This window comes from Protopterus annectens, chromosome 2.part1, assembly GCF_019279795.1.
Source record: "Protopterus annectens isolate FY-2018-M chromosome 2.part1, PAN1.0, whole genome shotgun sequence".
Lineage (NCBI taxonomy): Eukaryota > Metazoa > Chordata > Ceratodontiformes > Protopteridae > Protopterus > Protopterus annectens.
The window spans coordinates 1,173,132,414-1,173,276,592 of NC_056729.1; positions in this window are offsets into that span (position 1 = coordinate 1,173,132,414).

Below are 144,179 nucleotides of genomic sequence, written 5' to 3' on the forward strand. Positions count from 1 at the left end.
ATTCAGCACAACTGACGCAATGTTTGCAGTGAGACAAATAGTTGAAAAGAAGCTAAAGATGTGGAAAGATTCCAACGCAGGCCTCTCAACCAATTGGGGACAAATTTCAACAGAATCAGGGACAAGTCAAGAAAAAATCAGGAACAATCAGGGACACTTTTAAAATATTAGTGCTATTAACTTGAAACATTGACAGAATCAGAGCATATGAATTAATACACATTTTCTGAAGTAAAAGAAGTTTATAACTCTTAATTATTGTCATTATTAATTGTGTAATTCACCACATTTCCTCCAAAAGTCACTAGTTTTAGGAGGGATTAAAAGGGACAGAGTTAAAATTTGAGTCAAAATCAGGGATGTCCCTGAAAATCAGGGACAGTTGAGAGGTATGCGGGCATTCCTAGACTTGGAGAAAGCATATGACAAGGTTCCAAGAAAGCTGATTTGGGCAGTCCTGTGGTGACTTGATGTCACAGAAACAGTAGTAGAATTAGTGCAGTCTATGGACACGGTCCCAATGACTCAAGTACAAATAGTGTTTGTTCTCACAGAGGGGTTCCTAGTGGGAGTGGGTGTGCATCAGGGTTCAGCTTGAGCCCACTGCTGTATATTGGTGATGGACTACATTAGCAAACAGGTTGCAAGGGACAGATCAACAAAGCTACTGTTTGCAGAAAATGTAACATTATAGGCAGACTCTGAGCAAGAACTTAAGCTAAGTGTGATCTCACATGTTCAGATCGCAAACAGAAGGTGTGAAAACTAAAGGGGGTGGTGTATTAATATTCATTAAAGATAAATACACCTCCAGATTGGTTAAACAGTATGATTCTCTGGAGACACTTCACGTGCAACTAACCGTTGCTAGGACACCTATTCAAGTCATTGCCAGCTACAGGACCCCTTCCATGAATCAGCACACCCACTCTGCCTACTTGGATCTAGTGGAATCTATCAAATACATCCGAACACCATGTTTCTGGGTGATTTTAATTATCCATTCATCGAATGGGTAAATTACTCATACTCAAACTCACTTGCCCAAAGGTTCCTTGAGTTCGTTAACTCCAATGCACTGGACCAGCTGGTGGACACCCCAACTAAGGGTGCCAACATCTGGATCTGGTGCTTACCAATATGGGGGGCTGCTGTAGCACCCCCCACTGTGAGGTCTTCCGTTGTATGATCTGACCACAAATCAGATTATATCCTTCTAAGGGATGGTATAAATAGCTTCACTGCACCTCCTCCCTCAGATGGAACTGGCAACTATGCCAAGTGCTACACCAATGCTTTTTACAAACACCTGTATAACTGCATTGATGTGGCCATACCTGATAGGACCAAAACAAGATTTTCAAGGAAGAGCAAACCTTCCTGGTGAACAACTGCCATCAACAGGCTTTACAACAAGAGGAAGAAATTGTTGTCCAAAATTAAGAGGGAGGGTAAGATGGAGAATGCCCTAAACTGGGCTCACTCCCTCCTCAGCTAAAATAAGCAAATAAGACTTCTTGTGAAGTCCTCCAAAGCAAACTACATATCCAAATTAGCATCCTTAACTAGGGACAATCATAAGGCACTCTTTAGTTACATCTGTAGCCTAAAAGGTAAGACCCAGATTTACACTGAGCTGGTGGTTAATGATATCACATACACTGAACCTGTGAAAACTTCACTCCCTTGTCCCCACCACACATACCCCATGACATTCCTTCCACTTGTCTCCCATCTTGTATCTCAAGTGAGCAGGTCGTATACTCCCTCTCTAAGGCCAAAAACACAGCATCTATGTGACCTGATAACATCCCTGGCTGCCTCTTACATGGGCTCCAATAAGAGCTAGCAACATCATTTGGTACTTTTTCAATCATAGTCTAAGCACTGCCTTCATCTCAGCTGAATGGAAAATGAAAACCGTTATCTCCTGGCACAAAGATGGTGCTTCCACTGACCCAGGGAACTACAGACCTATTAGCCTGACTAGCCTTATCTGCAAGGCGATGGACTGAATCATCATGGATCTTATTAAAAAAGATGTAGGTGATTTCCAAACACTTGACCCTACTCAGTTTGGATTTGTCAAAGGGAGAACATGCCTGTTAAATCTGGTGAGACAGTCACCAGAGCCCTGGACTATGGGAAAACTGTGCATACAGCCTACCTACACTTTGCTAAGGGTTTTGACACTATTCCCCACTCAGGCATTATTGACAAACTCACCCATTAGGTATCAACCCTTATATCTTTAGGTGGGTAACTATCTGGCTCACTGATAGAATGCATACAGTCAAAATACAGGAATCCACCTCCAACAGCAGACCTGTAAGTAGTGGTATTCCACAGGGATCAGTTCTGGGACCTCTACTTTTCAGAATCTATTTCTCTGAAGTACAAGCAAAAACTAAAGGTCTGTGGTTGACAAAGTTTGCTGATCACTGAAAACTGGGAGCGGTCATAGAATACCCAAATGATGCCAACATCCTACAAGAGGGTCTTACGGAAACAAATGATTGGTGTCAAAGTCACAGCCTTAAACTTAATGCAAAAAAAATGTATTGTCATCCCTTTCAGTAAGACCAATGTTCTGGTTAACTACCACATCAATATAAACTCCCTAAGCATGCACTCAGTGGTGAGAAACCTGGGCACACAGGGCATTCTATAGTGCTCATCTCATAAGTAAGGGCATTGTGTCCAGAAAAAAAGAAGTTATAAACTCCCTGTAATCTTCTATCATCAAGCCAATAATTGAGTGCAACAGCCCTTTTGGTATGCACCTTTCCAAGCACCTGCAGCAATTGGAGAGAACACAAAGGTTCCTCACAAGGAGAATTCAAGGTCTTCTGCATCTGTCCTATGTGGATCAGTTGAAATCACTGTCACTTTACTTGTTTCATACAGACTACTCAGAGGTAATCTCTGCCTTGCATATAAGACAATCTCTGACTCTGCTTTACTGGAAATGCTGCATATCTTTAAGTCCAATGTCTCGTGGGTTACTCACTCAATACACCTTAACCTGATATGTGACATTAATAGAACCTGCTGGAGGGACAGATTTTTCTCCCAGAGGTTACCACACCTATGGAACAGACTTCCAATTCATGTGAAGCAGAGCACCTCTTTGGCCCTCTTCAAGTGCAATCTGGATGATTGGATGGGTAACTATAAATTCACCTCAGGGGTTCCACGTGTCTCTCTCGGACAGGGGGAATAGGTGCTGATTGTGGAAACAAGGGCATAACTTGGTTAGGCTTGTAAGGCCCTAGGCTATTAGCCTAGTAACGTCCTATGCACTGTTTGACATATTTACTGATGCCATGCCGGTTTTAAGCCATTTATGTGTTGCTATTTTATTTAAACATTTGCATAAGAAGTTTTTGAGTTTATGGTCATTGAAGCCATGCTTCATTATACCTCTTGTGTGTTTTTCATTAAATAGGGAAATCAGTATAAGCTGAGAATTGAGATAGAAGGGAAAATAGTGTAACAGGTTAACAGCTTCAAGTATCTTAGAGGGGTGGTTGAGGAAAATGGAAGTCTGAAAAAGGAGGTCAAACTTAGTATCAGAGGGCTACAGCCAAGTGGTACAGAGTGTCAGGTGTAGTGTACAGAAAAATAGCAAAGAAACTGAAAAGTAAGGTGTAATCAGTACTCCTGCATAGTACAGAAACATGGGCAATAAAGACAGAGCAGCTGAGGAAGGTAGAGGTGATGGAGATGAAGTACCTGAGATGATTGCTAGGATGCACACACTGGGCCAGATGAAGAAATTATTAAAAAAGAGCAAAAGCCAATAGCAGCTCCAATTACAGAGAAGGTCAAAGAGAACATATTATGGTGATTTGGGCACATGCAGAAAAGCAGAACACAATCTGGTGAAGATTTGGGATAGACAGGAAGAAGGCAAGAGGAAACAAGGGTGTCCAGCAAGGAGGTGGATGGATTGCAAGTGAGAAGATCTGCGACAGTCAGGCATAACTGTTGAAGAAGTTAGGAGAGTGGCATTGAATAGAGAGAGATGATGACAGTTGACACGACACTGTGACCCCATGTAGAAAATGGGAAAAAGGGGGTTGATGATGATGATGATGATTCACATCCCTGTATGTTACAAGCATCATATGACATACATCAAAAGGCAGCAAGGCAGTGTGACAGTGCCCATTTCCATCATATAGATGTACATAAAAGATTGAGCTGCCACTGTGGAGTTTAGGTGTGATTTTTTTATTTTTATTTATTTATCCTTTGTTGACTGGGTTATTCCCACATGGCTAGTAGCCTTTTTACAGGGAAGACCTTAGGTAGTATTTATACTACTAGCAAAATTTGGGTATTGGGGAATGCTCCCTATTCTTTGTAGTAGTGGAAGAGACTGGATGTTACACATCCTGATTTCCTGTTTCCTGTCCAGGCGTGGAGGCAGCCAGGAGAAACAGGACAGGGAGAAACATGGCTGCTTAGAGCCAAAGCAATTAGGAAGTAAAATGTGTTGAAAATGTAGAAAAATTGTAGAATCACTACCAGAAATGTTTGCTGGTGATGTGGGAGCAGAGAAAATATTGTCTGCTGATGGTGAGGAGATTGGGAAGGGTATGGAGCTAAATGCAGTGATGGAGATGGATTCAGAAGGAAATATCCAGAAAAACCTGTTTAAAATGTCAGAAATGTCAGAACAATGTGTTATTTCAACCCTCCAGTTGGGAGGGTTGAGGGATGAGTATCTGGAGGAGTTAATTAACCAGAGTGATCCAGAACATGGAAATGCTGTATCCTGGAGTGACAGTATGAAAAAAAAATAGAAGACAGAGAAAAAGAGCAGGGAAAAGAGGCAGAGATGGGTCCAGAAAAATAGTCCTAAGCTCAAATGGTGCAGGAAGGAGCCAAGGTGAAGACAGAGATGAAGGAAGTAAAGAAAATATATGTTGTTTGGGTGATCAGTAAAAAAGAAAAAGACCTGGACAGATATGAGGTATGGGACAATGTCATTGCATCTCTGGGATTAAAAGCTGAAGGAGCTTTCGTTTTACTTGACAAAGAAACTTTTTTGTGAATTGTTTTTTGAAACTGGCCAGGCTATGGAAAATGTTTTGGGGTCCTGTGAAAAAAGAAAGCTGACTTCCCACGGTCAGAATATGTTGTGCAAGCCTTTTTCAGGCACACGAGAAAAAGAATCTTGGTTCATTTTAGAACTGAAATGAGAACAAAAGAACTGAGAGAATATTTATTGACAATATGTAAAGAAGTAGTGGACACTACTAAAATCTTTGATGAAAGAGGATTATGGACTGGGGGTTGTGAATGTGGAATAATTTTAAAAATGGCATATGACAATGTGATACGCATACCTAGTATTATTAATGTGCATGGCAACATAGGTTTTGTGAGGTACAGAGGACAACCAAAGACTTGTTATTTTTGTGGAAAAGTGATAATTTAATTAATGAATGTGAGAAAAAAGATGTTATTTATATGGTCAGACAGGTCATAATGCAAAGAAATGTGAAGTGAAATGTAAGAAATGTAGTAATAATTCGTTGTTTGAGGTAGAACTACAGGAAAATGAAAAAGAAAATGAAAATAAAAATGAACTTATACAAGAAAAACAGTTAGAAAAGAATGCTATATAAGAACACACAACATGACAAGAAAAGATCATAGAAATGGTATTTAAATTTAAAGGAAATGAGAAAGAGAAAGAAAAAAAAGAGAGACAGAAGAAAATAATGAAGAAGAGGCAGAGTGGCATACAGTAAAAGGCAAGCAAAATTCAATAAGAAAGAGAGTTACAGAAAGAAAAAGAAAATTTAAAAATATAATGGTAAGAGAGAATAAGAAAGGTAAAGGATAAGATTATTCTGATAACTGTTCTATAAAGCTGAAAATATTAGCTTTGAATGTGAACAGTATGAAGAATATTAAGAGAAGAATTAGTATTTTACAATGGTCTGCTGTAGTAGATGTTCAAGTAATAGTGTTCAAAGACATTAGAATGTTAACAGAAGAAAGGGTACAAACAGAAAAACTTTGGAATATAGGCAAAGAACCGTGTTCAGATATATGTATACTTTGACAAGAAAATATAAAAATGTTAGATATCACAGTAGTAATACTGGGCCAAATAACAGTAGTGGATATAAGATGGAAAAATATGCTCATAGACTAATAGCTTTATATGCATATGTGACCAAAAATAGAAAGAGAAACAATGTTTAAAAGTATTCCTAATTATTCTGGGTTAACATGCATATAATAATGTCAGGTGACTTTAATTGTAATTTCAGAAATAAAAAATAACTGTTGTGATGTTAAAATGGTTACTGAAACTATGAAAAGTGGAAAATTAAAAATATGGGATAATAAACACAGAACTTACAAAAGAAATGAAATTAAGATATAAATTAATTATTTTTTTTTGTATCAGAAAGCCTAAAAATTATACACAAAGGAATTAAATATAATGGGTTCTCTGATCATGTGGTGATTTGGATAAGAAATTATGAAAATGAGGAATATATTAAAATAGGAAAAAATATAAAAAAGAGTAAATGAAAAAGAGCTAGATTCAGGAAAAAAAATTACACAATTATGGCAACAACATAGTATGAAAGATTTTTATGAAAACTGGACAATATGGTGGATTCAATTAAAACATATTTTTTGAATGTATAGAAAAGAAAAGAAAAAAATGGAATACAAAATATTAAGTCAAGAAATATTTAAAGACTTGATATAGAAGAAAAAATATTTTATAAAAAAAGAAAAAAAAGGGTCTATATTAGAAACCTGAAAATTGATGTAAGCGAATGCTCACATGAGCGAAAACGCTGGACATTGAAAGGATGTTTGTGGGGTCGTGGTACAGTGAGGAGTGAGATATTTGCCCTTTCCTCACTGTAGTGTGACCTCAGAGTTGGAATATATAGTTAGCAGGGGTGTGAGAGGATATCCCCCCACAATAAGGAGTTCAATGTCTAGTGTTTTTTTTCATGTGACCGTTCGCTGACATCAACTTTCGGTTTTATAATATAGACCCGAAAAAAAATTATATAGAAGAAATCAGGATAAGATTAATAAATTGTTATATAAGCAAAAATATTGCTTATAAGGAAAAAAGAAGTAGCACCATACTTATGTAAGATAATAAAAGAAGGAAATATAATAAGAGAATTAAAAAATAAAGAAGGGAAACAAGTTAAAAAACAAGGAGAAATATAGTAAATAATTAAAGAATACGTATTAGATTTATATAGTAAAAACAAGTTAACATAGAACAAATTTATAATGCGGAAAAATTAAATAAGGAAAATAATGAATATTTAGAGAGAAAAATACATATAAATGAGTTGAATGATATCATGGAAGATATTAATGTTAATTCAGCTACAGGTTTGGATGGAATTGAATATAGTAAGTATAAAGAAATGGATGACTGGTAAAAATGGCATTTATAGAAGTAATGAATGAGTGGCTAGAAAGAGGAATTAAATATAAAGAAATTTGCACAACTGTGATAAAATTTATATTATAGAAAGGAGATGAAGATGAAATAAAACTCTGGAGACCAATTTCACTGAATAACGCAAACTATAAATTTTTCATGAGAATAGTAACTAAAAGACTGCAATGTAAAATAGAAAGATTATATGATTAGAATTTGTTTGGGAGAAAAGGAAAGGGGAGTCAGGACCTATTGTGGATAATAAGGGAAGTAATTGATGATATTATTAATAAAAAAGTTGAAACAAAAATCAGGGCCACCACTACGCCTTTCTGGAGATACTGGAAAACACGGAGGTCCTACTGAACACCCTGATATTGGGCGATTTCAATTACCCTACCGTTAACTGGGAAAACTACTCAAGTACAAACTCCCAGGTCCAGCGCTTCCTGGAATTTATCAACTCAAATGCCCTGGATCAGCTGGTAAACTCCCCTACAAGAGGTGAAAACATATTGAACATGGTCATCACCAACATGGGCGACAGGTGTTGCACACCAGAGGTCAACCCGTCACTGGTTAGATCAGACCATAAACTAATCACTCTGGATGTCCACACCACACCAACATCTCCAACCAAGGAAACCACAGTGAAAAACTTTTCTATAGAAAACTTCACCTTACTTAAGACAGAGGTGGTAGGTTTCACAGCCCCCATGCTAAAGGATAACAGTGTTCAAGATGCAGGAACCTTTTAGAAATGCACTCTACAAGCACCTACAAGGATGCATGGATCATGCCATCCCTAGAAAAACCAAGACTCACTCCCCTAAGAGAAGGAAACCAGTCTGGTGGACCCCTGCCATAAACAGGCTATACAATAGAAGGAGGAAACTAGTTCAGAAAAAAAGCAAATCCCAAGAAGGAAATACATCCCTAATCAGTATCAATAAGAAACTAAGGCCCCTCATAAAATCCTCCAAGGCTAACTTCGAAAGAAAAATAGCCAAGGATTCGAAAGATAACCACAAAGCCTTTTTAAGTTATGTTAAGAATCTAAGTGGCAACTCGCAGATATGCCCTGAGCTAGTGCAAAATAGCACAAAATATACTGAACCCACTGATATTGCCAACATCCTGGCAGATAGATTCAATGCAAACTTCACCCCCCTCTCACCCCCAAAAGGGCCCACAACAATACCGGAAAAGTGTAGTGTCCAGAAATCACAGATGCGCAGGTGAAAACAGCCCTTTCAAAAGCCTAAAGCACAGCATCAATGGAGTCAGATGGTGTCCCAGGCTGCGTCTTGCATGAACTACAGAACAAACTAACTCCCCACCTAAACACACTGTTCAACCTCAGCCTCTCCACAGGCTATATGCCCATAGAGTGGCGCACAGCAACAGTTATTCTGCTCCACAAACGAGAGGCCGCAACTGATCCTGTTAAACTATCGCCGCATAAGCCTGACTAGCCTGGTCTGCAAGGCTATGGAGTGTATCATCATGGAACTCATTAACAAAGACAATGGGAACCTCCAAATACTTGACCCGACCCAGTTCGGATTTGTTAAGGGCAGATCATGCCTACTAAACCTGGTTGACTTCTTCGAGACTGACACCAAGGCCCTAAGATGAGGGGAAGTTAGTTCACAAAGCCTACCTTGACATCGCCAAGGCTTTTGACACCATTCCCCACTAGGGAATTATAGAAAAACTCACCAGCCTGAACATAAACCCCTACGTCATGAGATAGGGTTTCCAACTGGCTTACAGACAGAACTCACACGGTAAGAATAGTGGGCTCCAGGTCCGACTCTAAACCAGTCACAAGTGGTGTCCCACAAGGCTCCGTCCTGGCACCCCTACTGTTCGGCATATACTTCTCAGAAGTACAGGCAAACACAGGAGGACTATAGCTAACCAAGTTCACTGATTTCTGCAAACTGGGAGCCATAATTGACTCTCCGGCTGACACAGACATTCTCCAAAAGGGCCTTACTGAGATGGGCACCTGGTGTCAAAGTCATGGTCTCAAGCTAAATGCCAAAAAATGTATAGTCATCCCATTTGGGAAAATCAAAACACCCATAAATTTCCACATAGGTGGCATCCCCCTTAATACAGAGGAGGTAATAAAAGATCTGGGGACCCAGGTAGATAGTAATCTCTCCTTTGACAATCATATTGCCAAAGTAGTTAGGAAATCCTTCTATGTAGCCCATCTATTTACTAAAGGGTTCGCATCTAGAAATAAAGATGTTATAGTGCCCCTCTACTCGTCACTCATCAGACCCATCATAGAGTACAATGCCCCGTTTGGGATGTACCTCACGAGTTACTTCCAACAGCTGGAAAGACCACAAAAGTACCTCACCAAGAGGATTACTGGTCTCAAACATATGTCCTATGCAGCCCAACTGGAAAAACTCCAGCTGTACTTAGTGGCATATCGCTTACTCAGAGGTGATCTCTGCCTGACATACAAAGCCATGTCCAACTCAGAATTGATGGACATGCTCTACCTAAATAAATCCAAGTCACTGCGAGCCACTTGCTCTAGTGGGCTAAACCTCGCCACAACAATAAATATAACATGCTGGAGGGATAGATTCCTGTCACAGAGACTCCCCATGCTTTGGAACAAAATTCCTAACTACATCAGGCACAGCCCCTCACTAACACTCTTCAAGAGAAACCTTGACGAGTGGATGGGTAACAGAAAATACACCACTGGGATCACTTCATTGGCTCTTCTTGACAGAAGTTCAGTTAACTAATCAATGGGGAGGCAAAAGCTGACACACTCTGGCTAGGCTTAGAAATGCCCTTGGGCAGATAGCCTAGTACCTACCTATGAACCTATGAACCTATGATAGATGATGTCAGTAAGGCATATAATAATATTCAGTATAAAACATTATGGGGAATTTTACAAGCATACAATATAAGTGAAAAATATTACAAGTAATTAAATCAATATATGAAACGAGTTATATGAAACTGAACATAAATGGTTGGATTGGGGAGGATTTGAAACTAGAGTGTGGTATAAAACAAGGATGTCCTGCAATCAGTATGATCTTTGCATGAACACAGTAGTAATGGAAATTAATAAAATGTCAAGTAAGGGAGGATAGAGAATGATAGAGCAGATACAGTTACCAATAATGTATACTTACACTGATGATATTGTAATGATAGCATAAAGTAAAGTCTGGATGGAAAAAATAATGACAAATTGAATACATGGATGAACAAAATTGGTTTAAGCATAATAAAGAGAAAAGCAAAGGAAATGGGTATGAAGGTATTATAAGAGGTGTAGAATATAACAAAAAGAGTATAGATATTTTAGGAATGGTATTTGGAAGGAAAGAGTACAGACATGAACAATGGGATAAAGTTAAAGGAATCAAAGACATGATTACATTCTGGAAGACCTATAGGTTTTCTTATAAAAAAGAAAGCACATTTAATAAACACCATGATAATAAGTAAAATTGCTTATATTGCAAATGTTTATATGATGCCAGTGAAATATGAAAAATAAATGATACATCCAATTTTTCCATTTATTTATACTCTTTAAGTATGTATAAAGTACTAAAAGAAATGATGAAAAATAATAAAGAATTGACAGAAACAATAATGTATTGTAAATATAGAGAAATTTGGGAAAGAATGGAAATGAAAAAAAGAAGTAAAAGTGTTAATGAAGAAATGAAAGAATTTTACAGTAAAATTATATTGTGGAAATTAAAAAAGAATGTGATAGAAAAGAACAGAAAAGAATGGTAATGTTAATATTATGATATGCTTTTATTTGTTGGATCCATGCAATGATTTTTTTGTGGAGGTTTTCCATAGGAAAATTACCAGTGTGGGCAAGTATGCCATACAAGAGAAAACAAAATAGAATATATAATAAATTTAAAGAATTGGAAACTACAGTACATGTTTTTTTACAAATGTGAGAGAATTCCAAAACTTTGGAAAGAAGTATTTAACATGATTTGATTAAAAGTTATTTAAATTTTGAAATGTTAAACATAGATATGAGATAGTATGGGTTCTATGGGACAAGATTGCAGAATGAAGCTAAGAAAATTGACAGAGTGATATTCTATGTAACATGGAGTATATGGAATCAAAGACTTAATGAGATCAAATACAATGGAAAATGGACATTGACAAAAATACTGGAAAAACATGGTTTTGGTTGTGGATAAAAGAGTGGGAGGGAATACTTAAAATGGAAACATCAATGTACTGAATGATGTTAAAATATGTTAATACTGTAAATATGTAAATATGTAAACATGTAAAAACATGAATTGTTTGTATGTATACAAATAAAGAAATCCTACTCTTTTTGAGTTATGGAGATACTATTTGTGGTGGCACTTCCTGCTTGCAGTCCAAGTACAGTGGTGGCTCAGAGAAGCAGGAAAATCAGAGAACATAGAGAAAATTGCTAAAAATACTGAAGCTGCCAGTATGGGTTATGAGGCGAGTGAGGAGATCACTGTGCTGGAGGTGTTGAATACCTGTGAATCATGTTTGTAGTGAGACAGTGATGCAAGTGAGTTAGAAAAAAAAAGCAGTTTCAAAGGCAGTGTGTGTATCTGGAGAAAAAAGCAGTGTCACTGTTGATGAATTCCAAGGATTTGTTTCAAGAAAACCCCTTTGAGGTAGATGTAGCAACACAAGAATGTGTTGCAACAACCTTTCAGTCAGGAGAGCTGCAGGATGAGTTACTTATGGATATGACCAACATGAGTGAAATAGAGAGCAGCAGAGATGTGTCCTGGAGAGAGGTGATGGAGAAAATTCAGAAGGAGAATATGCAACAAGCTGAAGAAATGGTTGTGAAAGGAAAATTGTATGCAGAGATTGTGAAGGTTGGAACCAAAAATAGGAAAGAAGAAAAAGGTGGGAGGTTGGCATAATGGTCAAGGTGTTTGCTTTACAAACACAAGGTGTATGGTTTGATTATCACATGGGATACTTGGCTAGGCTTAAAATGGCCCACAAGTGCAGTTAGCCTAGTATTAACCTATGAACCTATAAAAGGTATTAAGAAAAATAGACTTTTTACAATACATATCAAAAAGAAGGAACATACTGAAATTGACAGATATAAAGTATGGGACAAGGTACTTACAGCACTAGGAATTAAAACAAGTGAAATAAGAGCATTTATACATATAAACAAATATATATTTTGTGACATTAATTTTTAGACTGGCCAGATAATGGAAACGTTTATTGAAGAATATGAGAAAAAAGAAAAAAAAAAAAACTGTATTCCATGGCATTCATATGTATTTAAAACTTTTTATAGAAGGACGAAGAAAAAACATAATATACAGTTTAGGATTGAAGTAGAAAAAGAAATATTGAAAGGACATTTATTAAAGTTTGTAAAAATGTATTGGATATATCCAAAGTATATGATAAAAGAGGTTTGTGGACTGATGCTCTGGATTGCAATGTGATTTTGAAAATTGAAAATGAGAACATTTTACATGTACCAAAATGTTGAAACTGACAAAAGAATGGTGAAATATCTGGAGCATTCTAAAACATGTTTTTTATGTGGAAAAACTGACCATTTGATTAACAATTGTGTTAAAAGAAGATGTTTTTCGTGTGTTAAGATAGGGTATGATACAAGGAAATGTGAATTGAGATGTTATAAATGTAATAAAAAGGGACATTTAGGGGGAGAATGTGAAGAGAAAGTAAGTGAGATAGGGTCAGAAATAGCAGAGACTTTAATAGATCAAGGCAAAAAATGTGAACATGTGGAGAAAGAGCTAGAACTGGTGGAAACACAAATGGAACAAGCAAATACATTAGATAGAGAACAAGTATTACAAAAATGAAAATGAAAGGTTTACTGCAGATAAAGGTGAGAAAGAAGAGTCAGGATTGAGTGATAGTGAGCAGAGGAAATGGAATTTAGTCAAACAAAAAAAATAAATTCTATTGGTAAAAGGGTATGGGAGAGAAAAAGAAAAAAAATCCAGAAGGGTTTAAGAAGAAGAAAAAAAAAAGAAAGGGAAAGGATGAATATGACTGTAATAACTCGAACTGTTAAAAGGTGAATGAAACTGGATTTCTGATTGATATAAGTACATACCTTGCAATATTGGCTTGGGAAAGTCCCAACCTTATTGAAAATTCTATCCACCCATGGCTGCCTGTTACAAAGGGACTGCTTTAAATTCTTATTTTTCTTAAAGACAAAATCAGGACAGTCTCCCACCAATTCTTTCAATGAGTCATCAATTTGCAAAATCTTCCAATTGGTCTGAATCACATCTTGTACCCATTGAATGTCACTACTATAAGTGACGTATAAAGGGACCTTGCTCTTACAAATCAATGGTGACAGTAGGAAGGGGAATATTTCCAGCTACACAGAATACTGTGAAACTAGATGGATTATTGAATTTGGGGCTAATAGGCATCCAGGACTCAATGGTGTGGTGCCTTTAAGGCCGATTCTGAATAGGCGTAGACCTTATATTCAGAAAGACTAGCCTGTTGGTCTGTGGACTCTATTTTTTCTTAACATTTTTATTAATGTGTAGAAGAGTTAAAACTTTATGGAAGAAGATTTTGTGTTTGAATTGTTTGGAGGGTTTTACAGAAGTAAATATATTAAGCATGGGCATGATTGAATTTGGATATTATAAGAAGAAAATTAGAAATTATGTAAAAAGAATTGATAAAAATGTTTTGTATAATAAGGTTGATTTGGAATAAAAGAGTGACGGAAATTATGTTTTATGAAAAATGGGATTTAGATATGATGATAAAAAAGATAAGGATGTGGTTATGGAAGCTGGAGTGGGGGTCAGACAGTAAGAAATGGTTATTATATATATTTTTTGTGTGGTCATTGTAAATAATGTAAATAGTATAAATTGTGTATACAAAATATAAATATAAGCATGATTATTTTACAATAAAGGACCCCTGTTCTTTTCAGACTTGCTGGGTTCACACACTGTCTGCTTCCATTCTGGGCACAGTGGCAGCTTATAGAAGCAGGGAGGTACAGCTATGGAGTTGAGAGGGTAGTTTGGTGGCAATTTGGAGCAGAAGAAGACACTTGAGCCTTCAAATCAGCTTAAAATGTGTCAGAAGATAAGAGAAAAGAGAAGGTAGTCAAGCCTTCTATATCTGTTTCTGAGGTCAGAGAATCAACAGAGAAGGCATATACACCTTCTAGTGGTGTTTCATTGGTTGGAAATGATGGTAGGAAGACAGTCAAAGCTTCTGCGGATATGTTTGAAACAGCAGAATGGTGCATAGTTGGAGAAAATGTAAGTGAGCTTTTTCCAGATTCAGAAGAGATTTTCCAGCAGCAGTATTCCAGGAAAAGAACCAGTATGATGAGGGATATATTAGTATAGATCTCCGGTCAGGATGGTTGCAGAATGTTTTATTAGAGACATTATGTGAGGAAAGCGAACGTGAGAGTGGCAAGGATGTGTCATGGTGAGATGTAATGAACAAAATTCAAAACAAAGAAATACTTTTGATACAAAGAAAACAGGAGAAGCCAAGACAAAAACTTACATTGATATGATTAAGGAAAAAGCAAAAATAAGAACATTAGTAAAAAAGCTGTTACAAAACAAAGAAGTAATTATACTGTTAGATTTTTTGCGAGAAAGAAAGAGAAATAGAAAAATATGAGGTATGGGACAATGTTATTTTACCTTTAGGAACTTCTCCAGCAGAGGTAAGAGCTTTCATGTATATAAGCAAAGAAACTTTTTGTGGTATAATTTTTGAAAATGGTCAGACAATGGAAAAATATTTGAGTTGATATGAAAATAAGAAAGACTGTGCTCCATGGAATATTTATGTAGTTAAAGATTTTTTTCAGAGAGACTAAGAAGAAAATTCATGTTTATGAGTAATTTAGAACAGAAATTAAAAAAGAGACTTTGAAAAGATAATTAAATAGCATATGTAAAGATGTATTAGACATTTCTAAAGTTTTTGATAATAGATGATTATGGACTGTGGTTTGGGATTGTAATGTACTAAAATGGAAAATGATAAAATTGTTCATATCCCTACTATCATCTATATAGATGGTCACAAAGGTGTTGCTAAATATTGGAGTCAACGGTGTTTCTGCTGTGGGACATCAGACTACTTGATTGTTGATTGTACAAAAAAAAATGCTTTATATGCAGTGCAATAGGTCATGATGCCAAGAAATGTGAACTAAAATGTTATAAATGCAATAAGGTAGGTCATATATGGATGGATTGTAAAGAAGAGACTGTAGAAATACATGAAGCTACCATGTCTGAACACAGTCAAGAGATTATAGAAGTAGTAAATGAAGGAGGACGGGGACAAAATCATGTTGAAAAAATGCTGAAGAAACAGTGGAAAAATGATAAAAGTATGACACATAAAAAACAAGAATCAAGTATAGAAGAAGGTACTGAAGTTACTGACAAAAAACATATTACCTGGAATATTGTTAAAAAAAAGAAAAATTCTGTAGGTAAAAGAGTGAAAAAAAGAATGAAAAAAATATTGGATTAAACTCAAAGGAAAAGAAGATATGAAAAGGGTGTAAGTTTTAGTATTTTTCCTTAGAATATTTTCCTAAATAAAAATAATGTTAATTGCAGGATATTAGCATTGAATATTTACAGTTTTAAGACCATAGTTAGAAGACTAGCTATTCTAGACTGATGTAAGAAATGTGATAGTGAGATCATTATACTAGAAGGTGCAAGATTTCTAATGAAAGAAGAAAGATTTCAAACAGAATGTCTGTGTGGTAATGAGGTACAATGCAATTTAGGACACGATTTGTGATCAGGAATAGAAAGACTTATGAAAAGGGCAGTTAATTTGCTTGATATTACTATATATTTTAATGGGTAGGATTACAGTTACTGATGTTAGAGAGATAAAGTCTACAGAATAATTGCATTATATGCGTATGTAACTAATAAAGAAGGAGAAGATATGTTTGCCTTGTTATTGAATTATATTGCTATTAATATGAACGTTATTATAGTAGGAGATTTCAATTGTAACATAAGAAAAAAGAAAGGGAATGATGTAAAAAAGTTATGAGATGTGGCAAGTTAAGATTATGGAAGAACAATTCATGGACATAAAGTAGAGGAATATATAGAACACAGATTATTTTCTGCTTTTGGAAGGATGTGAAATAAAAATATGAAGGTACATTAGACACAGGTTTTTCAGTCAATAAACCTATCCATGTAGAATTCAGTGGCAAAGTTGGTAATGTCAAGATAGGAAAAGGTCTAAAAAGAATTAATAAAGTAGAGTAGGTAGATGAGAGTGAAAACAGAAAGTTAGAATTATAGAAATATCATATAAGTATATGACAGTTCTATAAAAAAATGCTCTGAATGGTGGATATCTTTTAAAAAGGAATATAAAAATGTTACCAATGATGGCAAGTGAAAAAGGGTTACAGTAAGTTAAATGAATAACTTTTTAAAAAATAGAAAGGAAAGAAAATTAATATTTCAAGAAAGAACAAGAGTTATATGCTATGAACCAAGAAAAAAAAATCTGTTGTATAAACATATTTCTTAGGTAAAAAAGAAGAGATGGATTTCTTAAATAAAACAGTGAAGGAATATAGCATAATGAGAGAATTAATAGACAAAAAAGGATGGTACAGAAAGACCATGACTGGTGTCAAACCCATGGCCTTAAGCTTAATGCCAAAAAATGTGTCATCATCCCCTTTGGGAAAAACTCAGTTCCCACTAATTACCACATTGATGGGAGCCCACTGAACACTGAAGGTGTTATAAGAGATCTGGGAACACTGTTTGACATCAACCTCTCTTTTGACCTCCACATTGCCACTGTGGTCCTTGCATCCAGGAAGAAAGAGATCATCACCTCTCTCTACTCTTCCCTCATTAGGCCAGTCATCGAGTATAATGCCTCATCTATCATGTACCTCACTAGACAACAGCTGGAAAGGCCACAAAAGTACCTCACAAAGAGGATCCTAGGCCTTAAACACATGTCCTACATAGACTCAAAAAACTCCAGCTTGTCTCTGTCTCATATCATCTACTAAGAGGTGATCTCTAACTGACTTACAAAACCATGTCTGACCCAGCTCTGTTAGAAATGCTGCATCTAAAGAACTCCAAATCCCTCCACACCAGACACTCCAGAGACCTCAGCCTCATTACTACAATCAACAGAACATGCTGGAGGTACAGGTTCATAACTCAGAGACTACCCATGCACTGGAATAGACTTCCCATACATGTCAAGCAGATCACCTCACTGGCCCTCTACAAGAGAAATCTTGATGAGTGGATTGGAAATAGCAAGTTCACCCCAGGGATCACTGCAGTGGCTCTACTTGATAGAGGTACTGGGAACTAACATCAGGTGGGGCACTGGGAACTAACATCAGGTGGCACGATGCCAGGGTACGTCTATGGACTAGGTTTGTAAAGGCTCCATAGCCATTAGCCTAGTACACACCTATGAACCAAAGAGATATAATGTGTGTTGATGTACAATACATAAACAATTTAAAGATATTATTAAAGAACAAAAGATATCATGGAAAGAAAGAACTTTCTCTGAGCAAGGAAATATAGATTTGGAAAAAATATATAAGCTTAGAAGAATTGGATATAGTATTAAGACAAGTAAATGTGCATACAGCAGCAGGTCTGGATGTTGTAAAATATCAAATGTATAAGAACATGACAGTAAGCCAAAATATATATTTCATAGCAGTATTAAATGAGTAGTTAAATTAATGATTTAAATATGAGGAATTATGTAGTGGAATGTTTAAATTTGTATGGAAGAAAGTTGAGAGAAATTGGAGACCTATTGTTTTGAATAATACTGACTATACAATCTTAATAAAAATATTACAGAAAAAGAATGGAATCAAAACTCCAGAATATTATATTAGATTCAATATATAGTGTTAATGGAAAAGGATATCAATAATTATTAATGATTATTAGAAAAATTGTAGATGACACACTAAATAGATAAGGACGTAATATAATTATGGTAGGAGATCTAAGCAAAGCTTTTGATACTGTTCAGCATAATATGATATTGGATATATATTCAAAGCTTATAATTTAAGTTAAAAAATAAATGTATGTGTTATAGCATACACACTGAATAAAATGAAAGTTTTGATTAATGGATAGCTGAGTGAAGAATAAGTATTAAAAGAGATATAAGGCAAAAATGTCCTTTTAGTAACATTATATTTCACTAGTTATGAATGCAACAACTAGTTATATTAATTCAGTAGATGGTAATGTTAGATACAGAATAAATTCATATATCTATAATGTTACTGTATGCAGATGACATTCTAGTTGCTAAGCATTTGAATAGACTGGAGGAAGTTAAAAGCAAGTTGAATTTGTGTTTAGATAAAATTGGTATGTGTTTGAACATAGAAAAAAGTAAAGCTTTAGGGCATAGGGGTAAGATTAAAGGTACTGAATTTAATTCTCAAGAAATAAAGTTATTAAGTAGTACATTTGGAAAACAAGATGTTGTATTACTACAGTGGGAAAACTTTATAAAAATTCAAAATACGTATTCTTTTTGGAGGATCTTTAAACTTTCTTTCAAGAAAAAAGTTCATCTGCTTAATTCTGTTGTATTAGGAAATATTTCATATATAGCTAGTAGTGTGTTTAATATGACATAAACTGAAAAAGATACTAATACTATCTTTTCCTTTATATGGGGATCACAACTTATTCCTGTAAAGAGAGGTATGCTTTATGTAGCAAAATAGGATGGTGATTTAGGACGTACAAATCTAGTGGTATTTGCAGTTTTGTTACATGTATATAAATTACTTAAATGGTTAAAGAAAAAAATGGTAATTTAATAAGTCTACTATTGGAAAATATATATAAAAATATGGGATATGATGAAAATTTGTAAAATAATTAAACATTATATGAATGAAAAAAATGAAAGCATATTAAGAGAAATTGTAATGTGGAAAATAAGTATAGAAGATACTAGAATATAATATTATAATAATATTACAGGATGAAAGAAAAAAGTGGTATAAAAAGAAATGGCAACATATTTTTATGTATACCCATGGAAAGAAATGAAGGAAGTGAGAGTAGAATGTCATGACTTTCTGTAGAGACTGGCAATAAGGAAATTACCAATTGAAATAAGCATTCCATATAAAAAACAAGTGAAAGAATACGTAATGATTGTAATAATGAAGAAACTGCTGAACATGTCTTTTTGAAATGTGAAAGAAATAGATGCATTATGGATTAAGTTAGATGAAAATAATTATTTAGATGAAATTAAGGGATACAAAAATATTAATATGGATATGATCAACATTTTTTACAAAGAAAGTCTTTATGAAAAGGTTGGCAAAAACAACTATTTAATATTATGTGGATAATTTAGAACCAAAGAGTGAAATAAATTATGTATAACGCTAAATTGGATTTATGAGAAATGTTAAAAAATAAGATTTTGGTTGTAGAAAGTAGAGTGGGGGTCAGATATAAATGCATTTTAAATGTAAAAAGTGAATATGAGGTTAATGTAAATAGCTGTGTATAATATTGTAAATAATGTAAATATTATTTTACTTATTCACTTTATACTGTAAATATTTAAAATTTGTTAAATAAAGGACCCCCACTCTTTTTGATGGGTGCTATGGGATCATTTTATATCTACCTGAGCTACCACCAATTTAGACAGATGGAACCTTGGTTTAACATCTCACCCAAAGGACAACACACTCAAGAGTGCAGCACCTCTTTTATTCAGTAGAATTTCAATAATCATGCTGTGTGGTGTAGGACTAGAGCCCATGACATTGATGGACTGATTGTTTGTTGCTTCATGATCCCCAGCCCACTCCATGATTATCCTACAATGCCTCTAGTGGCTGCAACATGTTTTAATGCACCTCTGTCTCTACAGGGGTCCGTGATCCACCTAAGCATGCGCAATGCACTTTGTGGTCATTCCTGCATGTGTATTGCTAGGTACAAGCCTCATAGTGCAGCCTTGTTTCAGTATGCATTGCACAGAGTATGCAGTAAAGAGACAGTTACCTTTAATTGTCTCATTAGTATAATTGACACACTATGAGCCTCTAAACTGTGAGTTAGATACAGCTATGGCCATTGTGGTGTCCATTATAATACTGAAATTTGCTACTGGAAAGAGAAGGAATTGCAGACTGCTAACTATATTTATACAGGATGCACAGATCTATAGCTCTTGCAATACGTGTCCATAGGACAGTGAACTACAAGAGAAATGTGTGGGAAACATTATTACTGCTTTGCTGTTGTTGTCATTGTTGTTGACGGCCCTTGACCTACATTTGACTGCTGAGATGGGCCAGGGAAACAGACGGATTTGCTTTTCAGCTTTGCAGAGTATTTCTATAGTGCTTAACTGATGATAGAATGAAGTATATTTACTGGAGACAGAGGACACTAGGCATTTGTGAGGGGGATTAATTTCCTAAATGTGTCTGTCTGTTGGAAGTACCTACTAAGACAGTTATATGGACTGAGGAGTACTGCATGTTTAACATACTGTGGTGGACCACGGTGTTATCTTAATGACATCAACTTGTACAGCACTAACTGAGGCCTACCACATGCATTGTATATGACATACACAAGGATTGCTTGCAGTGGACCTTACCCTCCTGCTGTGCTGATCACATTCATAAGCCTGGGAGTAAACAACACTGGACAATGTCTATGCTGTTACCATACATATTGTTTGTTTGAAGGACTTTCTTTTTTGAGGGAAAAGCCAGACATAGCATAGCTAGGGTGGAGCAGAAAGGGCACGTGTCTGAGGTGCAAAGTGATAGTTGGTGCAATTAGCAGATGCCAGTGAGTCTTCAGTGCAATACCGACATTCATACTGCATTTATGGTTAGAAGTGAAGTGCTTCTTTAGAACTCTGAGTGTGTTATAAACTGTTGCAGCCACTTGCAATAAATGTCCAAAGCAGTGTGCTATGGTTGAAAAGAAAAATGAAGTTTTTTCTTGTAAGTCTTGTCTCAGAACTTCAGAACTGAAGCACTTTAGTGCTCCATGTATACACTTTAGCAGGTAGTTTAAAGGGAAAAACATATATTTATTTTGTAAGTCCCATCTAGGGTCTCAGGACTTAAGCACTTTAACACTCCTTGTGCGTACTATTGCTACAGTTAAAAAGGAAAGGTTCTACAGTGTAGTGCTTATCATGTCAACTTTGCATGCAGATGGTTCTGAGTTTGATCCCCAGTGGAACCTATGAAAGAAGAGTTTTTTTTAGCTCTTCAAATCCAAGGAGAGGACTTTTTTTTCCTCAAGTAGAGTTGAAGGGAGTTACCTGATCAGGAGATGGTTCCAGGTGCCAAAATAGCTAGCTGCACCTCTGAAGGGAAGACAGCAACTTGAGTAATACATGCTGCAGTCCACCACTAAGGGGGACAGACACAACACTAATGTAGACTCCTGTAACAATCCACATGTGCGATGGAGGCCAAGCATGTGATAGTGTGGAGATACATGTACAGATGCAGTGGCATCCAAATACACTACAGCATGATTCACTAGTATATACTGAAGAATGTGGTGTGTTACAGAGAAATATACAACCATTTCAGGCATATCATCTTCTTAGGTGGATTCTGCTTCTGGGTAGGTCAGATGTTGCACAGTCTGTGCTCACTGTGGACTGGGGAGCTGTATTGGGTCTGTGGTAGATATCACTGGAAAATTACTTGCTATATGTATAGCTTCACATTTACTGATGGAAATGGTTCCTAAAGAGAATAAAATAATAAATAGGTTCTCCCAGGTAGAGAGTGACAGCTTACTGTATCCCCTTCATGAACATGGCCAGTTGATCCTTCTCATTGATAAGATGGACTGGAGGTTTCCCTACCATATTTTGCAGATATAAATACTGTCACTGGCCATAATAAATTTGGTACAATTGTGCCATAGGATCAGTGACAGGATCCACCATGCCGGCACCAAGGTAACCAGCTTTGCACAAATAGTGGTCTGCCTACACATTCATTAGAAATGGATACAGTGGAGTTCCTGACATCTCTGTCTGGGCTGACTGAATACTGTGTCATACCCAGTGCAGGACTGGTTCATATTGTACACACCACCATTGGTATTTCTTTGTGATGTTCCAAACTGGTATGCTTTATTTATGTATCATGTAATGCAACATGCCAGGGACAGAGCAATTTGCATAGTGAATATGGCTGTGTTATCTGAATAGGCACTTTAGGGCTTCAGCTGCTATGGCAGTCTGTGCAAGATATGTGAGCTTATATTCTTTGCATGATGTGGTATTTACAGCTGTTGTAGCACTGAAAATTGGGACTGTAACTCAGCAGAATTATGCCTGTCTTGTTTCATAAGTGATTTGGTATGGTAGCTCTCCAACATGGATGCCAGCCTGTCTCATGTCAGTGAACCATCTGATACTGATAATGGTGGCAGCTAAAGCATGGTGAGGTCTGCAGCCACAGTGCCACTGCTGCGTATAGGTACAGTGGCAGGCATATTACCCTCCCCTTCCATGACACAGTTCTATAGCTTGTGCAAACAGCCTCTAAGTCCCTGATTAACAGCATAGAACTGAAATTGGGAGAAGAGACAGCCCAAGTTGCACCCCCCAGCAATGGTGGGTGCTTGTGGTACCAATTAAGATGTAGACAGCAGAAGGGGGACAATGTGCTAGTGGCTGACAATGCCCAGATTTATGTCCCTTATCCAAGTTGAGTGTCTGTCTGGCTGTTCATACAGGGCCAAGTTTCCTGTAGTCCAGGGTTAGATTCCCTTAACCTCCATTTACCTGCTATGTGACTTTGAACAAGTCATTTAACCAGAAACTGCTCTGTAGCAATTAAGAAATTGGGCTATGTTCTCCTATAGTGTCTTACACTGCATACCCATTAGCCAAGTATGAACCTAACAACCTAAAGACTTCAGAATCAGACGTTGAAAATTGTCTAACATGATGCAGATTGTGAAGGATTATAGCATACAAAAAAAAATCAGCAAGATTGCATTGAATTGTGCCAGAAAAATAACTGAATTTTGTCCAAGACTGACCTTCTACACATGTGCAGCTAGAGGAAGGGAGAACATACAATGCTATAGTGTTTCTTTGATGTCATGACCATCAGAGACAAGAATGGCATCCTTGATGCCAGAGATCTGCAGGTGGGTAGCACCTGACAACACTGACTACCTAGATGCTATTGATGTGGCTGGAAATGAAAGACAGAGATGACAAAGGATGGCTATTTTGTAGCATGTAGTAGACGTAGACAAATGACATACACAGTGTTTTTTATAAAATGTTGCATCTTAGAGAAAGAGAGGTTTTGGTGTGATGCATAGTGTGTAATGTTGAACACAATGTGTATATATTTTGAATTTGCCTTTAACAATGGGAATTCAGTTGGGCAAACACAGGTCTGTGCTAGCAAGATGACTTACAATTCTCTGTGTTAGGAACACATATGCAAGAAAGACGTCTAAATGATTAACAGAAAATCATTTAAACTAGCCAGGAAAATATGTACTGGCAGGGTGCAAAGAGTTGGATTTGGGCATAGTCAGACAGGGCACAGGGTTGTTAGCTTCACACCTCAATAGCAAAAACAAGGTCAGACATACACCACAGAAGTAACAATGTTAGAAAGAAAAATTCAGAGATACTATGACACTGAAAGATACTATTAGCCTCCCTAGGATAGTGTGTGTGTGTGTGTGTGTGTGTGTGTGTGTGTGTGTGTGTGTGTGTGTGTGTGTGTGTGTGTGTGTGTGTGTGTGTTTGTATGTGTGAACAACTTTAGTCCAAGATACATTTACTATTGATAAGATATTACTATAAGGAACTGGATTATAAGTAAGGGACGTGAATACTGGGCCACTCCCTATACTTTTGCATGTCAATTGTTCAATGCACAAGCTGTTTGGGTGTTGTAGATAGTAGGCAAAGCCCAAGGCAGAACCTACGACATACTCTTATATTTACTACATTTACTACATACTCATATTGTTCAGGACAGTGATGCAGGTTGAGAAACAATAGTCTCTCTCATTGACATATTAATTGGTGTTACTTATGTTGACTTAAAGCCCGTACCTAACATATAGGATTATGAGTGTGGCACTGATCATAACCCATTTATTATATGTTCAAGACATAGATGCCAAGAAACTCACCTCAAGAGCAAAGCTTGAGAGGTGAATCATGGCATCCATGTCAAGAACACATAATTTAGGGTGATGATTGGACACCCAATCATTTACGGTGCACAGAGCTGTATCTGCTCCATGTACCACTAGTTACAATAAAAAAGTTCAAAGTCATAAAGCACTTAGCCACTTAGCAAGTGCTGTCAAAAAGGCAGTATAACACACAGTCCCATATGTTTGCACTCACCTTGCATGCCTCTAAACTGTCCCGATTTTTGCAGAATGTCCTTTTGCTTCATATGTTTAGTCTGTTCCTCATAAAGTCTGTGTTTTTTGGACAAATTACTGAGTACTGCAGACACTAAATAGTGGGGGTATATATGTCATAACATCAAACGATTTCTTCAGCAAACTGCTACTCATTGAAATAACATTATTGAGCACTACATTCACTGCAGATTTACATTGTTGAATGCTACCTCATCAAATTATATTAGATTGCCAGCTGTTAAGAAAGCAATGCATTTTCTTTTGTGTTTACTTTACTTATTCCCTGGGTTAGGATACTGTCTGCAGTGTTGGCCAATTAATGTAATTTGATGAGGTAACATTCAACAATGTAAATGTTTACTGAATGCAGTTTTTGATAATGTTGTCTTGATAAATACCAGTTCACTGAAGAAATCGTTCAATGGTATGACATAGACCCAAATAATGATATACATTTAGGTTTCAGACTTTGTATCCTTCAGAAAATGCAGGTGAACACACATGCAGTTATTCTAGCAACTTTCTAACTATTGCAGGCAGTCAAGACACATTACCAATGAACAGGAAGAAGAACTAACTATTGTATTCTACCACTGTCTTTGCTGGTCAGTACTGCCAGATTTTACTGCCTAGCCCAAGATCCGACCTTAACAGCTTAAGCAGGGGGTGCTTAACATTTGTAAAGGTTAGGTTTAGTGTCAATCTAGCACTTAACTGATTTGTCTTTTTCTGAATATAGGAGTATAATTCCTGAACAGCATGCACTACATATTAATTAATGGGACTAGTGAGGATTTTGTAAACTGAACTTGTACCATCTGCAGAGATGAGACAGAGTACTGCAAGACACATGAGTAGCATCAATAGATAATTAAGGCAGGAGATACAATCAATGCTGTTTTGTTGACTATGCCAGTAATAAACAACCATTTTAAAGGGCAGCCATGGACATTGTGGGACCTGTTAGTACCCCAATCTCCAGAGGTAAAAATGCTAATAAAAAGCTTGAAAGTAGGTTATGGTTCATGACGGTGAGTAGACCTTAGCTTCTGTCTAGAAGTTCTGTAGGTTTTGTATAATATCCCTTCAGATCTTTGAAAATAAATTGTTTTGAGTCAGTATTCATTTAAAGAAACTATTCAGATCAGCACTTCCATCTTATAGATGTTGTCAGAATAAAACAAAAGAAAATTAAAATTTTACTGGTAAGGCATTGTAGAATTCAGCTTCCTTGCTTAGATAAGGCAAATTTTCCTGATATTCGCTTATAGATCAAAGAAAGTTTGACTTAGGATAGACAGGTAACTGCTTTTTTTTCTCTTTGTTGATAGCAATGTTTATTGTAATATGGTATGCATACACACATGCATGCATGCACGCACACACACGCAGAAACACACGCACATACACGCGCGCACGCGCACACACACACAAAATACATGTAAATTAGGAGAGCTTACAGTTTCTCAAATGGTTATTCAAATGTTTGACCCAGCACAAAATAAAGTGCCAGGACCCTTTTATCAAAAGAAAAATGGGAGATTGTTTAAAAAGACAGACCTAACTGAATATTTCACATTATTACCTCATTCCAGACTTCCTTCAGGATTTGTATTCAAGTGCCATCTCTCTTCCATAAATGTTCAGTGCAGAAGTACAGTAAAATTAGCATTTTTTGAGTATTCAGTGGACTTTATAGACTGGGAACAGTGAAGAAATAATTTTATGGATTGGAAATAAGAAGGCAGAGAGCTAGCCTGCTGTCCAAAGTCTATGAATCCCTTGTCTATTGTTGCAAGTAACTGGAATGGTTTTAAAAGTCATAGGTAGATAGATTTTAGATTTCAACAGTTAGTGATAGCAGTACAACCAACTAATTATTACTCTGTTTTTTCTAGTGTTATCAGTCTGTTCAAAGTTTTTATTTTATATGTCTCTGTGCGAGATTATTTTTGTCTGCATATTTAATTTTCAACACATGTTGCCCAATTTCTTCAAGTGAAGAATTTCATCATTCAGTTTTCAAAAGCTTTGCTTCTCGCTGTTTATTCATATAAATTACACAATACTGGTGAATTATAACTGTTGGTATCTCTCTTTTGAATAGAGACTGCTTAGCCATATATATACCAGGAGTTAATAATATAGTTAGCTCAGTTTAACTCATTCAAGCTTGAAAAGTATTTTTTGTACATTTCCAGTTCACACCCATAGCTTCTTATGGCACCCAGAACTTTTTTGGGTCTGGCGTCTTTAGCTAAGCAACGTACCAGCTAATGATATGCAGTATTAGAAACTGCAAGGAGTTACTAACAAAATGACACTAAGATTATTAATCTAGGATGTGCTATATAGAGCAATGAATCACTATTTGTCATTTATTATTCTTATTTTTGTATTTGTGTTCATATTTTCATAAATTATAGCCCTACATGTTACTGAGGGGTATAATTATATGCTAGACAATGTTCATTTATATCACACTATATCTAAGATATTGTTAGCTGCTTGTTAGTAATTATGAAAATAAAATATATTTCCATATGTACTTTAAAAACCAAGTGGCTTACAAACTGTTGCATGACATCAGGTGAAACCTTAGATGTTATTGAATAAAACTATCTTTGATATTTTCACTGTAAGATGCATATCTTTAGGGAAATTCAGTGCTACTTATATTGATAATTATACAAATAAGCATATGTTTTCATCTTTCAGTAAATATTTCAATAAATATTCACTCATAGAGAAATGTTTTCTTGTCATGTGAAAGCTTATGTCTGGTTAACAAAAATGTTCTAACAATATATGGTTATATTATACAGTTTCCAAGAGATATGAGAATTTGTGAATGTTTAGCAAAAAATATAGCTTGGGGTTTGTGTACATTATAATATATTGCATTTATTTATCCTTTGTTGACTGAACTAGTAGCCTCTTTTCAGGGGAGACCTGAAACTATCTTTATATTACAAGGGAACATTTGGTTAGGACATCTGGGAACTTCCCCTGCTCTTGGTAGTTGGGGGAAGGATTTGTGTGTTACACATCCTGACTTCCTGTTTCCTGTCTAGGCACAATGGCAGCGGGAGGAGCAGGAAGAAAAGATGACTGATTCAGCTTTGGCTGAAAATGAAGTGAAGGTTGATGAAAATGTTGATGAAATGGTAGAATTGCTACCAGAAGTTTTTTTCTGATGCTGTGGGTGCAGGAAAAAAAGTGATATTGGAAGAAAAGGAGATTGTAGCTGTAACAGAGATGGATTCAGAGGAAAACTTTCAGAGGATATTGTTTGAAGGAGAGACAGTTACCAGTGAGAAATGCATAATTACAACCCTCCAATCAGGAGGGTTGTGGGATGATTATTTGGAAGAAATGGTAAACCAAAGTGAACCAGAAAGTGGAGCAACAATTTCATGGAGTGACATCATGGAGAAAATAGAAGAAGAAAAAGGAGAAGAAGAGCTTATGCCAGAAAAAGTTTGAGAGACAAAAACATATGCACAAACTGTGGGAGAAGTAGCAAAGAAGAAAGAAGAAATAAAAGAACAAAAAAAAGTATACAGTTCATGTGAGCCATAAGAAAGAAGAAAGTTTGGACAGTATAAGGTTTGGCACTCTGCCATAGCACCTCTGGGTCTCAAAGCAAAAGAGGTAAGAGCATTTATTTTAATTAATAAAGAGACATTTTGTGACTTGATATTTGAGACTGGGCAGGTCATGGAAAATGTTTTGGGTGCATATGAATAAAAGAGAAATATTTATCCATGGTCAGAATATGTGGTGTAAGGCTTTTACAGAAAAACAACAAAAAAAAAGTATAATGATCTAGGTTAGAATGGAAGTTGAAGCAAAAGAACTGAAAGAACATTTGTTAACTATATGCAAGGAAGTAATGGACACTACAAAAATATATGATAAAAGAGGACTATGGATTCAGGGATGGGAACGTGGAGTAATACTGAAAATGGAAAATGATAATGTTATGCACTTACCTAGTATTATTAATGTACATGGTAATAGGGACTTTGTGAAATACAGGGGTCAACCAAAAACTTTTATTTATTTATTACATTTGATGACCAGGTATATCTGACTAGTCCAGTGTCCAGTTTTCAGCAGAGACTCAGGGAGAAAAGCTCAACAGTAATATATGACAATAAACAAAAACAGTAACAGTATCTGTAGACATTAGTACAATAGAATTATTTTACAGTATCTAGAAACAGTAAAGATCAAGGACCCTTTAACTAGTGGAGGCCCAGGAGGGGGGGGGGACTCCACAGTAGTACAACACAAACAAGTAGCAGTAAATATAATATAATCAGTAGAACTATACAATTACAGTTGCAGGGACAACCCAGTAGCAGTAAATATAATACAATCAGTAGGACTGTACAGAGTAAATAGTAGATAGTATGTATGTTAAAGTTCACAAAAGGGGTGCTAGATGGTCTGGTGAGAAAGGAAAACTGAGGGTTTGGAAATAGCTTGAACCTGAAGAGAGGCAGGAGCACAGCCAGTGACTGGTGAGGTGTTCCTTTAGGAGTGATTTGAATTGGTTATGTAGTGGATTTTTTGTTATAGTGTCTGGAAGGGTGTTCCAGAGTTTGGCAATTCTGTGTGAATAGAGGGAGTCACCATGTTGGTTGTGGGAGTTGGTTACTTTTAATAGGAGTTTGTTGGAAGATCTGAGGGATCTGCTATTACTATTAAGTTGAACTAAAGAGGAGATGGCAGGGCAGTTGTTGGGGTGGTAGATTATCTTGTGGACTAAAGTTAGTTGATTGAGAGAAGGTTGGGGGCCTCTAGCCAGTTTAATGTTGAAAGAGCTGAGCAGTGGTGGGATCTGTGTGAACTTGTTATTTTTGTGGAAAAAAATGATAATTTAATCAATGAATGTGATAAAAATATGTTATTTAGGTGGTAAAACAGGGCATAATGCAAAAAAGAATGTGACAAAGTACAAAAACTGTGGCAATACTGGTCATTCATGGCTAGAATGGGAAATAAATGTGCAAGAAAATGAAAATGAAAATTAAGTTATACAGGAGAAAGTGACAGAAAAATGTGTTATAAAAGAAAATGTACGACAAGATGTGACTGAAAAAGAGGTTGTACATGAAGTTAAAGAAAGTAACATGTAAAAAGAAACAGAGGAGACAAGTGAGGAAGAAGCTGATTGGAGCACAGTAAGAAATAAAAATAATTCAATAGGGGAGAGAATTAAAGAAAGGAAAAGAAAATCCAAAAATATAATGCTTAGAGAAAAGAAAGGAAAAGGGTAAATATTTTATTGTACTAACCATTCTTAAAAGCTGAAAATATTAGCTTTAAGTGTGAACAGCATGAAAATTTTTAACAGGATAATAAGTATATTACAATGGTGTGCTGCAGTAGATGCAGATATTATTGTTTTAGAATATATCAGATTATTAACAGGTAAAGAGAGAAGACAAACTGAAAAACTTTGGAATGGTGCAGTAGTTTGGAACATGGGGAAAGAAATGTACTCGGGCATATGCATATTATGTAAAGAAAGCATTAAAATATTAGATGTGACCATAGTGGAACTGGGACGAATTACAGTAGCATACTTGAGATGGAAAAAAAATAATTGTATAGATGCATATATAACAAAATGTAACAAAAAAGAGAGTGAAAAATGTTCAAAAATATTCTTGAATATGTGTCTGTAAATATGGACATTATGGTGGTGGCTGATTTTAATTGTAATTTAAGAAGAAATAAGAGCAATTGTGATGTAAAATGGTTAAAGAAATTATGAGAAGTGGAAAGTTAAGTGTATGGGAGAATAACCACTGGACCTGCAGAAAGAATGAAATTAGGACATAAACTGATATTTTTTTAATATCTGGTAGTTTAAAAGTTATAAAAAGGAATTAAATATACTAGATTTTCAGATCATGTGGATATATGGGTTAAAGTATGGGAACATGAAGAATATATAAGAGTATGAAAAGGCATACAGAGAATTACCGAAAAGGAATTTGATTTAGAAGAGAAAAAAAGAACTTATGGAACTATGGAATAATTATATGAATATGAGAACGTTTTATGAGAATTGGACTCTTTGATGGCTTAAATGGCTTAATGGCTCTCCAAATATCAGTGGGTCACCTCATTGCATAACTACCCTACAATCCCTCTTTCAAGGAAACCAGTAAAGTATGTCTGCTAAATAATTCCTACAAGAAAGACTTTCTATTTATTGTACCACTAGCACAAGTGTTAAAGCCAGTCCTGAGCTAGGACAGCCATCAGCCTCTACTCCCCCTCTTCTGTATCTTCACTACCTCTCTCCTCCTACCTGCATAGATACCCCTCTTGTCTTACGCACACTGTTCCTTGCTGTCTACCAACTTACTCCCTCATACAAGCCTGCAATACTTGAACTGTCCACTAGGTAGCACCCTTATTCCAGCCATAATCTCCTCTTACCCTTTTCTCATGACCAGCTACTTACCTCAATTTCTTCAGTTCAGTAGTCCCCGAAGTGCTATTTAGTCCTCTCTTTTTTTCCCTCCACTTCTACTATCCACAGACACCTTTCTAGTCCTCTCTTTTTTTCCCTCCACTTCTATTGTCCGTAGACACCTTTCTAGCCTCTATAGGTTCATAGGTTCATACTAGGCTATCTGCCCTAAGGCATTTATAAGCCTAGCCAGAGTGTGTTTGGCTTTTGCCACCCATTTTAAATTAATTTTGCTATGCCCTTTTTCGAGGTTAGTATACTGTGCCTCTGTCTAACAGTGACACAGAAGTGATACCCAGGGTAAAGCTACGATCCCCCATCCACTCATCAAGATTCCTCTTGAAGAGAGTCAATGAGGGACTCTGCCTAACCTGGACTGGGATTTTATTCCAGAGTGAAGGGAGCCTCTGGGTTATGAATCTGTCCCTCCAGCATGTCCTATTTATTTCAGTGCTGAGGTTCAAGTCTCTTGAGCGTGTAGCTCGATGGGATTTGGATTTTCTGAGGTGCAGCATGTCCATTAATTCCGGGATGGCCATGGCTTTATACATCAGGCACAGATCGCCTCTGAGCAGATGGTATGCCACTGAGTAGAGCTGGAGTTTCTTTAACCGGGCAGCATATGGCATCTGTTTGAGCCCTTTGATCCTCTTGGTGAGGTACTTTTGGGGTCTTTCCAGTTGCTGCAGGTGTCTGGTAAGGTACATCCCAAAGGGGGCATTGTACTCAATTATGGGCCTGATGAGGGATGAGTAAAGAGGCACGATGACCTCCCCTGATCTAGATGTGAATCCCTTCATGATTAGGTGGGCTATATAAAATGTTTTTCTAACCACTTTGGCCACGTGGTTGTCAAATGAGAGATTGCTATCAACTTGGGTCCCCAGGTCCCTAATTACTTCTTCCGTACTTAATGGATTATCACCTATGTAGTAATTTGTGGGCACTTTGTTTTTGCCAAAGGGGATGACTATACACTTTTTGGCATTTAGCTTGAGGCCATGGCTCTGGCACCAGTTGTCTGTTCCTATGAGGCTCTTTTGGAGGATGCTTGTGTCAGCTGGAGAGTTGATTATGGCACCCAGTTTGCAGTCATCTGTGAACTTGGTCAGTCACAGTCCTTCCGTGTTGGCCTGTACCTCCGAGAAATATATACCGAACAAGAGAGGTCCCAGGACTGAGCCTTGTGGGACGCCACTTGTAACTGGTTTGGAGTCTGACATGGCTCCAGCAATTCTAACCATGTGGGTTCTGTCCTTGAGCCAGTTTGCAACCCATCTAGTGACATAGGAGTTTATATTTAAGCTGGTGAGCTTATCTATAATGCCCGAGTGGGGCATTGTATCGAAGGCTTTTGTGAGGTCCAGGTAGGCTGTGTGGACCACCTTCCCCTCATCAATGGCCTTGGTGACTGTTTCAAAGAAATTGACCAGGTTTAAGAGGCAGCATCTGCCCTTGACAAAGCAGAACTGGGTAGGATCCAGTGTCTGTAGGTCCCCAATATCTTTATTTATCAGGTCCATGATGATCCTTTCCATAGCTTTGAAGACCAAGCTAGTCAGGCTTATGGGGTGATAGTTTCCAGGATCGGTTGAGGCACCACCTTTGTGGAGAGGGACCACTGTTGCTGTACACCACTCTTTGGGTATATATCCTGTGGTAAGGCTGAGATTGAACAGTAGTTTTATGTTTGGGTTTAGCTCTTCTTGGAGTTCATGTAGGACGCAGCCCGGGACACCGTCTGGTCCCATTGATGCTGTGTTTTTTTGCTTTGGAGAGGGCGGCTCTTACCTGAGCATCTGAGATGTCAGGGGGGCAGCACGCTGCTGGGATAGATATATGCCCTTTTGGTGGGGAGGGGGGGGGAGAAGTTTGCGCTGAACCTGTCAGCTAGGATGATGGCAATGTCTGTGGGTTGGGTGTATTTTTTGTCATTTTGGACTAATTCTGAGCAGGTTCCTAACATAACTAAAGAAAGCCTTGTGATTATCCTTAGTGTCCTGTGCAATTTTTCTCCCGAAGCTGGCCTTAGACAATTTTATGAGTGCCCGTAGTTTTTTGTTAACACTGATCAGAGATGCCTTCCCTTTTTGGGATTTTGCTCTATCATGTAGTAGCTTCCTCCTTCTATTGTATAGTTTGTTTATGGCTGGGGGTCCACCAGACAGGACGTCTGCCTTTGGACGATTGGGTCTTGGTTTTATTTCGGATTGCATGATCCATGCATTCCTGAAGGTGTTCATAGAATGCGTTTATAAAGGATTCTGCGGTCTGGGCCATATTTTCCACAGGCCCGGGGGCTTTGAAGGATTCCACCTCAGTTTTGAGGAGTGTGAAATTTGCTTTAGAGAAGTTTTCACTGTGGTTTTCTGGGCAGGGGGTGGGGTCGGGATGTGAATATCCAGTGAGATTAGTTTATGGTCTGATCTTACCAGTGAGGGATACACTTCTGGTCTGGAGCATAGAGTCCCCATGTTGGTGATGATCAGGTCCAATATGTTTTCCCCTCTTGTGGGAGTGGTAACAAGTTGTTCCATAGCATTTGAGTTTATAAATTCTAGGAACCTTTGAGCTAGGGTGTTGGAGCTAGATTAATGCTCCCAGTCTATGTTTGGGTAGTTGAAGTCACCCAATATAATGGTGTTTGGAGAGACCTTCATATTTTCCAGTGTTTTCAGGAAGGCCGAGTGGGGTTCCTGGGTTTGGGAGGGTGGTCTGTAGCAGGCTATAAACTGGAAGGCAGTTTTACCCACTGTTAGTTGCATAGTTAGTTGGATAGTCTCTGATGCTTCATGCTGTGCCACCAACCTGGAGGTGTGGGTATCTTTGACGAATATTGATACTCCCCCTCCTTTTCTGGTTCGGTCCAAGTTTTGGGGCCGAAAAGCATGGTATGAGGTATAACCTGGTAGTGCTGGGGTGCTCTCGGGAGCCTTGAACCAGGTTTCTGTTACTGCACAGATATCGATGTTCTCCATGCTAAGGAGAGTTTTGAGTGCATGCATCTTGAGGTTTTGACTTCTGGCGTTGAGTAGCACTACTCTTAGTTTCTTATCCCTTGTGATACCTATGGAGGTGGGTTTGTCTTTTGAGCCTTGCCTAAAAAAGGCACTATGGGGTAGCAAGAGCCTTTGCCGATATCCGAAAGCCCAGGGGTGACAGGTGCAAGCCGTCCCTAGCGAAGCATCGTGGCTTGTTGAGCATGTCATCCCAGGCTGACAGGCATTGGATCCCCTTTGAATGACACCAATACTTAAGCCAATTGTTGAAATTAATCATCTTGTCTTCATATTGTGGCATCATTCTTGGTGAGGGTAACATGCTACTCAAGGTCAGGGTCATACCGGCCTGGGCTACATGCTCAGAGAGCTCCTCTACGTCTCTTTTCATGTAGTCCAGGGCGGTACATCTCAGGTCATTCACACCAGCATGGAGAATGACTGAGTCATATTTGTACTTGCCTTGAAGTGACCTGAGTGCTTGTGTTATGTGGTGGATCCTAGCGCCCGACAGGCAGCTCACCGTGACCTTCTCCTTGTTCAGCCTGGTGAGCAGGACATCAGTGTGCCTGACGATAGAGTCACCTATTACAAGTGTATCAGGTGTCTTTTTTTAGCCTTAAGGGCTGTGACTGTTTGGCACACTGGCTTTGTGAGTTATGTGTTGCACGTGTTTTGTTTTGGGGTAGCGGTTGCTTGGGTGTCTGCTTTGGAGGTCTCTGCTGCTTAGGCAGATTTTTATTTAGAGCCTCCGAGTATGTTTTTGTGTGTTTATGTGTTTGGTTTGCTGTCGCGGTAGGTCTGTGTGAGACTGGAATTGTAGTGAGTGTGGTTTCCTTCTCCTCCTGACTGGTTACATCAGTACTGAGTTGAGAGAGCTTAGCCTCCAGTTTGGCTATATGGTTGCATCTCTCACATGTGTTGGAATTTGTTGGGAGGAGGAGAGGGTTGTCTGTGTACATGAGGCATTTGTAACATTGCCTCAAGATTCCCAGATTCACCAGCTGGACCGGAGAGGAGATTGACAACTGACCTTTGGACATGCTAGAATAGTATTGGGAATTCCTTTATAATTGAAAAAAGGGCCAATGGGTAACAAGGTACTCAAGGGGAGTTTGTGAGGGTGTAGTGCTTTTAATTTTTTAGTGCTGACTTATATAATTGCTTTAGTGAGCAAGTGCCATGTAACTTAAATGCAATGTGTTACAGGTAACTTAAATGCAAAATGACAAACAGTAACTTTCTTTCAAGTGAAACAAGGAAATAAGTGCAGTAAGTAATGCAGATATCACTAGGGATCCACAGAAGCGCTGAAAAGCCGTGTTTTAGGTGGAATTAGCGTTTCAGGGAAATAACAAGCAAACAAGCATACAAACAAAGCTAGATTCAGCAGGCCTGGATCTAGTCTATGCTACAGCAAACAAGGTGTACCAATTTCAGTAAGAAACAGTTCAAATATGCAGGCACTATAAGCCTTTAACCAGAAATTCCCAGCTCAGAAGGGCAGAGTCCAGCCTCTCCTCCCACAAGAGTGCAGACCACGAACCTGCTTAATGTAAAATAACTGGCCTGAAGCCCAAGTGCTTAAACCAGAACTAATACACTTTTAGAATAACAGACACCGAGCCCTCAATCTGCAGTTCCCAACTTAGAAGGATGTAAGCTACCTGTCCTGCCACCACAGTGCAGGCCACAAACCTTCCTAATGTAAAACAACTGGTCTGAAGCCCAAGTGCTTAATCCAAAAGACTTAGAATGATAGCTACACTTTAATCAAGTTACTACCAAGCAGTAATAAATACAATTGAATACTTTAAAGAATGCCTGGATTAGTGCTCAAGTTATACAAACAAAGCTAGATTCAGCAGGCCTGGATCTGGTCTATGCTACAGCAAACAAGGTGTACCAATTTCAGTAAGAAGCCCAAGTGCTTAAACTAAAAAACTTAGAATGAGTTACACCAAGCAGTAATAAATACCATTGAGTACTTTTAAGATGACGCAAAAGCAAAATAAAGTAGGAAGAAACACAAATACAGTAAAAGCAGATACATTTTTTTTTTTTTTTTTTTTGAGTGAGCAAATGAGATGGGCCCAGGAGGAGTATCCAAGTGCAAATTTACAAGAGGGGCGGGCAGTTTCAAAGCCACCAAGATTAACACCAAGACAAAAACAGGGAGGGTGGGTGGGAACCTACTGAAAAACAGAGTCACAACTTCCAGCTAGATATTGCTCAATGCAACACAAAAAATTATTTTAAATTGTGTATTATTTGATAAAAGTGCAGATAAAAATTTACTCAGCTTCACTTATGCATTCAGTTGATTGCATGCAGGTCTTAGCCGGCCAAAGCTCACAGTTTAAACAGAAAATAATTCACTCTACCACTTGTATAAGACAGAAACTGAATAACAATGAAGGAAACTACCCCCACTTATCACTGGCTATGCAGGTTTTTTAACAAGCCTTAACTGAAAATACCACTTGTATAAGACCTACTGAAAAACAGAGTCACAACTTCCAGCTAGATATTGCTCAATGCAACACAAACAAATTACTTTAAATCGTGTATTATTTGATAAAAGTGCAGATATACTATTCCTAACTCTAGCTCCGGATACCTGACTACATTCTAGACCTTTTAGAACCCTAAATCTACTTCATATTTATACCCACTGATCTATTTTTCCTTCTTACTATCTTTATATAAAAAAAAGTGTTTTTTTATACATATTCTTTCCACATGTTATACCACTAGATGTAGTTACATAACTGTTATTTTCTTCTTACTTTCCTTTATCCTCAATTACCATACATTATGCTAGTATTCTCTCAGAATGTCACTTGTAACAATATTTTTGCAACAATATTTTTACCATTTATGTTCTACTTACTGCATTTTTACACTTTATAACTATGTCACCAGTTATAATGTTTTCTTTTACTCTGTAATTTTCATGTATTTCTTTAATGTAAATTCATTTTAACTTTGGAGCTTATCTCCCCGGGCCTCTACTGAAAATGGACATATATCCAGCTAGACTAGCCCGGTCAACAAATGTAAAATAAAAATAAAATAAATAAAATAAAACCTACCAATGGGAATTAGTCCAGCTGATTGTTTTTCGCTAACTGCTTCAGTATCTGTTTCCCTCTAGAACATTATATATTATACCAGTATGCTATATTATGCCTGCATTCTGCACTGTTGAATTTACTGTGTTAACCTGTAGTATGCATTGTAAATATGATTTTGTTTAATGTTGCTTATTTGTTATGTTGTTGTTTTCATTGTTCTGTCTTGAAGCTTATCTCCCCGGGCCTCTACTGAAAATGGACATGTATCCAGTTAGACTAGCCCAGTCAACAAATGTAAAATAAAATAAAAATAAATAAATAAATAAATCAATAAATAAATTTTAAAGAGAAATATAAAAAAGTATTTTTAGACTGTATAAGGAAGAAAAGAAGAAAAGAAAAAGAGAGATCTAAGATATTAAGCCAAGAATTATTTAGAAACTTAACAGAGAAGAAAATTTCCTTTTATGAAAAAGAAAGAGGAATATATAAAATGAATCAAATTAAAATTAACAACTTGTTATAGAAACAAAAATCTTGTTTACAAGGAAAGAGAGAAGAGGCAGCACCATATTTGAGTAAAATGATAAAAGAAGGAAAAAATAATAAGAGAATTAAAAATAAGGAAGGAAAGCAAATGAGACAACAAGGTGGTATATAGGAAATAATTAAAGAATATGTATTGGAATTATTTTTAAAAGAAAAGAAAACATAGAACATATGTATAAAGGTAAAAAAATAATGAAGATAATGAGTATTTAGAACAAAACATAACTATGAAAGAATGGAATGAAATTCTAAAAGATATTAATATGAATTCTGCAACAGGATTGGATGGAACTGAATATGGTATGTATAAAGAAATGAAAGAGTGGCAAAAACAATTTTATAGAAGTTATGAATAATTGGTTAGAAACCAGAATTAAAGAGAAAGGGATATGCACAAGAGTTATAAAATGTATATTTAAAAAAAGAAATAAAGAGGAGATAAAAACTGGAGACCTATAACATTGAATAATATGGACTATAACATTTTTATGAGAATAATAACAAAAGGTTACAAAAAACATGGATAGAATATATGACTAAGATATATTCAGAAAAAAACGAAAAAAGTCAAGAGTTATTATGGATAATAAGAGAAATAGTTGATCATGTAAATAAAAATGTAGATGCAAACCTTATTATAGTGGATATAAGTAAAGCCTATGATATTATTCAGTATAAATCATTATGGAGAATTTTGCAGGCATATAATGTAAGCAAAACATATTACAAGTAATAAAATCTGTTTATGAAAGGAGCTATGTGAAAATAAATATAAATAGCTGGATTGTGGAAGAAATAAAAATAGAATGTGGAGTAAAGCAGGGCTGCCCAGCTAATAGTGTAATTTTCTCATTAGTTATGAATGTAATAGTGAAGAAAATTAATAAAATGTCAAGTACAGGTAGACACAAAATGATGAAGGAAGTGCATTTGCCAATAACTTATAATTATGCAGATGATATTGCATTAATTGTTAAAAATAAAGAATGGATGGAAAAAGTAAATGAAAAATGAAGTATAAATTAAAAAAAAATATTGAAGTATAAATAAAGAGAAAAGTAAAGGATTTGGTTTTGAAGGTATGATAGAAGGTATTGAGCTACCACCAAATTAAGTAGATGAATCCTTGATTTGACATCTCATCTGAAGGACAGTACACTCAGGAGTGCAGCACCTCCCTTATGCTGTACTGTCAGCAATCAATCTTCCTGGTGTGGGAACAGAATTCACAGTTTTCTGCCCCAAAGTTGAGTGTGCAACCTATTGTGCCACTGACACTGTATGCATGAGAGGACAATGAATGCACTGAATATTATCACTGTAAAGAATGCTTCTTAATGATAACATTGCTATTTTTGCAGTTTTAATAGATTTAATTTTCACAAAATATTTGCATTTATCTATCTTATCTTTTTTAAGTTTATGTTTCAGAAAATTCTCAAGAATGTAGGCTAAGTGTGGACTGCTAGACATTCCATACCACATGGTTTATATTTTTAGGCAGCTTATATCTCTTGACAGACCGAGAAAGCATGTGACATTCCAGGAAAATAGCTAAAAGTGTCTTGATTTGAATATAAATGCTTTAAATGACTGTTGAATAAACCTTTTGAGTACATGATCCAGATTACAGCTCCCATGCACTTTTCCTTGCAGTGTCAGCTAAGATGTATATTTATTCATGTAGAAATGATTTGGAGATCCAAGAATTTACAGTCAAACCTGAGTGCTGTAGTGCTTCATGTGTGGTCTAAACTGTAGCAACTGTTTGTTACGCTAGCAGCGATCAGTTTGCTAAAGTTTAACACAAGAAGTTTTTTTTTTTTTTTCAATAAAACACGAGCGCCATAGAGCTCTGTGCAGACAAGGTAAAATTGTAGCAACTGATTGCTACATTTGTAGCAAGCAGTTTGCTACAGTTTAAAATAAGAGCATATATTTTTTAAATGTGCTAAATGTGTAGAAGGAGCTTCAGGGACAGGGCACAGAAATGGAAATGGAACTTGAATGGTTAGGGCAGTGGGGGAGAGGCGGGATGTCATGCATTTGGTCACCAGGTTGGTGTACTAGTAAAAGTCACAGTATTTTTTTTATCTTTTTGTTCTTCAGTGAAAGAGCTGTGGGTTTTGGATCTAACTGTAATAAGCCAATGGCATTGTAGCCACCAACTTTATAAAATGTGTGCTTTTTTTTGCTCTTCAGTGGAAGAGCTATCTTGGGGGACATAGATGGATCTCAGTCTAATAAGTCATTATAATAAAGTTTGTTTTTTTTTTTGCTCTTCAATAGAAGAGCTAGCTGGGGCATGGATCTCGGTTTAATAAGCCAATGGTTATATGTAGCCATCAACTTACTACAGTAAAGTGTGTGAGGTTTTTTTTTTCAGTCTTCAATAGAAGCACTGGCCACGGGGGTGGGTCTCAGTGTAATAAGCCAATTATTGGCTTATTACAGTAAAGCCCTTTTTTTTGTTTTACTCTTTGCTTGAAGAGCTGAGGGGGATGGGGCCCTGGTTTGATATAGTGGTACATGCACTGTTGTAGCCAGCTACACATCTGCCAGACAGGATTTCAATGCAATCTCTAAAATATTAGAGTAATGTGCGAAAACAACAAAGTCTATCAACAAGTAAGTCAGCTGTAGAGTTTGCAGTTTAACTAGTCAGTCTTAGAAGTGTGAAAGCCACATTAAAGGCTGTTACAGTAATTAAAGTAAGAGGAGACCAAAGGCAAGAATTGCAAATAGCAGAGCCTTCAGAAAGTACCAATTACCTAATGCTCTAGCGATATTCCTCAGAAGAGAAGTATGAAACCTTGATTGTGGTAGAATCTGGCATCTGAATGTCATCTAGTCATTGAGTACTTGCCAAGATTATACATTTTTGATACAAAGTCCATCTTACAGCCTTCACAGGTAATAAATGATGGAAGTATGAAAACAATAATCTCACAAAGTGCCATGCATAGAGAAGGCTTCAGTTCTGAGCACGCTGGGTTTCAACAGGTTACAGAAAATTTAGTGATGAATGGTCTGCAAGTAATCTGCTAACAAATATACACCTGATATGTTCCTGCATAAAGGAGAGACATAGCTTTGAGTCATCTGCATAGTGGCGATATGACAAGCCACTGTCTTTGTTCAGCTCCTGAATGACAGCATAAACATATGACTGAAAAGGGTCACTAGACTAGTCCACTTACCTGATGAACAAATAGTAAATAATGAATAAATAAATAGAAATTGATCCATAATTGAAACTTGTGATACTTTACATGCAAAACCTGGGAACAGGAAACATTAAAGCAAATATTCTGACAGGTATGAGATGAAGCAGTCTAAGAGAGTAGAGTCGAGCAGAGTAGAGAAGAAAGTTAGGATGAAAGCATTCAGATACCTACATGAACAGTGTCAAGATATGTATTTTGAGAGAGAGAAAAATCAGAACTAGAGTAGAGGAAAGCAGTAGTCACTAAGTGAAATGAGACTGTTAATTACTCTAATAAGGACAATCAGAGTTCAGTGGTCAGCATGAAAATTAGACTGCCAGTGGCCTATGAGTTCACTGAGTGCTGTTTGAAATGTGAGCTATGCATAAATGGCCTTATCAATAACTTTCCCTAGCTGGAAAAAATAAGGTTTTCAAGACTGCTGGAGTTAAACTAAGGTCTCTTTTGAAAGAAATGGAAAAATTCTGGGTATCAGCGAGGACTCTTAGAAATTATAACTAGACTCAGAGCTTTCAGACAGGCTGTAAACAACCTGCAGTGACAAGGGTCCTAACCACAGGCTTTAGGCTTCTTCTATTCTTCTTTTGGCTTTTCCTGGTTGAGGTCACCACAGCAGATCATCTGTCCTCTCATGATTGGCAGTGGAGTTTTACAGTGTCGAGTTGCCAGCCCAGCGCCCAACCTTCCACAGAAGACACACACATGCACACACTCACACCTAGAGCCAATTTGGAGTGTCCAGTCCACCTACTGCATGTCTTTGGGATGTGGGAGGAAACCCGGAGCACCCGGAGGAAACCCACGCGACCACAGGGAGGACATGCAGACTCCGCACAGAAGGCACCCCAACCGAGAATCGAACCAGAGAACCTCTTGCTGCCACAGACTTTAGGCTACATGCCAATAATCACAGGCCAGAACAAATTATAACCAGGAACTCAAAACTCCATCCAAGAGCAGAATGAATTTCTCTCTTCCTCAATGACGTCACTGACTATGGAGTCATGTTGACCTAATAGTGCAAAAAAATGGAAAAAAATAAAAACAAGCAACCATTGCACACTGCTGTGGCATAGAAGCTCTACAGTTAGAAAGACATGCCTAGTTGCACAACCTGGCCAGTACCTGAAAGAACACAGCAGTTAAACTTGCTTGGGATGAGATCTTTCTCTAGAGAAAGTCTGTCTTCTTATAGGAAATCTCAAGATTGCTAATGAACTTAATGTCCACCCAGTTCAAATCTGTCACTTCATAGCTAAAATATTTTCTCTCAAAAGTTCAGCATTAACCACACCTGCTTCAGGGAATGGTGCACAAAGTTAATCCTTGACTCATCCTTCACAGGGGATAGGGCATGCAACAGATTGGGCAAGCAGATTCAGAGCAGAAGATAATGTCCTCTTACAGTTAGTGATTAACTTATTTGAGCTACTGAAACTGTTATCCCAAAGTAGCAGATGGAGTGATGAAGAATAGAGACATGTTGACAGGATTGAAATTATTGAACTCAGTCAGCTCAAGATCAGGGAGAATAGCAAATGACTGCACAAGATCAAAGTGGACCAGGAAGCACTGGGACTGGTTCTACCACCAAGTCAGTGATTATCACAGCCAGATGAAATATTAAGTAATAAGTTAGTAGTGCACAGAGCATTACGATTACGCTCCAATGTTACGAAAAAGACAAACCAGTTTAGTGCTTCAGTAGCATAAAACTCAATCTTAGCAATTGTTAAGAACCCACAAACACTGTTAACATCAGTTCTCACATTAAAAAATGACAGTGCCGGCCAGCAAACAACAGCAGCAGAAGTCAAAACAGCTTTGTTTCTGCCTGTTATTTCTGCAATCTGTCCCTGGCTTAGTTTCAAACTCTTTTCCTGGCGTGTCTTGCTGTTTCCCATTGCACTCTACTTTCCAGAAAAGTTTGGATGGCTGGTTGGGATACAAGTTGTTTGAGTCCATATTTTTGGAGGCAAGGTTTTTGATGGCCTACCGGGGCTTTCGTTTGTGTTTTATAGAACATTGAACATTGAAGTACAGTTACAATTTGATGGCACAGCATGGTGGATGCATGGTCACTGAGTGAACATGGATACTGTAATGTTAATACATAAAGTGGCATGGCAAAAGCCCAAGTTCATGGCTGGACTTCAGTAAGATGGGGGTAAGCCTGTAACTCTGAAGGGTACAAGAGTATGATGACAAGCTTTCACTAAACACTTGGTTAAGGAGGTAATAGACAGTATTACACTATATTTCTCATTTCCTGCAAAACAATTAATTAAGATGATTTTTAGATGTTATAACTTGTATTAGCACCAATCCATGAATAACTTAAAATCAGGAAGCAGATAGTAGTAGAGTAAGGCTACATGATAAAATCAGGAAATGCTTTCTTACTGATCAAAAGGAATGGGATCAACATTTTCGGTCGTAAATTATTTTGTGTACATCAAGCCTCCAATAAATGCTGTGTAGGGGGCTTTATTCCCTGTACCCCCCTAAATGTATTATAATAATCTTCAAGGCTAGTACACCTTGGGATAAAGGTGAACCCTCACCATAGTGATCTTATGTGTGGAAAGCGCATTTCTGGCCAGTGCAAATCATGGAACACTTGTCCATCGGAATTCTGAATGCATGTTAAAAAATGAATAGTCTTAGCTATGTGCATTATGAGAGAGACATAATGGATGTTTCTAACATGAACATTCTTTTTGCCCAACAGCTTGTTGTGATTAATGTTCTTTTAACTTAAAGAACCTGCATCAAAATGTGTACTTATTTTATGGGTCTGGTACTCATGCAGTGCCATTCAAATTTATGGGCCCCATCTTACCACTTCATAGTTATAGATGTTGAAATACATAAATAAGAACAATAGTGGATCAGGGATTTTAGAAATTGCAGTTGCAGCTTTCACACTTCATTAAATAGAATATTTATGCTGTGAGAATTTATTGTCCCACTAACTTGCTGATTAATCAGATGTCCATACTCTTTTCCCTTGTTCAACATTTATTGCAAATCACTTGGGGAGCAAAACGAAAACAGTACAAGTTTTCTAGGTACTGAATGATTTGACCTTGTCTTAATTTAAAAGATGTTCTTATAGGCAAGAAGCCAGCACATTTTGTTTACAGGAGTGTGTTAATGGATAGCGTATTAAAATACCATGAGTTAAAAGTTATCGTAATTAATAACAGGATATCATCTTTGATGTACCTGAAATAGGAAATAGGAATGCAGACAATGTAATGGGAATTCTTTCATGGTTCCCAGCATCAGAAAGACTGTTTGGCCAGGTACAAGCACTGCACATTTCCAGTTATCTTGCCAGGATGTAAAATGACTTAACTAATCTTGAAACAGCTGAAAAACTGAGGTTTTATTATTGAAAAGAAAGTATTGTGCAGTCTATGCATCTCTGCCAGAACAGGAACAGACAAACACAGTCTCTAAGAAGTAAATAAATGCATAAATTTAACTGCTGCATCTTCTTGAGTTTGTTATGCTGACAGTCTTATTTGTTGCCCAACTGATACAAATTAACATGGTTCTCCTGGCTCAAAATACAGATGTTTGAGGAGTTGACTGAAAAATATATTCTAATAGTTAGAAGTATTTTTGTTTTCAGTTTATCTCTTTTATCTTCTGTAACTGAAAGACAAAAACAGACTGTGACAATCAGGAATGTTTGATCTGCCTGTTCTGCCATTTTGTTTTCAGTCTGCTGGGTAAATGGTAAATCTTATGTAATATATTACCCTTTCACACCCCGGTAAGTCCTGCCTTATGTCTGTCTCATACATATTCTGATTTCTCTACTATATTGCTGCTACAGCACACATGCCTAACAATTCATGTGCATCTGTGTGGCATGCCTTTTTCTACTTTTTGCTAGAAGTAAAGTTGTATTCTTACTGTAGCTCCTCATATTTTCTTAAATTACTCTGCTTGGCAGGAACAGTGCATGGATGAGTCTGGCTTATGAGTGAAGCAACATTTTGTTGCTACATGGGAAAGGATTCATACAGATACCCTGCACTTCTCCTCAAGCTTTGCACAACTAAGTGATACTATGTGGTAGCATAAAGAAACAATGAACTTCCAAATGAAAACATGCAGTATCTATGCACATGGATCTAGGTGTGCCATGAAACTGTATAAGTTAATGCAGTGGTGCATGGAAACGTATACAAAAAAGTGCAAATCACAACTCATACAGTGGCTGCATGGTACATTGCGTGCTCTCATGAGAACAGGAAACTTTAACTCAGACTGATATATCTCAATATAAAGCAGTACTTGTAGTAACCAGCTTTCCCATGGGTGCATGTGCTGCTCTAAAGTAATACAATGACTTGTGTGGTCAAGAAAAAGCAAAAATGAAGGTTGTTTGATCTCATTGTTCACTGTTATGGGGATTTCCACCTTTCCACAATGTTATGTGACTATGAAATATATATATATATATATATATATATATATATATATATATATATATATAAGATTGGGGGGGGGTCTTGCCCCATTAGGAGGGATTGGGGCAGAGCTTATTGCCTTGCAAAAAATTAATTTTATTGTGGAAGGACTGGTATTTTTGAGGTTTCATAGTCACATAGCTACTGAGCTCAGCATGCTAATACAACCTTTGTGAGGATGGCATCAAACTGCATAAAAAGGTAAATTCCATACAGCATTTGCAGCTACAGTGTTATGGTGTGGACTCCTGTTGTATATATATATATATATATATAAATGGGAAGAAAAAGAGTTTAAAAGGGATGTAGGAGAAAAGGGATCAGCAAGCTGAGGGTCACACAAAAGGACAGAATATAAGAGTGTGCAACATAGTGGGTGAAGGGGGAATTTTTTCAGGGTTAGAGACACATTGTTTATATGGAAAGAAGGAAAGGTGGAAAGTAAAAACATAGGAAGGGGGTTAGAAAAGAGTGCGGGGGCAGACAGACAGACAAAGAACAGTGCAGGCAAATAGGGGTGGAAATGCAGACAGTATGATTAGAAGCAAATGGAGGTTAGCCAAATGATGATGATGAGGACTGGCTAATGATATGATACTGGATGGGGCACATGATGAAGGGCAGATACATGGCCAGGCAGCAAGCATGTCATCGCCTATCTAGGCTCAGATAGATATACAAGGACCCATCAACATGTGATGAATCAGGATGGCCAGTGTTATGGGCTTCACTCAGCCCTTGCGGCTATCTGGAAGGAATTAGCTGGTCAAATGAATCTTCAATCCAATCCAGGAAGCTCTCCATCTAGACCAAGCATATTGCCACTGTTCTGTCTACCACAGCTTCCACCACCTACTCCAGTTGTGGCTGGGCCTCCTCAGGTACAGCAGTTGGGCTAGCTGCCAGTGGAGATCCAGAGCCCATGTCCAATGAGGCACTGACAAGCTCATCACTATCATATACCACAGTCACAGCTTCAGCAGAGGTGGGAAATGGCGGAGGTATCTGCTGAGCAAGTCAATCATCTAGAATTGCAGTCAGTAGACAGAATGAGAAGGTAGCCATAAGTGAATCTAGGCTGACATTGTACTAAATATATTTAGCAGACATGTCAGCACTTGTGAGTGTGACTAAACATGACAAGCCACAAGTGCCTCCTGCCTCCTGCAGATGGGAACATAATTTGTATCACGCTTCATTCATGTTGACAGAGAAATAACACATCAGAGAACCATGATAATTGTAAAGTAAAATACTACAACAATGGATACAATTCCAAAAGTATTTCCCATTAGTTTTATAACAGGCAGGAGGTGAGTGTGTGCCCCCTGCATATGCATTAAGATATGTAACCAGAATACGGCACAGGTATACATGGGGACATAAGCAAACACTAGAATACGCTGAAACACACCCGTTTAATAGCAAAGCTTTCAGGTACAAACCCTTTATCAATACTCATAAGGGTTTGTACCTGAAAGCTTTGCTATTAAACGGGTGTGTTTCAGCGTATTCTAGTGTTTGATTATTTCTATTGTTGGCAGCTGGTTGGACAATTATACATGGGGACATACCAGGTAGCGCACTCGCACTGAAGGATGGTCTAGTATAACTAAACTTCAGGAGTAGACCCCGCAAAAACCCACACCAAACGTATAGACACAACATATGCAGTGCCACCATCACCAACAGAAATAGAAGATCTAGGAAGTAGCAGACATAATTTCTATGATGATCCTGACAAATATTACGTAGTGGCAACACATCACAAAAACAGGATAAATAAAGAAATTTTAAATATACAATACTTATTCTACCATTATTCGATGTTTTCACTTGTATAATCTCCATAACAATTTATTCAATTAAGCTCTTATTGTTTTACTCCCTATGGCTTGGGGCATGTATGAAAATGGTTATTGCACCAGCCCACCAACTTGGCTAACAAATGTAAATAAGCACAAGCAAACAAATAAATATATATATATATATATATATATATATATATATATATATATATATATGCATATATATTATGCTTCTTATTAATGAAGTTCATCAGGGTTCCTGTGACGACATGTCATCAAAATATTGCCTGCAATGTTGTTCCATCCTAGTGATGCCCATGGTTGAGAACATCTCAGGCTCGGTAGGAACTCCATTAAATGGTTGTGAAAGACATAAAGCATAATCTTGCTGTCTTTCACTCACTATCCCAGTACTCTGTGCTAGCCACTACCAGAAGCTGCCAATATCCTGAATCTCTGAATGTGGTCACTCTGATGAGCAGCAAAATGATAGCATGATACAGCCAATTAGGTCTGTTTGCCTAAAAGGTGTTTTTGTAGTGTAGCTACTGGTGAAATTGAGTAACATACATACCTGTGCAGTCCTCCAGCACTAGCTTGTGATCACAAAATATCACAGGTGAGCAGAGGCATTATGTGCTGCACCTGATGTCACAGGTGTGAGGCAGCAGAATGCAGCAATTCATAGGTATTTGTGCCTCCTGATCCAAATGCCTATTTATTTAGCAGATTGGTATAAACTTGTGTAGTCTTACAAGCACACAATTATTTTTAGGCTAAGTCGTATAGAGTTGGGAAGCATGCCAAGCAAATCATGTCAGTTTTTAGATAACACCTTGATCCATCATGTGAAACATACTGTTTGTGAAATATTAGGCTCAATATTAGAATGCTGTCATCATTAACACAGTGTACTTCATAGAAGTAGTTAACCTGCATCTGTGTTTGCCTTAGTCAAGTGTGTATACCATTATTTTTCTTCAAACACCTACTGTGTGTGTGTGTGTGTGTGTGTGTGTGTGTGTGTGTGTGTGTGTGTGTGTGTGTGTGTGTGCGTGTGCCGAGTTATGGCAGTATCGTGCATTTTTGTTTTATTAATGTAAATATGTAAAATATTTCATATTTTTCATAATCCGTGTTGACATTCTTCATTAACTCAAGCCCTGCACATCCCACAGTGATGTTTTCATTGAGGATTATCTAAAATATACTGTCAATATGCAGATATAATCTTGATTCCTAACCCTGACCTACTTTTCATAAGATATTAGCACCAACATACAAATAATGCTAAAATTAGTACAGTATACCTCAGAATAAATAGCTGCATTTTTTACTGTGTTTCTCTTACCCAAGTGTGTTTAGCAGCATTTATTTTCCTGCCTGCATAGGTTCCCCATAACATGACAATATCACAGTTTGATTATAATTTATTAATGTACATATGGGAACTATTGAAAAAACTACCTGGCCTGACCTGGTTCCCCAGTCTGGGGATACCTAAAGGCACTGATTCTCTGCTGCTACTAGTACTGGTGGCACATCTATTTGGCCATCTTCCTGCCCCAGCATCTACCCAGAATTCCGCCTTGATGCTGTCTCAGGCTGTTAGACCCAATGAATGCACAAAATAATCCAGACATTCACCTAGTCCATACATAATAGCAATCAGTACTAACATTACCCGAGTGCAGTGGGACTGGAAGACCTTTTTTTGTACAATAAGAGGCTGAAGGAGATCAAAGCTCAAGAAATGCATTTCCATCTATCTCTTTCTCTCCCTCTCTCTCTGTCTGGCTTACACTGTTTCACGGGTCTTAACTTGTTGACCGAGTTCTGTGCCAGCTTGATTAACATCTCTCCATTTTCTTACCTCTGCTGTTCCTTACTTCTTGCTTTATTAATGAACATTTACAAGGTTGAAGTCTGTGGTGACTCTGCCATGCAAATAGTTGTGACACATGCAAGAGTTAATAATTCATTTAAATTAATATTATGCATTTATTAATTTATTCAGTTTTGGGGGGTCCTGACCCCTTGTCCAGGGAGTTAGGGAATGGAGGATTAAGAGAATGTGCTTTGCAAGGAGTTGCCAGACTGACATGCTAGTCTTCAGTTCACTGGCCATTTGGGTTTAACATCAGGGGAAAACATGGAGCTGCCTCTTAATGACCCCTATCACTACAGGCATGCTTCTGTTTCTTCTGTCCCAACTACCCTTTCATTGCCTACTCTTCAGATTGCCTGAAAGGACCATAGATAACAAAAAATTAAATATCTGACCAGAAACAGACTGGCTTTCAAACTTGTGAAGGGGTAGAGAGGAGGTAGAATTAAAAGCTTCACAGAGTACATCTGATGTAGATACACCTGTGGGGAAAAGAACTAAAGAGGGACTAAACAAAGGCACACAGAGTGGTGTCAAGGTAAGTGGAATGGACACAATCCTGGGTATAGAAGATGACAGAAATGATAAAATATGGAAAAAAGATGAAATCTGAGGGGAGTTCCCAAAAACAGCGACTGTAAGAAGAACAAGAAGCTAGTCAAAGTAGAACTCCGTCAGAAGAGGAGAGTCTGAAAGTAATCCCATCAGAAATAGGTTCATAGGTTCATAGGTTTATACTAGGCTATCTGCCCCAAGGCATTTATAAGCCTAGCCCGAATTTTTGTGGCTTACGCCACCCCTTATATGAAAAAATACTGTACCCATTAGTCTGTTGTGCCTCTGTCCAGCAGTGACACAGAGATGATTCCCGGGGTAAACCTACAATCTCCCATCCACAGGTCAAGATTTCTCTTGAACAGAGCCAGCGAGGTGCTCTGCCTCACATGGACCGGGACTCTATTCCACAGCATAGGGAGTGATAAAGCTATCCCTCCAGCACGTCCTATTTATATCCGTGCTAAGGTTTAAGTCACTTGCTCTAGTGGTTTTGGTGGATTTGGATTTTTTGAGGTGGAGCATGTCCATTAATTCTGGGTTGAACATGGCCTTGTATGTCAGGCACATGTCACCTCTGAGCAGACGGTATGCGACTGAATAGAGCTGGAGTTTCTTCAATCTGGCAGCATATGACAGATTTTGGAGTCCCTTTATCCTTTTGGTGAGAAACTTTTGGGGTCTCTCCAATTGCTGCAGATGTCGGGCGAGATACATCCCGAATGGGGCATTGTACTCGATCATTGGTCTGATAAGTGAAGAGTACAGGGGAACAATGACCTCACTAGATCTGGATGTGAATCCCTTCATGATCAGGTGGGCAATGTAGAAGGTCTTTCTAACCACTTTAGCAACGTGAGTGTCAAAAGAAAGGCCACTGTCAACCTGGGTCCCCAGGTCCCTGATAACCTCTTCTGTGCTTAGTGGATTGCCACCTATATGGTAGCTTGGGGTTACCTTGTTTTTCCCGAAGGGAATGACTATACATTTTTTGGCGTCTTCAGGCCATGGCTCTGGCACCAGCTATCTGTTTCCGTGAGTCCCTTCTGAAGGATATCCGTGTCCGATGCACTTTCCACTATGGCGCCCAGTTTGCAGTTGTCTGCAAACTTTGTCAGCCAAAGTCCTCCCATGTTGGCCTGTACTTCTGAGAAGTAGATGCCGAACAATAGGGGGCCAAGGACCGAGCCCTGTGGGACACCACTTGTGACCGGCTTGGAGTCTGACATAGCGCCAGCAACTCTAACCCTGTGGGTTCTGTCCTTAAGCCAGTTTGCAACCCATCTTGTGACATATGGGTTTACATTTAAGCTGGTAAGTTTTTCTACAATACCCGAGTGGGGTATTGTGTCGAAAGCCTTTGCAAGGTCAAGGTAGGCTGTATGGACTGCCTTTCCCACGTCAATGGCCTTGGTGACTGTTTCGAAGAAGTTGACCAAGTTCAAAAGGCATGATCTTCCCTTGACGAAGCCAAACTGGGTCGGGTCCAATGTCTGCAAGTCTCCTATATCTTTGTTTATGAGCTCCATTATGATCCTCTCCATAGCTTTGCAGACTAGACTTGTTAAGCTTATGGGGCGGTAATTACCAGGGTCCGTAGAGGCACCGCCTTTGTGGAGTGGGACCACAGTTGCCGTACACCACTCCTTGGGCATGTATCCTGTGGTAAGGCTGAGATTAAACAGCTGCCTTATGTGCGGGTTTAATTCCTCATTTAGCTCATGTAGCACACAGCCGGGGACACCATCCGGTCCCATTGATGCTGTGTTTTTAGCTTTAGAGAGAGCAGCTTTCACCTGCGCATTTGAGATGTCTGGGAGGCTACACTCCGTTGGGATAGTTATCTCTCCTTTATGGGGGGAGAGGGGGGTGAAGTTTGCACTGAACCTGTCTGCCAGTATGTTGGCAATGTCTGTGGGTTCAGTGATTTTTGTATCATTTTGGACTAATTCTGAGCATATCTGGGAGTTTCCACCCAGGTTCCTAACATAGCTGAAAAAGGCCTTATGATTGTCCTTTGAATCCATGGCAATTTTTCTCTCAAAATTGGCCTTAGTTGATTTTATGAGTGCTCGTATTTTTTACTAATAATGATCAGGGGTGACTTCCCTTTTATGGATTTTGTTCTATCATGTAATAGCTTTCTCCTCTTATTGTAAAGTTTGTTAATGGCTGGGGTCCACCAAACTGGACGTTTGCCCTTTGTGGAAAGAGTCTTGGTTTTATTTGGGATTGCCTGATCCATGCAGTCCTGGAGGTGTTCATAGAAGGCATTTGTAAGGGCTTCCGCAGCTTGGGTTGTGGTTTCCACTGTCTCAGGGGCCTTGAAGGATACCACACCAGTCTTGAGTAGTGTGAAGTTTGCTTTAGAGAAGTTCTTCACTGTGGTCTTTTTGTTTGGGGTGGGGCGGGATGTGGATTTCCAGTGAGATTAGTTTATGATCAGATCTCATCAATGAGGGATATACTTCGGTGTGGAGCATTTTGTCCCCATGTTTGTGATAATGAGATCTAGTATATTTTCTCCTCTCGTGGGAACAGTGACTAGCTGTTCCATGGCATTTGAATTTATGAACTCCAGGAACCGTTGGGCTAGAAAGTTAGGGCTTGAGTAATGTTCCCAGTCTATATTCGGGTAGTTGAAGTCACCCAATATGATGGTGTTTGGAGATACATTTATACCCTCCAGTGTCTTCAGGAAGGCTGTGTGGGGTTCCTGAGTTTGAAAGGGTGGCCTGTAGCATGCTACAATTTGTAGAGCAGTTTTGGCTATGGTTAGTTGCACCTGGATGGTTTCCGAAGCTTCGTGCGTTGCCACCAACCTGGAGGTGTGGGTATCCTTTATGAATATGGATACACCCCCTCCTTTTGTGGTGTGGTCCGGGTTTTGGGGCCGGAATGCATGATATGAGGTAAAACCTAATAGTGCCGGGGTGCTCTCAGGAGCCTTGAACCAGGTTTCAGTTACAGCACAGACATCGATGTTATCCATACTGAGAAGGGCTTCGAGTGCGTGCATTTTGAGATTTAGACTTCTGGCATTGAGCAGCATTACCCTCAGTTTCTTTCCATTTTTGTTTTCTAGGGTGGTAGATTTAGAATTTGAGCCTTGCCTAAAAAAGGCACTATGGGGGTGGCAAGAGCCTTAGCCAATATCCAGAATCCCAGGGGTGACAGGTGTAAGCCGTCCCTTGCGAAGCAGCATGGCTTGTCAAGCATGTCATCCCAGGCAGACAGACACTGGATCCCCTTTGAATGACACCAGACATTAAGCCAGTTGTTAAAGCTGATCATCTTGTCTCTATATTGTGGCATCATTCTTGGTGAAGGAAGGATACTGCTCAGGGTTAGGGTCATACCTGCCTGGGCTACATAATCAGAGAGCTCCTCTATGTCTCTTTTCATGTAGTCCAGGGAGGTACGTCTCAGGTCGTTCACACCAGCATGGACAATGACTGTGTCATATCTGTACTTGCCGTGGAGTGACCCGAGTGCTTGTGTTATGTGGCGGATTCTAGCGCCCGATAGGCAGCTTACTGTGACCCTCTCCTTGTTCAGCCTGGTGAGTGGGACGTCAGTGTGTCTGACTATGGAGTCACCTATGACAAGTATGTTTGGTGTTGTATTTGGCCTTAAGGGCTGTGACTGCTTTGCACACTGCTTTTGTGGTTCATGTGTTGCTTGTGGGGTGTCTTGAGGTAGCAGTTGTTTGGGTGTCTGCTTTGGAGGCCTCTGCTGTTTAGGTAAATTTTACTCAGAGCCTCTGAGTATGTCTTTGTGTGTTTATGTGTTTGATTCAGTGGTGTGGTAGCATTATGTGAGGCTGGTTTTGTGGTGTGTGTAGTTGCCTTCTTCTCCTGTCTGGTCTTGCCAGTCCTGAGTTGAGAGAGCTCAGCCTCCAGTTTGGCTAAATAGCTGCATCTCTCGCAAGTATTTGTGTTATGTGGGAGGAGGAGAGGGTTGTCTGTGTACATGAGGCAGTTATAACATTGCCTCAAGATTCCCAGATTCACCAGCTGGACCGGAGAGGAGATTGACAACTGACCCTTGGACATGCTAGAATAATATTGGGAATTTCTTAATAACTGAAAACAAGGGCCAGTGGGGAGTGAGGGTGTAGTGCTTTTAATTTTTAGTGCTGACTTATATAATTGCTTTAGTGAGCAAGTGCCAGATAACTTGAGTGCAATGTGTTACAAGTAACTAAATGCAAAAACGACAAACAGTAACTTTCTTTCAAGTGAAACAAGGAAATAAGTACAGTAAGCAATGCAGATATCACTAGTGATCCACAGAAGCACTGAGAAGCGTATTATGTGGAATTAGCTTCCAGGGAAATAACAAGCAAACAAACAACAAGCATATAAACAAAGCTAGATTCAGCAGGCCTGGATCTAGTCTATGGTAGAGCAAACAAGGTGTACCAATTTCAGTAAGATACAGTTCAAATATTCAGGCACTATAAACCTTTAACCAGAAATTCCCAGCTCAGAAGGGCAGAGTCCAGCCTCTTCTCCCACAAGAGTGCAGACCACGAACCTTCTTAATGTAAAATAACTGGCCTGAAGCCCAAGTGCCTAAACCAGAACTAATACACTTGGACACTGGGCTCTCAATCAGCAGTTCCCAACTTAGAAGGATGAAAGCTACCTGTCCTGCCACCACAGTGCTTGCCACAAACCTTCCTAATGTAAAACAACTGGTCTGAAGCCCAAGTGCTTAATCCAAAAGACTTAGAATGATAGCTACACTTTAATCAAGTTACAACCAAGCAGTAATAAATACAATTGAATACGTTAGAGAATGTCTGGATTAGTGCTCAAGTTACACAAACAACGCTAGATCCAGCAGGCCTGAATCCAGTCTATGCCACAGCAAACAAGGCGCACCAACTTCAGTAAGAAGCAGTTCAGATATGCATGCACTATAAGCCTTTAACCAGAAATTCCCAGTTCAGAAGGGCAGAGTCCAGCCTCTCCTCCCACAAGAGTGCAGACCACGAACCCTCTTAATGTAAAATAACTGGCCTGAAAGCCCAAGTGCTTAAACCAGAATTAATACACTTTTAGAATAATAGACAGTGAGCCCTCAATCAGCAGTTCCCAACCTAGAAGGATGTAAGCTACCTGTTTTGCCACAACAGTGCAGACCACAAACCCTCTCAATGCAAAACAACTGGTCCGAAGCCCAAGTGTTTAAACCAAAAGGCTTAGAATGAGTTACACCAAGCAGTAATAAATACAATTGAGTATGTTTAAGATGATGCAAAAGTAAAATGAAGTAGGTAGAAACACAAGTACAGTAAATGCAGATGAAAATTTTTTTTTTTTTTTTTTTATCTGAACAAGTGCTGAGATCAAAGAAACAGATTTGAGAGCTGAAACTAGAAAACTAGCTAGTTATAAGAAAAAAAAACAAGCTAGAAGGCTTCCCTCAAACACAGAAGGGCTTGGGGGCGCAGAAGCCTACAAATAGTCTATACCACTTAACAGGAAAGGCAGGAAATGAGCTTAATTTTTTTTCTCGGTTTCCCAGATGCTCTCTTTGTACACAGTAGGAGTGCCTGAAATCAGAATATGATCTCACTGCACTCAGTTGAGTGAGCAAATGAGATGAGCCCAGAGGCAGGCTGAGGGGCGGGCAATTTCAAGGCCACTAAGATTAACACCAAAACAAAACCAGGGAGGGTGGGTGGGTGGGAATAACTGAAGAGCAGAAAAACTGCCAGTTCAGTTAATATTCCTTCAACACAGTTTAAATGAAATTAAATACCGTATTTTTTTTTTTTTAAAGTGCAGATAAAGGTACTTAAATTCTCTTATACGTCCAGTTGAATATAACCAAGTTGTTAGCCGGCCAAAGCTGAGGTTTTTAAGCAGAAAATACTTCACAATGCACCACTTAACTAGGCAAGGACAGGAAATCAAAGAATGTGGCTACCCCACACCTGTAATTACTAGCAAATAACAAAATTCAGCAAACACTAGCTTCTGTTCAAGTTACTAAAGAGCAGAAGAGCAGAAAAACTGCCAGTTCAGTTAATATTCCTTCAACACAGTTTAAATCAAATTAAATACCGTATTTTTTTTTAAAAGTGCAGATAAAGGTACTTAAATTCTCTTAACGTCCAGTTGAATATAACCAAGTTGTTAGCCGGCCAAAGCTGAGGTTTTTAAGCAGAAAATACTTCACAATGCACCACTTAACTAGGCAAGGACAGGAAATCAAAGAATGTGGCTACCCCCACACCTGTAATTACTAGCAAATAACAAAATTCAGCAAACACTAGCTTCTGTTCAAGTTACTAAAGAGCAGAAGAGCAGAAAAACTGCCAGTTCAGTTAATATTCCTTCAACACAGTTTAAATCAAATTAAATACCGTATTTTTTTTTTTTAAAAGTGCAGATAAAGGTACTTAAATTCTCTTATACGTCCAGTTGAATATAACCAAGTTGTTAGCCGGCCAAAGCTGAGGTTTTTAAGCAGAAAATACTTCACAATGCACCACTTAACTAGGCAAGGACAGGAAATCAAAGAATGTGGCTACCCTCACACCTGTAATTACTAGCAAATAACAAAATTCAGCAAACACTAGCTTCTGTTCAAGTTACTAAAGAGCAGAAGAGCAGAAAAACTGCCAGTTCAGTTAATATTCCTTCAACACAGTTTAAATCAAATTAAATACCGTATTTTTTTTTTTAAAAGTGCAGATAAAGGTACTTAAATTCTCTTATACGTCCAGTTGAATATAACCAAGTTGTTAGCCGGCCAAAGCTGAGGTTTTAAGCAGAAAATACTTCACAATGCACCACTTAACTAGGCAAGGACAGGAAATCAAAGAATGTGGCTACCCTCACACCTGTAATTACTAGCAAATAACAAAATTCAGCAAACACTAGCTTCTGTTCAAGTTACTAAAGAGCAGAAGAGCAGAAAAACTGCCAGTTCAGTTAATATTCCTTCAACACAGTTTAAATCAAATTAAATACCGTATTTTTTTTTTAAAAGTGCAGATAAAGGTACTTAAATTCTCTTATACGTCCAGTTGAATATAACCAAGTTGTTAGCCGGCCAAAGCTGAGGTTTTTAAGCAGAAAATACTTCACAATGCACCACTTAACTAGGCAAGGACAGGAAATCAAAGAATGTGGCTACCCTCACACCTGTAATTACTAGCAAATAACAAAATTCAGCAAACACTAGCTTCTGTTCAAGTTACTAAAGAGCAGAAGAGCAGAAAAACTGCCAGTTCAGTTAATATTCCTTCAACACAGTTTAAATCAAATTAAATACCGTATTTTTTTTTTTTTTAAAAGTGCAGATAAAGGTACTTAAATTCTCTTATACGTCCAGTTGAATATAACCAAGTTGTTAGCCGGCCAAAGCTGAGGTTTTTAAGCAGAAAATACTTCACAATGCACCACTTAACTAGGCAAGGACAGGAAATCAAAGAATGCTGCTACCCCACACCTGTAATTACTAGCAAATAACAAAATTCAGCAAACACTAGCTTCTGTTCAAGTTACTAAAGAGCAGAAGAGCAGAAAAACTGCCAGTTCAGTTAATATTCCTTCAACACAGTTTAAATCAAATTAAATACCGTATTTTTTTTTTTTAAAAGTGCAGATAAAGGTACTTAAATTCTCTTATACGTCCAGTTGAATATAACCAAGTTGTTAGCCGGCCAAAGCTGAGGTTTTTAAGCAGAAAATACTTCACAATGCACCACTTAACTAGGCAAGGACAGGAAATCAAAGAATGTGGCTACCCTCACACCTGTAATTACTAGCAAATAACAAAATTCAGCAAACACTAGCTTCTGTTCAAGTTACTAAAGAGCAGAAGAGCAGAAAAACTGCCAGTTCAGTTAATATTCCTTCAACACAGTTTAAATCAAATTAAATACCGTATTTTTTTTTTTAAAAGTGCAGATAAAGGTACTTAAATTCTCTTATACGTCCAGTTGAATATAACCAAGTTGTTAGCCGGCCAAAGCTGAGGTTTTTAAGCAGAAAATACTTCACAATGCACCACTTAACTAGGCAAGGACAGGAAATCAAAGAATGTGGCTACCCCCACACCTGTAATTACTAGCAAATAACAAAATTCAGCAAACACTAGCTTCTGTTCAAGTTACTAAAGAGCAGAAGAGCAGAAAAACTGCCAGTTCAGTTAATATTCCTTCAACACAGTTTAAATCAAATTAAATACCGTATTTTTTTTTTTTTAAAAGTGCAGATAAAGGTACTTAAATTCTCTTATACGTCCAGTTGAATATAACCAAGTTGTTAGCCAGCCAAAGCTGAGGATTTTAAGCAGAAAATACTTCACAATGCACCACTTAACTAGGCAAGGACAGGAAATCAAAGAATGTGGCTACCCCACACCTGTAATTACTAGCAAATAACAAAATTCAGCAAACACTAGCTTCTGTTCAAGTTACTAAAGAGCAGAAGAGCAGAAAAACTGCCAGTTCAGTTAATATTCCTTCAACACAGTTTAAATCAAATTAAATACCGTATTTTTTTTTTTTAAAAGTGCAGATAAAGGTACTTAAATTCTCTTATACGTCCAGTTGAATATAACCAAGTTGTTAGCCGGCCAAAGCTGAGGTTTTAAGCAGAAAATACTTCACAATGCACCACTTAACTAGGCAAGGACAGGAAATCAAAGAATGTGGCTACCCCACACCTGTAATTACTAGCAAATAACAAAATTCAGCAAACACTAGCTTCTGTTCAAGTTACTAAAGAGCAGAAGAGCAGAAAAACTGCCAGTTCAGTTAATATTCCTTCAACACAGTTTAAATCAAATTAAATACCGTATTTTTTTTTTTTTTAAAAGTGCAGATAAAGGTACTTAAATTCTCTTATACGTCCAGTTGAATATAACCAAGTTGTTAGCCGGCCAAAGCTGAGGTTTTTAAGCAGAAAATACTTCACAATGCACCACTTAACTAGGCAAGGACAGGAAATCAAAGAATGTGGCTACCCCCACACCTGTAATTACTAGCAAATAACAAAATTCAGCAAACACTAGCTTCTGTTCAAGTTACTAAAGAGCAGAAGAGCAGAAAAACTGCCAGTTCAGTTAATATTCCTTCAACACAGTTTAAATCAAATTAAATACCGTATTTTTTTTTTTTAAAAGTGCAGATAAAGGTACTTAAATTCTCTTATACGTCCAGTTGAATATAACCAAGTTGTTAGCCGGCCAAAGCTGAGGTTTTTAAGCAGAAAATACTTCACAATGCACCACTTAACTAGGCAAGGACAGGAAATCAAAGAATGTGGCTACCCCCACACCTGTAATTACTAGCAAATAACAAAATTCAGCAAACACTAGCTTCTGTTCAAGTTACTAAAGAGCAGAAGAGCAGAAAAACTGCCAGTTCAGTTAATATTCCTTCAACACAGTTTAAATCAAATTAAATACCGTATTTTTTTTTTTAAAGTGTAGATAAAGGTACTTAAATTCTCTTATACGTCCAGTTGAATATAACCAAGTTGTTAGCCGGCCAAAGCTGAGGTTTTTAAGCAGAAAATACTTCACAATGCACCACTTAACTAGGCAAGGACAGGAAATCAAAGAATGCTGCTACCCCACACCTGTAATTACTAGCAAATAACAAAATTCAGCAAACACTAGCTTCTGTTCAAGTTACTAAAGAGCAGAAGAGCAGAAAAACTGCCAGTTCAGTTAATATTCCTTCAACACAGTTTAAATCAAATTAAATACCGTATTTTTTTTTTTAAAAGTGCAGATAAAGGTACTTAAATTCTCTTATACGTCCAGTTGAATATAACCAAGTTGTTAGCCGGCCAAAGCTGAGGTTTTAAGCAGAAAATATTTACCAATGCACCACTTAACTAGGCAAGGACAGGAAATCAAAGAATGTGGCTACCTTCACACCTGTAATTACTAGCAAATAACAAAATTCAGCAAACACTAGCTTCTGTTCAAGTTACTAAAGAGCAGAAGAGCAGAAAAACTGCCAGTTCAGTTAATATTCCTTCAACACAGTTTAAATCAAATTAAATACCGTATTTTTTTTTTTTAAAAGTGCAGATAAAGGTACTTAAATTCTCTTATACGTCCAGTTGAATATAACCAAGTTGTTAGCCGGCCAAAGCTGAGGTTTTTAAGCAGAAAATACTTCACAATGCACCACTTAACTAGGCAAGGACAGGAAATCAAAGAATGTGGCTACCCCCACACCTGTAATTACTAGCAAATAACAAAATTCAGCAAACACTAGCTTCTGTTCAAGTTACTAAAGAGCAGAAGAGCAGAAAAACTGCCAGTTCAGTTAATATTCCTTCAACACAGTTTAAATCAAATTAAATACCGTATTTTTTTTTTAAAAGTGCAGATAAAGGTACTTAAATTCTCTTATACGTCCAGTTGAATATAACCAAGTTGTTAGCCGGCCAAAGCTGAGGTTTTTAAGCAGAAAATACTTCACAATGCACCACTTAACTAGGCAAGGACAGGAAATCAAAGAATGTGGCTACCCTCACACCTGTAATTACTAGCAAATAACAAAATTCAGCAAACACTAGCTTCTGTTCAAGTTACTAAAGAGCAGAAGAGCAGAAAAACTGCCAGTTCAGTTAATATTCCTTCAACACAGTTTAAATCAAATTAAATACCGTATTTTTTTTTTTAAAAGTGCAGATAAAGGTACTTAAATTCTCTTATACGTCCAGTTGAATATAACCAAGTTGTTAGCCGGCCAAAGCTGAGGTTTTTAAGCAGAAAATACTTCACAATGCACCACTTAACTAGGCAAGGACAGGAAATCAAAGAATGTGGCTACCCCCACACCTGTAATTACTAGCAAATAACAAAATTCAGCAAACACTAGCTTCTGTTCAAGTTACTAAAGAGCAGAAGAGCAGAAAAACTGCCAGTTCAGTTAATATTCCTTCAACACAGTTTAAATCAAATTAAATACCGTATTTTTTTTTTTTTAAAAGTGCAGATAAAGGTACTTAAATTCTCTTATACGTCCAGTTGAATATAACCAAGTTGTTAGCCGGCCAAAGCTGAGGTTTTTAAGCAGAAAATACTTCACAATGCACCACTTAACTAGGCAAGGACAGGAAATCAAAGAATGTGGCTACCCTCACACCTGTAATTACTAGCAAATAACAAAATTCAGCAAACACTAGCTTCTGTTCAAGTTACTAAAGAGCAGAAGAGCAGAAAAACTGCCAGTTCAGTTAATATTCCTTCAACACAGTTTAAATCAAATTAAATACCGTATTTTTTTTTTTAAAAGTGCAGATAAAGGTACTTAAATTCTCTTATACGTCCAGTTGAATATAACCAAGTTGTTAGCCGGCCAAAGCTGAGGTTTTTAAGCAGAAAATACTTCACAATGCACCACTTAACTAGGCAAGGACAGGAAATCAAAGAATGTGGCTACCCTCACACCTGTAATTACTAGCAAATAACAAAATTCAGCAAACACTAGCTTCTGTTCAAGTTACTAAAGAGCAGAAGAGCAGAAAAACTGCCAGTTCAGTTAATATTCCTTCAACACAGTTTAAATCAAATTAAATACCGTATTTTTTTTTTTAAAAGTGCAGATAAAGGTACTTAAATTCTCTTATACGTCCAGTTGAATATAACCAAGTTGTTAGCCGGCCAAAGCTGAGGTTTTTAAGCAGAAAATACTTCACAATGCACCACTTAACTAGGCAAGGACAGGAAATCAAAGAATGTGGCTACCCTCACACCTGTAATTACTAGCAAATAACAAAATTCAGCAAACACTAGCTTCTGTTCAAGTTACTAAAGAGCAGAAGAGCAGAAAAACTGCCAGTTCAGTTAATATTCCTTCAACACAGTTTAAATCAAATTAAATACCGTATTTTTTTTTTTAAAAGTGCAGATAAAGGTACTTAAATTCTCTTATACGTCCAGTTGAATATAACCAAGTTGTTAGCCGGCCAAAGCTGAGGTTTTAAGCAGAAAATACTTCACAATGCACCACTTAACTAGGCAAGGACAGGAAATCAAAGAATGTGGCTACCCTCACACCTGTAATTACTAGCAAATAACAAAATTCAGCAAACACTAGCTTCTGTTCAAGTTACTAAAGAGCAGAAGAGCAGAAAAACTGCCAGTTCAGTTAATATTCCTTCAACACAGTTTAAATCAAATTAAATACCGTATTTTTTTTTTTAAAAGTGCAGATAAAGGTACTTAAATTCTCTTATACGTCCAGTTGAATATAACCAAGTTGTTAGCCGGCCAAAGCTGAGTTTTTAAGCAGAAAATACTTCACAATGCACCACTTAACTAGGCAAGGACAGGAAATCAAAGAATGTGGCTACCCCACACCTGTAATTACTAGCAAATAACAAAATTCAGCAAACACTAGCTTCTGTTCAAGTTACTAAAGAGCAGAAGAGCAGAAAAACTGCCAGTTCAGTTAATATTCCTTCAACACAGTTTAAATCAAATTAAATACCGTATTTTTTTTTTTTTTAAAAGTGCAGATAAAGGTACTTAAATTCTCTTATACGTCCAGTTGAATATAACCAAGTTGTTAGCCGGCCAAAGCTGAGGTTTTTAAGCAGAAAATACTTCACAATGCACCACTTAACTAGGCAAGGACAGGAAATCAAAGAATGTGGCTACCCGCACACCTGTAATTACTAGCAAATAACAAAATTCAGCAAACACTAGCTTCTGTTCAAGTTACTAAAGAGCAGAAGAGCAGAAAAACTGCCAGTTCAGTTAATATTCCTTCAACACAGTTTAAATCAAATTAAATACTGCATTTTTTTTTTAAAAAGTGCAGATAAAGGTACTTAAATTCTCTTATACGTCCAGTTGAATATAACCAAGTTGTTAGCCGGCCAAAGCTGAGGTTTTTAAGCAGAAAATACTTCACAATGCACCACTTAACTAGGCAAGGACAGGAAATCAAAGAATGTGGCTACCCCCACACCTGTAATTACTAGCAAATAACAAAATTCAGCAAACACTAGCTTCTGTTCAAGTTACTAAAGAGCAGAAGAGCAGAAAAACTGCCAGTTCAGTTAATATTCCTTCAACACAGTTTAAATCAAATTAAATACCGTATTTTTTTTTTTTAAAAGTGCAGATAAAGGTACTTAAATTCTCTTATACGTCCAGTTGAATATAACCAAGTTGTTAGCCGGCCAAAGCTGAGGTTTTTAAGCAGAAAATACTTCACAATGCACCACTTAACTAGGCAAGGACAGGAAATCAAAGAATGTGGCTACCCTCACACCTGTAATTACTAGCAAATAACAAAATTCAGCAAACACTAGCTTCTGTTCAAGTTACTAAAGAGCAGAAGAGCAGAAAAACTGCCAGTTCAGTTAATATTCCTTCAACACAGTTTAAATCAAATTAAATACCGTATTTTTTTTTTTTAAAAGTGCAGATAAAGGTACTTAAATTCTCTTATACGTCCAGTTGAATATAACCAAGTTGTTAGCCGGCCAAAGCTGAGGTTTTTAAGCAGAAAATACTTCACAATGCACCACTTAACTAGGCAAGGACAGGAAATCAAAGAATGTGGCTACCCCCACACCTGTAATTACTAGCAAATATCAAAATTCAGCAAACACTAGCTTCTGTTCAAGTTACTAAAGAGCAGAAGAGCAGAAAAACTGCCAGTTCAGTTAATATTCCTTCAACACAGTTTAAATCAAATTAAATACCGTATTTTTTTTTTTTAAAAGTGCAGATAAAGGTACTTAAATTCTCTTATACGTCCAGTTGAATATAACCAAGTTGTTAGCCGGCCAAAGCAGAGGTTTTAAAGCAGAAAATACTTCACAATGCACCAATTAACTAGGCAAGGACAGGAAATCAAAGAATGTGGCTACCCTCACACCTGTAATTACTAGCAAATAACAAAATTCAGCAAACACTAGCTTCTGTTCAAGTTACTAAAGAGCAGAAGAGCAGAAAAACTGCCAGTTCAGTTAATATTCCTTCAACACAGTTTAAATCAAATTAAATACCGTATTTTTTTTTTTAAAAGTGCAGATAAAGGTACTTAAATTCTCTTATACGTCCAGTTGAATATAACCAAGTTGTTAGCCGGCCAAAGCTGAGGTTTTTAAGCAGAAAATACTTCACAATGCACCACTTAACTAGGCAAGGACAGGAAATCAAAGAATGTGGCTACCCCCACACCTGTAATTACTAGCAAATAACAAAATTCAGCAAACACTAGCTTCTGTTCAAGTTACTAAAGAGCAGAAGAGCAGAAAAACTGCCAGTTCAGTTAATATTCCTTCAACACAGTTTAAATCAAATTAAATACCGTATTTTTTTTTTTTTTAAAAAGTGCAGATAAAGGTACTTAAATTCTCTTATACGAATGGGGACAGAGATGCAAGAAGGAGAAGAAAATAAACTTGCTGTCAAAGAGGAGACACTGCAATTGAAGCTTCAGGGAATACAGATTCCCAGTGATGTACCCTAGAAGGCTCAAACAGGCTGAAATGGTCAAAGAAGGAAGGAAGAAAAGCAAAATGGAACAGTGGAAAGAAAATCAGAGCAGAGAAGGAGGACAGGAGGAAGTAAATCATTAAGAGCTGGATAGCGTCATCATACAGGGTGAGATGAGAGATGAATGACTATGCAGACATTGGTCATGACAACAGGTTAAAAGACCTGAGAGACTAAAGTCATAGAAGTGACAAGTTAAAAAAATGAGACTGAAAAGGACTAATGATGTCTATGTACATGGTGTGCTTTGCGCCTGATCAAAAGTAAAAAAATACACAACAGAATGACTAAAATACAAGTGGATGTGGTACTCCTTGATGAGACCAAATTAAGGGCAAAAAAGGGAGACAAGATCATTAGCCCACTGTACTCCAGATGAGAAACAGACAATAATGTGGAGGCAAAGGGAATGGTCACCCTTTTCTCTAAGGGATTTCATGTAGTCACTGAAAGGTTGTGGAACTTGGGGAATGGAAATGGATTATTTGGCAAGGAAGACTAAATGGAAGGAGATAAAGAATAGGGAACCTGTGTGCCCCAATCAGTGATACAGATGCCTTTTACAGCAGGACATTTGAAGAATGGAATCAGATTTAAAGAGATGGCGGGGAAATCACTGGCAGAGACTTCAATGCCATGCTAGATCCCAAACAAGATACACTATTTGGCAAAAGAGAGTACAGTATAAAGATGAAAAGAGACTTAGAAAGGAGCATGAAAGGGCAGTAGAAGGGTGTATGGAGGGTGGACTCATAACAGCAGTTAGAGGAAATGTCATGAAAGAGGATGGGAGGCAAAAGAGGCAAGATGAGGGGGGCGATAACCAGACTAGAGGAACTGAGCAGGATATGAATGGGAATGTGGAAAATGAAATAGATAGAGCAACACTAAAGACAAAGGAGGCAGTAATAAAAATGTAACTATAAGGAAGTTGTTACTCTAGTGGAAGTAGAGCAAAGGCACAGGAGAGAGTATAGGTGGATAACTGCAGAAAACAGCTGAAACAGCTTACAAGTACATTTACAAATGGACAAGGTGAGAGAGAGCGCTACTAAACATTATGGGAGAAGGGGAGACATCACCGAGAAGAATATCTGAGTAAGAGAAGTCTTTAGAGAATACTGCCAACAAATATGCCATAACAGGAGAAGGTAAAGGACTTCCATTTGCTGGTCATAGACAGACAACAGAGGGAAAAGTAAATGCAAAAATCATGATGAAGGAAATCAAATAGGCAATGAATGAAAAGCAGAAAGGCAGGTGGCCCAGATGGATACCCAACTGACTTGTACAAGTGGGGCACAAAGGCAATATGTAGAGTTATTAAGGAGGACAATGTAAGGGTAAGTATAATGGGGGAAATTACAGACACAATAAAGAACCAGGGTGGTAGTGATCCCAAAAGAAGGAGGAGATTGGATGGACATAGGGGATTACAGACCAAGCTCCTTAATAAACACAAACATCAAGGTGGGATGAGATTGGATGTACATAGGGGATTACAGACCAAGCTCCTTAATAAACACAAACATCAAGGTGGGAGGAGATTGGATGGACATAGGGGATTACAGACCAAGCTCCTTAATAAACACAAACATCAAGGTGGGAGGAGATTGGATGGACATAGGGGATTACATACCAAGTTCCTTAATAAACACAAACATCAAGGTGATGGCAAAAGTGCTATCAAGGAGACTGGATGATATTTTGCTGAGAATGATACAGGAAGGGCAGAATTGTTTTGTGAAAGGAAGGATGACAGAATTAAACTGCTGAGTTCTAACAGTTTATGAACAGAGAAGAGGGGGAACACAGGTAAGCACTGAATTGTTGCTCTACAAAAAAGCCTTTGACACAGACAAACAGGAAGTCCTCTGTGAGATTCTAGGAAAAAAATGGGGAAAATGTTATAGGACTGATTAAGGCAATTTTCAGTGAGACAGCAACAGAGGTAATGGTAAATGGAGGATTCTTCAAAACACCAAAAGTAGGGCATGCACCAGACCGATGTGCCCTCTCTCCCCAGGGCTCTTTACTCTAGTCATAGATGAGCTGGCAATTAAAGTGAGGAAAAGTTAGAACAAATGGATAGAAGAAGAGGAGTACAGTCAGGGCCCCTAATATACACAGGTGACTGCATGCTGCATTATGCTGGAGAATGCTGAGATGGCTATCGAAGAGGCAATGCCAGGTTTTGTAAGGATTGAAAGGGCCTCAGAGATTATATGCAATCAGGAAAAAAAACAGTAGTGATCAGGACAGGATAAAAAAAGTAAAGGTAGGAGTGGGACATAGTCATGATTGGGAATACACTAAATATCTGGGAGTATATATATATATATATATATATATATATATATATATATATATATATATATATATATATATATAACACACTCATTAAGTGATACAAAGCAAAATAATTCAAAGAAGGGATAGTGAAAATACAGGGGACACCAGAGCAGAAAGGAGATGAAACATACAGATAGATAGAATGAATGTGATTAGAATGGTGATTCTCCCAGTTATAGCGTATGTATTAAGAAATTTGCCAGTGGACCCAATGGAGACAAAACTACTAAAATTACAGAAGGACTTCAAATATACAGATACAGAAAGGGAAAGGGAGACAGGAGGGGTTGGGAGGATGGCCTAATGGTTAAGATGTTTGCCTTACAAACACAAGATTTAGGGTTTGAATCTCACAGGGGATAATTGTCTAGGCTTAAAATGGCTCGCAAGGGCAGTTAGCCTAGTACTAATCTATGAATCTATGAAAGAGAGAAGGGTACTAAAATTAATCTAAAACTGAACAGGAAAACTGGTGGTTTGATACTTCCATACATACCCTCGCAGGCCTTAGCATATAACCAACTTAGGTATGTGGACAGTAAGTGGGAGACCAAAAGGCAAGAGGAGAGAGGGCAAATAGGATGGTTAGAAAAATGCAAAAAATGAATACAGAACTAGTAAAGACATTGGACAGTATGACATGGGGACAAGGAAAGGAAAGAGACATATGGAGGAAGGAGAATGGGGCATTTTCATAGGAAAGAAACAAGTAAAAAATAATAAAGAAAAAATAATGAGTTAATGAAGAAAGGGACAGGAGGACTGACAGTATTCAAAACCTTTTCAGAAATTAATACAAAAATTTAAATTAAGACAAAATTAATGGTGGGCATACACCAGACTAACAAAATTGATGGAAAAGAGAGCTGAATAAGAAACCCAGAAAAATAAAAGAAAGGAGAGGATGGAAAAAGCCTACTGGGGCAAATGGAAAAAAAAAAGATCTGAAGGGGAAGTGGAGGAAGCCACAAAGAAAGAGATAAGGAAAGAATGGGAGAAGGAAGAGAGGTGACAGATCCGGGAACCTGAATGGTTAAAAGTCCTCTAAAGAATATCAAAGATGCAGAAAATGCATGGGGTGGAAACATAGATATTAAAAGTGCTGCACATATGGTATTTCACACTGAAAATATTATATGAGGAGGGAAGGAAAACTGAATCTAGATATTAGAGATGCATGAAAGAAAAGACGGGCATGAAACATATGCTCTGGAAGTGTACCCATGCACAAAAGATCTGGAGAGAGGCTCTGGAAATTTGGAAGAGAATATTTGGAAAAGAGGAACAAAACTGGGAATTTTGCATGTGGTTAGTAGGAGACAGAAATGCAGGCAGTAAAAGTAATGTCAACACTGGTGAAGAATGTAATAGGCAGAAACTGGAAAACAAGGAGAACGTGCCAAAAGGACAACTAGACAAGGGATTTCTAGACACTGTAATGAGAAGTATAAAGCAGAAGAAAATGAGAGGGATAGGAAAAAAAGAAAGAGAAGCATGGGATGAGGTGATGAGTTACTACCAGATAAAAGGGGGAGCATGGGTGAAAGTAACTAGAATAGAAATGAGAAACAGAGAACCTCTGGTGCAAAATGAGAGTGCATCATGCATGAGAATAATTGAGTATGGAGTTGTAAATGGATATGAAACAGACACACACACACACACACACACACACACACACACACACACACACACACACACACACACACACACACACACACACACACACACACACTGCAATGCTGGTTCTGATAGTTTAGAAGGATAAAGCTCCAGATGAGCTGAGTTCAACCAGCAGCTTGGCATCAACTGGAGCTGGTATGGGGGAAGAAAGGACTGATGTGAATTTGGTAGTTCATCTCTCTTTGGGGAAGAGTATGATAGGACCACATGCCAGGGTCACAAACTCCTTGGGCTGAATTCCCAGTGGGGACTAGAGATCCTATGGCAGTGCTGACTTCAAGGGGGGGCATGGCTGCCTTTAGTTGGTACATCATTCCTGGAAGTAAGTGCCATACCCTTGTTGAATGATGCCATTGCATGCTGAACTCTGGGTGCCTTACTGAACATACCCATTGGAATTATGCCATTGCTTGACTTTTGCTCATCAGAGGAACACATCAGCAGTAAGGTTGCAGTGGAGCAAGCAGAGAAGGGGAATTGAACCAAAAATATGGTAAACTATGTCCTGAAAAACTGGCTTTATTTCAGTTCTTTTGTAGATCAAGAATATTTTCAGATTCACAGCATCATAGTTCCTCTCCCAGCATCTTACCTTGCCCCCAGCATTTGTCATTTGTTTAAATACACAGAAGTGGTGATTCCTTCTATAAGGTTTTACTATCTGAATAAGCATTTTGTGTAAACAGGAAAGCTTATGTACTTGATTTATTGTTTTAAGTGAAATAAATAATTTCTGTGTATCAGAAAAACATTTACCTTCCTGTGATCTTATTGATAATCACAAATGGCATAGCTCCTCAGCACACCTTATAAATGAGACTGCTGCCTCTTCCACTGAACTTCACAGCATGTTGGGTAGAAGCATTGAGGCATCCATACAAACCTACAATAAGAATAATGGCAAGTTTAAAACCAAGTGCATATGGTAGAACCTCCACGTCAACAAGCTGTAGTTAAAAAAAAGCTGATGACCATCAATAAAAGATGCTCTTTTCATCATTATAAAAGGGATTTAAAACAGGTAAGCAAAACTCTTAGCATTGCCAATATGAAATTTAAGGCCAGCTATGAACTTAAGGATGCAGCTAATTTAAAATAAATCCATAAGGCCTTCTTCAGCAATATTATGAAGGTAATAAGTAACCAAATAATTCTGTACTGAACTCACCTTCACTCATATCTGCTTCTCTGACACCATAGGCATTGCTAATATTCTTGTGAACAAATTCTATTCCAGCTTCATTTAATCCACCCTTCCCTGCACTTTGTATCCTCCATCCCCCCTTATATACCCCCTCCGGAGATCAGTTTAGACCAAGTCCTTTTGGTGCTTTCCACAATTAAAAGACTATTTCCGTGGGTTATGACAATGTCCCTGGATGTCTGCTGAGAAGCGTAAAGTACCACCTTCATCATCTCTTCAGCCTGAGTGTCTCCACTGGTTATGTCCCTGTGGTGTGGAGAATGGCAGTTCTGGTGTGCTTGTATAAAGACTGTCCCTCTAGTGACCCTGGAAATTATAGGCTTAATAGTTTCACTATTTGCAAGGCTGTGAAATGCAAGACTGTGAAACATATTTCAGCTGAACCGAAAAAGCAATGTTAAAGGTGACATTATAGACCTAGATACACACCAGTTCATCTTTTCAAAAGGCAGATCATGCCTGCTTAACCTGATTGAACTTTTTAAGAGAGTTACTGAAACTGCAGATAAGCGCATACAGTCTGGATTTTGAACAGGCCTTGACACTATGTACCACTCTGGCATTATTGACAAACTATCTCAATACACCATTAACTGGGTTGGTAAATAACTGTCTGACAGAACCCATCACATTAGGGTTGAGAGTATTTGCTCTAGAGAAAAAACAAATGTCACCAGTAGTGTCTCACAAAGCTCTTTCCTGGCCTCCCTCCTTTTTGGTGTATATTTCTTTGACATAAATGCTGATATTAAGGGGATATGGCTAACCAAGATTCCTGATGATTGCAAATTTGGGGTGGTTATCAAATCCCATTCTGATGCTCAAATTCTCCATTAAAGGGCTGGAGGAAGCAAATGCTTAGTGTATTCATCATGGGCTTACTCTCAACACTAAGAAATGCAGTATAATTTCCTTTGATAAATCTAGCATCACTACTGCTTGCCAGATGGATAACTTTCCACTTAAATTTGACAGTCATCAAGTCCTTGGGTATGTCTGTTGATAACAGGATCTTCATTTACCCTAAGGTTGGGAAGGTGGCCTAATGGTTAAGCTGTTTGTCTTACAAGCACAAGGTGCAGGGTTCAAGTCTCATAAGGGATAATTGGCTAGGCTTAAAATGGCTCACAAGGGCTTAATATGAACCTATATCACTGTGTTGGTTTAGAAATCCTTCTAAATTGCACATCATTTTTGATATCTTCTCAAGGTTCAAAGAAGATATAGCCTCACTTTATTCATACCTCATTAGTCCCCTCATTTAATATATTATCCCCTTTTCATGCACCTTGGTAAACTCTTAAACTAGCTTGAGATCCCTCAATGTTTCTTCAACAAAAAGCCCTCAGGTCTTAATATCTTTAGCTACAATTGTAGACTAAAAGCCCTGTCCCTCTACTCATATCATACAGAGTCCCGTTGGGTGATCTCTGCTTAGCCTTTCATGCTATGAATGACCCAGCACTCTTTGAACACTTACAACAAAATAAACGTATACTACCACATCAACAACACCAGATGGTGAGACAGACACCTCACTCAGCTTGTTCCTAATTTCTGGAATAGGCTTCCTTTACCTGTCAAGCAGAATACTTGCTTATGCAATTGTAAGATTCAGTTTGGATGACTAGATGGGTGATCTCAAATTCTCCTCACGGGTATGTAGAAAAAATCTGCTTAATGAGGGAATTGTTATTCTCCAACATGATGTGAATGAGCTCTTCAGTGTTCTCAGTGGCTGAATTTATGAACCTAGGAACCTATAAGAGTCCCCAAATATTTGTTAGGTGTTGACAGATTCATTGCTGTTTACACAATAAAATGGTGATACAGAACCACTCAAAGATGATAGTTTTATTGGCATATTGTATGCATTATAACTGTTCATCAATTGTACAAAAACAAAATTTTGAGAGGGGAATATATGTGTATGTGGTAGCCCAACATTTATCACATTCAGAACTGAAGTGCGCATTCTCCAGTTATGTAAACAATATCTGTTAGATCTGGTTATAATATTATTATGTTGTTAGAACATTATATCATGAACATGTCTCTCTGGCTCTGCAGTGGAACAACCATTTGTTAGGCACACTAGTAACAGTGGGAAAAAAGGATGATACCAATACACATTTTAGGATAGCTGTTATGCATACTTTTAAAGCAATGTGCCATCTTCCTTTAATTACTCCATAACTGTGTTAAGGACACAGTAGGCCTTGGACTACTACCACAGGGAAATCAGCAAAAATATATTTTAAATGTATGTAAAACATGGAGGAAGTTATAATTTTATTGTTTAAAGTAATGCTGTGATTATTAAGGATAGGCTGTGCGATAGGGATTCCTTTAGAATAAGCATGTTAGTCACTAATATAATGGGGTCACTGAATACATTGACTAAGGAATACAGCAGTCTTTGAGTATTTGCAACATTGTTTCTTTAAAAATGGTAACACTTTAGGGGTGATCTTGAATGGAATTAATGGTTCCTTTAGAACCAAGTAATACCTGAGCTATTACACAACATTTAAGTGGTGTAGAACTTTAAATCATTTTACTCTACTTTCCATACTGAAATCAGAGAGTCTTAAACCACTTTAGACAGTCATTGAAATAGTCATGAAAGTTTCATAGGATCATAGGATGTTACTAGGCTATCAACACGGAGGGCATTTCAAGCCTAGCTGTTTCATCCCAATGTAAAACCATATAAACGGTACAAGAATCCACATATAACATATGCATCACATACATATAAGAAGGGGTTAGGTTAGAACAATAGTTTATAAGCAGCTATGAGTTGACTTCATGGGAATATATTTGTCTCAATATAGGTCCCCGGTGTAATAAAATCAGTTTCTGAGAAAGATTACTTCTAAGAAAAGAGAAAACGTACTTTAGGAAGATGGTAATAGAAGGATACAGTGGAGTAGGAGTGGGTGTAGGAGGAAAGTATTGTAATGAGAAATCAGAAGTAAGAAAATGAGTAAAGTCAGGATTGGTTCTAGAGATGAAAACGATTGGCATTATGGTAGTCAGTTTGGTGAGATGCAGGAGCAGATCCATTTTTCTCTCAGATGACACTTTAATTTTTTTTTTTTTGAAAGAATTTTCATTTTGGTCTGTTTTAGTGCTAGAGACATGGAGTTCCACAGGTTCTGAAATATTGATTGTACATATTTTTAATAGCATTGGTAGTTACTGTTTTATTTTATTTAACATTTAGTAACTGGGAAAGTCTGACTTGGAACTAAGCCAATTTTCAGCAGAGGCTCGGTGAGAAACACTCCAGATGCAAGTCTTTGTAATATGGCAGGAAACCGGAGCACCTGGATAAAACCCACACAAACTCAGGGAGGACATACAGATTCCACAGAGAAGGCACCCCAACCAAGAATCAAACCAGAGAACCTCTTGCTGTGAGGCAACAACAGTACCACTGCACCACTGTGCCATCCAATGCACTATTACAATTTAGCATTCATTTAAATCATAATATTTAATACACTATTACTAATATTTAATACACAAGTTGATAGCAATCTCTCATTTGACAACCACATGGCCAAAGTGGTTAGAAAAACATTTTATATAGCCCACCTAATCATGAAGGGATTCACATCTAGATCAGGGGAGGTCATCTTGCCTCTTTACTCATCCCTCATCAGGCCCATAATTGAGTACAATGCCCCTTTTGGGATGTACCTTACCAGACACCTGCAGCAACTGGAAAGACCCCAAAAGTACCTCACCAAGAGGATCAAGGGTCTCAAACAGATGCCATATGCTGCTCGGTTAAAAAAACTCCAGCTCTACTCAGTTGCATACCGCCTACTTCGAGGCGATCTATGCCTGACATACAAAGCTATGTCAAATCCAGAATTAATGGACATGCTCCACCTCAGTAAATCTAAATCCTTTAGAGCCACATGCTCGAGGGACTTGAACCTCAGCACAGAAATAAATAGAACTTGCTGGAGGGACAGGTTCATAACCCAGAGGCTCCCTTCGCTCTGGAATAGAATTCCAGTTCATGTGAGGCAGAGCACCTCACTGTATCTCTTCAAGAAGAATCTCGATAAGTGGATGGGGGATCGTAGGTTTGTCCCAGGGATTACTCCCGTGTCACTATTAGACAGAGGCACAGTAAACTAAACCTTAAAAAGGGCACAGTATACTCAAATCAAGGGGTGGCGTAAGCCATACAGAATCGGGCTAGGCTTATAATTGCCCCAGGGCAGATAGCCTAGTATGAACCTATGAACCTATGTAGCAGCCTTAAGCTTATTCGCTGCTTTACATTTTCTGATAGTTTCTTAAGTTCTTTGCTGAGGGTGGCTGCGGCGATGCAGCGGTTAGCATTGCCACCTCACAGCAAGAGGTTCTCTGGTTCAATCCTCGGCTGGGGTGCCTTCTGTGCGGAGTCTGCATGTCCTCCCTGTGGTTGTGTGGGTTTCCTCCCACATCCCAAAGACATGCTGTAGGTGGATTTGACACTCTAAATTGGCCCTAGGCATGAGTGTGTGTGTGTGTGTGTGTGTGTATGTGTGTGTGTGTGTGTGTGTGTGTGTGTGTGTGTGTGTGTGTGTGCCTTCTGTGGAAGGTTGGGCACCGGGCTGGCAACTCGACACCGTAAAACTCCACTGTCAATCATGAGAGGTCAGGTGATCTGCTGTGGTGACCCCTAACTGGGAAATGCCGAAAGAAGAAGAAGATTCTTAAGTTCTTTGCTGGCATATTTCAGTGTTATTCTGAAACAAGAGGTTGGGATTTCTTTGAGCTTTTCATCATACTCTGTCATTTGTTATACAGTTTATTAATAATGGAGTTTCAGCAGAAAGGTTTATTTCTGAATTTGCCTTTATATTTAGGGTGAGCAGGTACTGACTTTTCTATGCAGCTGTTTAGGTGTTGGTAAAAGTCAGAGGTGAATGTGGCAACCCCTCAGCTGGGTCTATTTGCAAGGGATTGAGGCAAATTTTGTCTACGTCTTTAACAAGCTGAAGTAAATTTTCCCTTGTGAAGCCCCTCAAAACTGCCTCATTTGGTGATGAGATATTAGCATTAGGCCTAAAAGAGAAGATGAATGAGTTATGGCTAGATTTAACTAGGGATGAAGAGATGCAGTGTGGACTATAGGCAGGGGCTAAGTTAGTAAGGGCCACGTCAAGGATATTAGAGATGCTACAGTGCAGTTTTATAATTTGCTCTAATACTTTGGCATTAACAAAATCCAGGAAATTCTGAGCATATCTATTTTTAGAGGTGTAATTGAACCAATTAATCCTTTGGCAGTTGAAATCCATTAATAAGAGTGCATGTGGTTTGATTTTTAACCCATCTATGGTATTACGGTAATTTTCATGATATCTGGGAGACATTGATGGGGATCTATTCATTACAAAGATGTAAGAGTTGGATTTGTTAATGGTGATTTGGATTTCCAAGAGCTCCAAGTTAAGGTCAAGGGTAATTTGACATGAGGTAATGGTATTTCTGGCAAATGCAGATAATCCTCCACAGTTACTGAAGCTCCTCAAGGAATGATAAGCAATAAACCCTAGAATATAGGGAATGTTGCCTGGCACTGCATTGAAACCATGTCTTAGTAGTCACACAAATACCAATAGATTTGAGTTGCAGGAGGGCCTCATGTTCAGGCATCATTTTATTTAGACTCCTAGCATTGAGAAATGCCACTCTGATGTTTTCCATATTGGAATTTGAATTTGCTATGTAGGAATATCCAACAAGGGGGCTCTGAGTAAAAAAATACACTATGTAAGCAGGAAAGGCTTTAGCCAGTATGTGGAAGCCCTTGTTTGATACGTAAGAGATCCTTGGCAAAACAGGAAGTCTTACCTACAATCTTATCCAGGCTGACACATACTGGATTCTCTCAGAATGACACCAACTGTGTAGCCAATTGTCAAAGCCAATTCTCTTTTCTTGGTATTGCAGCATCATTCTATGTGAAGGACATATACTACTCAAGAAAAGAGTCTTTCTTGTCTTTAGCACATGCATAGCAAGTTACATTTTGTCTTTCTGTATGTTGCTTTGGGTATAGTGTCATTCACTCACACATGGGCAACCACTAAGTTGTAGACGTATTTGTGTGGTTGTGACACCATGGATCCTGGCACTAGACAAGCACTTACAGTCACCCTGTTTTGTTCTGTTTTGTGAATACGGAGTCTGCATGTCTAACTATAGATTCAGTTATGACCAAAACATTTCCCTGTGCTGAAACAGACTAAGTGGACATTATGGAATTAGATTTGGTGGCTGTTCAAGGGAAGTGTGTATTTACAGTATTTACACTTGGAGGAGTATGTGCTATCTTATGTGCTGGATGCCGAGATATTTTAGAGTGTGTTTGAGGAGGCTTTGGCAAATCTTTCTTTACAGCTTAAGCATAAGTGATGAGCCTAGTGTTGTGTTGTGATTGATGTGGTGTTGTTGATGTATGATGCATAATGATAGTGGGTTGATGTGAGAGGTTTGCTTCCTTGTTTCTTGAATATTTACATCTGTCACAGATTGTACTATCAACTGCTAGTAGCAGTTAGTGGTCAGTATACAAATAAATGACCCTTCACCCTGAAGGGGTTCTAACAAAAATGCAACCAGACCACTCCAAGAAGTCTCATATACTCCACCCAGTTAGAGACTATCCAGAAGCAATGTCATTCGGCTCCTTCTCTCACCAGAAGCATAGCAGTAGCATTAATCCCAGACTGACTCCTAAGAAGCAATGCTCAGGCTTTCCAGGGATTGGTAATCTATTGGAATGGTAGGAGATGATGTCACTGTGTTTCTCCTCTCACCAGGATCAAAACAGAAACAATAATCCCAAATTGATTCCTGAGAAGCAGTTCCATGGCTCTCCACTGATTTGTAGTGTTGTTTCAGATGGTACAGATTTTAAAAACATGATGGGGAAAAACATAACACTGAGTATTACAGTGTACACTAAGTGAGTGCAATGATGTGAAAAAGTTTTTAACAGTCTAAGAGGTGGATCTTCCCCGTTTGATCTTTTTGTAACCAGTAGTATGAACAGATAAGGAGAGGCTGAAAGGTGCTTCTAAATGTCAAATTTGCAATAGGATCAAGAAATTCAAAAGCCAATAATTAGCACAACAGAGGTTGACAGAGTGGGTGGGAAAAATCCAGTGCAATCACATAGCAATAGTAGTTTCAGAGCACTTGCATATCTCAGTGATTATATCCTTTCCTGTTCTGCTTACCCTAAATAAGAAATAAATCTTACTTCTCAGCTACACCAACAAATTAATTACATTTAATTAATATGCAGTCAGCGAATGGCAAAGGATTTTTTCCCAACTGACTCTAGTCATGAATTTTTAAAACTCCAAGGAAAGACTTTAAGGTAAAAAAAAATAAGACAAATACTAATAGAATAACAGCAAAATAAAGAAATAATGGAAGTATGCACACCTTAATTGATGGAATCCAATGTAGTCACACACTAGCAATAGTCTCAGAGCAGTTGCAACTCATAATGATTGTATAACTCATAATGATTGTAAGGGTTAACTCCTAATAATTTTAAGGGTTAAGTCATAATGACTGTAAGGGTAATTGATTCACTAACATTTTTCTGGTACCATATCAAACAACTTGGTAAATATGTCTACATCTTTGTTTTGATCTAGCGCTCTAAATCTACAGACCCAGGTCTTGGTTAGATTTAACTAACATTGTCCCATTGACTTCTTAATACATTCATTTATGTTTTATTTCTTTTTTAATTTTTCTAAATGTTGCAGGTTTTTAATACCATGATGAGAAATGACCCCATTTCTACAATTACAGGTCATGAAATTAAAATTGTTTGAGTCTTTGATGTTAGCCAAGAGTCTCTTCTTAGCATCCAAAATGTACCCAATGTTGCCTTCTTCTGCAGTTCATGCATACGACTGTAATTTTTTTATTAGTCATGTTGTTTCTGGAACTATTGGAACTGTCTGTATATTTTTCTTCTGCATTGCTCTAATTTCTGCTTGCATATCTTGGTATTTTATACCTTTGTGCCTCTCTGTACATAAGACACTATAGGTTCATAGTTTCATAGGTTTATAGGAGAGTACTAGGCTAATGGCTTAAGAACCCTTCCAAGCCTAGCCAATATAACCATATTTAACCAATATATGACCTCTAGGGGCAACAGGATAGCATGAATTTGTGCCTACACCTAGAGTTTCTTACAGATTGCTCCTGTCCATAAGGAACATAAGCACTACCCCCGGTGTGAATTTACAATTCCCCATCCATTGAACCAAACTGTGTTTGAAGATGGCCAAGGAAGGGCTCTGCTTAATGCAAATAGGAAGCCTGTTCCAAAGAAGGGTCAATCTCTAAGACACATATCTGTCTCTCCAGAAAGTTTTGTTTGAGTTGCTGACTAAGTTTACATCCCTTGATCGGGTGACACTCATCCTGTTTGACTTCTGGATGTGTAGCATCTCTATCAGGGCTGGATTTGTGAGTGCCTTGTAGGTCAGGCATAGGTCACCCCTTAATAGTTAGTAGGAGACAGAGTAAACAAATGGGACTTTTAGTCTATCTGCATAGGACATATTGTTTACAGCCTATATTTTCTTTGTTAGAAAACTCTGAGGTCGCTCCACTTGCTGTAAGTATCTAGTCAAGTACATGCCAAAGAGCTCATTGTACTCAATTATTGTTCTAATGTGGGATGAGTACAGTCAGCTATAATATCCTTAGATCTGGATGCGATACCTTTACTTATAAGTTGTGCCACATAGAAGGACTTCCTCACCACTATGGACACATGGAGGTCAAAGTTCAGGCTACTGTCTATCTGTGTACCTAGACTTCTCACCTCTGAGTCTACTCTTAGGAGTGTGCTATTGATATTGCAATTTGCAGAGGTATTTGACTTCCCAAATGGTATGAGAATTAATTTTTTCATATTTAGTTTTAGGCCATGGTTCTGGTACCAGTCATTTGTCTGATCTAGACCCTCCTGAAGGCTATCTATATCAATGGGGGATTCAGTGATTGCCCCCACCTTGCAGTCATTGGTAAACGTTGTCATCCAGAGGACTTCCACATTAGCCTTGACTTCAGAGATGTATATTCCAAACAGGAGTGGTCCCAGTACTGAACCCTGTGGCACACCAGTAGTAACTGGTTCCTTGATGGATCTAGATTCACCCACTTTATCCATGTGTCATGTCCATGAGCCACTTAGCTATCCATCTAGTGATGTAGGGATTTATGCCCAGTTTTGTGATTTGATTTATAATACCTGAGTGGAGAATTGTGTCAAATGCCTTGGCCAGGTCAAGGTAGGTGGTATGAATTGTTTTACCCTCATCCATGGGCTTAGTGACTTTCTCAAAGAAATCCATCAGATTCAGTAGGCATGCTTTTTCTTTGACAAAGCCAAATTGGGTCAGGTCCAGTGTCTGGAGGTTTACTGTGCCATTATTTATTAGGTCTATGATTATTCTTTCCATGGCCTTACATATAAGACTAGTCAAACTTATGGGTCTGTAATTTCTCAGGTCAGTAGATTGTTCCCCTTTTTGCAGAGATATGACTGTTGCTGTTCTCCATTCTATCAGGACAAAGCCCGTCCAGAGGCTCTGGTTAAATAGAGATCCTAATGGATCCCATCAGCAGCGTTTTTGTTACAACGAAGAAAGCGCCAAAAGGGGACGCAAGAAGAAAGGAATTTGTTTTAATTCTGCAACAAGTGAAGGACAATTTAAACAAACCAACAAACGAGGTAAATGGAATTGATTGTCCTTCCTCTAGTTGTTCCTCATTTGATGGTAATATTGATTCTAATTCTTCAGATGTTTCCAATGTTGTAAATTTATCTGGATGTACTTTAACGGATGAACAGGTTTCTGTTCTCCATCTTGGTTTGAAGTTTGTACCTACTGTAGCACCTAGGCTATATTTAATTAAACAGGAAATTTTAAATTAGTCAGGAAATTACATTTAAAATGTTTTGTTGATACACAACGGGACAAGCAGTTGAAAAATAAAGATTTTGAACATAGTTTTGAAACTGATAGTGAAGGTGATAGTTTCTTTTCTTGTTTATCTGATTATTTAAGTGTTTGTACTTCTCCAAATGCCTATTCTCTGTTAGATACTAGTGGCATTGATTTTTAAAGTAAATTTATACCTCCTTATGTTAACAATACTGTTATACATTTTTCGGAAATGCTTAATTTTTCTGTACAGGAACTTGTTGAAGAACATAATCATAGTTCTTGGCAATATAATATGACTAAGAATTAATGGCTTGCTCTTAACAATCTTGCAAATAGAAGTGATTTAATTATTAAGCCTTCTGATAAAGGCAACAAAATAGTGGTGCTTCATTATACACAATATTATAATATGTGTATGCAACATTTAAGTGATGATTTTACTTATGAAATATGTGAGGTTGCTGAATACTTGAATGCTATAAAAAATTTTTCAGCATTGATTGAAAGGGGGGTACACTTGGGATATTTTTCCAAAAAGGATTTAGACACCAAATTTAACTTTGATAATTGTAACTTGGCTACTTTTTATTGTCTTCCCAAGTTACACAAAGATTTTGTTAATCCCCCTGGACGTCCCATTGTTTCTGCTGTAAATTATTTTATACACAATATAGGAATTGTGATACATGGTTACCTGTTACCTTATGTTCATAGGTTAATACTAGGCTGACTGCTCTTGCAAGCCATTTTAAGCCTAGCCAATTATCCCTTGTGCTACTCAAACCCTGCACCTTGTGTTTGTAAGGCAAATACCTGAACCATTAGGCCACCCACCCCAACCCTTGAAAGAATTGATTCTTATATTAAGGACTCATTTGATTTTATTGACAAAATATCCAATATATTATGGACTCAGAATATGTTTTGGATTACTATGGATGTAACCAGTCTATATACTAACATTAAACAAATTGATGGAGTCCAAGCTTTGCAATACTTTCTAGATGATAGTCCGACTTCTCATTACATTATTGATTTAACTTATTTTTGTTTGCTTCACTATTATTTTAGTTTTGATGAAGTCATTTATCATCAGTTAAGAGGTACAGCTATGGGGGCACCTTTTGCCCCTATGTATGCTAACCTCTTTATGGCTAAATTTGAGTTGGATTATATATATAGGAATGCATTTGTACAACAACATGTTTTATTTTATTTTAGATACATTGATGACTTGATTTTTGTTTGTGATGGGGGACTAAATGAGGTATCAACATTTTTTTCGGAAATAAATGACAATGTATATAACATCAAATTTGATGGTTTACAATGTGGCACAGAAGTTAATTTTCTGGACATTCATCTATCTGGAATGAAGGATGGCTCTATTGCAACTACAATTCATCGGAAATTTGAGTATGGCAGCCAGTACTTGTTTGGTATTAGCTGCCAGCTGACTCATACTATACAATCTTTGCCTTATGGGGAAATGATTAGATTGTCTAGACTTTGTAACAATAAATTGGATTTACAGAAACAAATTAATCAAACATTATCTATGTTCCTACGGAGAGGATATAATGAGAATTTAATTCATGAGTCCATTGATAAATTAATACAGTATAATTTGAATAAATATGAGATTAATAGTAGAAATAGATGTATTAGTGCTAATAATTCTAATTCTATGGTTAGAAAAGTTAAAAAAGTTAAAAAAAGATAAATTTTTTTTTGTAACAACGTATAATACTCTAAGTATTAAGATCTGGGAACTAATGAAACATTATTGGAAATTTTTACATAGAGGTGAACTGTTACATAGGATTGTTTCTGATTCACCTTATGTGGCCTATAAGAGAGGACAGAATTTGGGGGACAAATTAGATAAAGCGTATTACATTGCTCCAGTAGTTAGTCCACATATCTCCTTATCAGCTTATGACACTATACCATGTAATAGTTGTAGTGTATGTTTGCTTATCAAATTGAGCTTTCCTAGGATTAATGGAAACATGTTTAAACCAAATAGTTCTTTTACATGTGATACAATGGGCGTAATTTATTGTCTCAGGTGTCCCTGCAACCTTTTCTATATTGGGGAAACTAAAAGGAAATTTAACATTAGGTTGCAGGAACACATCAGAGACATAAAGAAAGGGAGATTGGAAAGTCCTATAGCATCCCACTTTAAAGAAAAACATAATGGTGATGCTAATTTATTGCTAGCTACTATTTTGGAAGAAGTATTTATTAAGAAAGGGGATGAAAGATTACTTAAGAGTATTTTACTTTATAAAGAAACTTTCTTTATATTGAAGTTTGATACATTAACACCAAGCGGTTTAAATAGAGAAGTTAATTGGTGAAGTCTGCTTTAACATTTTAAAAATGTGTGTTTAATTATTTAATTGATTGTTTTTTTAATTGAATTATATGTTTGTTTGATGTATAAATAGGGGAGTGTTTTTTGGTAAATTTGTACTCCTTGAAGGCTGTAATGGCCAAGGCGCTAAGACAAGATATACAACAATAAATTTCTGTTGGGAACTGAAACCTTTGTTGTTTCTGGAATATTTACTGGCTTTGCTGCTTTGCTGGTTTGTTGTTGATAGAGATCCTAATGGGCCTGATAAGTCCTAATTTTAGCTGTTTAAGAGGTAAGCTGGTATATCATCAAGCCCCACTGAAGCCATGTTTTTAGCTTTAGAGAGCGCAATGGTAACCTGTTCTTTGGTGATAATTGGCAGTGGAGTGGTCAAGGGTATTTCTTGGGGGAGAACTGGGGGTGATGGGAAAGTGAAATTTGAGCTGAATTTGTCGGCCAGCAGATTTACTGTCTTTTGGCTGATTATTGGCAATGCCATCTACAACTAATTCTGCACATTGTTGCTTGTTGCCTTCAACATTGCGGACATAACTGAAAAATGCCTTATGGTTATCCTTAGCTTTGGAAGCTATTTTTACCTCAAAGTCTGCTTTCAGATACTTGACTAGTTCCCTGATTTGCTTGTTTAGACTAATGAGGGACTTGTTGCTCTGTTGTGCACATTCCATCTTACTTCTTGACAGGATTTTCTTTCTTTTGTTGTACAACCTATTAATACCAGGGGTCCACCAGGGTGGCTTGTTTTTGTGGTTTGACCTGGGTTTACTTTGATCTGATACTGCTGTTTCTATGCAGTTGTTCATATGGTTATACAGGGCTTTTGTGTACACCTCTGTAGAGATCTCATTGTCTTCTGGATTTAGGAGAGCTTGGAAACTAGCTATGCCGTCCATTAAGTTAGTTCCTGACTTTTGACCACCACATTGCCTCCGTTGTATGGAAGGCTTTTTACATGGCCCACCTCATAAGTAAGGGTATTTCATGCAGGAACAAGTAGGTCATAACATCCTTGTACTCCTCCCTTATCAGACCCATTATCAAGTACAATGCTCGCTTTGGCATGTACCTTGCCAAGCACATGCAGAAGCTGGAGAGACCACAGAGTCTCCTGACCAGGTAAATCCAGTATCTGAAACACCTGTCCTATACAGATAGGCTAAAAGCCCTGTCCCTCTACTCAGTCTCATATAGACTGCTCAGAGGTGACCTGTGTCTGGCATACAAGGACATCTCACATCCAACCTTGATGGAGTTGCTGCATATCCTTAAATCAAACTCCACTCATGCAACCCACAGGCAAGGCCTCAACCTGGTTTGTGACATTAATAGAATTGTTGGTGGGATAGATTTGTGTCTCAAAGACTCCCCCTTCTGTGGAATAGACTCCCTCTCCATATCAAGCAGAGCACCTCACTAGCCGTCTTTAAGAGGAACCTGGATGACTGGATGGGAAACAGAAAATGCACCCCTGGGATCCCACCTGTGTCCCTGCTGGACAGGGGAAACAGGTGCTGACTTTGTGGGAACATGGGTGAAGGCTAAGCTTATAAGGGCCTGTGGGCCAATAACCTAGTATCACCATATGAACCTATTAATAAGGGGTAATGTATCTTAGAGAGGTTCTTAAAGTTTTTGGGGTTAGGTGGGGACGACGACTCATTTTACCTTTATTTTAAAGGAGACTGCTTTCTGATCTGATCTTACCAGTGAGGCCATCATACTATAAGGGGGGGGGGGGGTGCAGCACTCTTCCATATTTGTGAGCACAACATCTAAGATATTTGTTCCCCTAGTAGGAGTGCAGACTAGCTGCTCTAGGACATTTGAATTTACATACAAAGTCAAGGAATCTTTGTGCCTGCATGTCAGTGGTTGTGTTTGCCTCCTATTTAATGGAGGGATAGTTTGAAATCACCCATGAATATGGTATTTGGCTGGATGGTTAGTAATGCTAGTAACTTCAGGTATGATGTATGGGTTTCATGGTTCATGGTTGGGGATAGCTAGCAATAATATGGTAATGGATTTTTGCCCATGGTTAGTTGTACAAGGAGTAGCTCAAGCATGTCATATTGTTTGACCAACCTTGAGCTGTGCTTATCCTTTATATAGAGAGATACACCTCCACCTTTTTCTCTTTCATGTTCAGTGGATGGGTGGAACATATGAAAGGCATTATACCCATGCACTGCCAGAGTGCTTTCCATGGCTTTGAACCATGCTTCAGAAACTGCACTGATGTCAGCATTCTCCAAGGTGAGGGGAGTTTCCAGGGAGTGTAAGTTCTTGTTGGGACTCTTAGCATAGAGCAGTAACACCTTTAGCTTGTCCTGAGTAGATTTTGTGTCTTTCGACAATGCATAAAAGAGGCATTATATGGGGTTGATAATGTTTTGGCCAATATCTGGAAGCCTTGAGGTGACAGTGATGACCATCTCTGTCAAAGCAGTGTGGCCTGTCAAGCATATCCTCCCAAGCTGACAATTATTGGACTCCTTTGGAATGACACCAGTAGCTAAGCCAGTTGTTAAAGTTGATCATTTTCTGCTGGTATGGGGATTTGGAAACAGTAGAATGCTACTCGGTGCTAGGCTCATACCTGCCTGTGACACATATTCTGAGACCTCAATCATATCTCTGTTCATATTATCCAATAAGTTCCATCTCATATCATTCACACCCACATGGACTATGACTAAGTCATATTGGTACTTAGGTGTAAGTGACCTGAGTGCTTGAAGGATATGGTAAATCCTGGTTCCTAACAAGCAACTAACTGTAACCTTCCCCTTATCCATCCTGGTAAGTGGGTCATCAGTGTGTCTCACTGTAGTGTCTTCTATGACTAGAATATTGGGTTGTGGAGTGTTTCATCGTACGGCCTTAGTAGTTGAGACACAATAATTGCTTTGTGTAGCAGTTTCATTGGTCAGTGCTACTTTTGTCTTTTTTTTTCTTGCACTGCTATGTATTTCTGTTTTTATTGCATCTATTTTTTTTTAACCACTGGTACTGGGTGATTCCTTGAGATCCAGACTTCATCATTGTCAATAATTCTTTGTGATTCATGTTTCAATTCTTCTCAACAACTTCTGTTTTGTAGTGTTTGTACTGCAACAGTCTTGCCTCATTATTGTGTCTTTCAGTATGTAGACCCTCAACCATCAGTTCATCACATCCAGCAATCAGATGTGCAACTGTTTCCTTTTCTGTTTTAGAGAACCTACATCTGTCTACCACTTTTTAATAGACTTTGTAAACCTGTATATACATAGCAATTATTTTGGGCTACCATTATCAGCCTTTCATCTTTTGTGTTCAGTTCACCTCTCCTTAATCATTGCTGTGTCAAATTTTTGTCAGTATGTGGTTATTTTAGGAGTTTTCTATACTTACCACTATATTTATGGAGTTTCCCCATTTTCTTTCCTTTTATTCTAGTCTTTTCTTTCTAGTCTTTGTTTCTTTTGTTTTTTAGTACTTTCTGTTGCTGTCTGATTCTTATCTACTGATTTGATCTCCATTCCCTCCCCAATCTGAAATGCTAATGCTAAACTAAGAGAAGATGTAATTTTAGATTTCTTCACTTCATTCTTTAAAACTTGCACTGTGTTTGGAACTAATGAGACTGACAAATATGTATGTAGTCCTACCACTGCTGACCTGTATATGTAATAAATTTTGTGGAGGCCCGCACCTCCTTCTGACTGAGGAATATATAATCGTGGTATGCACTGGTTTTTATATATCATTCAATAAACAAGAAACATTTTTTTTTTGTTTTGTTTTCTTGTCGAACTGATTCATTGCTGTTTAGGGCCAGTCAACAATATCAAAGCTGTAAATTACAATGGGAAAATCAACTTGGCTTGAATTTTATTTCTAAATGTCAAAACAGTTTTAGTATTAGCTTTAGTCTTCAGAAGTATTCCTTAGTATGCATTGTTTTAATTTGTTCATGTTGTATTGCCAACTCTTCCACTATTCCTAAATGTTTATACACTCTCTCCTGCTCAAGTTCCTATATATTACAGGCTTATCGTAGGATGATATTTTCTAGGTGTTTCAGCTTTCCTTTTATAAACGTTGCTTTCCACATTTATCAAGACCAAATGTTATTCTTATATCAACCGAGAAAGTTTTAACCATTTGTAATTGTGCTTTCAGATAGTAATCTGATGAGCTATGCTATTTTAAATCACCCTCAAAAAGTAGGTGAGATGTATTTAAACAAATTTGGTTTCTGGGAGTTAAACTGTAACCACATCCAAATCTATTAAGTAAGTAACTTAATCCGCCGAGGACAAAACACCACAACAGTGGTGACAAAGAGTTATCCTGAAATATCTCCCCTTTGAATTTTTGTCCTTCGGATAATAATTTGTCCTTTGTCATGGCTTAGCTTCAGTGTGGTTTGTCGCCTATTTCATAGTCACTACAATGTACCTGATCAGTGTAGGGTGTATCTTATTGCATCTATAAGCATTCCATTATCCATGAACGTGGGAAGCTGTTGAATGTTTTTTTTTTTTTGTAATTTATCCATACCATACTTAAATTCCTCATCTTTTTACAGCTTTCTAATATTGCTGTATTTAACAACTGATGATTATTTCTTCCATATGACTTAGTTTAATTATCATTTGTTTCTATTGCCATGATTGAATGTTTTTCTAGAGGACTATAAACTCTGTCTGTATCAACTCCAGTATATGATTTGTAGATTGTCCTAAGGCAAGTTATTGGTCTATAATTCTTAGGATGGCCTGCAGGTTCACTCTTAAGGAGGAGTATCATTTTTCCTTTTGTTAACTAGGTTAGAGTCTGGTCAGGATGTGCATAAAGTCATTTTTATTCAGGACTAAATATTTGTGTAAAGATGTTAATACCTTTAGCCAAAAGTTAGGTGCTGCATCTAGGCCAGAGGCTTTCCATTTTGGAGCTTTTCTTAATTTTGTCTCAATTTTTCTGGATATTCCTTTATACTGTTTCATATCCTCTGCATTAGAACATCTTTTGTCTCTTTTAATTCTTTTACCTGATCCACATTTTCCTTATTTTCAACAGGATCTTCATACATGCTTCTCTAAAATGTACCTATTTCTTCTTTTTTGGTGGAATTATATTTTCCTTTTGCTTTGTTTCCCACTTCTCTATAACATTATTTTGGGTCATCAATGAATTGCTTATTGCGCTTTATCATTATATTTATCTGCATATCTTAATTTTTTCTGCTTGTGCTGATATTTTTTGTTTATTATTGGAAAGAGTATATGATAAAATCCGGTCTGCTTTGATATGGTGTGTGTTGCTTTCACCACATCAGTTTTTCTAAATTTTTGATGATCTACTCCCGTTTCTGGTTAATTCTATCAGTGATACTTCTTGATTTAGTTGCTTTACAGTTTTCTCCGTTCAGTGTTTCCACGATGGCATTCTATGTATTCAATTCCTTTCCTTTGTTACTCTACGTTTTTGTGTGTATTAGTTTAGCTGCGCTGCGTAACAGTGTATCCTGTTTATTTCTGTCATATCATGTGACTTTCTCTTAATAGTCCAGATTACTGTGTTCATCTGTTTTACCAAACTTCTAACATTTTGGGTATTATTTATTTTATGTAATCTATTTCTTTGTCTATCTTAATATATTGATACAGCTCTATTAAATCAAGCAGGTCTTCCCTTAGATCATTTTCTCCTGGACTGAGAACACCTTCTTTGCTCTCCGTTTCCTGCACATTTTCTACAGAAAGGTCCAGAATATCATGCTGTGACACATCCTTCTTGGATGCATCCTGCTCCATATGTTGCTCCATATGTTGCTCCTTCAGTTGGGACCCCATTGACCCAACAGATTGCCACATAATGTCAGAGTTAGGGCTTCTTCCTGTTCCTACCCTTGTGAAACTTCATCTGGCCTTTTGTATGACTCTCCTACACTAGGACCCAGAACATGGACTTGTGGCATATCCTCTTCAGATGCATCCTGCTTCATCTACTGCTCCTCTGTAGGGATACCCACTGACCCATCATATTGCAACACTGTCTATTTTGGTGTTTTCACACTAAACCCTTCACTTTACAGATGGTCTATCACTTCAGTTTCTATTTCATTTCTACTGAGCTAATCTTTTTTTACTTTCCCCTTTTGTGATCCTATTTTTGCATTGTGCAGTTTGTCATATCTAGGTGTCTGCCTATATTTCTCTTCCAATACCTTTAAAGCTGCATTTTTGCATTGATTAGTTTGGCTTTCTTCTCTGCATGAATATCACACCAAATCAGATCATTTTTTCTTTCCCATGTACACATTTCCTTATGTATTTCAAAAACATCTGTTTTTTGCTCTTTATCTTTTCTCACTTCCTCTGTTATTTCTTTTTCCAGGTGGCCCAATGTTTCTTCATCTAGATAATGTTTTTCCTAAATCTGTTGCATTATTGATCTTAAATTATTATCTGTAGCTTTTAACTGATGTTTTATGCAAATACTTTTCTTTCCTCTAATTTTTCCTTTATTCTTGCTACACATCCTCTGTGTGAAAATTCTGGGTTTTGAGTATAACACTAACAGTACATAATTTCTTCATTATCCTTAATAGTCCACTTTATTTCCTGCATGTCTCTTGTTCAGTCTGTTAGTTTTTTTAAGTTTTGAGGGCTACTTCTACCTTCTGCAACAGGGACTGTGGTACCCTCCCCCTGAGCCTAGCTTAATTCTATGGAAAGAATGTTTCTATGTCCGGAAAATTCTATACTGACTTTTATTTCTAGTCCTGCCACCAGTATGTATAACTGGAGTTGGCAGTTTTTTATCCTAGGATGTATGTATCCAGACTTTTTTTTTATTTTTAGACATATCTTTTTCAGTGACTTACAATATACAGTCTATATATCAAAGTTGTCTTGGTGAGATTTTGTAGAAATAAGGTTCACCACCAATGTATTCAGCAAAACTTGAAGCTGAATTCAGTTCTAACAATACTACTCGCTTTTCCTGTTGATTCCGTCTCCCCATTTGGACCCCTTTCCATTTCCTTTTACCTAGCAAACTCACTGTTTATGAAGATCATCTGTCTGAATGGCATTAGAGAAGGTTCCCTGTACACTTCTAAGATAGAGAACAACTGTTACAATGACAATTACAAGATTAAACTGTTAGAAACATATTGCTTATGAAGAATTGAAAGGAAAACAGAAGTCACACTTCAATACTTCTTACAACTCATACCAGGAATTTTGAATAAGGTTGTTGCACACTTTATCTGGCAGAGGTCATAGCAGACATCGTGTTGAGCTTGAATGTAGCATCATACCTAAGTAATGATTATGACTTTTAAAGTCTGGCTATGATGTATAAGACTGGTATTGTGTCAAGATGCAGAAGGTATTGACGTGCCCCAAAATCTTGCATTAAACATGCTATCATGAACACAATGAACACTTAGGAAAGCACAAATAAGAAGCTTCACACTTAAGGTACCCGAATGAGATGATCAGAGAGTATTTGCTATGTAAGTACCTAAATCTGGTGCCAAATCACAGAAACCTAGACACATTCATGAGCATTAATAAGGAGTGTGTGTGTGTGTGTGTGTGTGTGTGTGTGTGTGTGTGTGTGTGTGTGTGTGTGTGTGTTTCAGAATTGGCTTATTAGGACTGAAACTCTTTATCAAAGGCTATACTCCTTTACCTGTTGAGCCCAGAAATTACTGTTATTTCTCATGCAAAATACTTATTATATTTCCCAGGATGCCTCCAATAAAGATGAAAAAATCTATTTCTGTCTACAAAATTTTAGTCACAATCTTTTCTGGTACCTAATCTTAGAAAAGTTGCTTTAGAATGCTTCTCTTTTTAGTTTCTTACTTGGAAAGTTGCTTTCAGATGATCTTCATGATGCTTATAGGTAACATCTACATAAAAGTTAAGACATAAAGTTAAAGAACATAACCACATAACTGAACTTTGATTAAATGGTGCTTATTAATATTAAAATGAGTAATTGGTGTCTATATTTTTTCAGCAACTTCAGAAATAGATTTTCTTGTGAAATTTAGTAATTCAGTGATAAGAATGGATTTTTTTGTCTTCATAATTGTAAAGTGATGTTATGCGGACCTTAAGCTACAAATTCTGTTCTACATTTTTATTTATTAATTTATTGACATTTGTTAACCGGGTTTGTCCAACTGGGCTTGTGGCCCATTTTCAGTGGAGACCCGAGGAGAAAAGCTCCAATAGTACATTTTAAACAAGTACAATTTTAAACAATATTGATATAATAGCAGTTATAGCAAAAAGATTCACATATGTTGGGTTACATGCATAAAGTTAAAGTTGCATTAAAAAGAAGCTAAGTAACAATTTTACATTGATATAGTTCAGTAGGTCAACAATAAACATTTTTTGTTTGTATAAAATTATACAAATCACAGTAGACACATTGGAGAAAAAGGTGTAATGAGGTACTAAGTGTGGTCCTTTTGAGGGTACATAAAGGGAAGGAAGACTAGGTAGGGTCATGGCAAGGACAGGTTCTGGAATTGAGAAAATAAGCTTTTAGTTCATTTTTAAAGTATGAGGTGTGGGAGATTCAACGTAAGTCAAGGGGAAGTTTGTTCCAAGCATGGGCAAGGGAGTGTTTGTAGAATAGTTTGCCTACTGACCTTTTTGGGTGGTAGATATCAAGTAATTGTTGGTTAGAAGTAGGGAGAGTCTGGGATGGGATGTAGATGGAGACAAAGGAAGATAGAGATGGACAGAAGGAGGGTTTATAAAGAATAGAGTGTAGCATATGAAACTGATAAGGTAGCAGAAATTGGGGAAGTTCAAGCCATTGAAGAGAGTTTAAAGAAATGCAGTGCTGTGAGTTGTATGGGGGAGTTAGTAATGAATCTGGCTATTTTATGGTAAGTCTGTTGGAGTTTGTTTAGAGTGGAGGCCTGGATATTGGTAAGAACTGATGCGGCATATAAGAGGGAGGGGAGGAGGAGTGCCTGGCCCAGGGTAAGTCTAGATTCAGGGGTTAGGAATTTTTTGTACCGATATAGCAGACCTAGTTTCTGGTTTGTTTTTTTTATACATTGAAGTATATGTAGGTTGAACTTTAGTTCGTCATTGATAATGAACCCTAAGAGGTTTGTGTGGGTGTCAGGTTGGATAGTTGTATTGTTAGAAGATGTAATAAAAAAGGAGGTTTTGTGATGAGAAAGAACAGGGAAGAAAAAGTAGGAGTTTGGTCTTTTTGGGATTTAGGATCAATAGGTTGTGAGAGAGCCATTGTTCAGTGGATAGTAGGGCCTGTTGGGTCAGGGAGTGTAGTTCAGGAATGTTATTTGAGATGGATATAAGTGTGGAGTCGTCGGCATACTGAATAAGGGAGGATTCTTTGCATGAGGTATAAAGAACATTGGTGAAGATGTTAAACAAAAGGGGTCCCAAGATGGAGCCTTGGGGAAAACCAGTGGAGATGGGAAGGAAAGGTGAGGAGGATGAGAGCCATTTGACAGATTGTTCCCTGCCAGATAGGTAACTATTAAACCAGGCAAGTGCGTAGGGGGATAGGTGGAGATTTGTGAGTTTGAATAGTAGTAGAGGATGAGAGACAGTATTGAAGGCTTTGGAGAAATCTAGGAAGAGACAGGAAATGAGTTTATTGATGTCTAGGGCCTCTGCAATGATATAAGTGAAGGAGAGGAGGGCAGTGGTGGTGCTGTGGTGAGGACGAAATCCATGTTGGGTAGGAGTAAGTAAGTGGTGTGTGAGGTGTGGAAGGAGGGAAGTGAATGAAACACTTTTCTTGCAGGCAGTGTTAAGCATCTCTAAATTCAGGATTGTCACTAAAATCACTTTTCTAGATTACATGAGAGCAAGGTTTGTTCACTGCATGGATTAACAATGAAATGTACCAGCTGATAGTTGAACATCCATGTACTTTAACCGAGTTTAGATATGCTTATTGATAATGTTCCACTTACTCCCCAGCATCAATTCTGATTAAAAAAAAAGAAAAAAAATTCCGTCATCCTGATATAAGAACTATTCATTTTAAGACAGATAAAGCTTCTGCTGCAGCCAGTAGGTAACGATGTAATGATTTGGTTGGCTACACACTTGTCTTTGTCAATGACAAACCAGAAATCTGTGGATGTTATTCTGACAGAAGGCAGTTAGATTCTTCTATTTCTTGTCTGATACTGCAGAGCAACATTCATGTGTTCCTATGCTGACAGTAGTTGGATGAAATCTAACCAGATGTTTCCATTTGCACAATCTAGTGGCAGCCCACATGGATGCTAAATATTCCATGCTACTTGTCTAATAAACAACACAGGAATTTTAGGAAGCCCTGGGTGAATTTCTCTGATTCATATTTACTATCTAAGATCATGACCGACTGAAAAGTTCCATAGTGGATCATTGCAGAAGATCAGTTACTTGATAAACAAATTCATTTAACAATCTCATTTGTTTTGCATTTCTGAATGCCTCACTCTATTCAAGACTGCCATCAGCTAAAATTTTAGATGGGACAACTGGCACTGTGAGGAGTCACCATTTGGTAGCTCCCTAACCAAAGCTGAGGATTAAAAAATAAAACTGTAGGGAATCAGATACCATGTTTCCACATAATAACTCTTGCCTAGCTTTTCAATAATCACAATCATCAACAACAACAACCCCTTTTCCCCATTTCTACATGGGGTCAGGATGTTATTTTAACTACCGCCACCTCTCTCAATTTAGAGACATTCTCCTACCTTCTTACAGAGTTAAGTCTGACTGTCGCAGGTCTTCTCTCATAGAATACATCCATCTCTTGCTGGATGTGATTGAATACTCTTGTCTTTTTCCTATTTTACCCAAATCTTATTTACCAAATCATCTTTTGTTTTCCTACATATGTGGCCAAACCACAGTAATCTGTTCTCCTTGACCTTGTCTGCAGCTGGGACTGCTTTACTTTCTGCCCCTCATTTCATCTGCCCCCAGTGTGAACCCTAATACCCATCTTTGGCACTTATTCTCCACTTCCTTAGCTGCTCTGCCTTCACTTTTCAGTTTTTTTGTATTTATTTATTTAACATTTGTTGACTAGGAAAGTCCAACTAAGACACAGCCTGTTTTGTGGAAAACAACTAAAGAGTCACCCTGCACCAAAGTCTCCCTGCCAGTAACCAAGTGTAAATCCAAAAAAATGCCAGCAAGCAGGAGACACCAAGCTGAAACTATAAAAAAAGTTTATTAAAACAATAAAATGCTAATAAAAGTGCACTGTTGAGCGCTTTCAAGCTAACAAGCCCTTCATCAGATAGTGCATAACAGACAAAACAGAGCTATTTAAAATACTCAGCAACCAATCAGAGATCAATATTTCACCCTCCTTTTTCTAAGGATGTTTTTTAAAGGAATTACAGCATTGAAGCCTGGGGGTTTATCAGCCCCAAGTCCAATTATCCATCTAGTTTCTGCACACTCTGTGTCATTAAAAATAAATGAGGGTGATTAGAGACAGAAAAAACAGCCCTTTTACAGAAGGTAAAGAAAATAACAGTGACCCTCCCAAATCCCATTATATGTCAATGGCGTTGGAATTCAAAGTTAGCTCCTTATATCTGGCATGAGTCATACAAAGTATTATGGGAAAGAGAAATGGTTGAGGGAGTACAAGATCATGTTGATATACCAAGCCCCATTGGTAGCCATGTTGTGGAAAATAGACTAAAATTACAAATAAAGGACTTAGAGTGAAGGTGAGGTGTTAAAATGGGTCAGGAAACAAAGACAGAGTGAAAAAAAAAACAGTTTTTTAGTTCTATGGTGGAGTTTTCCTTTAATAATAAATAATAAAATAACAAGAAAATACTCAGTATGTAATCACAGTAACATCAGATTTCAAAATCACGGGGAATATTTAAAACAGCATTGCAGGACAGTCTCAAATAAATAAAGAAAAACATCTAAATTAAGCTTTGCTATATTCCTGACTATATCTAGAGAATTACTATATCCTATTTAACTTACTTACAGAGCACGTAAGGCAGATGTGGTGAGTGGGTCTTCCAGCTGATATTGTCAGGTTAAAGAAATTATAGAATGCACAGTCTCTCTCAGAGAGTTCTTAAATTAATATCTCAGATATTACTGTTGGGACAGCTTGCAGGATGTCACCGCTTCTTGTCATCTGACTCTATCCCAGGTAAATCCCACATTGATGCAACTGGTAGCATTTTGCATCTACCTGTGAAAATACATAAACAAGGACTTTTCTTAAATCCTGGAAGTCATAAAATAATAAAACACTTCCAAGGCAATACAGTGAACCTCTAGTTCTAGACATTGTATCTGTCACTGCACCAAAACTGAAATATAACATCCTTTTTTATGGCATGGCTATAAAGTAATTTAATTTCAACTATTTTTTTGAAGTTTTGTAAGATAACCTTCTGTATTTCAGTTTCCCCTTATAAAATATATACATCTAAACAGTTACAATAGTGTATGTACATTTCTGTTCTGTTCCAGCAGGGTACACTGTGGATACATTTTTAAAGCTCAGTACTTTACAACCCTTTTCCACACACACTTCTGTACTAACAGTTGGCTTTACACATAACATGCATCTCTAATACATTTTAACACAAGCATATGAAGTATGTTGATATTCACAACTGACATATAATTATTTACAAAATTCCAGATACCTGGGCTGGCAGTATCTTCTTTCATGATATGGTTCATCAAAACCGGGCAAAGGAATGCCTCTCAGAAGTCTTTATGATACCAAGTGAAGAGACAGAGCTTTGAGGTGATCCTCCTTTTTTTTTTACTTTTCCTAAATGATCCCAGTGAAATTCTGGGCATTTGTCTTTGAATGAAAAGATATCAAGCCTGGGTATACTAAAGCACTACTAGTTATTCACTGCTGTGTTTTCCCAACTACCTTCCCCTTTGTTGATCTGATTTTTAAACCTGGTGATTTTAAGCTGCCCACCCGTACTGTAAACTGAGCTTAATAAGCTCCTCACTTTCTACACTGCTGTTGATATCCTGAATTATTTGCCTTTCCTTATGCTTACATTGAAAAATTGCATTTTGCCTCCCATAGTCTGTTCTACTTGATCTGGCATTATTCTCTAGCTAGCTTTTGGATAAAGTAATGTATTTTTACACTCTAGCAAACACTTATTTTTACATCAGAAGAGGTTAGTGGATTTTCCTTCTAGTGTACTGGAGGTAGCCTGGTCTGTTTAGGTTGGGGAAACACTTGAGACTTCTGAATATAGTTTTATTGGCTGGAGGGTTTATTAAGCAGCTTTTTACATTGGAAAGACGGGGAGGCAGGACTTCAGATCTATGAACACACATGTGTGCTGTAAGCAGACACGATGTTGTAACAATGCTCTAGCTAAACACACAATTGAATGTACTGTCACACTTTCAATTTTTGCCATTGTGCATCAAAAGGGTTAGAGAATTAGAGGTGGCTCTTGGCAAAATTAATTAGGGAGGAACTTATTAACTTCTGGAGGACGCATCTTACACCTGGATCTAACGATAACCTGTCAACCTACCCTGTCCACTTAAGTGGTTATCACATATCACATGACACAATCAAAAGTCATCAACAGAATTTTTATATTTTATATTATATTTATATTTTTTATTTTTTATTTTTTTTTTTTACATGATGTGGGCTTATATCACAATCTCTATTTAAAAAGTATCTAGAGGTGGTGATTTTTTGCCATTGCCCTTACACTGAGGGGGATTTATGATTCAAAGGGCCTAATAGACATATTTTGTAAGGAATAACCAGCATTTGTGTGTCACTGGTTTGTGTAAGTATATTTCTGCTTTAATGTTCCTATGGTAACAGTGTACTAGGGAATAACTTTTAATGTGATTAATGGAAATTCTTCTACACTATTTAAGTTTTAAGTTAACACTTTAACACACACTCCTATGAGGTGAGATGGAGGTATGCTGTTGAGAGCTGGATTGCTGAACCTGGATTTAATAAATCTTTTTTTTATTTCAAGCTGCTTTTATTCTTCTTTTATATATTTTACTTGTTCCTGTTGTCATTTTGTCTTCTCATCTGTGTATCTTTTATTAAGCAGCTTATCTTGTTTTTTAATGCCTTTATAAATGCTGTATAATGGAGTGGCTTTGGCTCATTTATTCAAAGTTAAGCACTTTTATTGAATAATCACAATTTTATAAGCTGTTTAAAGTACACTGCTGTAGCTATATCGCTAAGTTTGTTTGCGGTAGTATTTCACTCTGGACACTCCTTTACTGTGCTTTTACATTATTAGGACTGGGGTTATTCCTCTAGTGGTAGTAGGTGTTTATCTGGTCTACCTGAACTTGGAAACATTCAAAAGGGCCCTAAGTTTTCTTTTGCAATTCTCTGCACTTGATTTTCACTGTTCTGATACCTAGATAGCATAGACTAGATTCAGACCTCATGAATTTAGCTTGTTATTGATACACTTGAGGACTAAACCAGACATCTTACATTAAGAAGGTCTCCCCTGCATCCTTGTTGCAGAAGAGTGTGTATCCAGCCTTGTCTCAGCTGGGGATTGTTGGAGGGAGGTTCATTCTATGCTTTCCTATTGGTAGATTAGCTTAAAGGTGTTTTCACTTCGCCTGTATTTAAGTCTCACTTTTGTGCATTGCAGCGCACCATACAACAGGGATTAGCAGTGCACTGTATAGACACAAATGCTGAAACTGAATTTATCCCTAGACATCTGTCAGTGGAACCCTTCCAAGCTTCTGTACTGTACTACAAACACACTGAGCACCATTGCCACACTTATCCATAGCCTTCAGTACACCAAGCACATTTGTTAGTCCTAGCACAAAAATTGGTCAAACTAGCCCACTTCCTTCCCTAATAGCACATATATTAAAAACCTGCTATAATGGATGGGCATTTTCCCATCATTTCACCAGCCAGCATGATTGACATGTGCATCCTGAGGCATTGTAGTAATTGCCTCATGTATACTGACAACCACTTACTCCTAAAACAAGCAAATACCCTATGTGAGAGATGCAATTACATTATAAAATTGGAATCAATTCTCTCACATAACAGCAAATCGGACATCAAACAGGTTGGCAGCACACACACTTCACCTTTCGCACAAAATGAGATCCTGACACATAAACTCACATACATGATGGTACTCACTATAAGCCTACCAAAAGATCAGAGACCTTCCAAATGTAAACCACTTGCACACACTGCCATGCAGATAGAAACTACTACCCATAATAACACGTACACCAGTGTCTCAGTAAATAAGCCCTTAAGGCAAAACACCTCAAAACCTAATGTTTTGGTCATAGGTAACTCCATAGTGAGGTACACAGATGTCCCCATCACTGTCAGCTGTCTGTAAGGTTTCAGGATCCATCAAATCACAGATGCACTTAAGTCACTAAACAACAGCTACTCTTATGATTCTGTCATAGTCCATGTTGGGGTAAATGACTTGAGACATATATGAAGAGAGACCCAACACTACCTCCTCCATCTTCCCACTACTATCACACCTCCTCAACTAACATGTACAAGCATATCTTACCCATGCTCACTGCATGCACTCTCCTTGCATATCTTACATCCTACCAAAGCTCCGTCATTCCCCCACTCAACCTCTACCACTGTACTACTACTCACACCACCACTCATGTCTCACCCTCACTCAGCTCCCTGACCACTACCTCAAGAACCATCCCTATGTACACCCCACATATTCTACCAACTATATTACTCAAACATAAAGCATCCCTACAACTTAACATAGTAACCCTCCCACCATACCTATTACCCACAGAGCACAATCATAAAGTTTCCCTTATAAACAAACACATTCAAAAACTGAGAAAACTAATAACCTCATGCATATCAAAACTAGCCCTAAGTGGAGACATACACCCCAACACTGGCCCTACCATCTCCAACCCCAATCCTCATAATCAGACTAGAAACCACAACTTCTCCCATATTACAGCCAATAGAAAGCCAAGTGACTTCCTTCTACTAAGCCTAAATATTAGAAGTATATCCAACAAAGTCCATGAACTCCATGCCACCATAGACTTGTACTCCCCAGATATAGTCATCCTGACAGAAACCTGGCTAAAACCTCACATTACCAGTGAGCAAATACTCCCTACAGGTTACGGCATACTAAGAGTAGACCGGCTAAACAAAAAAGGAGGTGGTATAGCTATAATATTTAAACAGCATCTAAACATCCAGATCTTAAAATCATCAGCTCCACAAATAGGCAATGAAGAAATAATATATACCAACCTCAAAATAAACCAAAACAAAACCATCAACATAATTGGATGCTAATTCCCACCTGGCCAAAACATTCCTCTACTAGAAAACCTTCTAAGCTGGTCTACCTACCATGTCCCCCAGGAAACTATCATTTTAGGTGATTTCAATATTGACTGACAATCCTGTTCTGGCAACCATCCAACCCATCATGTACACCTTCATGGCTTCACCCAATTAGTCCAGTTGCCAACAAGGATAAATACAAACTCCAGCAAGCACACTACCCTGGATTGGATACTAGTCAGTAAGAGCCCCCAGTCATATATAACAGGCTGCTTATCAGATAGCCTCAGTGATAACTCCCCAACATTCCTACTTAAAAATACTTATACCAAGCTAAACCTGTCATCTACCATCAAATACGTAAAAAACTAAATATTAACCCACTCACATTCATCTCACCCCTCAAAGAATGTAAATGGCATTCTCTAAAGTACCTCAGTCTTGATGACGCAGTTGAATTTTTTTTAATACTACTTTCCTTAGCATCCTTAATTACCATGCCCCCATAAGACTTTCCAGAACCAAAGCACAACCCTCCCCATGGCTACAGAAAACCACTAAGTCAGAAATGAAAAACAGGGATAAAGCCTAGGAGCACTGGCGCAAAACCAAAACCCCCTCAACTAGACAGAAATTCCTACAACTACGCAATAGAGTCAAAAAGCTAATAAAACAGGATAAATTCCAATACTACTAGTCTGCCCTAGACTCCTCCCAACACAGCCCCAAACAATTCTGGTCCTCCATAAACTTCATCCTCCACCCAGGTAAAGTCAGTACCCCTCCTCCTAACATCCCTCACTCCTCAAAAAATATTGCTACCTCATTCAACACACACTTCACACAAACCATACTATCACTAGCTAAACAACACAGCCCCCCCTCCCCTCCAACCCACACCTTCAACTAGTAATCTCCCCTCTGCCTTCTCTTTTTCTCCTGTACATACCTCCAACATAAAAAAACTCTTAACTAAACTTAAGCCCACCAAATTAGCAGCAGACAACCTCCCAAGTGAATACCTACAAATCGCAGCTGATGCTCTGGCCTACCCAGTATCCATCTTGATTAACTGATCTCTGTCAGAAAGTTACGTTCCCACACTGTGGCAAGTATCACATATAATTCCCCTCCACAAAGGTGGACCCTCCACAGAACTAACCAATTACCGCCCCATAGCTATTCTCTCTCCACTCTCCAAAATACTAGGGAGATGCATACACTCTCAGGTCTCTGACTACCTCCTTACTAACAACCTCCTTTCCAATACTCAGCATGGTTTCCAACAAAACCATAGCACCACCACTGCCTTACTCTCCTTTACTAACACTATCCTTCAGCATAAAAACAATGGCTATCTCTCCTCTGCTACTTTCCTAGACCTATCTAAAGCATTTGACATGGTCCCACACAAACAACTTATCTCTGTCCTCAATAACCTATCCTTCTCTCAATCAGTCACCAACTGGTTTCAGAGTTACCTGTCTGACCGCCATCAATCCATTCTATGGCAGAATGACATATCTCCCCAACTACCTGTCTCCATAGGGGTTCCCCAAGGATCCATCCTTAGACCCCTACTCTTCTCTGTTTTCACCAATAATCTAGCCTCTGCCACCAAACATGGCACACTCATACAATACGCAGATGACTCAACCATCATCTGCTCAGCCCAGTCCCTACCCAAACTGCAAAAAGTCACACAGGAAGCCTTTTCCTCTGTTGAAACTTGGTTATCCGATGCCCAATTAATACTCAACCCAAACAAAACTAAACTACTCATCTTCCAACCCACCAAACATACTCAAAACAACTCTCACTTTAACATCACAGCAAAAGACAACACCACTATATACCCAACTGAACACACCAAATTGCTAGGAGTGGAAATAGACAAACAAATATAAATAAATAAATAAACAACTGAAATCTCAGATTATGTGTCCGAGGCAGGTATGACCATAGCCCTAAGCAGCATTCTGCCTTCACCCAGGATGATGCCAAAATATAAACAAAAAATCATTGACTTCAACAATTGGCTTAGCTTGCGTTTTTTGTTGTACTTATTACTAAATGTATATACTTAGTGTGCTTAAATTTTTTTATTGATATCTCTCTTTGTATTAAATTATGTGTGGAGCTTTTCTCCCTGGGCCTCTACTGAAAATGGACATGTATCCAGCTAGACTAGCCCGGTTAACAAATGGAAAATAAAATAAATAAAATAAAAAACTAAAATTTGACATTCACATATCCATGACCATAAAAAAGTCCACAAAAAACTAGAAGTGTTATACATAAATAAGCAACTTCTCACCAAAGCAGCAAATATTTTAATAGCAAATTCCCACCTTATCTCCACCCTACTTTATGCCTCTCCAATATATACCAACCTAAGGCAATGCGATCTAAACAAGCTAGAGACCTGCTACAACAAAATCACCAAATTTGCCACAGGGGCATCCTACCGTAGTCACCACTGTCTCTCACTTGCTGAACTGGGCTGGCTTGAACTCCCTCACCTCCTTCAATGGTATCAACTCTCACTCGCCCACAAACTAGTAAACCATCCACTAAATGTCCCATCCCTCCAGAATCTACTGCAACCCTATCGCACCACCAGACCACTAAGATCCAGCAACAAAAATCACTTGCAGATCACTAAAGCCAATAACTCTGCTGGTGAAGCACTATTCTCTTGCACCATAGCCAAATTATGGAACTCCCTCCCACCCACAATTACCTCCGTACCATCATGCACCCACTTCAAAACTTTACTAAAAGCGCACCTAAAAACATGCTGGCTATTCCCTTGCAACTCTCACTCTAAAATCACCCACCCCATCCAACCACTACCTTTCTTTCCACTCCACTAACTACCTTGATTATAGCAAGCTCAGATGCTCATAAGCCTAGTACTTATTATACAGCAGGAACTTCTTATTGTAACATTTGTTAATGTCTGTTATGTACTTCACAGATAAAGAGTCTAGCTGTCTACTGATGTACTATGTTCTTCATCTGTAAATATGTTGTAAGTAATTGCTGTGTTATATTGTTAATCACTATGTAATCCAATGCAACTACTGTCTGTTTATTTTAACTGTGGAGCTTTTCTCCCCGGGCCTCCACTGAAAATGGACCTACGTCCAGTCGGACACTCCCGATCAACAAATATAAATAAATAAATAAACAACTGAAATCTCAGATTATGTGTCCGAGGCAGGTATGACCATAGCCCTAAGCAGCATTCTGCCTTCACCCAGGATGATGCCAAAATATAAACAAAAAATCATTGACTTCAACAATTGGCTTAGCTTGTGTTGTCAGTCCTGGAGGGTCCAGTAGCTCTCAGCCTGGGAAGACAGGGTCAACAGGCCATGTTGCTTTGTCAGAGATGGTCTGCACCTGTCTCCTCTAGGATTTCAGATACTGGCAAAGATGGTTGCCATCTCCATACTGCCTTTTTTATGCAATGTCAAAACAATAAAATTTCCGATGTAACAAAATTCACTCGAGACAAGCTCAAGGTTTGGCTGCTTAATGCTAGGAGTCTAAACATGAAACTGCATTCTCTTGAAGAACTCCTTACCTTGGAAGATGCTGACATCTGTGCAGTCACTGAGACATGGTTCAAGGCCATGGAGAGAACCTCGACTACAATACTTTCCACATGCTCAGACTTCAAATTGAGCATGAATGAACCAAAGGTGGAGGTATATCCATCTTCATTAAAGTCAAATACTCCTTGAGATTATTTAGACAGTATGACTCTCTCAACCTATTCCATGTCCAATTAACTATAGACAAAGTATCCTACCACATAATTTCTAGCTATAGGTCCCACACCATGAACCAAGAAACACACACTGCCTACCTAGACTTACTGGAGTCACTTACTATACAGTCCTACACCTTATTCAAGGGTGATTTCAACTATCCTTCCATTGACTGGGTGACATACATAGGCACAAACATGCTTGCCTATAGGTTCCTGGATTTTGTCAATGCAAATGCTCTGGAACAAATAGTCTGCACCCCTACAAAGGGCTCAAATGTCCTAGACACAGTACTCACCAACATGGGTGGTCACTGCACTCCTGCCTGTGTAATGTCCTCCCTGGTAATGTCAGACCATAAATCAGTCTCATTCAGAGTAAATATTCAACCTGTTATCACTACAGGATCAAAAAAACTATAAAACTTTTCCATGGCAAACTGCAGCTTACTAAACAATAGTATAAAAAGTTTTATACCCATCCGCAATCATAGACAACAATGACTCCAATGAAGACATGTACACAAATGCCCTGTATAAAGCAACTGTATAGACTTGGCTGTAATTGACAGGATTAAAACCAGGTGATCCCGAAAAAACAAGCCAACCTGGTGGACCTCAACTATAAACAAGTTATATAACAAAAGAAAGAAACTGATGTCTAAGAACAAGAGTAAACTGACTCAGCAGAGGAAGAATTCCCTCCACAGGTAGAACAAGCAAATCAGAAATCTTGTAAAGTCCTCTAAAATTAATTATGAAGCTAAAATAGCATCCCTAGCTAAAGATAATCATAAAACATTCTTTAACTGTGCCCAAAATCTAAAAAGTAATGTCCAGCTATGTACCAAACTGGTAGCAGATGGTATCACTCTTAGTATACTGGAGGAATTTGCCAACCTGCTAGCTGACAGATTTGGCACAACCTTTGCCCACCTGTCCTCACCAACCATACTCCAAAGCATACCTGACACCAGTCTTCTGCCTAGTATCTTTACAGATCGGATCAGATCTGCTCCTTCCAAGGCCAAAAGCATGGCATCTATGGGACCAGATAACATCCCAGGTTGCTTATTAAGCAATCTAAAACAGGACGTAGCAGACCCACTTGGCATCCTCTTTAACCATAGCCTGAGAAATGGCTTTGTTCCACCGCAGTGGGGAACAGCAACATTAATCTCCTTGCACAAAGGTGAGCCATCAACCTACCCTGGAAACTATAGACCCATAAGTATAACTAGCCTCATTTGCAAGGCTATGGAAAGAATCATTATGAATCTTATCTACAAGGACATAGGTGACCTTCAGACTCTAGACCCAACCCAGTTTGTCTTTGTTAAGGGTAGATCATGCTTATTAAACCTAGTAGGCTTCTTTCAGAAAGTCACCAAAGCCCTGGATGAAGGTAAGACAGTGCATATTATCTATCTTGACCTAGCCAAGTCTTTTGACACAATCCTCCACTTCGGTATCATTGAGAAATTCTCCTAGGTGGGGATTAGTATTGTTACTATTATGCAAAAAGCCCAGAATTTCCAGACACAAGCTATACAAAAAGATTAAGATAGAAATTAGAGGAAAGAAAAATACTTCTGCAAGAAAAACTGTCAGAAGTTTCAAATAAAAATGTGTTCATTAATACAACAGATTTGTTAAAAACGGTGTATAGCCCAAGAAAATTTGATTTGTTTGGAAAAAGAAGCATCTAAGGAAGTGCAAAAATATAAACAACAAAACCTAGACATTTTTGAAAAGTATAAAAAAGAAATATGGACATTGGAAAGAAAGAAAGATTTAATATGGTGCAATATTTATGCAAAGGTGAAAGCCAAATTAATCAACATAAAGAAGGCAGCCTCAAAGATATTTGAAGACAAATACAGGCAAAGGCATCCAGACATAGAAAATTTCACAATAAAAAAATAATATCAGAAAGAGGGACTGTAGAAAAGAAGATTAGTAAACTAGAAGTTAAAAAAACAGAAAATGAAGTTACGGATTGCCTGCAAAGTGAAGGATATAGCAAGGAAGGTCTAACACAGGTTACATCACAACATGATGGAATGAGTCCCCAAAGTAAGGAGAAACAGGAAGATCAGGAGACATCTGAAGAAGAAATATGGACATGTGAAAGAAAAAGAGATTTAATATGGTGTAATATCTATGCAAAGGAGAAATGAAAACTAATCAATACAAAAAGAGCAGCACCAAAGATATTTGATGAGAAATACAGGTAAATGAATCTGGACATGGAAAAACCTGCATCAACTGGAAAGACCCCAAAAGTACCTCACCAAGAGGATCAAGGGGCTCAAACAGATGCCTTATGCTGCCCGGTTAAAGAAACTCCAGCTCTACTCAGTGGCATACCGCCTGCTCAGAGGCGATCTGTGCCTGACGTATAAAGCCATGTCCAACCCATAATTAATGGACATGCTGCACCTCAGAAAATCCAAATCCCATTGAGCTACGCGCTTGAGGGACTTGAACCTCAGCAGTGAAATAAATAGGATATGCTAGAGGGACAGATTCATAACCCAGAGGCTCCCTTCACTCTGGAATAAAATCCCAGTCCAGGTTAGGCAGAGTCCCTCATTGACTCTCTTCAAGAGGAATCTTGATGAGTGGATGGGAGATCGTAGGTTTACCCCGGGTATCACTTCTGTGTCACTGTTAGACAGAGGCACAGTATACTAACCTCGAAAAAGGGCATAGCAAAATTAATTTAAAATGGGTGGCGAAAGCCATACACACTCTGGCTAGGCTTATAAATGCCCTAGGGCAGATAGCCTAGTATGAACCTATGAACCTACGAACCTAAAACTTTACAATACAAAAAAATAAGAAGACAAAGTGGAAAAGGAGATTAGTAATGGAGAAGTTAAAGAAATAGAAACTGAGGTTATAGAGTACCTCTGAAGTGAGGGATTCAGTGTAGAAAATCTAATTCAGAAAGCGCCAGAACAGGACAGAGCAATGGGCCTCCAAATAAGGGGAAACCAGTGGAATGGAAAGCCAGGTGCCATATGAAGATATCTTCGAGACTTCCACAGTGTAGATCAATATGTGTGCATGTATCTTTAAGAAGTTATCCAATGGCTTGCACAAGTGTATAAATACTGAGCACATGCAAGTCTGACTGCCATTTTGTACTAAGCTGTTGAGATGTAAACATGTATACATATAAAGTCTGTCTGTTAACCAGTTCATTTATATTTCATGATGCTGCTATCCATTGTGATGTGTTTCTATGTATTAAAGCATCTAAACGAAATACCCCACCTGTTTGTCATCTATGTTAGACAGAGATGAGCAACATGGTGTCAGAAGTGACATGTCTAAAAGACTTGAAGCCAGGATGGAATCCAAATTCTTCAGTTTAGGATCGAGAGGCACTCAGTTGAAACTGGAGGAATATAAAGGAGTGAATCATCCCTACAATATGCATAGTTCCAAAACAGGTCAGAAATGAATTTCAGATGTTAAAACTTGCTCAGCACCTTTTCTTATTCACAAAATATGAAACGAGGCATACAGAACATTTGAAATGATATTCGCATAAACTATGTCCGATATTGATAAACTATAAAATTACTATGGAAAATGTTTGAAATAAAGTCCAAATTGCATAACATGAATAAAATAAGGGAAATGACCACATTTTTGCTAAGCACATATTTTTCTTATTAATCAAGGATATCCAAGTTATCAGAAGTGTATAAAGTGTTTGCATGTTTGTGCAGTATTACAGTAAAGTTATTTTGCAGAATACAACCATTACAGAGCATATTTTGCAAAGTATAGTATTTCGAAGAGTTTATTGTGCATTTGAGTGTTATTACAAACTCACAGAACAGTTTGTTTGTACATAATTATAAGGGCCTTAATTTCAGTGTGTTTGTACATACTTTATGGGCATGGCAGATGGATTTCAAAAATTATTTATTTTATTTTTTTTATTTAACATTTGTTGACCGGGAATGTCCGACTAGGTTCCACAGAGCCTGTTTTCAGCGGAGGCCCAGGGAGAAATGCTCCAGATGCATGTCTTTGGAATGTGGGAGGAAACCGGAGTACCCAGAGGAAACCCACGCGAACATGCAAACTCCACACAGAAGGCACCCCAGCCGAGAATCGAACCGGAGAACCTTTTACTGTGAGGCAACAATGTTAACCGCTGCACCACTGTGCCATCCAAGACCAAAAAACACAGTGCACGTGTGTTTGACAGTAATATTGCAGAGAACTGGACAGTGTTTGAGAAAGAGTAAGATATTTTCATACATTTTCTGATAAAGATGACCTTACAAAGGCATTTATTCAGCTTATTTTAGATGGGACAGAAGCCGTAGAAAGGGAGCATTCATTTGTGTATGCACCTGCTCTGTATACAGGAGAGGGGGAATACCATCATATTGTTGTACCGGCTGAGTCAAGGGAGGACCCTGAGTGCTTAAAACGTAAATTTAGAGAAATGTGTAACCCCCAGACAAATGTTATTAATGGAAAGGCACTTATTTTATGCAAGGGATCAAAAGCCTGGTGAAACTTTTGCACCATGCATAACTAACTTGAGAAATAAGGCTAAAACATGCAGATTTAGTGATTTAAGGGATGAGCTGATAAAAAGACTTGTCTGTGGTATTAAAGATGATGATGTGAGAAAGATTTTGCTTCAAGACAGTCATTTAACTTTGAATAAGGCCATTGAAATTTGTCAGATATACGAGCTCACAGAACATCATAGAAATATGCTTACAAATGAGAATACCTCTAGAAGGCAGTGATAAAGCTCATGTTGATAGTATGCAGCAGGTAGTTAAAAGAAACAGGACCAAGCACATGGCAACAACTGTAACCCCTGCAGCACTCACTGGTAAAACCCAGAGCTTTCCAGAAAATTCCAGAGTTTGCACAATTTCAGTGAAGCCTAAGAGTGAGTCAGCAAACTGAAAGCATGGATGCCAGCCCAGTTTCATTGCCAACTGTCAACCTAAAAGGGAGAAATGTCTAGCTTTTGGTCAGCAATGCCACAAATGCAATAAATGGAATAATTTCAAATGGTGTTGTAAATCACAAGGCCCACATTCTTTTAATAAAAGGGAACATTTTAAGAAACAAATTGATCAATTACAGAGCTGCAACCCTACTCATGCTGATGGTGTGTCAGTGCTTCATGAAACATTCAATGCAGTAGATTTAAGGGCAAAGAATGAAGTATTTTGTACTGTTCAGATAAATGGAAAATACATACAGCTCAAAGTTGACATAGGTTCCAAGTGCAATGTTATGTCAGCAGAAACACTTGCTAGAGTGTGCCATGGTGAAAGGCTTGAATTGACAAAGTGTGCAAAGCTTGTTGCTTATAGTGTTGCAGAAATTCAGACTGAAGGCTCAGTAGTGTTTTCATGTTCCTCTGCTGGAGGAAGATATGACTTGTTATTCTATGTGGTCAAGAGGCACGTCCAATCATTATTAGGGTTCCGAGACAGTTTTAAAATGTGACTGCTTTCATTTAATAAGGAACTCCATCAAGTTAGTTTGAAAGACCACTACTCTAATTTCGCACAGTACATTTTTTTCTACCTATGCTGATCTTTTTGAAGAGAAATTAGAAAAGTTTCCAATTGTGTACTCCTTGAAGTAAGATCCAGATGTCAGCCCAATTATCAGGCCAGCACAAAAAGTTCCAATAGCCATGCAGGACAGTGTCAAAGCCAAGCTAGATAAAATGGTGTGACAAAGTGTGATTTGTCCAGTTGCAACTCCAACTGAATGGGTATCTTCCATGGTGGTAGCTCATAAGAAAAGCTCAGATGACATCAGAATATGTACTGATCCATGACATTTGAACAAAGCACTACAAATACCTCATCATCCAATGCACATAGTCAAAGGAGTCACAGCCTTGATGCCAAATGCCACGGTTTTTCTCTCTTAGACACAAAGAGTTCATTATGGCAAATGCAGCTGGACATGAAATTATCACTGCCCACTACGTTCAGTACTCCATTTGGTAGGAACGGATTTTTGAGAATGCCATTTGGGATAAATTCTGCACGTGAAATCTTTCAACCTGCAATGGATCAAATTTTTTCTGAGTAACCTTGTGCTATTATAGTGGATGACATACTAGTAGAAGGTCATGGTGAAGCTTAGCATGAGAAAAACCTCAGAAAAGTTTTGGAAAGGGCACGTCCAGTGAATCTTAAGCTCAATCCACAGAAATGCAAGTTTAGAATACAAGAAGTTACTAATGTTGGTCATTTATTTAGCATTTCAAGCTTATGACCAGACCCTTCTAAACAAACAGCCATTCTCAAGATGCCATCTTCAGATAATGTTCAAGCCCTGCAATGTTTTCTTGATATAGTTAACTATCTAGGCAAGTTCATTTCAGACTTGAGCCAACTATCAGCACAACTCAGTGAGGTGACATGTAAAGATGTATCATGGTCTTGGTTAGAGCAACACCAAAGAGCATTTGATGTCCTGAAACACAGAATTACCAGTCCACCAACTCTCATATACTATGATGTTCACAAGCCAGTTACACTTTCCTGTGATGCTTTGAAATTTGGTCTAGGTGCAGTCATTCTACAAGAGGAACAACCTGTTACCTATGCATCGAGAACTCTTACACAAACTGAAATGCAGTATGCTCAGATCAAGAAAGAGCTTTTGGCAATTGTGTTTGCATGTTCAAAGTTCCATGATTCTGTTTATGGTAGACCTATCCAGATTGAAACAGACCACCAGCCTCTAGTCACTATCTTGAGAAAGCCTATGCATTTGTCTCCAGCCAGACTGCAATGTATGATGTTGAGATTGCAAAGGTATAATTTCACCCTTGTCTACAAGAAAAACAAACTTCTTTATCTTGCTGATACATTATCCAGATAACCCAGAAACACTACAGAACAGCTCGAGAATGAGAACCTTGATTTTGAAGTCATGGAAGTGAGGAATTTTTCTTACACACATCTTGATGAGCTGAGAGATCACACAGCCACAGATACAGTTTTACAAAGGCCTAAGCACTTTATCAATCAAGGATGGCCATCAAAGCAATCTAGTTTACCTCAAGAAGTGCAACCTTATTTTCCATACAGAGATGAGATTTTGTCTGACAACGGTATCATTATGAGAGGTCCAAAAGTTCATAGAGGTTCATACATTCATACTAGGCTAACTACCCTTGTGAGCCATTTTAAGCCTAGCCAATTGTACCATGTGAGAAGCAAACACTGCACCTTGTGTCTCTAAGGTAAACACCTTAACCATTATGCCAACCTCCCACTCCTTATTCTAAAGTCCTTGCAACAAGAGTACATTGCTAACTTGCATCGTGGTCACTCAAGAACTGAGTCTATCAAAGAAAGGTAAGAGGACTAGTATTTTTGGCCTTCTGTGTCATTAGACACTGAGAGAGCACTTTTTTTTGTTCTGTGTGTAATAGTACAAAGCCACATCAACAGAAAGTACTACTTCAGATAAACCAGATTCCTAAACTACCTTGGTCAACAGTAGCCACCGACATCTTCGAGTGGAATGGTCAGCATTATTTGGTGTTAGTAGACTCTTATTCAAATTGGTTCACGATTGCCCTACTTCCTAATCTAGCATCCAGTACTGTCATTACTAAGATAAAAGTCTGCACAAAGTTATCTCTCACAGTGGCACTCAGTTTACAAGCCAACAGTTCAAAATATTTGCTGAAGAATGGGACTATACTCATGCCATGAGTAGCCCTGAGTAGCCGTGGTCAAATGGTTTAGAAGAACGTGCAGTTCAAAGTGCAAAATAGTTACTATAGAAGACAAAATGAGATAATAGTGATGTTTTCCTGAATCTCTTAAATTTCAGAAATGGTCCTTGTGATAAACATCTTGGTTCACCTGCTCAGAGACTTCTGTCGAGACAAACCAGAACTACATTACCAATCAGTAGTAAATTGTTGGTTCCATGTGTCAAGAACAACAGGTCAGTAAAAGCCAATCTGTTGAAGAAATGCCTAACTCAGAAGTCCTACTATGATAAAACCAGCAAACCGCTCAATCCATTATGAGAAGGAGAAGTGGTAAGGATGCAAACGTCCAAAGGTTATGATTGGATTGGAGTCGTGAAGAGTATTTGCCCACAGCCGAGAACATCCATTGTGGAATAACAAGGAACAGAGTTTAGGCGGAATCAGAAACATTTGAGACCGGTGTCCAAGCCTATGCCACAGCGCATACCCTGTGAGAAAGGCTCTTTATCTCTGAGTGAGTTTTCCAGTGTTCCAGTTCTTGAGGAAGTTCCAGAGAATATTCTCGTTCCTGTGATGAATCCAGAAGTTCATGATACGGGTTGCTAAATTCAGTCCAGATTGTTATGTTACGAGATTTGGTCATATCTCCAAACCATGTGGCAGATACACAGCAACTTGGACATGAACATTGTGTTTTGTTTCTGATGTCTATAGTGATGCATGTCTAACTCTATTGTTGTTTCTACAAAGGGCAGTCTTTTTAAGAGGGAGGATGTAGATCAATATGTGTGCATGTATCTTTAAGAAGCTATCCAAGGGCTTGCACAACTGTATAAATACTGAGCATGTGCTAGTCTGACTACCATTTTGTAGGAAGCTGTTGAGATGTGAGCGTGTATGTATATAAGGTCTGTGCTGCTATTCATCCTGATGTGTTTCTATGTATTAAAGCATCTAAACGAAATACCCCGCCTGCTTGTCATCTATGTTAGAGAGGCAAGAGCAACACATAGGAAACCAGTACAAACATTCACTTGAAGCTGGACAGCAAGGGAAGGAACAGGAAACTGTGGAAACTCTGATGCAATTAATGTTGAGGAGTGATAGGCCAGTGAGGTGCCATATGACAGAGCAACGAATGGCACAGGATGAAATTGAACAGAATGTGCAATAGAAGATGCAATAGAACTTTCTATGGAATGCCCGCAGGAAATGGAAAACAAAAAATGTGCCCTCAGTCTAGAAGAAAATGAGCTAAGAGAAGAGTTTATTTATTTATTTATTAACATTTGGTAACCGGGTAGTGTCCATCTGGACAAGAAAACAAAACCTGTTTTCAGCAGTGACCCAGGGAGAAAAGCTCCCAAAAGTAAAGATTACAATTTTGAAAGTCAAATTTGCATGTTACAAATACAAAAAGATTACAAAGAAATGTACATAATTACAAAGAACAGTATAGATTTATTGAATAATAGCTGATAAAAATAAAGAAAAAAACAATCTAAATTATCCTACTATGACATCCAAAAAACAAAACAATAAATTAAATCAATATTAAGTTAGAATAGACAGAAAGGCAGAAGTAGGGTAGTGTGTTTGCTTGATTTAATAGAGATAGACAGACAGATTAAGATCAGTGAAAGAAAGAGATTGCAGAAGGTGGGAGTCAATAAAAAACAAAAAGTCAGAAGTTTGATAAAATAAATGAACACAGTAATTAGGACTGTCCATAGAGATCCATGCAATATAACAGAAGTAAACGGGATATATTACTGTGCAGCTAAATTAATAACTGATAAAGGTCTACCACAAGAACACTGGCTAATGAGTGAAAGGAAGGGGAGAAACTGAATACCATCATGGAGGTATCAAATAGAGAAAACTATAAAGCAGTTAAGACAAGTCATGTCAATGTTAGAAGAGTATAGAAGAGAGAACAGAAAACACTTGGAAAGATAGATGTGATAAAAGCAATGTGCAGTATTAGAACAGATCAGGATCTATCATGCACTATCACAAATAGCAAACTAAAAATCTCAGCACAGGTGGAAAAACTTAGAAGATATGCAGATAAATATAAAGGAAAAGTACAAAATAAGCAATTTATTAATGACCCAAAATTATAGAGAATTGGGGAACAAGGTAAAAGGAATTGAAAGACACAAAAAAAGAAGAAATAGATACATTGTGGAGAAGTATCTATGAAGATCCTGTGGAACATAGCAAAGATCCTAAATGGATAGAAGTAGTAAAAGAAGGAATAAGAAACTTAAAGGTACAAGGTATGAAATGGGATGAAGTAACAGCCAGAGAGATTGAAACAAAGTTAAGAAAAGCCTCTAAATGGAAAACCCCAGGCCTAGATGTAGTACCTAACTTCTGGTTAAAAGTATTAACATCTTTGCTCAAAGATTTAGCCATGAGTAAGAACTACTTCTACGCGCACACCAAACAGACACCAACTAGGCTAACAAGAGGAAGAACAATGCTGTGAACCTGCAAGCTACCCTAAAATTATAGACCGATAACTTACCTTGTGACAATGCATAAACTATACACTGGAATTGATGCCAAAAGAGTTTATAGCCATTTAGAAGAAAACTTGATTATGGCAATAGAACAAAAGGGCAATAAAAGAAAGTCATATGGAACAAAGGATCATTTGTTGTTAAATAAAGTCATAGTGGAGAACTGTAAAAGGGTAAGAATTTACAAAATGTGGTGGTGGTGCTGTGGTAGCGTTGTCACCTCACAGTAAGACATTGTCCTGTTCGATTCTCCACTAAAGCGTCTTCTGTGTGGAGACATGTGTGAATGGGCATACCTTCATTGAAGGTTGTCCATCAGAGCTGGCAACACGGCATGTAAAAATCTACTGCCAATCATTAGCGGACTGGAGTTCCGCTGTGGTGACCCCTAACCGGGAAAAGCCAAAAGACACAACAACATGGATTGACTACAAAAAAGCATTTGATAGTATCCCACATTAATGGATAAAAGAGTGCTTAAAAATGTATAAGATACACCCTACACTGATCAACTATATTATAGTGACCATGAAACAGTGGCAGACCATTTTGCAATTAAGACATGATAAAGGACAAATTATTATTCCAAGGATAAAAATTCAAAGGGGGATTGTCCAGGGTGACTCCCTGTCACTGCTGCTATTCTGCCTTGCCCTTAACCCATTAAGCTGTCTACTTAACAGCTTAGGCCATGGCTATAATTTGGCTCCTAGAAAACAGCAACGTGTAAAGACTTATCATATTCTCTTTGCCGATTGTTTAAAACTGTATAGCTCATCAGATGAGGAACTGAAAGTACAACTGCAAGTTGTCATAACTTTTTCAGATGATATAAGAATGTCATTTGGTCTTGATAAATGTGCAAAATCAACCTTTAACGCAGGAAAACTGCAGCACCAAGAAAACATCAGTTTAGGAAAAGAATGTGATATAAAAGAACTTGAGCAAGTGTATAAATGTATAAATATTTGGGAATTGATGAAGGATCAACAATAAAACATGAACAAATGCAAATAAAACTTAGTAAGGAATACTTTAGAAGACTTAAATTAATCCTGAAAACAGCATTGATATCAAGGAACAAAATCCAAGCTATAAATTGATTTGCTCTTCCTGTCCCAACTTACAGTTTTGGAGTGACTGACTAGCCCCAAAACATGTGGGATAGATTAGATAGGAAAACAAGAAGGATGCTTCATTCTCGCCAAATGATTTATAAAAATCAGTGCATACCAAGATTATATATACCCCGTTCTGAAGGAGGGATGGGCCTCCTTGAAATTGATTACATATATAGATCTGCAATTGTGGACTCCACACATATCTGCTGCCCTCACAAGACCCAAATGTAGTGCAAGTTTTGAAGCATGTGGAGAATAAATCTAAGATGACTTTCCTGCTTAGTCTAGCAGAAGCATATTGGCATCAAGCAGGAATGGAAATCAAACCACAAGTGGATACAAATCAGGCAGCAACTGAATGTACCAAAAACAAAATAAAGAATATAAGGTAAACGACTAGATGAGAAGGCAAGAAATGGGGAAAATGCATAAATATAAGTGCAAGTATAGAAAACTTCTGGAAGAACCTCATGTTGATCAGGAATAAACACAGAAATAGTTAAGGAGAGGCAAATTCAAGCCAAGAGATGAAAGGTTAATACTGGTGGCACAAGACAGATGGCTACATACACATTGGTTTACAAAGTCCATTTAATATGTGTGAGAAACAGACAAATATAGGTTTTGTAAAACAGAACTGGAAACAGTTGCACACCTCGTTGCTGGTTGTGACATACTAATGGCAGAAGAACTGTATACTCAAAGGCATAATAATATGGCAAGACTATTGCACTGGGGATTGTGCATACATTATGGTACTGAAGTGGCTGAAAAACACTGGAAACATGAGACATAAAGCATCATAGAAAATGAAGAAGTCTACATCACATGGGATCACCCATTACCAACAGTTCAATATAGTGGTCCATGAAAAGAAGACAGAAGTAGCATTGATCATTGAAATTGCCACACCCAGTGACTACAGTGTCTTGTGGACAAAAAGACACAAAGTCATAAAATATCAGGATTTCCAGGCAGAAACAAGAGCAATATGGAAGAAACATACCTAGACAGACCAAGACATGTACCACTGTACGAATTGCAGAAGGAGTCATTACTGGGCACATTGCGGGTGCTGCGAAGAGCATTCCTGGCTGATATCAAAGATTGAAACAGTACTAATTTCATGAACTTTAATCGTACTTTGACTTAGGAATAGGGTTCATTCCCATCATGGTATTAAAAACCCAAAAGACTTGGAAAAATTAAAAAACTGGGGATTAACCCTTACATCACTAGATGGGCTCAGCAACAGAACACATACTTTCAAAGTTGGTGATACCACCTCTGCCAGTAGACCTGTCACCAATGGCATTCTGCAAGGATCTGTGCTGGGTGCTTTACTGTTTGGAATCTATTTCTTGGAAGTCCAGGCTAAATTAGATGGCCTTTGGCTTACCAAGTTTACTGATGATTGCAATTTTGGTGCAATCATCGAGTCCTCCAATATTGTTAACATATTGCAAAAGGGTCTAACACAGACAAATGACTGGTACCAAAGCAATGGTCTAAAACTAAATGCAAACAAAAGTGCATTATTATCCCCTTTGGCAAAGTGGATTTCCCTGATAATTACAATATTGACAGCATTCCTCCTAAGTTTAAACCCAGTGGAGTGAGATCTGTGAACAGAGGTAGACAGCAATCTGCACTTTGGCCACCAGGTTTCCACAGTGGTAAGGAAAGCCTTCTTTATTGGACATTTCATAAATAAGGGCATCTCATCCAGATCTAAGGATGTTATAACTCCACTGTACGTAACCCTCATCAGTCTGTTAATAGAATAGAATGCTCCCTTTTGCATGTGCCTCACCAGACACCTGCAACAGCTGGAGAGACCACAGATGTTTCTCACCGAGAAAATACAGGCCCTCCAAACCATGACTTACATGGATAGACTGAAAACCCTCTCACTATACTCTGTATCATATAGGCTGCTCAGTGTTGACTTGTGCCTGGCCTACAGGGCAATCTCTGACCCTGCCCTGATGGAAACTTTGTGCATCTGCAAGTCAAAGGGCATAAGAGTCACTCACTCTAGGGATCTTAACTAGCCTGTGACATTAACAGAACATGCTGGAGAGACAGGTACATCTCTCAGGTCTATATTACCTTAGCGAATGATGAAAAGAGTGAACACTCTTTCATCGAACCTAAAAGGTCGAAACCCCTAAACAGCGAAGACACAGACCATCGATTTTTTTTCCCAGGGAAAAAAATTGGTGGGCCATCTTTGGGACTTTGCCATTTTCTCCACTATGGTGTGATCTCGGATCTATATTTAAGTAGGGTGGTGTGGGGGGCACAACCCCCCCATATTGGGGGGTGGGGGGAGCCCTTCACTTCATTTTGTATTTGAATTTTTTTTTTTTTTGTGGTGCAGCGATTTTTTTTCTTTGGGAAAAAAAATCGCTGTTCTGTGTCTTCAATCTTTAGTGATTTCGACCCCTTAGGATCGATGAAAGAGCGTTCACTCTTTTCATAATTCGATAAGGTAATATAGACCAACATCTCCCAGAGATTGCCACTCCACTGGAACAAACTTCTAATTGACATGAAGCAGAGCTCCTCACTGACCTAATTCAAGTTCAACCTGGGCAAATTGATGGGAGACTCCAAATCCATCCCGGGGCTGGAACTTATGTCCCTCATGGACAAGGGTAGTCGGTGTTTATCATAGAGTTGCTCTGTGAATTACATCCATCTAACCAAGGAAAATTGAGGTAACTTGATATTAACATGGCTGGGCTCGTAAAGGTTCTAGGCCTGCTAGCATATTAACCTCCTATGAACCTATGAACCTATGCTACAAATTATCTCCCATATGTCAGGCTTGCACAATACTCCAGTGACATTCTCTAGTTATACTCAGGTAATCCATAAATCGCCTCTCACTAGAATTGCTAGAATACTTTAAGAAACTATCCAACTGGACTAAACAATTATGCACTTTGCATGGCTACCTCACAATCTGGAATCATGGTTCTAAGAACTCAAGTTCTAGCTAAACTATCCTCTCTCATAATCGAAGATTTACATAACAACCCCATAACATTTATTTTTTGTTGACCAACAAAAATATTTTGGTCTTGTTCTAGACCTTATTTTAGCATTAAAAAAAACACTGAAATAACTTCTTATAAAGAAGTAACTCATCCAAAACTGTCTTGCAAAATATCTCACCCCATTCAACCCATATCATGTGAAGCCATTAGAAATGCACTAATTCCAGAATTTGTATATAGCCTGCAGCTAGTAACATTACCTTCTTGTCCACAAAAAGTAAAAATACACAGGAACAGGTGAAAGGTACGGTACAAGAAAACTGTGTAAACTTGAAGTAAAAAACAAGTACCAAACTAAAACGGCTAGACAAAAACTCTATTGAACATACAAGAAAGTGATAAAAGTAAGCACTTTTGCGATAACACTATCGCTTCTTCAGACATTTCATTCCTATAAGAGTATACATCAAATGACTGAAAGCAAGGTCTTTCATTTTTCTCTATTTGCAAGCTAACAGACACATCATTGATTTGCTGAAAATATTCATTTGGCGACTAGTCCAGATAAGATCAGCTATGCTTTTCAGTTCACTGATGTCCAGAATTATCAAATATCAATACTGTTTCCCACGTAAATGTTTACTTGTTGGAAAGCAGTGATATTCACTTAAGGATTTTTAAGCTAAGATGATATCATTGCTAAGACCACCTTTTGTAAAGGCAGGTGGAGAAAGGGCATCCACAACAATAAACTTTGCAACAATGAACCAATTGCCATTTGACATCAGAAAACAAAATGCAATAAAAAGGTTCAAATCCATTTAAAAAAGCACCCGGTTAAGGCTAATTATATGTACTCCATTATTAATAATTGATGAAAAACAAGGGCTGGGACTGAGGAATGAATAGAGCAATGTGTTAGACAAAATAAAGCAGCGAGATGGTGAGCAAGGAGGGGATGATTCAGAGATACATGGCAGGGCACAGGTATCATCATATGAAGAGGTGCAGCAGAGCACAGTGACAGAAATCAGAAATGGGTACAGTGATGGTGGGGGTTAACTAAGGATGTTAAAGAGATTATCTTGAGAGGCATATGTGTCAATAAGGACTGGATATTTGTTCAAAATGGGTTCCAGGGTCTAAACCTCCTTAAGATGTGGTTGTGCTGTGTGTGTGTATGTAGTGATAACTTCTAGTGGAAAGGATGCAGATCATGAACATATCTGTCCATAGGTATGTCCCTTCAAAGGAATAGTAATGGCCCCAACATCTGACAGCAAGAATGACAGCAAACTGCAAGACCAAAATCACCCAGTTTTGCAATGTGTCTGATCGCCCCATAATCCGCATCTGTGTGGGCATCCACACCATTAGGCACTCCACAAGTAGGTGATGTGAAAGAGGTAGCAGTATGTGAATATGACTTTTCTATAGCATTTCTGTAGGGCAGCATGGGGATGAACTGTAATGTGGCATACACTCTGTCAGTAGCCTGTGTAGATCTTTCTTACTAAAGCTTGACTATCCCATCCTCCACATATTCACCCCATCTTCTTCAACTGTTATCCTCTGTAGCACTTCCATCTTACTTTGTCTTCTATGTCCAATGTTTTATCCATTAAAACAGACAGTGTGCATCACAACACAGTCCTATATGTCTAAGTTGCATAACAGTGGTTGTAACACATCTTAAACTGACTCATAGCCAATACTTTGGTAGGCTACTGCTACCTGTATCTGAGCTCTGTTCTCAAGAATCCATCACTGCAGTCCTCCATTTGATCCTTGCATACCTGTCAGCAGGTGGCTATGGAACCAATCCCCACCTCCAAAGTGTCTGACATTTATCCAGTCAATCTCCATACTTGCCTGTGCCATGTGTATCCTTACGTGATCACATGTAACACACTCTTTAATCTGTAGAGCATTGTTTTGCAGAGCTCCATCACATCATTCCATTTTCCCTCCCACTACCTTGACAGCAGGTAGCTTTGGAACAACCTTCCTTCAGCAACAACAAAAGAGTATTATTGTTCATAGGTTATTATTAGACTACCTGCCTTTTCAGGCCATTTTAAGATTAGCCAGTTAACCCATGTGAGAATCAAACCCTGCACCTTGTGTCTGTAAGGTAAACACCTTAACCATTGGGCCAATCTCCCAACCCCTATCCAGTCAATCTTCTCATTTGCTATTTCAGTCAAATTCCATAGCATGATGAACACTGCTGCTGCAATTTCAAAGCTTGTAATGCAGAAGTTATACTAATGAAGCAGTTTAGGATAAATGTCTTTGGCTCTCACATTTCATGTGCAGTGTAGCAGACCTGTACTGTGCAATGAAGCTCATGCCTGCCTCTATACAGGCATTGAAGACTGTGGAGTGCACTGCAAATGGGCAGGCAGGTCCTTGGCCTCTATGGGGCCATGGGCTTCTTGATCAGCCTCACAGCCTACAGGGGCACAGTGACACAAACATGGACACTAATAAGGGTTATACACTGTAAATAACTATGGTGGTACAGCGGTAGCATTGTTGCTTCACAGCAAGAGGCTCTCCCGTTCGATTCTCAGCTGGAGTACGGGGAGTGCCTTCTGTGTGGAGTCTGCATGTCCTCCCCGCTGTTGGGTGGGCGTTCGAAAGACATGCGTAAATGGGTGTGCCTTCAATGAAGGTTGGATGTCGGGCTGGCAATTCGACGTTTGTGAAAATCTACTGCCAATCATTAGCGGACTGGAGTTCCGCTGTGGCGACCCCTAACCGGGAAAAGCTGAAAGACAAACAACAACAACACTGTAAATAACTATGAGCTAGTGCATGTGTTCCACACCACTCTGACACAATGATTGGTAACACATGACAATATGTAGTATTTCTCTGCCCTGCTGACCATTGATTTTCATCATGTGATACCCACCATGTGCATAAATAAGAATCTGCTACCATTTGCCTCTAGACTCCAACTGGTGAAGAAGTCAGAACTTCTGAAGGTGCTGATTGTGGGAGAGGTTCTGCATGATGCAGAAAGGATTACAAAATTTTTTGTACCTCCTGTATAGACACCACCAGAAATGCCTACTTGAGTACCCCTATGAGAATCTCCATCACAAAGATAATGCCTGGTTTTCCCCTAACAGGGGGTGTACCTGCTCTGACTAGTAGTTCTGGGTTTGATACAGTGACCTAAAGAGTTGCCACCATGGCTTTCTTAGTCGGTGGTAAGAGAACGTTAGGGACAGTGACCCAGATATCTATAGTAAGTATTTGTCACAGTTGGTTACTTCTGCTTATGTTGACCTAAAACTTCAACCATATGCAGGAATTGTGGGTCATGGATATCTTTCTTTTTGTTTTCTGTTTTTTCAGCATCTGCACATGGTGAGATGGATGATAATAGGCCAGTTTGCCAGAGATACCAAACAAGACACTCTAGTTGTTACAGTATGTATATACCATTCATGTTATAAATGGATATTTGTTGGAGACCTGCTTTATTGTCCATATTTCTATTGCTGCTAATTATTGTTACTATTGAATATAGTTTTGATTTGCATCATGTGCCACAAACCTTGTCATTCCAGGCTGACCTGTTACACCATCCATCCTACCACTAGGGATTCCCACTAGCAGTATGGTAATAGTGGGCTGATGGTGGGTGTTTTGCCACCACCATGAATGTCATTGTCTATATTGGGCCTGATTGTCTGCCATCTTTAGTTGCCATGTCCATGGCCTTGCTCCTGCCATTCAGACATGTTGCATGGACATTCAAATTTACGTGCTAGTGCTAGTTATACTTGACATACCATGGGCATGCATTTGTCAGGCTGTCAGCTGATGTTTCATGGTGACTGTACTATAGTATGCTATGTTAATGCCACCAGCTGTCTATGGCCCAAGTCTGTTACATTCACTTTGGTAAAAATAAGTAAATACAATTAATCAGTCTGAAAAGTTTGGAGCCAGAATGAGGTGTGCGGAGCAGGGGAGAGACAATAGGGAGGTGCAGGGGATTTATATGCATTAGAAGGCCCCAATGGAGACCTTTGTCTAAGACTCTGTTTCATCTAACTCTGCCTTTGTATCTGCTATTTCAAACATGGAGGTGACAGATATCTGGGAAGCTTAATCTCAGAGTCAGTCAGGCAGATCCTCTGTATCCCACCCAATCCCTCATAATGGTGATCCATTTCCTTATGGGTCACTTTCCATACCCTGTTTATAGTCCAGTCCTAGCCATTACCAATTGTCTCTCTGTTTGTCTGTCTGCATCACTGTCTCCCTCCTTGTGTCCATTCCTCTCCTGTTTATCACTGTCTGCATTTTAAGTGTGTTTGTCTGTTCCTGCTACATTTCCTTTACTCTTATTCCTACTAACACATGATGCTTGTTGTCATCTCCTCTTCACATCTTAAAAAATGGAAAATGGACACTTTGACCATAAAATCAATATGCTCTTCTTACCTATTCATGTTATCCTTGTAAGTGCTCATATGCTTCATTTTGCCCCATTTCCTGCTTTACCATCTTTCCCTTGCTTCCCCATTTATATAATTAACTGAATTGTCACCTTGCTGTGGTTGTCCTTTGTGGCCTACTGACAATCTTCATGTTGCAGCTATGAGGAGCTTCATAGTGGACGTGAATGCATGTAGCACTGCCCAAGAGGAACTGCTCTGGCAGTTGGCTTAGTGGATTAAGGAGCTGTTAATGAGCTGTTTCCTGTGGTACACTGGGGGCAAGGTTTGATCCCGTTAATCTCCATTGCCTAACCATGTGACTCACATCAAGTCACTTAAACAAGTGCTGCTCTCAGAGTCTGTGAAAGGTCCATAGAGATCAGTGAGCTACCATAGAAAAACTAAAAATAAGAGTATTTTTGTGTTTCACTTCAGTCGCATGACCATCTATTGCATGGTTACTGTAGAAATGAGATGGCTAGCTTTAACATGCCTGAAATAATTTACTCTGCAGCCTGCTTTGTCACATTTCAGCACTTTGCCGATGGCCATATATACTCGTTGTTCTCAACCTTTCATCTTCAAAACATGGAACACTTACTAAACCCTTTCTAACAACTTCAACTAAGAGGCTCACTAGAGGGTATTTTGATAAAAATCCAGTAATAATATGTATATAGGTTAAAAAAAACAGCAGTGAATGTATGGCAGATACCATCAATGTGGAACAGTGAGGAACATGCATCAAAATGAGGAATATTCCTTATAATGAGGTACACATCAGACATATGTTCCTACTTAATCAGCTCTGCTCCACATCAGGCAGAACACCCCAGATTATTTAACGTAACGCTGAGGGGTTATGGTTCTTTCCAAGTATCCCACAAACAATGGGGCCTGACTCGGATCACAGAAAATGGGATAAATTTAAAGGATGCCAGACTGTGAAAGTTGCAAGAGGAAACAATGTTGCTGTCACTCTGTGATGATGGCAGGGAAGGATAAATTGTTAGTGGATAATCTTGGATGAAAGAGCGTAGCAAGACTTTTTAATATGTCTTGTGTTATACAACTTTAAACATAAGTACCTGCTTCTGACACCCACTGTCCTTAATTATGTCTTCACATAGTTTCTTCTTAGCAGTTCCCAATGAGGCAAAATTTCAAAATACACTGGATATATGTAAACTGCCTGAACTGTGTGGGCCTGCAGCAACCATAAACCTTGAAAAGTAATCATCTATTACTGAGTAAAGAATGAGTTGATAGACACAAATAATAAAAATATTACACTCTTAATCACATATGCTTAATCTGTTTATTTTCAGTTTTTCCATACCTAGTTTATTTATTATAAATTCTGCCCTTTAAATTTCTTGAAGTATTATGAAAAGGATACTATAAATAGCAACATGAAATTAAAACATGTAAAATAAAAAGGACGCATTTCCACAAGATGCAGGCTGATGCTCATATGTCTGTTTTCATTTTCTTTTTCTTTCGCTTGTCTTCCTTTAACTGAATTTATCACTATAGCTTGGTTATCACTTTAACACGTAATGAAAACAGAAAGCAATACAATCTGTCTTGTCTTCAGAACAGCAGTGCATCACTTATTGTCATGTTCATTTGCTTGTTTATACATTTTTCCTCAATGCAATCCTGGCTGGACTGGATCAGCAAAGGCCTTGCCATTTCTCAGTTTTGTAATATAGCAATAAATGTAAAACGCATAATATGATCGTGAATTATTTGGTTAGTATTCATATGCTTCAGGGGTCATGCAGAGTTGGGAATGTCTCATTTTATTTTTTTATGTCTATAATTAATAAATATGGCATCTACATTGTTTATTCATTCATTGTGAATCATAGCTAACTGTGAAATAAAAGAACAATTCTTTATTCTGTTTTAGATGCTAAGGGAGCCAGTCCCACAGCATACTTTGGATTACCTTCTAATATGTAAACATCCTATCACTTGCATGCGAATCTTGACCTTTGGAGTAGTCTTATCTTGTGGCCTAATGCAGCTGTTAAACTTCTGATGGAAATTGTAAGGGTCAGAATAATTCAGTTTGCTAAACAATAGAATACTTAGTAAAAATGAAAACAGGACTCTGACAGTAGAATTATTTCTGATATGGTTGTTTCAAAACAGATAAACTACACAAACACATGGCTGAGAAAAATGTAAATTGAGCATTTTAAATGGTTTTACAGACTTGGCTTCCCTGTTCATAGGGCCAGGCATTGTTGAAGCAATAACCAAATCTGTTTTAATGGAAATAAGGCTGTGACTGAATTCCAGAACCCAGAAAACCAATCCTGAATTTCAGAATCAGTGGTCTGCCACAAAAAAGCAGATTTTTTTTTTTAACAACACAACAACAAGATTAATATGCAATATGTTTTGTTGTAAATTTTTATTATTGTACAAGTACTTTGAGCATTTTATTTGGTTTAGCACTGTTTGGCCTAACCATACCTAATCCTATAGCGACCAATGTTCCAACTATAATCAGAAAGTAATTCCAATTGTTGATTTAAGAAACAGCTTTTATTCTTTCCCAAACAGCATAAAAATAAAGAAAGTCAGCGCTTTCGTGGTTGTATCACACCACTTCATCAGACCATACAAAAGCTGCTAAAAATATTGGTAAATATAGTATTTCATGGAATCAATTATCCTTTCACAGTATAAAACCATTTACCAATTTAAGCAGACGTGCTCTATAGCCAACTATAAAACTAAAAAAATTATGTTTGCACTAAAAGACAACCTACCTACTTATATTATTATACTGTGATAGGATAATTGATTCCATGAGATACTATATTTACCAATATTTTTAGCAGCTTTTGTATGGTCTGATGAAGTGGTGTGATACAACCACGAAAGCGCTAACCTTCTTTATTTTTATGCTGTTTGGGAAAGAATGAAAGCTGTTTCTTGAATCAACGATTGGAATTACTTTCTGCTTATGGTTGGAAGGTTGGTCGTTTTATTTAGTGGACTAATTATTCTGTTTTGTTGCCTGCACGTTCCATTTACACAGCTAGCAACCTTCTCTGTCTGCATACCTAATCCTATGTTGTTATTGTTTAGTAAAATTTGATTACTGGGAAAGTCCAAGTGTGTAGGTGCCCATTTTCAGAGAAGGCCATTGGAGAAAAACTCCTAAGTATTACAAAAACATTCAATAATTTTACAGTCTTCAAATATAATATAAAAACATCTATGGTTTAAATAATTATACCAAATTTGACATAATGTGACAACATTAGTTAAAAATGGATGCAACTTCTATCACAATAGTTTAAAACTTACAGAAATTTTAGTCAATTTTGTGAAATTAAAGGTAAGTTAGTATAATATAAACAGGAACAGCAATATAAAATGGGAGGAAAAAACAGGGTTATGGCATATTTATATAGAGAGTAAGGATGAGAGGAACTGATTAAAGTAAGGAAGTGAGCGAAGAAGGGGGAGTAAAGAGGTATAAGGTATGAATAGGTACTTATTCATATTTAGACATATAGTTTTTTCTGGGCATGAGCAAGAACAGAACCATGTTTTGGCTAGGACGTCTATCAAAATGGTTTTAATTTTAAAGAACTGGAGAGAGGGTATTGACCTGGTGGATATAATGTAGGTAAGGAGTTACAGGCCTTAGCTACGTGGTATGAATACAGACCATGCCCAGCAGATTCGAGTGGTCTCTGGACAGAAAGAAGTTTTTGGTCATTGAATTGTACTGATCGATTGGGAACATATTTGTGTAGAATGGTATTTAGTGTTGGACAAGGACATAGATGTTGGATAATTCTATAGGTGGGAAGAAGCTGTGTATATTTTAATTGGGTCTATATTAAATCATCGCATGCTTAGAAAAGTAAATGATTTATTGACCCCATGTAAGTTAAAGCACACCTCCCCTACTTAAATATACAAACTCTGAGATCACACTGCAGTGACAAAAACAGCAAAGTAACAGACGCAGCCAAACAATTTCTTTCCCAGGGAAAGAATTTGCTTATATGCCGCTTCGTCATTTTGACTTTTCGTCTTTTTCAAGTTTGACCAAGACGCATTCGAAAGAAAGCATCTTCGGTCATCTAATAGGAACCATTTTAATTGATGGGGTAGTTCTAACCAATTTTGTCTTTTTAGTGCTATACAGTGGTGGGCTTTGAAAGGGGTATTTGCAGCAAATTTAGTCAATTTATTATAGCATTTTTCAAGTTTTGCTTTTTTTGATGATTTGTTATGTTGAATATTTTATAATCTGGTCTTCCTTGAATAGAGTCTGTTGACCTAATGAGACTTACCCAGTCAATAAAAAGTATAAATAAACGAATAAACAAAATAAATAATGGTTGCCCACTATATCTCACTTGTTTCATTATATCTTTGTACTTTAACTATTTTAATGTTTCAGAATCATTAAGTGGTTCTGGTTATTCTCAATGGACCCTTCACTGTAAAGTGATCTTGGAGTGTTTTTCCCAGAATCCATTTCAATCCCCTTTATACAAGTGATACTAGACATTTTGAAAATCTTTTTTAACACTCTGTCAATAGAATAGCAGTGGTGTGAGTCACTGGAATTTTGACCAACTTCTGGAACTTATTTTTTTTTCACTTTTTTTGTGCTCAGATTACTCTGATTTGTTTATTCTCCGAGCAGCACTTACATCTTTAAAAGAAGTTGTAAATGCTCAACAAAGTAAAGTAGCTGAAATGCATGTTTTAATTTCTCCCGATTTTAGTCTAAGTGCTTACAAACCCCCCTCTCACATTATTCCTGAGGACTCAAAACTTTTGCTTTAATCCTTTCTACTTCAAAGAACTTTGTGTCCACAGTGGGAATATTTGTGTTTTATCTTGAATGATAGAAAAATATGCTATATTTATTTAAAAACATTTTCTTTCAATGTAGCACAGCACAAAATATGTACACCTTTCTGTTCTTGAATTTGAGTTAATGATATGCTGTCTCTTTCTACTGAGACACAGATGTCTTTCTGCATGACATTTTTCTTTCTCTGTTGTATTGGTAAGTAAAACCTTAACTTGTTATAATGTTGCATGCCAATACTTCATGTAAACCACAATCCTTGTACATGACAAATTAGTCACTTTTCAGTGTTGCAAACATTGTCAGTATTTGTAAGATTTTGGCATTCACTATTTTCTGTACAGGAACATACTCCATATATCATGTATTCTGTACTTTATTATTATGTTTTTTTACATGACCTATGTGCCCCACAAAACAGCTACTATGCCCATATTGCATCCCTGCCAAAAAAACAAAAAAAGGAATATAGAGCCACCACTGCCATCAGAATGTATTATAACAGTAGCAACATCTGATGAACGGAAAGCCGGGAATGTTGCATGTGCATGCATGATGTCTGACAATGACTGGGGTTGTTCAAAACACATGCATTGCAGTAGCTGGCTATTACTTTGGCATGGTATGTGGTTATATGAATGAAACAGGTGTATTACAACCTTATTTGTACTTCATATTTACCTTACAGCATCTACATCAGGACTGCAGGCAGCACCACAATGGTCACTGGTACTGAACATAAGGATGCCCCAAGAAATAAAAATGGACTAGTGTTTATATGTGCACTGTTACCCTTATCTACACCATGTGATGATACAACCAACAACCAGGGCATGGCAATGGCCACACAGGACCCAGTACTCATAGGTTCATAGGTTGGTACTAGGCTATCAGCCCTAGGGCCTATACAAGCCTAGCCATAACAATTCCCTGGTTATGGTCATGGACAGTAGCTCCTCGCAGTGAAAGACGAGTAGCACTTATGGATCCTAGACCATGTGGTTTGGACGATACACTCTCATAGCAGACGTTTATGGCCAATGCATTTACTAGCATAATGGAGGGCAACTACTACAGTTTCTCTGTCACCTATGAAGAGGTCTCAACAACCACAAAGAGGGGGCGGCATCAGAGATTGCACTAGTGACAACTATGGAGAAGAGGACATGCAGGGGAAGAATACTTGGCCCTTAGCTATGCATACATGCATATGCTAATGCAGTCAAGTGAGCACCTGTGTGTCATCCTGTGCTAAACATACTGGTGCCATAATTGTTGTATAATACACTCTGTCTGCCAAACATGACAGACTTGAGAGAGGTCATACTAAATATCTGACAGTGAAGGAGAGGATGTTGTCTGACTGCATCAGTGATAACTTAACAGTGAAAGCTAACAACACTATCATGTACTCTTCATGACCTGAAATGTGGACAGTGTAGATGGCAAAGATATGGCATGTGGGTATGTGACCATTCATGTTCACATGGGGCACAATGTTGTATAGTGCCAATTAGTGGTGCCTCTGTAGGCTGTGGGTACTAGCCCTGTAGTCTCCTATTTAGTGTCCGGCACTCCTCATCATGCAAGGCCACCTTGTATTGGTGCTTAATTGTGCACATCAACTCCATCATTTGCCACATCCAGCAGTGCTGTGTCTACAGATAAAAGTCCACTTGCTTTCAGTCTCAAAAAAAAAAAAAAAACACAAACACCCACCTTTCTAGTGTTCAGGGTTTAGAATGAGATGCTTTGGTAACACCAAGATGTCATACCAAGGTCACCCACATTTCATGATTTAGCCTGTATGATGGTGTAGGATAGCAACTTTGGTACATGTATCCTTCCTGTATTATTCTTTTTGTTACCTGATGCCTTTTTGGAAGATGTCTGTCATGTATTGTTTTGTAAAACATTTATCGATTTGACATTTGTTTACTGGGAAAATCAAAATGGTAATATCCCATTTTCAGCTGAGGCTTTGGGAAAAATGCTTAAAATAGAAGTTGTGTCTGATGTAATGGGTTTTCTGGATGTACACATGCTAGTGTGTCCTGGGTACAAGAGCAGCTGCTGACTCTAAAATAAGGTGGGACTGCATGCACCAAATATATATGGCAGGACTAACTGGGACCAGTCGGGCAACATTGTAGAATCACCACATTTGAGCATGGCGCATCTCAAGTCTCAGCATCACTGTAAATAAAACAAACAATGTACTAGATGTTGTAGCAAGATTCATAATGTACAGTCTCGCCCTGATCAAAGGACACTTTTCTTCTCCACTTAGCTTACTCCTGCAAATTTCTGGGCTTATACCTAATCAGAATCCTAGCCTTATCAACATGAGTGATTTTGAACATACTCCGTGCCAACAAAATGCAAGAAAGTAGAGTATACTTCCCAGAGACACAAGAAAAGGTGCTACTAATAGGACTACTCTTAATGTCTTAATTGGAATGCAGACTCTATTTTCTGACATTTCTGGTACTCACATCCAAAACTCACCAAAATAAGCTCCATTGTACATGATTCTGTATGCAGCAAGGTTTCTTTGTAGAAACATTTGCTAAAGTCACATATATGTTCACAGTCTGTAGTGAGTTGCTTCTTGCAATTCTGCTAACATTACTTTTTTTCTGACTATAAACACAGAGATATTGGATGGGTGCATCTCTTTATCAGAATAGAAAGCCCTGGTGCTTTGACACATAAAACTGATATTCAGGCAAATAACAGTGAATTTCGAATAGTAGCTGTTTCAACCTTAATTCACCCAAAGGTGGCGTGCTGATGCACTTGTGATCCAGTCCATGACTGAAGTGTGAATTGTGTGGGTTGCCTTTTCTCAATCACACTTACAGTACTTTAAAAGCAGACCACAGCCAATGTTATTGTTACAATGTATCTTAATTGTGGTAGTGAATTTGTGCTATTTAAGTATCATGATTAAGCAGCTTAAACATAATAAAACAATTTAACTCAAAAAAGTATAGTAAAAACCTGCCTTACCTGATTATTTTAAGATAGTGTTCTCACATTTAAATTACTTTGACTCAAAGCTCCAAGCAACTGCTGTCTAGCCAGCATATGATAATTTAGCAACTCATTGAGTACTGGCACATGTGAATCAGCTAATTCATTTTTGCTGTGGTGGTTGCCCCCTTACACAGCCTGACATAGATGTCTACACCTTGATACCCCTGCTACATATTTATAATAACTCTCTGACATCTATGTGCTTCTGAGTACAGCTAATGCTCTTAGATATTAAAGTTTTGAACTTAATATGTATTCACTCTTATTTGCAGTTACTGCTTTGCACCTCTGAGGATCACAGTTAAGGACTTACAAATTCAACAGATACCCACATAAATTCAGTCTTTGATTCTTATAACTGCGTTTATTGGTGCTTGTGAATATTGGGATTATGCTTCTATCTACATACATTTGCAGTAGAAATGAAGCCAAAAAGTTGATTAATTACATTTTTTTACCTGATAATATGCATGCTGCAACATAAAGAACCATCAATACCAGCAAAGGATATTGTGTAATGGTTAAAACATGATCCCTTCTTCTAACTCTTAACTTTGGCTTAATTCCATTTCTTTTTAAATCCCTTCTTTATGAAACATTTTAAGAGAGTATAAACATAACAATGCCATACCCAGGCTCATTTCATATATCAAAATTTGCAAAATAGGAATAGAAGAAGACATTTATAGCAGTAAAGTGAGCATGATTTGGAAAATATTCATCCAAGCATCTTCCTAATTAAACGACTTGTTTTAATTGTGATATTTATCATTAAGGCCTTAACCTACTTAACAGTAAAAGGAAAATAACGATTGGTAAAAACACATGAAAATTTAACCAAGTATTAGATATGTAATATTTTATAAATGCAGTAATTATTATTATTGCTGTGTTTGCTGTATTCAGGATTGGTAGATATTAGGGAATAGCGCAAAAGGACTTGAAAGCAATGCAAGATACCAAATATTATCTTGAAGGTTTTCAGTCTATGTACAGTCAGGTTCCATGTTTGTTTAGCTATTTTGGAAAACCATTTGATATTTAATTGTTCTAATTCCTGTTTCTTAAGTTCATAGATTAGTACTAGGATAACTGCCCTTGCGAGCCATTTTAAGCCTAGCTAATTATCCCTTGTGAGACTCAAACCCTGCACCTTGTGTTTGTAAGACAAACACCTTGGCCATTAGGCCACCCTTCTGGCTTAAAAATGGATGTGTTTGTTCAGTCCTGGAAAAACTTAATAAATTGACTGGATTTATATAAGCCTTATATTTGACCATAAACTGAATACATATCAGATTGGTATCAAATTAGTAAATAGTACAGAGTAGTAATAATCCAACTAATTATGTGTCTAGTCTTGGTAAGATGTAAATGAGGCACTGCAGTTGTTCCACAAGATGTATGGTATATGCTTTCAATCTTAAATTTTAATAAAGATGAGAATGTATTAGCATGTGATGGTAAGTGTACAGCACTATCCATATTTTACAAAACAGATAGGTTACTTACATATTTGTAAATTATTAAATAGTGAACATTTTAGGGGTAAACTTAGAATAAACATGTATCAAGAGAAGGATTGCGTTTTTTTTTTTTTTTTTTTTTTACAAATTTGATAGATAAAAAGCATTGAACAAAGAAATCAACTTTGAATTATTCAGATTCAGCATTTTTTTTAATATGGGGCTTGGGGTGTTATTAACAGTGACCATCACATAGAGCCAATAGAAAAATAAGTATATTTTAAAAAAATAACCATTTAAACATATTTTTACATTGTTTGTGAAGGAATCATGACATTTAATATGTTCATTAATTCTTAGTCAGCCTTCCTATAATAAATTAATTTAATTAGCTTAACTGCTTTGAAACTTGAACAATAGATATATAAATCTGGGATTTTGAGTACCACATTAAATATGGGATCTATTAACTTTTCATACTTATTCCAAATAGATTTAGGAAATCAGATAAACTTATGAATGTCTTTATAGTAAGAGTTATAAAATGATTTAGAAATTATAGCCAAAGAGATTATAAATAAATAATATGAAAAAGAGAAAAGTGATCTGCAGACACTCTAACCATGTCTTGTTTAATAGAATTTCATAAGTTAAAATAGTGAGACAATTACACTTAAAACATTGTGAAAAAGTATGATTTCCAAAGATTTTAAAGAATATGCAGTTTTAATCAGGAAAAAATAATAAGTTGTCAATAAAAATGTGCAGTAGGGTAAACAAAACAGCTTTTTGATGTTGTTTATATTTAGGAACATTGGGGAATTTATCAATAATTTTATGAAAATTCCAAGGAAACAAGATCAGAACATGATCCTACTTCTTGCAGGAGGTATGAATGCAGAATGTGAATGCAATCAAAGGGACATCATTTGATCACTGTAAGCAGACATTGAAGTGGCTTGTCATTGAGTGACAATGGATGTGTATGAAAACAGAACATTGAAAAGCATTACTGTGAACATTATTTCTTTTGTATGTATCAGTCAAAAATCTCAGAGGCAAAAAGGGTGACTGGTGGAGAAACAGGTTGTCTGAAAAGGAATGGTAATTAAATGAGCAGTGTTAAATGTTCTTTGATATGGCTTGTCAAGAAGGAGTAATGCATGTTTCTAATTGGATCAAGTTAAACTACATTATTGTGTCCATTATTTTTTTTAGCTACAGTCAGAAATCTGATACTTAGACAATAAGTATGTTTCTTGCATGGATTGTCAGGTATTGTGAAACAGCACTGAGTAATTATTTGATCAATGTAGGTTGGAACATTTGGAAATGGCAAAAACAGACAACAGCCATAACTCTTGCTCTGTAACTGCAATTCCTGCCTCACCTTTATCCACCTCCTGCCCTACCTATACCACCCCTTGCCTTATCTACTTTATGATGCAAATGAGTTCATTTTCTTGTCAAAGCAGGAATATGAATTTTTTGTCAAAAAACAAAACACAGTACACATCCACAAAAGGTAGTATGGTTCGGTACCAATGAAGGCTGTCTTCCAAATACCATAAACCAAGAGTTCGTTCCACAAAAAGTCAACTCCCAGTGCTACAAGTTAAATACAATTTATTAAACAAAAAGACTAAAAAAGACTGGAAACAGATTTAGCGCTTTCATCTCCACACTGGAGACCTCATAAGAATCAATTAAAAGCACCTCTACCATTCCTTATATACATCCATTGTAAACGTAATTAAACAATTAAATAATAATAGTACAAAATAAGGCTGTTGGAGTCAGATAGAACCAATACAATGCTAAAAGCTGAACAAAATAATTATCAACACATTCTACATTTTATATAGTTTTATAAAATAAAAATAAACAAAATAAATATGTTATGTATGTGTGTGTGACTTCCCTATAAAATTGTCTATACATGATATACCAAAACCTATACCTATATTAAAATACATACTTAGATATATAATACTTCACTTTAAAAATGAAATATAAAATACTAGTGCTTAATAGCATCATACAGAGATAAAACAATAATACAAAATTTAAAAACTATTACAGAATTTATAAACAAGATCCACTAAAATACATGGATATCACAAAACAAGGTTTCAGTATTAGCTCCTAAAATTTGTGTCTCTTAGGATCTTCTGATAAAATTTTAAGGGCTGGTGTAATAGAAATGTGGTCATTAAGGCCCTTACCACTACAGGCATCAAGCTTAAGTTGCCATATCATCTCTCTATATGCTAATTTTGTCTCCCAATCACCCCCTCTTTCAAAATGTTGGACTTCTTCAAGGACCCAAAATTTAAAATTAGCTTCATGGCATATTAATGAATGGTTAAAAAGTGCATTATTTTCATTCTTCCGGTTAATATCCCTCATGTGTTCATATATTCTTTTCCTTAGATGTCGCTCCGTTTTACCAATATAATACGCCCAACAAAATTTTCAATAAGCTAGATATACCACCCCCTTAGTGTAGCAGCTATTGTATTTTTTGGCCCTCAATGTAGTTCTTAATGTTGGAACTGAAAGTTCCTTCTCTCCTGCTATGAATGGGCATTGTGGGCATCTGCCACATCTAAAGGTACCCTTTTTATTAGAAACAATTCCACCCTCATTATATTTCTTATTCTCCAAGATGTTCTTTAGGTTGTAATTCCTGCTATAACTATATGTCAACTTATTCTGAAAGACCGTAATTCTAGTGGACATTGTTTTAAATATTTCCCAAGTCTCATCGATGCATTTTTTAAGCCATTCAATATCATTATAGTAGGTAAGAGTCATATAAGGTAATATTGGTTTATTAGTTAACTGTTGTATAACCCCACTATCATTGTTCCCAAGTTCTATTATATTGTTAGTTTTATTTAGTAAGGGTGTACAAGTTGTACCCCATCTGTCTATCATGTATTCTTTTATGGGTTGCGTTAACTCAACATGGTAGCCTCTTTGATGAAACACATTTTGTATCATATCTATTTCACAAAGGAAATCATGATTCTCGGATGTCATTCTGGCTACTCTGATCATCTGTCCCTTCACTATGTTTCTTTTAAGTTGGGTGGGGTGGTCACTATCAAAGTGCAAATATGCATTGGAATAATATTCTTTTCTGTAAATTGTAGATTTATATCTTTTGGTTTCATAATTCTTTTGTAACTTGACATCTAAAAAGTGTATCTCTTATGAGTCACTTTGGTAGGTAAACTTTAAAAAAGTAGTACTGTTGTTGATAAACTTAATGAATTCTTGTATACCTTCCTCAGGGCCTTCCCATAAAATGAAAATATCATCCAAGAATCAATAATAACTTCTTATCCAAATCGAAAACTCTGATTTAAATAAATAATGTCTCTCCCAATACAACATAATGATGTTAGCATAAATGGGGGCACAAGCTGCTGTGTCAACAAATTCATTTCTACTAACATAGTTTCAAACCATTCTATACCTATCGCATGGGGTATCACCGAGAACAAATCTTTAACATCAACTGTAATAAATTTAGCACCATCACTATATGGATCATTACTAATTTTCTGTAAAAAGTCCCACGAATCTATTAGTATGTGGGGATATCTCATATAATATTTCTTGAGTTTTGTATAGGTTCATAGGTTCATAGGTTCATACTAGGCTATCTGCCCGAGGGCATTTACAAGCCTAGCCCATCGTTTTGTGGCTTACGCCACCCCTTTAGTATGGGGAACTATACCCATTATTTTGCTGTGCCTCTGTCGAGCAGTGACACTGAGGTAATCCCTGGGGTATATCTGCGATCTCCCATCCATTGGTCAAGATTTCCCTTGAACAAGGCCAGCGAGGTGCTCTGCCTCACATGTACCGGGATTTTGTTCCACAGCATAGGGAGTCTTTGGGTGATGAATCTATCCCTCCAGCACGTCCTATTAATAGCTGTGTCAAGGTTTAAGTCTCCCGCCCTTGTGGCTCTGATGGATCTAGATTTTTTGAGGTGAAGCATATTCATCAAATCTGGGTTTGACATGGCCTTGTATGTTAGGCAAAGGTCACCTCTGAGCAAGCGGTGGCGACTGAATAGAGCTGGAGTTCTTTCAGTCGGGCAGCATAGGACAGATTTTGAGACCCTTTATCCTTTTGGTGAGGAACTTTTGTGGCCTCTCCAGCTGCTGCAAGTGTCGGGTCAGATACATTCCGAATGGGGCATTGTACTCAATCATTGGTCTGATGAGTGATGAGTAAAGGGAGACTATGACCTCCCTTGATCTAGATGAGAATCCCTTCATGATAAGGTGGGCAATGTAGAAGGTCTTCCTAACTACTTTAGCTACATGGTTGTCGAATCACAGACTACTATCAACCTGGGTCCCCAGGTCCCTGATAACTTCTTCTGTGCTCAGTGGATTGCCACCTATTTGGTAGCTAGGGGTAACCTTGTTTTTCCCGAAGGGTATGACTATGCATTTTTTGGCATTTAACTTTAGGCCGTGGCTCTGGCACCAGTTATCCGTTTCTGTGAGACCCTTCTGAAGGATATCTGTGTCAGATGTGTTTTCTACTATGGCACCCAGTTTGCAGTCATCTGCAAACTTTGTCAGCCATAACCCTCCTGTGTTTGCTTGTACTGAAAAGTAGATGCCAAACAAGAGTGGGCCCAGGACTGAGCCCTGTGGGACACCACTTGTGACAGGCTTTGAGTCTGACATGGCGCCAGCAACTCTGACCCTGTGGGTTCTGTCACTCAGCCAGTTTGCAACCCATCTTGTGATGTATGGGTTGACATTTAAGCTGATGAGTTTTTCAATGATACCCGAGTGGGGTATTGTATCGAAGGCCTTAGCCAGATCGAGGTAGGCTGTATGGACTGCCTTTCCCTCATCAATGGCTTTGGTGACTGTTTCGAAAAAGTCAGCCAAGTTTAAAAGGCATGATCTGACTTTGACAAAGCCAAACTGGGTTGGATCCAAAGTCTGCAAATTCCCTATGTCTTTATTTATGAGGTCCATTATGATCCTCTCCATGGCTTTGCAGATAAGGCTTGTCAAGCTAATGGGCCGGTAATTTCCAGGGTCGGTGGAGGCACCGCCTTTGTGAAGTGGTACCACAGTTGCAGTGCGCCACTCCTGGAGTGCGTATCCAGAGGTAAGACTTTGATTAAACAGCTGTCCTAGCTGTGGGTTTAATTCCTCATTGAGTTCATGGAGCACACAGCCGGGGACACCATCAGGTCCCATGGATGCTGTGTTTTTTGCTTTGGAGAGAGCAGTTCTCACTTGGGCGCTGGAGATGTTTGGGGGCTGCAATCGTTTGGTATAGATATCTCTCCTTTTGGGGAGGGGAGAAATTTGCACTGAACCTGTCAGCCAGTATGTTGGCAATGTCTGTAGGATCAGTAATCTTCACATCATTTTGAACTAGCTCTGAGCATATCTGGGAGTTTCCTCCCAGGTTTCTAACATAGCTAAAGAAGGCCTTATGATTGTCTTTTGAGTCTTTAGCTATTTTTCTCTCGAAATTTGCTTTGGATGATTTTATGAGAGCTCTTAGTTTTTTACTTATAGTGATCAAGGGTGTCTTACCTTTTAAGGATTTTGCTCTATCTTGTAGTAGCTTCCTCCTTTTGTTGTAGAGTTTGTTTATGGCTGGGGTCCACCAGACTGGACGCTTGCCTTTGGTACAAAGAGTCTTTGTTTTGCTTGGGATTGCCTTATCCATGCAGTCCTGCAGGTGCTGGTAGAAGGCATTTGTAAGTGATTCAGCGGCTTGAGTACTGTTTTCTGCCGGCTCAGGGGCCTTAAAGGAGACCACACTAGTCTTTAGAAGTGTGAAGTCGGCTTTTGAGAAGTTCTTTACTGTGGTCTTTTTATTTCAGGTGGGGTGGGGATGAGGACCTCCAGCGAGATTAGTTTGTGGTCTGATCTCACCAGTGAGGGGTACACCTCTGGTGTTGAACATTGTGCTCCCATGTTCATGATGATGAGATCAAGTATGTTATCTCCTCTTGTGGGGATGGTGACTAGTTGTTCCATGGCATTTGAGTTTATGAATTCCAGGAACTTTTGGGCTAGGGTGTTTGGGCTTGAGTAGTGTTCCCAGTCTATATTAGGGTAATTGAAGTCACCTAGTATGATGGTGTTTGGTGATACATTTATCCCCTCTAGTGTTTTCAGGAAGGCCATGTGAGGTTCCTGAGTTTGTGAGGGTGGCCTGTAACATGCTACAATTTGCAGAGCAGTCTTGCCTATGGTTAATTGCACCTGGATGGTCTCCGATGCATCGTGCGTTGCCACCAGTCTTGAGGTGTGGGTGTCCTTGATGAATATGGATACCCCCCCTCCTTTCTTGGTATTGTCCGGATTTATATATAAATATGTATCTATATAAATAGCTAGAGGTTGGGTTTTGGATCCTTGTGATGAGACAATCGGTCTCATAGGGGGGTTTGTAATGCATTTATGAGTTTTCGGTATACCAAAAATAGCAGGGATGACAGGTTTACATACTTTTAGAAAATTATATAAATCCAAATTAATAAGCCCCTGTAGCAAATTGCCTTCTATAGTAAAGTCAATTTTTTGGTAGGAGATGTTGATTTCATTCTTAGAGGCTATAGTATAACTGCTATCATTATTAAGAATCTTAAGCATCCTGTTGATGTAATCCCATTTATCCATAAGTACAATCCCCACACCCTTATCCGGTTTCATCACCCGGATCTTATCATTATCTCTCAGTTCCTTGAGAAGCTTACATTCATCATCATTTAAATTACTTCCATCTCTGTACTCATTATGGTAGTATTCACTCCGGATCCTTCTAGTGAGAGTATTTTCAAAATTGTATATATCGTGATGAACGGGGGGATTATATATACTTCACCTAGTCAGCATCCCTTTTTCTTTTTCATATAAGTGTCCTTTCTCTTTAAATATATGTAAAAAATTAAGCTTCCTGGTGAAAATCTTAACATCTAATAAAATGTTTTCAATATTAGGCTTCTTGCTAGGTACAAATGTAAATCCTTTTGTAAAAAGTTTAAAATGAACCTCATTTATATACATATCCATGTAATTAAAAATATGGAAGTCATTACTGGAATATATAGTTAGTTGATTTTCCATGTCTATCGGATAACCTTCATTAGGATTGCTACCATAAAGCTGCTCTACCTGTAAGGTCTCCTCATATATTGGTTGTGGTTGCTGTTGTTTGTAATCTGGGCATATGAAAGCTGTTGGGCACGATTCCTCAACCTCTCGGACCATCTCGGTCCTTCCCCCTCTAAAGGGAGCCTATCACTACTATCAACCAAAACATCGTTGTGTTCGGTGTATTCATGCCTTTCGTGCAAAAAATCCCCTTCCTGCCCTCTGTTATTCACCCTTCCATTTCTTCTATAGTTGTCATATGTATGAGATGGTAAAGAAGTTTTCTTATCATAAAATCTATTAGTTCTATAACTATTTCTATTGTCAGAACTGTAAGCTACACCACATCTATAATCATTAATATCCCTTTCTAATTTAGAGATCTTTCTGTTATAACTTCGTGTTGATATATTGTCAACATCATGCAAAGTTCTAAAATAAATATTTTGATAATCCTGGACTGAAAATAATAAATCATTGTGTATTTCCTTATATAATTGATCTATGTCCATCTTATCTGACTCCATTTTCTGTTCATTGTGTTTGATTAATACCTTTAGAATAGCCAATCCACATTCATTAAAAATATCACAAATACTTTTAAAAAATTTATTATCCACATTACCACTAACATTATTTGGAAATCTATTAATTCTCAACCCCTTCGGTACAATTTTTCCTTGGAGGCACTTATTAAAGTACCAGTTTTCAATAGATACATTTTTGTACCTAGTAAGAAGTAGTTTCAACACTTCACATTTTTCTTTATAGTCCATGTTATCACCCCGACTGTTCTCTCGTCGCCGGTTGGAATCAGGGAATGACTTGTTGAGCCAGTTATTAAAATCAATGTTTTGATACTTTGAAAAATATTCAGAACCACCAGTCTCAGGTTGTCGATTATTTCTTCGGTTATTAGATCCATTAACGCGCAAAACATCTTCTCTTGTCGACATACTCAACCTTCTTGCATTAGTATCAGTTCTGGCGTCTAACGTCACTTCTGTTCCACTGTTTGTCTTCGGACTACTTTCTGCACATGGGATTTCATTCTGCAATTCTGCAGGGGAATTTGCCATTTGTGAGTGACTCTGAATAACTTTAATGAGTTCACTCAACAGACTACTACTATCCATAGTGTAGATAGTAAATTAGCACAAAAACTACAAACAGAATATAAATAATGAAATGAACGCTTCAAAATCCAATTCAAGCACTAAAGAATGGAGACTCCTTGAAACCGAGCTGGACCACCAAAGGAAACCAAGAACCAGTCAAAAAACAAAACACAGTACACATCCACAAAAGGTAGTACGGTTCGGTACCAATGAAGGCTGTCTTCCAAATGCCATAAACCAAGAGTTCGTTCCACAAAAAGTCAACTCCCAATACCACAAGTTAAATACTATTTATTAAACAAAAAGGCTAAAAAAGACTGAAAACAGATTTAGCGCTTTCATCTCCACACTGGAGACCTCATCAGAATCAATTAAAAGCACCTCTACCATTCCTTATATGCATCCATTGTAAAAGTAATTAAACAATTAAATAATAATAGTACAAAATAAGGCTGTTGGCGTCAGATTGAACCAATACAATGCTAAAAGCTGAACAAAATAATTATCAACACATTCTACATTTTATATAGTTTTATAAAATAAAAATAAACAAAATAAATATGTTGTGTATGTGTGTGTAACTTCCCTATAAAATTGTCTATACATGATACACCAAAACCTATACCTATATTAAAATACATACTTAGATATATAATACTTCACTTTAAAAATGAAATATAAAATACTAGTGCTTAATAGTACCAAACCGTACTACCTTTTGTGGAAGATGAATTTTTTGTTATCTTCCTTTTGGAATTCAATCACATTTCACTCAAGTCCTTGCATTACAAATATTAATATCTGCAGGCAGTGACTTTACAGATTCTAGCATGTTGTTTTCCATAGCACAATATTGTAAAGACATTTTTGGCATATCAGATTATTCTGTATTTTTTTAAATAATCTAAAAACAGATATTTAGCATTAGATCATTGTTAATCATCGATATAATTTTTAGGTATGGACTATATATGTGTCTGTGATAGAGACAGAAAGTAGCTGTCTTTGGAACGAGGAGGCCATCTAAATGTAAAAGGAAAGAAGAATTACAGGATTAAATGATTGTTTATATGATTTGTTGATGAGGAGCAGTGTGTCTATAAGCAACAGAAAAAGCTGCAACTGGAAATATTGCATAATGTTATAATTCATGAGTTATATCTTGCAAATATAATACCACTCTATTAATGTCAATGACAATGGCACACTATACTCCAAAGGATTTGCAACTAGTGATACACCCCAGAACTGTCTTTTGAGATCAATTCTGTTTATTATTTACTATCTACTTCTCTAATGTCAAATCTGACATTAACGCCCTCTGGCTAACTAAGTTTCCAAGTTTGGAACCATTATTAACTACCGTGAAGTCACTTGAATCCCCCAAGAGGGCCTAATTTAGAAAAACTTACGATGTCAGGATCATGATTTAAAACTAAATACCAATAAATGTAATATAGCATGGTTTGAGAAACTAGAACTTTCACACACCTAGCACATAAATAACAACTACCTTAAAACAGACTATGTTATTAGAGACTTAGGCACCTTTGTGAATAATGAACATCATAGTCATATATCCTTTGTCAATAGGAAAGAGTTATGCTTCAATAAACTGACTAGTAACGGCATCTCCCCTTAATCAAAAAGGCCTCCATTCTGTCTACTCATCTATAAAATACAACATTTCCTTGGGTATGTACCTGTCCAAACACCTAACTTGGCTAGAAAAATTCCAAGTTGTTCCTCACTTGGTTCATGAATATGTCTATTATTCCTCACTATAAGGTCTTGGGTATGTGCTCCTTATGTAACCCAGATAATGTAAAACCCACATTTCTTTTCTCTGTCTCCTACAGACTCCTACAAGCTAATTTTTGTCTGGTGTACTAAAGCTGTAGATGAACCAATCCTACTTGATCTGCTACATATCTATATAACTGCTAGTTACACAAATATAGACTCAAGATACACAAATCTATATTGCAACAAAAATAAGACTTGTTGTCAAACACTTATGTCTCCAAAATTTTCCCATTTAACAGATTTGCATGTTAATGAAGTGATACATTTTATAGAGAGTGAGGGATCTACATGGTTGTTTTACTGTCGTGCATAAGCAGGATGTGAGAATCAAACCAAGTTAAAGATGTATCAGCTCATTTAGCTTTTAATGTCTATGGTATTCTGGCAGAGTATAGTAGTAAGTAGCCTATGCTAGGAAGAGTGTGTGTTTGGTCACATTTAAATTCATAATCAAAACAATTGCATCTTTTTTAAATAAGACTGAAAAATAAAATCGTGTGCAAGTCATTTTCCTCACAGATTAAAATTATAACTCACTGGACTAGAAATACAGCATTCTTCTGCCATCTAGTGGTGACAGTTATTATAACACATCTTACACAGTTTCATTTAATGTCATTTCACTTATAGATTTTAATCATATTATGCTGAGGAAAAATGCCCCTGAACATATGTACATTTTTTAATTCCATCAAAAACAACAGAAACTGAGTTTAGTGAATAGCATATTTGATCCTAGACAAGTGAAAGCACTTGCTATACATAGTGTAGCTGAAAAAAGAAACAATGCAGAATAGTAGTTTGCAAAGTAACTAAATAAGTTACAGCAAAGGCAAGATTAAGTAACAGACCTGAAAATAAAAGAGCATGTGAAGAAACTGCAACAGGAAAAGGTTGGCAGGCATAGGACATAATATAATGCAACATTGCTGCAAGTCAGTTAAACCAGCATCAGAAAGTGACAACTAGACACTCATCAGTGCTTTCTTACAATCTGATGAAGATTTGGGAAATTTTGTATAGACAGATAGGTAGATCGATGAAAAGACACATAGAAGATAAATAGATAGGTCAATAGATAGATAAACACTGCTTATGCATATAAATCAAATTTGCTAAAAACCAAACCGTGATTAATCAGTGTTAAATAACAAAACTGAAGTGCCAAGTATCAGAAAGTGCTTGCACATGGGGCTGATGGGCATTTAGGATAAATATCTGTGGTCTTTTATTTGGAGTACCAACTTATAACTGACTACAATAATGTATTTAGTGTGGGTTTATATTGCTTTGTTTTGTATGAATAAACTGAAAATGATTACATTTTTTAAGCATATTGCTTTTTGCTTTTAATTCAATGAATGTAGCTAGAACTTCACATAGCTGGACTGATTTTTGGGTCAAGCTTATTGTTGGATAAACTGGGCACTGAGAAGCATAAGGTAAAGAAAGAAAATAAGCAGAATACACCGACTTCTGTGCTGCATTATATAATCAGGTTAAGCTATACAAATTGATATGACCTAGATAGGCTACCGTATCTGCCCAGCAGGCAATGCAACACTCCTCTCTCTCTCTCTCTCTCTCTCTCTCTCTCTATCTTTCTCAGTATGCCTTTTATCGCATTTGACTATGCCCACTGCTAGATGATGCTTGCTGGTGCCTTGACATAGTAGAAGGGAAAGGTGCATCCCCAAGAAAAAGGCAACCTCCTCAGTGGACACTGGATCCCTGGATAGGCATAAAGTAAATTAAAGCAATGATACAGACTACAGACTCAAGAGCAATCATCTTTGTTGGAGGTTGGCTTAATGGTTAAGGTGTTTAACTCACACACATAAGGTTCAGGGTTTGATTCTCAAAAAATGTTGAGGGTTGGTATAACGATAAAGGTATTTACCTCACAGATGCAAGGAACATAGTTTGATTCTCATCTTTGGAAGGGAAATTGGCTAGGCTTAAATGGGTCCAAGGACAGTTAGCCAAGCAGTTACCTATTAACCAAACCCTGACTTACACAGCCCTCTGTTAGGTCACTGCAACTGATATTAGATTCATTTCTGTATTTTCTATGTGCCTTAGTTGTATTATTAAGTGTTATGTATTTCTAGCTGGTGATCTGTAAAAGAAAGATCTTTTATAGTATAATGAGCTGAAACACACACACATTGACAGAGCTACGTAGGTTGAGTGGCACAGCGGTACTGAGAGTAGCATTGTTGCTTCACAACATGAGGTTCTCTTGTTTGAATTATTGCTGGGATGACTTCTGTGTGGAGTCTGCATGTCTTCCCTGTGATCATGTATGTTTTCTCCAGATACTTCAGTTACCTCCCAAACGAAATGTGCTAGGAAGACTGGTACATTTAAATTGTCACCATGTGGATATGTTGTGTGCGTAAACATGCAAAAAAAGGACTGGCGATCTACTTCCATTACTTACTTGCATATTCATCTACGGGGATGGTGGTATCTGTTCATGAGATCACTAAAGGAGTCAGATAAGACTTATAAAGAATGGATGGGTGGAAGCTAGGCAGGTAGGTATCCTAGGCAATTCTCCTCCTACCTCTTTGGCAACTCCCCTCCCAATTTAAAGTTGGGGAAGACTGCCATGTCCCTCCTGTGACCCAGTAATCAAGAAGCCTCAATCCTCACCACTGACATCAGTGGGGAATGTTCGCTTAGAATAAAAATAAACACACAAGAGTATTTTCAGATGCAAATCTCTGCACCAAACACAATCTTAAGAGCACACAGGGCACACACTCCAGTCCTGAGGATAGACTTCTTCACCAGGTCCCAAATAAGACTCCACCTTACTCTCTGCAGAAATCAGTGTTCTGTGTCCCTGTAGCAATAGTTGGCATGCACGGTCTTTGAAATTTAATTTTCACACACACACACACACACACACACACACACACACACACACACACACACACACACACACACACATACACACACACACACACACACACAGCACCTGGGAAAGAAGACTGGCACAGATTTAACCACTATGCCACCCCCACCCAAACTATAAGGCAGAGTCACTGCCACCAGCTAGCTACTTTAAGGCTCTTACCAGGGTCTCCAATTGCTCTTAGTAAAATTAATACTTATACAAATTGTAGTGTTAAAAATTTGGCAAGACTTTTAGGAGAGTGATGCCACAGTGCCACCAAATAAATACAATTACTCTCAAAGTTTGAAATATTTTGTAAAAGACCAGCTACAATGAAAGATATAAATATATTTAATAATAAATAATAAAATAACATGAGAATACTGAGTATCTATTTACATTAATCACCAGAGTTTCAATTCACAGGAAATATAAAAAAATAACTTAGATGGATATACTCAGACAGATACAGAAAAACAATATTTTTAGCTAATCTCACTCTATTTTCCTAACTGACTGAACATTTACTGTTCCCAATTAAGTTACTTACTAAAGCAAGGCAAGCAACTTTACAAATACATTT